Here is a 144,179-nt window from a genome sequence, read left to right as displayed (position 1 = left end):
GAGAGCATTCTTGGAGGAAAATTTCCCCAGCTTAATGAATGAAAACCAGGGAACCATTCAGGAGGCTTAAAGAACACCAGCTAGACTGAATCCCAAGAAGACGTAACCAAGGCACATAATAGTTAAAGTATCCAACTTTGAGGAAAAAGAGAAAATCATGAGAGCAGCTAGGGAAAAACAAGCAATCACATATAAAGGTTCCCAAATAAAAATATGCTCAGAGATATCAGCAGAAGCTGAAAAATAGGAGAGAGTGGAGAAACATATTCCAAAAATTGAAGGAAAACAACGCGAACCGAAGAATACTCTATGCAGCCAAATTATTGATCAAGATAGATGGAGAAGTAAGAGTCTTCCCAGACAAGGAAAAACTCAAAGAATACATTAGAAGAAACTCAGCCATACAAAAGATCATTGCCAACCCAGTCTGGGCAGAAGAACAACACTCACCAAGCATAAATAAGAGACCGCCACAAAGAACAATCTCACCCAGAAGGCAACTAAGAGAAAGCAAACCCCAAGATAGCATTGACTTAAGGATAGAAAGAACTCAAGAATGATACACACACAAATGCACAGCAGGCTAATGAGACAGGAAAGTAGGAAAACACCCAACACAAAAGGTAAAAGATGACATCACAGAGTCCACAGATGGAGATAATAACCCTGAATATCAATGACCTGAACTCCAGCATTAAAAGACTGAGACTAGCAGACTGGCTTAGAAAACACAACCCATCAATCTGGTGCCTCCAGGAGATATATCTCAAGGCTACACACAAAAATAGGCTGAGAATCAAAGGCTGGAAAAGTCATACCAACCAAACAACAATTCAAAAAAGCAGGGGTTGCAATCATAATCTCAGATAAAATCGACCTCAAAGTGCAAACTATAAAAAGAGATAAGGAGGGACACTATATAATGCTCAAGAGAATGGTAGACAAAGAACCACTAAGCATTGTAAACAAATATTCCCCTAATGAGAGGCCTGCTATACGGAGAAAACTACAGAACACTATTACAAGAAACCAAACACGACCTCAACAAATGGAAGGATAGCCCATGCTCGTGAATTGGAAGACTCAATATAGTCAAGATGTCACTTCTGCCAAAGGTACTATATAAATTTAATGCAATTCCGATACAATTATCCTCATCTTTCTTCAAAGAAATGGAAAAACTGAATACCAACTTCATATGGAGAGGGAAGAAGCCCTGAATTAGCAAAGAACTCGTCAAGAAAAAGGACAGAGTGGGAGGGCTTGCTTTACCTGACTTTAGCACACACTATACAGCCACAGTTGTCAAAACTGCATGGTATTAGTACAATGACAGCTACTCAAACCAATGGAAAAGAACTGAAAACCCAGAAATAAAATCATCAGCATACAGACAACTGATCTTTGATAAGGGCCAAAAAGAATATCAAATGGGAAGCAGATGACTTCTTTAACAAGTGGTGCTGGTAAAAATGGATATTTACCTACAGAAAAATGAAGCAAGACCTTTATCTCACTCCAATACATAAGAATAAACTCAAGGTGGATCAAAGACCTCGAGGTAAAACCCCAAACTATTAGGGCCATCAAGGAGGGAATTGGGACCAACTTGAGAACTTTGGCACAAGGAATAAGTCGACTATCAGAGAAATAAGGAAGGACACAAACACAGAGGAGGCACAAATTGACAAATGGGATACACTAAAGATAAAACACCTGTGTACATTAAAAGAATTCACCAAGAGAATAATAAGAGAGTCCACGGACTGGAAAAACATCTTTAGCAATGACACATCAGACAAAGGTCTTATTACTAAAATCTACAATACTTTGCTAGCTTCCAAAAAGAAAAAAACAAATTGTCCACTGAGGAGGTCTGCAAAGGACCTGAACAGAAGTTTCACAGGGGCAGAAATCCCAATGGCCAACAAACATATGAGAAAATGTTCCCGATCTTTAGTCATAAGAGAAATGCAAATGAAAACAACAATGAGGTACCACCTAACACCCTCAAAGGTAGCCCAATTCAAAAAATCAGAAAGCAACAAGTGTTGGAGGGGCTGTGGGGAGACAGGAACTCTCATCCACTGCTGGTGGGCCTGTAAGTATGTACAACCACTATGGAAATCGATCTGGCGAGATCTAAAACAGATGGAAATTGACTTACCATAAAATCCAGCAATCCCCCTACTGGACATATACCCAGAAGAGGCAAGAAACAAACCAAGGCCACACATCTGTGCTCTAATGTTCATTGCAGTTCAGCAAGGAGTCGGAAGCAACCCAAATTTCCATCAACTGGCGATTGGTTTAAAAACTGTGGTATATGCATACAAGAGAGTTCTACGCAACGCTAAAAAAGCAGTGATGAACGTATGAAGCACATCACTGCATGGGAAGAACTGGAGGAAATCATGCTCAACAAAGTAAGTCAATCACAAAAGGACAAGTACATGAGTCCGCTGAGGTAAGCTTTAGAAAAAATGCAAAAGGGGTATAGTGAAAAATCTACTGTGTACAAATATTCCTGGGGTGAGGACCAGGTAATATGGCAGGGACTAGATCAAATACAGGGATAAACATGGTAGATAACTAAAAAAGGAGGTGGGGAAAGGAAAATAAATTAAAATTAAAAAAAAGAGAAATGGGTAGCGGGAACACAGGTCACTAACCCACCCAAGGGGAGGGTATTGTTTATATCTACACAGGAAAAGAGGAACCAGACTTCAACCCAGTGCTCCAAGATGTGAATGCAACATGCCAGCATGCAGTAGGAGAGGTCTGGGGAACCGGCCCTAATCCCAACTACTAAGTGGACACCTGCCCCTCCCCACAGAAAAATTTATTTCAAAAGACGGCATTGAATCTGCAGCTCCGGGAGAGGGACCTATCTGATTGGAGCACACGGTTGTTGATGAAGGGGGAGGAAGAGAGAGTGGAGCACATCCTGGCCCACCAGGCCTTGAGGACGATGACCCCAATTAAGAGCAGCCAGTCCACAGAGAGGACCACATGGCCAGCCCCACTATGAGACATGATGCCCCTCACTGACCCATAGCTCTACAGAGGACAACACTGGAGACACAGTGTGGGAATTGCACCCGATTTGATCCCGCCACGCCAAGGCAAAACGCTAAGGGGGTGCAATGGAACAGCAAGGGAATGGAGCAGCAAGATCCCCCGTGAATGCTGTAGGTGGACTTTGGGGCCAGGGCGTGGTGGTACCCCAACAGACTGGACTGGAAAACATCCCTAAAGGCCAACAAATGATCCTTAAACTAACTACAAGCTTTTCTTTCTTGTTGTGTTTTGTTTTTGTCATTGGTTTGTTGTATATTGTTGCTTGGTTTTGCTCTGTCTTGTTTTTGTGCATGTTATTATCTCCGCAGGTCTTTCTAAATAAGATAGGCTAGATGAACAATCTGGAGGAGAAAACAACGGGACCAACAGTTCCAGGGGAACATGGGAGAGGGGATGGGGGCGGGGGGAAGGAAGTGGTGTTAACAAACCCAGGGACAAGGGAACAACAAGTGATCCAAATTGGTGGTGAGGAGGCTGTGGGAGGCCTGGTAGGGCATGATCAAGGGTAATGTAACAAAGAGGAATTGCTGAAACCCTGGTGGGGATGGAGCATCCTAGTGGTACAGGAGGAAAGTCGAGGGAAATAGAGGAAATTGCTGGGAGGCAAAAGGCATTTATAGAGCTCTAGATAAAGACATTTATATATGCAAATATATTTACATATGAGGATGAGGCAATAGATCTATGTGCATATATTTATAGGTTTAGTATTAAGGTAGCAGAAGAACAATGGGCCTCCATTCAAGTACTCCCTCAATGCAAGAATACTTTTTTCTATTAAATTGGCATTCTATGATGCTCACCTTCCTAACACAACTGCTGAAGACGAAGTGGGTGAATAAACAAATGTGGTGAAGATAGCTGATGATGCCCGGCTATCAAAAGATATAGCGTCTGGGGTCTTAAAGGCTTGAAGTTAAACATCTAGCTGAGAAGCAACAAAGCCCACATGGAAGAAGCACACCAGCCTGTGTGATCATGAGGTGCCGAAGGGATCAGTTATCAGGCATTAAAGAACAAAAAAATCATATCATTGTGTGCTCCACCTCCATGATAAGATTGCTGAAGACAAATGGGTGCATAAGCAAATGTGGTGAAGAAAGTTGATGGTGCCCGGTTTTCAAAAGACATAGCATCTAGGGTCTTAAAGGCTTGAAGGTAAACAAGTGACCATCTAGCTCAGAAGCAGCAAAGCCCACATGGAAGAAGCACACCAGCCTGTGCAATCTCGAGGTGTCAAAGGGATCAGGTATCAGGCATCATCAGAACAAAAAAATCTTACCATAGTGAATGATGGGGGGAGTGCGGAGTAGAGACCCAAAGCCCATTTGTCAGCCACTGGAGATTCCCTTGCAGAGGCGTCTCGGGGAGGAGACGAGCCAGTCAGGGTGCAATGTAGTAACAATGAAAAACACAACTTTCCTCTAGTTCCTAAATGCTTTCTCCCCACCTCTCCTCCACTATCATGATCCCAATTCTACCTCGCAAGTCTGGCTAGACCAGAGGATGTACACTGGTACAGATAGGAACCAGAAACACAGGGAATCCAGGGCGGACGATCCCTTCAGGACCAGTGGTGTGAGTGGTAATGCTGGGAACGTAGAGGGAGGGTGGGTTGAAAAGTGGGAACCGATTCCAAGGATCTACATGTGAAAGTGGGTGAAGGGAGGCTTCGGACAGGGCAAGATATGACAAAATAATAATTTATAAATTATCAATGGTTCATGAGAGAGGGGGGAGTGGGAAGGGAGGGGAAAATGAGGACCTGATTACAGGGGCTTAAATGCAGAGCAGATGTTTTAAGAATGATGAGGGCAATGAATGTGTAAATGTGCTTTACACAATTGATGCATGTATGGACTGTGATAAGAGTTGTATGAGCCCCTAATAAAACGATTAAAAATAAATTTAAAAAGGGAAAAAGGACACGTATTTTTAACTAAAATTATTAACTAAAGTATTGCCTAAGATTAACTAAAATATTGTCAGTCAATGTAAAAGTTTTAAAAGCATTAACTAATGGGTTCCTGTGTGGCATAAACATTTAAGCACTGGACCACTGTAACCCAAGTTATTCTACTTAATGTAGTTAGACACACACCCCTCACACAATGCACTCAGCTTAAGATACTTTACTTAATACTGTCTCTGTGGAATTTTTTACATTTTATTACAACTCATACAACTCTTATCACAATCCACACATATACATACATCAATTTTATAAAGGACATCCTTACATTTTTTGCCCGAATCACTCTCAAAGTCTGTGGAATTTTTATAACTGGCTACATTGCTCAACAGCAGACAGGTTGGACGCAGGTGTCACCTAAAAAGGTGAGATAATATTAAGAGTCTTTTATTTACCTGATTGTTAGTGTGGTAGTCTGGGTAGACTAGAGAAACAAATGCATATGTGTATAAGAAAGTTTTATATACAAGAGCAGTTGAATATTGAGAAAACATCCCAGTCTACTCGAGATCAAGTCCATAAGTCTGATATTAACACACATGTCCGATACCAATCTATAAAGTCCTCTTTCAAATTCATGAAACACATGCAATGATGCTGAATGCAGGAAGATCACAGACCAGTGGGTGGAACGTCTTGTGGACCAAGTGGCATTGTAAGCATCTCAGCACTGTCAGGGATCTCTATGTGGCTTCTCCAGCTCCAGAGGTCAGGCTCCATCAGTCTCTCTCCATGTATCTTCTCCACAGGGATGTCTCTCAGGAAGTGAGCTGAGTGAGAGAGTGTCTCCCACATCCAAGGAGGAATACAGGAATTCCCAGAATCCTCAGGAGAATACCAGGCTCAGAGGCCTCATTGACTTTGACCTGATTGACAACCTATACTCCACCCCTTCACTCTGAATCCTTAAATTGACACCAGATTATGTAACTACTACGGTTAGTGATTAAAAGATAGTTCCTGATATCTATTTAGTCAATATGCTGAAGCTGGCCTAAGATGTAAACATTATTGTTCTGTTGGCTTGCTCATGAGCAAACAGTTGTTGCTTGTGGTATCCTAAATCTGATTTAATGTAAAACATCTATACATGACTCCCCAAAGTATAAATTCCGGAGCCAAAGGTATATATTGGCTATTTATTTTGATTTCAAACAGGGTACCACAGGAGCAGTCTGTTTTGCATTGCTATGTCTCCTCACTGGTATAGCTTCTAAATAAACACTTCTCTTTCTTCTTCTGACTTGCAGTGGGTAAATTGACTGTGCTGCTTCAAGGTAAAATACCTGCTTTTCAGGGGAAACCACTAACTACCCAGAAACTACCACTACCTACCACTAAATACCCAAAAGAAAGGCATAAACATCTGCTTCTAAAAGGTGGCAACCATGAAAACTGTGGAGCAGGGTTCTACTCTGACACCCATCAGGGCCTCCTGAATCAGACTTATTTAACAGCAACTGGTGGGTGGTAGTAACATTGTTGCCCTGAATTTGGTTGAACATTGTTGCCTTGTCACTGTTTCGACCAAAGATAGAGACCAGGTTGATTGGCAAACTCTGTAAGTTTATTCTACAAGTGCAAGACAGAAGAAAGCAGTGTGGTATGCTACCTCCAAAATGCTTAAAACACTCAGTGAAAATCGTGCAAGCTATCCACCCTAAACGATGTGACAAAACAAGTTTTTCAATGCTTACAGGAAACAATTGCCTGTACCTACATGTCTCCAGGGGTGACCAGATGATCCCCTGGAGCATACTGCTCCATTATTTATCTAAATGGGGGGCTGCTCTGCACCTGGCTACTTACCTTCATGGTCCTGCTTATCACCTTCCTTAGTCAGAACATCCTTACTGATTAAGCTTGAAAGGAATTTTTACTGCAGGTGAGGGAGCTGTGACACTTTTTAGTGCCAACAATCTGAATCTTTTTATTTTAATTAAGTCTAAACGGAATCTCTAAATTGTTATATTTCTTGTGTTTTGATGAACAGCAGGCTAATTCTTTTACCCCCTCTGTCAATATGACAAGAGAAAATGTCCCATAGCACAACACTAGAGAAATAGGTATCATGAGAGACTGATAACCATAAACCATGGCAGATTAAAAGAACAGAACAAAATAAAACAAAATGGATGTCTAAAACTGTGAAGAAATGGAAATCAGGAAAATTTAAGAAAAGATGTAATAAGGCACAAGGCAGAATCGACAGGAGATGAACTAATTAATGGTTCAAAAACTTATTTCCCCATGGCAGTGAGTGGGTTACTAAATAATAAGTGTACAGAAAGGATTTTTTAAAGGAATATTAGTAGGAAAATCCCAGTCCCAGGGAGTTAAAGTATTAACAAAAATTATGGGTATTAATAGTTTCTTTTCTATAGTGCACATTTGGTATACCATAAAGTTTTTATTTTATATTGAAACTATAGGTGGTGATTTGTTTCTTAAGTAAATAGAAAAAATTCCTTAAATATGCTTGAATGGCATTGAGTGATTGAAGATTAACCGAAGTAGTTAAGGCTTGGGTTAAAATCATACTTATTTGTAAGCCTGGTGAGTCATGATCACTGTAAAAGCTAAATGGTAATTCCTACAAAATTACCCAGGGCAAAAATATTATCTTTACAATGCCAGCTTTCACAATGAGAAAGAATTTAACAATGCCATTCTTGGCTCAGAACAGACACCAGCCACTTGAAGTAAGAATTCAGAAGTAATAATTTTCTTTTTTTTCTGGAGAAGAGGCAAAGGCAACAGCCACAAGTTTGGCAGTTCAGGAAGATGAAGGAAAAGTCTTTTTCAAAATGTTTCTGTAAAACACACGGATTCATTCCTGACCTGACATTGATGAATGTAGATGAAAATGAGTCCATTCATTCTTTTGTCTGATAAGATCACTAGTTAGAGACAACATGCAGTTAAAAAAATTAACTGTAATAATTGCTTTTAAAAACCAGACAAGGCATGAGGGAGGGGGGAGTGGGAGGGAGGGGCAAAAAAAAGAGGACCTGATGCAAAGGGCTTAAGTGGAGAGCAAATGCTTTGAGAATGATTGGGGCAAAGAATGTACGGATGTGCTTTATACAATTGATGTATGTATATATATGGATTGTGGTAAGAGTTGTATGAGACCCTAGTAAAATGTGAAAAAAAAAACAGACAAGGGAATTTCAAGGACAGAATCATATCTGACATCTCTGTAGAATGAATGGGCATGAAAGTGCCATTTGACTACATTACTTAATGCAAAACCCTTAGAAATATGAATTTAAAATAACAAACATATGTGATAGAGGTAATCAGGATCCCTCTATGCATGAAGAATAAAATGGAAAGGGTAGAAATGTTCAAATTTATCAGTTTGTATAGATTGCTCTTGAAAATTATAGAGGGAGTCAGGAATAGTTGCTACCTTAATAATATCCCTCGCAGTGCTATGGGTTAGGCATTTGGCTGCTAACTTCAAGATGCACAGTTCAAACCCACAAGCCACTTCCTGGGAGGAAATGAGGCTGTCTTCTCATTTAAAGATTTATAGTCTAGGAAACCCTAGGAGGGCCCCTATGAGTCAGAATCGACTTTATGGTAGTGGGATTCATGTTGTGTAAGGGAGGGTTAAAATTTAAGACCCTAATATTGTAACATTTATCTGTTTAATCACATCTGAATATTGTTAATAGATATGTGTAGCTGACTAAAAAGCCAGGTAGAATACACTGTTACACTGACATAGAGAATAAAGGCAGTTATCAGCTTCAAAACAGACAACGCCAAAGCACATGATGTGATTTCCTCAAGGGTGCCAAACTCCATCCATCAAAGGAAGGTGTGAGAGGGAAACACAACCTTCATATATGTATAGACCTAGATGGGGAACATAACAAGAAATAACAGCTTTACATTTTGATATGTTTGCTTAATATAGGGTTCTATGATTTTTGTAGCAATGTGTTTTGAATGAACCTTGTAGCAAGACATGACTCTGGCTTATCAAAAGCTTGGATTTTACTGACAGATGATGGTAACAATGAGATCACAAAACTATTGAGGATATGATTGAAATTTTAATGCAATTCTCACTCAAAGTACATTTAATGAATGAAGCGATTGGTAGTGTGCTAATACAAAATTCATAGATATTGACATTCAAAAAAGATATAAAATAAACTTTATTGACTTGGCAAAATCTTGCAATCCTAGCTTTCCAAACTTCTTCCTTTCCTTGATTTATTTGATAATAAACTCATCTGTCCTGATGGCATAATGGTTATACATTGGATGCAAACAGAAATGTCTGCAGTTCAAAATCACCAGCCATTCCTTGGGAGAATGATGAGGCTTTCTACTTTCATAAAAAGTTAAAATCTCATCAGGTCCATGGACAGTTGTACGCTGTCCTATATCATCGCTATGAGTTGAAATGAACCTGATGGCAGTGTGTTTTCTTAAGTAATATTCTCTACTTGATCTCCAGCAATGGCTATACAGAGCTTGCAGACAAAATTCATTCTTGAGAGGTTTATTAAGGAAGATAACAAATTGTAATGCCAGTGAGAAAGTTTAAGGGTTGTTCATCAGGATTTGTTACAAAGTTCTTTCCAGTCTGCTAAATAAGTGACTGAAGGGGCCTAACATCTGCTATAAGTCTCAACCGAAAGGCATTCAACTCGAGCTCCTGGGTCAGCAAACCCAACTTCCTGAATTAAGGGCCCAGAGGCACCCCACTCCATAAATAAGCCTCCTTCCCCAAAGCACTCAGCTTTCCTGGCTCCGTGGGAAGTCCATCACTCTATTCCGTCCTCTGGCTCCTGGCTCTGCCGCTGCTCCTCTGATGTAGCTGTCTACTGGATCCAGGAGGTTCACCGTGCAGGGATCTCAGGTCCAGAGGACGCACTGCACTCCTGGCTCTTGTTGGTAATGAGATCCTTTAGGCTGCTCTTCAGAGGGCTCATTTTATATACAGCAGAAAGCACCCCAGGGAATCCCATTTATAATTACTCACAGGGAATCCCATTCGTAATTACCGGTAGGGTTCTAAACCCTACCAGTATATGTCCCAATCTTCTTACTAGACACATTTGGGGAAAGGTCATTTGGTGGAAGTCAGAGACTTCAGCTAGAAGAGCCATATTAAATAATTCACTGCCCCTGCACAGTGAATTTCATTTGTGTAGATATTTCAAAGGTTATATTGAACAAAGGCAAACAATAATTACAATAGCTTGTAGTAACTAGAAAAGGTTATACAGTTACAGGTCTTCAAAACATCCAATAAATAAAGGGTGGCAAAAATAATAAAGCACAGGATTCAAAGTCCAAAGATCTGGTCGTTGTTCAAGTGATCTTGTTCGGTGGTCTTGTGTTTAGTCATCTATCTCTGAAATCGTATGCTTCTGGCCAGCCGTGTGTGAACTTCAATGTTAGTCCTTCAGTGGGATGGCAATTCCAAAAATATTTCATTGTTTTCAATTGGATTGAATTAACCAAGGCTTACGCGTTTCAAAGATTTAGCTGCACAAGGATTAGTTAAAAGTGCTAGGTTAATTCCTCTCCAGAAAATATTTAAGAAATCTTTCTGTTGATGTCTTTTCCAATATACACACATCTCTTGAGTGTATGTCAAGAGGGCACTTTACAGACAAATCTAGATTATTAAAAGCTTCTTTGACTTTGGTGTAATAGTATTCAATTAAAGACTGGCAATGCTTCAATAAATCAACATGTGCAATAATAGCCCAATCTGAAGAATATAAAAGAGAAGTATTGGTCTCCCAATGAAAAGATTATGGGATCCAAAATGAGTGGGTTTTGAATTTAAAGTACTAAAGGAAGGACTTTATTTCAAGGTAAAATAAAAAAGAACAGAATTTGGCTCATTAGTCTTTTTTTATGATTTTGTATTTTTACCTTACCAGAAGGTTGGGCACGATAGTAACATCCTCACACGTCAGTGCAGTCGCTGGGATCTAGGAAAAGCTTAATGCTAGGGATCTATAAAATATTCACAGCCTTCTCTTTGGTTGTGTGAAAGTCGCTGTAAAGGCAATTAGTTCCACCTGCTAGACTAGTTTCTTCAGGAAGAATTTGACTCTCTAAAATTTCAGAGGTGGTTGTAATAGCCCACCCAGCTTGATAGTGACCATTTGTAGATCCGGCTGCAGATAAGAACTGTCCACAAGTACATTAAAATCAGCATTCTCCAGGGGAGTCTTCTGTAAATCTTTTTGGGGAGCCATGATTGTCTTGGCAGATCGAAACAGTCAAGAATTGCATACTTGACATTTGTGATGGGAGGAATAACCAAATTTAAATGAGTCAGTAAGAGGTCCAATGTTCAAAGACTGTACAGATGTGCTTTATACAATTGATGTATGTATATGTATGAACTGTGATAAGAATTGTATGAGCCCCAATAAATTGTTAAAATAAAAAAAAGAAAGAAAATGATTAGGGCAAAGAATGTACAGATGTGCTTTATACAATTGATGCATGTATATGGATGGATTGTGATAAGAGTTGTATGAGCCCCTAATAAAATGTTAAAAAAAAAAAAAGAGGTCCAATGTTGGCTGTGAGTAAAAGAAAAATCTCACACAAGATAAGTTGGCCAGCAGATAATTGCTATGAATTAGTAAAGCTACATAGGGTAGACACAGCAGGTGACACCTAAGTATCTAGGAACCCCCAAGGACAATATTGCAGTAGATTCGACAAATTCGGCAGTGGTGGTCACTTCGCAGAGGCAAGGGGAGATAGCCTTCAGATTCTGGATAGAGTTGGTGGCTTCAATAGCCTATAGTTATATACTGGGGATTAAAAAAGTAGAACACATTCCCATTCATCTTATGAACAAATAAAGATAAATCAAACTGGTCATTAGGAAAACCCAAAGAAGGAGGCTAGGGTTGACTTTGAAGGGAACCCTGCTGGCATAGTGGGTTATGTGTAGGGAGCAAACCACAAGGTCAGTAGTTCAAAAGCATCATCTGCTCCTGGGAAGAAAGATGAGACTTTCTACTCCATACATAGTTACAGACTCGGAAACACACAAGAGCAGTTCTGCTCTGTCCTGTAGGGTTACTATGAGTCAGAATTGACCTTATGGCAGTAAGTTTTTATTTTTTTATAGCTTGAAAATAGAAGTAAATTGAATTTAATGTGATTCTGAGGACTTTAAATACTTGCATAAAGGCTGAGGTAATAAAGAAAACGTTGGAAATCAAACTAGGCAGTAACTACATCATCCTAAAAATCCACATACTTGTTTCTTTGTTTTGGAACTGGGAAAGCTAAAATAGCATCTTTACTCTGGGGACTTATAGAGGTAATTTTGTCATAAATGGAATGGCCTGAGTATTTAAGCATAGGTTGAGCTAGCTGTAATTTGTCCCTAGATCAGTGGTTCTCAACCTTCTTCCTAAGGCCGCCACCCTTTAATACAGTTTCTCATGTTGTGGTGACCCCCCCGCCCCAACCATAAAAGTATTTTTGTTGCTACCTCATAACTGTAATTTTGCTACTGTTATGAATCAGGTAACCCCTGTGAAAGGGTCACTCGACCCCCAAAGGGGTCTCAACCCACAGGTGGAGAACTGCTGCCATAGATGCTTTCTATCCTCCTGTGGTCAAATATTCAAGTAAAAGGAAGCTGTCTTCTAAGCAAGTCCAATTGTTAGTGTTGTCTGTGCATTATAGACGGGTAAAATTGTTTGTAAATTATAAAGGCTCCAAATCCGCATGTAACACTTAAGGAAACTTGAGGTAGCACAGCCCAGGTAAATCATTGTTTTTCCCATGTACGGAGAAGTAAATCCTGTAAACATTGTGTTAAAAATACTGGGAAGGGTACTAGACAGATCTCTTACAGTAAAAATGGATAGCTTCTGGTAGGACATTAGAGAGAAATAAAGGAGGATTAGGAATGGTCGGAAGTCTGGACATGAGTTTTGAGCAAACCTCCAGCCCTGATGGTTAGGTGTCTCAACAGAGAGGACTGGGGTATTGAATGGATCAGGGAAAACAACAGATTATGAAACTTCTGGAGAGAAAGTATTCTATTACTTGATGTTCAACTGTGGATATACTATATATATCTGACCTAAACAGTTGCTGTAATTCTATATGGTTTTCTTTTATTTAGTTAGTTAGCAACTTTGTCCAGTCATTTTGAGGATTGGCGGGAGAAGGTATTTGATATGACTTCCAAAAGTGATTTATGCCAGCCACATTTCTTGTCTATTCCAAAGATCAATGGTTAATAATTGTTCTAAGATTTTCCAGCTAGCCTTTCCCATCCATAATTGAGCTCCCCCTGCCTCAACTAACATAGATAACAACTGATATCTAAAATAGGGTCATCCAGGTTCATACGTTTCAAAAATTATTATCTTGTAAAATCTTGAGTATCTTGGTAAAGATTGGTGAGTTCTTTTACTAATGTGGGAAGCTCTGTTTTGGGCCAAGGAGCCAAAGGAACCTGTAGGAGTTGAACCTTTTCTTCTTGGAGTCTAACTTAAAGGGCCTTTTATTCAAAGGCTTATCTCCCTTTTTGTTCTCTTTGGGGTAGAAAGGAAGTTCAGATATATCATTAATAAAGGAGGGGGATAAGGACAACTTGGAGCTGGCAGTGGAGCAGAGGGAAGTTTGAAATCATGACATTAGATGGCCCCAGCACAGTAGGTATTGCAACATTGCTTCGCTTTGTGATTCTTTAACTTGTTCAATTCAGAAAAGACAACTTGTTAGTGTGCGGTCTTATTGTCCTGCTGGGATTTCATGCAATCAATAATGCATCCCACTGAATCTATTTTCTTTGAGCACCTTTTAAAAAAAATCATTTTTATTGGGGGCTCATACAACTCATCAGAATCCATGCATACATCCATTGTGTCAAGAACTTTTGTTCATTTGTTGCCATCATCTTTCTCAAAATATTTCTACTTGAGCCCTTGGTATTAGTTCCTCATTTTCCCCCTCCTTCCCTGACCCCCCTCCCTCACGAACCCTTGATAATTTATAAATTATTATTTTGTCATATCTTACATTTGTCTGACATCTCCCTTTACCCACTTTTCTGTTGTCTGTCCCCCAGGGAGAGAGTTATACGCAGATCCTTATAATCGGTTCCCACTTTCCACCCCACCTTCCCTCTACCCTCCCAGTATTGCCACTCTCACCACTGGTTCTGAAGGGATCATCTGTCCTGGATTCCCTGTGTTTCCAGTTCCTATCTGTTCCAGTGTACATCCTCTGCTCTAGCCAGATTAGTTAGGTAGGATTTGGATCATGATAGCGAAAGGGAGGAAGCATTTAGGAACTAAAGTTGTATGTTTTATCGTTGCTACACTGCACCCTGAGTGGCTCGTCTCCTCCCTGAGACCCTTCTGTAAGGGGATGTCCACTTGCCTACAGATGGGGTTTGGATTCGCACTCTGCACTCCCTCTCATTCACAATGGTATGATTTTTTGTTCTTTGATGCCTGATATGATCCCATCGACACCTCATGATCACACAGGCTGGTGTGTTTCTTCATGTGAGCTTTGTTGCTTCTGAGCTAGATGGCTGCTTGTTTATCTTCAATCTTTTAAGACCCCAGATGCTATATCTTTTGATAGCTGGGCACCATCAGCTTTCTTCACTACATTTGCTTATGCACCACTTTGTCTTCAGTGATTGTGTTGGGAATGGAGCATGATGGAATGCCAGTTTAATGTAACAGTGTTCTTGCCTTGAGGGAGTACTTGAGTGGAGGCCCAATGTCCATCTGCTACCTTGATACTAATCCTATAAATATATGCACATAGATCTATTTCTCCATGATCATATAGAAATATATTTACATATGTACATGCCTGTAGTTAGACCGCTATAAGAACCTTTAATTTCTACTTTACTATGTAGAAAAGTTAATTTAGTGAGGTCAAATGATCCCATAAGTAGCCACTGGTGTTCTGAATGATCTTTAGTTAGGATATTTCAACAGGTTAAACATGAGCATGTTAATGAGATCAAAGTATTTATTCAAATAACGATTGGGCATCCCAGAGAGAAGCTCTCTGTTCTCAGATTTGGCATTAATCATTCTTCTTGCCAGAGACATAAATATGCTCACAGAAAAAAAAACCTGAAAGTAGAATGCTGTCTTCAGTTTCTCAGAGATTCTCCATAGCAATCTCCACAGATCTTGCACCAAATCTAGGTCAAACAAAAGAGAAAGTTAACGTGCACCAAAAGTGAAAGTAAATCAATAAAGTTTGGAGAGCCCTTTGCTTAAAGGTAGAAGTTGAAACCAAGAAGGGTCCCCTCAAGTGACTCCCAAGGGTGTTCAAGGGTGAAGAGAGCCTCGTCACCCCCCTCTAGGCCCAGACATGAATCTGAGCCCCACAGGGCTCACTTTTCTAGTCTCCCTGTGGCTCCCACAATGTTCGACACCCAGAAAGTCATAAACCACAGCCACAGAGTCTGCTTAAAGTAAAAGCAAAGACTTTTCTTGAGGAATAAAAACAATTCATTAATTGAGGAAAAAACCAAGTTGGAGATATTCTCAATAGTTTTCCTACTGTCTCTATGGAATTAGAGATTGTATAAATAGAAAAATAAGAAAAGGTAGGGCGTTTGTGGTTGACTATAAATGAGATCGGCTTCAGTTTGAAGGTCTTTTAAATACAAAGGTCAACCAAGGGCTTGGGAAGAAAGAAAATGTTTTGAGAATTATGGATTTATTATAATAAATAATATCAACTTGGGAACATAAGTAATTATTAAAAGTATAAGTTCCTATATTTATTTAATGATAGAAATGAATCCTAGACTTGAATAATAAATGTAATTCTAAATGCGTCAAGTAATGGCCCCCTTCCCAGCTCTTACCTCCCCCTCACCACATGTGAGGATGTAGCAGGCAGTGGGATCAGACATACTTCTTTGGGAACACATTGGGGAACTGTGTTAGAGGCCTAAGCCCCTGATTCTTATATCAGAAACAGAATATGCTTTAAGAAAGATACTCCCTACAAATCCAGCTAGACCAGAAGATGTACAAGGGTACAGATAAAAGCTGGAAACACAGGGAATCCAGGGCAGATAAACCCATAGGACCAATAATGAGAGTGGTGATACCAGGAGGGGAAGGGGACGGTGGGGGGAGAAAGGGGAAACCAATCACAATGATCTACATATAACCCCCTTCCTGGGGAACGGACAACAAAAAAAGTGGGTGAAGGGAGACATCAATCAATGTAAGACATGGAAAAATAATAACAATTTATAAATTATCAAGGGTTTGTGAGGAAGGAAGGGTTGGGGAGGGAGGGGAGAAATGAGGAGCTGATACCAAGGGCTCAAGTAGAAAGAAAATGTTTTGAAAATGGTGATGGCAACAAATGTGCAGATGTGCTTGACACAATGGATGGATGGATGTATGGAATGTGATAAGAGGCATATGAGCTCCCAAGAAAATGATTTTTTAAAAAGACTTAAAAAAAAGAAACACCCTTTATGCTCCCAAAACAATTAGTATTAGAATGGGTGCAATAAAGTTGAGTTGAGTGTGGGGAGATACAAAGGATTTACTGGGTGATCTTGGTAAATTATTTACTTGAACATTTTTACCTCTTAACTTCATTTTCTTTGTCTCTATTATTATAAGAACTGGATATAAGATGGTTAACGGCCTTTAGCAAATCACTCAGTCCATGATAGTAGCTTCTCTGTGGAGACTGCTCTGATTATTACCTACCACCTGAGTGTCAGTTTGTCAGATTGTGGTAGCTCGATGTCGGGAACCACGCTGCCAGGACTTCATGGTGGACACGTTTCAGAGGAAGATAGACTAGGGAGAAAGGCCTGATGCTCTCTTTCTGAAAAGTAGTCCACGAGGACCCCGAGGAAAGAGCAGAGTGTCTCCTGAAATACTGCTGGAAGAGGCCCCATTGGGGGCGACAATGAACTCAAACGTGCCAGCAGGAATGAGTATGGTGTGGAGCTGAGCAAGTTTTATTTTGTTGTGAAAGGTGTTGCCATTAAGTAAAAGCCAACTCAATGGCAACTGACTAAATTATGAATGCTGCAATGACCATATAACTACCAATTAGTTAGCACTTAATCTGGGCTGGGCATTACCTTTTTCCTTTTTTTTTTTCCCCACCAAAAAATTTTTGTGTGTTTGTGTGTGAATGCATGTAGATGTATATGTGTGAAAGTACAGGTAGGATATCACCATAATCTTTCTCTCTTTTTTTTTTTTTTGCAATTTGGGTGAAGGTTTACACAGCAAATCAGTTTTCCATTCAGCGATTTATACACATTCTGTTTGGTGCCAAATATGATCATTCCCACACTGTAACACCATACAGTTCACTTTTTGTTTCCATTTCACCTTCTTTCTCTTTTGAACTTTATCCTTGGTTGAATACTGCCCTTTTGATCTCAACGGTTGATTGTTCTAAAGAGTGTGTACCTCCCTCGTGTTGTTCTACTCCACCCAGGACCTTTTAAGGTGTCCCTTCCCGAGCAGTTGGTAATAACAGGTCAGCACCATCTAGTCCTCCTGGTCTTAAGGTCAGGGAGACTGATGTGTATATGATTGTTTCCATGCATTTTCAATTTTCTTTGCTCTTCTTTTCTCCAGATGGGGAGAGACCAATGGTTGCATATTAGATGCAGCTGATGAGGTTGTAAGAGACCAGTTGATACATATCAATGGAGGATGTCATGCCAGTTGACCTTTGTGTCATGCAAGATCAGCAGTTCTCAACCTGGGGGTCAAATGACCCTTTCACAGGGGTCTCCTGATTCATAACAGTAGCAAAATTACATTTATGAAGTAACAACTTTTTTATGGTTGGGGGTTCCTCACAACACAAGGAACTGTATTAAAGGGTTGCAGCCTTAGGAAAGTTGAGAACCACTGTCCAAAACCATTGTCCTGAGCCCCAGGCCCAGGGGTTCATTTCCTTCGGTATTTCGTCATATCTAAGAAGTTTTCATGACTTTGCCTCCTGTATACATCACCACATGCATGCATATATTTATAGCACAGGCCAATACACATATAGAAATATAATCTGTCAAACTTACACACAATCTAGCCTCACAGTCCCTCATATCCAGTGAGTTGTGTATTTAGCCATGCATCACTCACTTGCCCCTGTTGATGTTGCCATTAGGTGCTATTGCTCCATCACAATTCATAGGAGCCCTGTACGCAGCCGGGTCCACATGATCCTCATCACGGTTCTGCTGCAGCCCATCGCTGCAGCCACTTTGACAAGTCATCTCCTTGAGGGCTGCTGGTTTTCATTTACTCTCGACGTTATCAAGCATGATGTCCCTTCTAGGTATCGGTCTCTCCTGATAACATGCTCAAAGAAGGTGAGACCATCTATCACCATTCTTGATTCTTCTTTTAAAAAGATCATTTTATTGTGAGCTCTTACAGATATTAGAACAATCCATAATTCAATTAGATCAAGCATCATTGTACAATTGCTGCCACCATCAGTTTTAAAACATTTTCTTTCCTCTTAAACTCATTGATATCAGCTCCTCTTTATCTCCACCCTCCCCATCCCATCCTACCTATACATATACATATATACATATGGAAAAATATATATAGCCAAATCTTATACCATCCAACCATTACCTTGGCTGTCATGCATCAAATGATCTTAATTATATAAATAGACACAAGTGTAACATGATTAATTTGGTAAAACAAAGACTATAATAGTAAGGAAATAGTATAGAACTAGAGGATACTTATGTTTCATCAGTGCTATACTGAACCCTGGATATAGTATCCCTTCTGTGAGGGACTGTCCAATTATCTTACAGGTGGGTTTGGGGTCTCCACTTTTTCCACGCTCCTTCATGTCTATCTGATTCCTTGTTTTTGAATTTCTGATACCTCTTCCCATTGACACCTCATGACCACACAGGCTGGGGTGCTTCTTCCATGGGGGCTTTGTTGCTTCCCTGCTAGATGGTCACTTGTTTAACTTCAAGCCTTTAAGACCTGGACGCTATATATTTTCATAGCTGGGCACTATCAACTTTTTCAGACTTGCTTATGCACCCATTTTGTCTTCAGCGATCCTGTCAGAAAGCTGAGTATTTTACAGTGTCACATTATCAGAACAAACCATTCTTGTACTTGGGTAAGATTTAAAGAGGTCCCAAGTCCATCAGCTTCCTCGTTGCATATGCATATGCATTATTGGCTCACCACTCCCCTCCCCCCACACCCTCCCTTCCCATCCCCACACGGGAACAATTGGTACTGTTGCTAATTCCTTGGGATTGCCTATTCTGCCTAACTTTTATAGATAGACACCAAAAGACAAAAGGAAAAATCATACAAGTTGTTCCCCGCCCAACTGCTGTCCTGACTCAGAGTGGATGAGTGTCTCTGTTAAACAGGGAGCGGGCCCCCTCAGAATCCATCAGTGCAACCTCCTTTTCTTTCAGGGTTCCGTGTCTGGGGTCCCGCTTACCCAACAGCACTTATACCCTTTAGACCTCAGCATTCGTGACCAAGGGGCGCACCTCCTGCAAGACCCCATTGCTCTTCCTGCAGTCAGAGATGGAACAGTCTAGTGTGCCCCCCCCCACTACCACACCCCCTCAGTACACCTTTAGACCAGGGATGTCAAACTGGGAGCCCAGGGGCTGCATGCAGCCCCGCAGGTAATTTTTTGTGGCCCACGATGCTCTGAAATAAAATGAAAATAGAAAAAATTTGTTATCTAGCAAATAGTGCTTAGGGGAGATCAAGGCAATACCGTACACACAATTCCCTCATTAAATTTTATTTCAGAGCATCGTGAGCCACAAAAAAATTACCTTGGGGGGTGCATGTGGCCCATGGGCTGCCAGTTTGACACCCTTACTTTAGGCTTTCAGTGTGTCCCCCCTGGTGAATAACACCCAATCAGTTCAGATGAGGTGCCAGGTGCTGCTTCCCCCCCCCCCGCCCCGCCCAAGTCAGAAGTCTATAATTGGGATTCTCCCATTGCTGGCCTGTTGCACTCCCCTCTTGGTTTGCCCCATGTGGGTGGATCAGACCGGCTGCACTCCCTGAATTATGTCTTCAGTCCTCTGTAACACTGTCATCCAGGGAGGGGACGTCATGTCTCGAGCTGGGGCCAGCTCTGCAGTCATCTCTGGGAATAAGCTGCTCCGAGCAGGAACACTGCCTTCAAGGACGGGCACGCTGGAGTGAGGTCTAATTTCTCTCTTCTTTTCTGGCGGAGACATAGACAAGCCCCTCCTGTCGGTGGATTAGTGCCCTGGTCCCCCTTTCCATCTTTTCTCTTCCCCTATCCCACTGTGGGCTGTAAAGACATATGGGGGTGGGCGTGGGGTGCCTTTCAGCACAGGTGCTATCTCATCTCTTTTCTTTGGATGATGCATGCATCATTGGGTTTTATTTGGTTCTTGCCAGAGTATCTGCTGCTCAGCCAGGGAACTGGGTGATATGTACATTTTTCCCTGTACCCATTCTGTTGTTTGAACTTAGCTCAGTGGACTCGTGTTGTCCTTGTCCTTTTGTGCTTGGCTAACTTCACTCAGCCTAATATCCTTCAATTCTTTCCAGGAGATGAGGGGCTTCATCTTTTCATCACTATTTTTTAGGGATGCATAATACTCCATTGTATGTATATACCAGAGGGTTTTTTAAAAATCCATTCATCTATTGACAGAAATTTAGGCTGTTTCCAATTCTTTGTGGTTGTGAACTGTGCAGCAATGAACATTGAAGTGCAAATGTCTGCTCATGGTCTGTTTCTTATTTCTTCTGGGTATATGCGCAGTAGTTTAATTGCTGGGTCGTAAGGTAACTGACTTTCTATCTTGTTGAGGTACCGCCAAATCACTTTTCACAGTGGCTGTATATATCTTTAAGACCACCAGCAGTGAATGAGAGTTCCTATCTCACCACACCTCCTCCATTTGTTGTTTTCTTCAGTTGTGCTATTCTTGTGGGCGTTGGGTGGTATGGCATCGTTGTTTTGCATTTCCAGGATGGCGAATGAGCGGGAATATTGTCTCATATATTTATTGGCCATTTGTGTTTCCTCCTTTGTGAATCCGGCCACATGGCGTGAGGGAGGAGGGAACTACTTGTGTGACCTTGGCGCAGACCAGTTACAGGTGCGGACTGCCAGACTGGCACTGCACAGGCCTAGCACCATGCAGGTCAGGTTGACCGGCATTCACAGGCTGCAGCGGGGGAGGGCGCGACTCAGGGGCCCTGAGTGCCGAGGGTTGTGGGGGATATGTACTCAGTTGGTAAACTGGTAGAGGGTAGGTATTGTCGAGGTGTAAGCAGCAGGCTCCAGAGGCTGTGGTGTTTGGGGGCATGATGGTTTGTTGATCTACCAGGATCCCTTATCAACCCTGTAAATTCTGCAAGGGAGAGTGCAGACGTGTGATTATTTTGTGTGCATAACAGAAGACCCCTTTATAGCAGGTTGCTGCACAACTCAGAGTTCTCCTCTTCTTGTGTACAGTCCCAAGGTAGACAATGGGCTATGATTGTGGGTGCCCCAGTGAGGAGGGGCTTCTGATCAGAAGGTGGTCTGAGTAGGGTCAACGGGACCCTGTGCTCAATGGCTTTCTTGCCAGGGGTGGGGATGGTTGCTGAGTAATGCTGACGTGATGAGTCCCGGTCCCTGCGGTGGGGAAATGAGCCCGGTGTTTTCTTTTTCAGAGGCTATGCCTCGAGTTCAAGTTGTACCTCTGTCCCCCTGGGGCTGCATCTCTCCCATGAAAGCTGTCATTTTCCTTCCTGTATTAAAAGAGGCTGTGTTACTGACATGAAGGGAACAGGTTCCAGAGGTTATCGTGGTTGGGGTGAAGGAGGAGTCTAGTGAATCCACCAGGGTCCCTGGTCGACCCTGCATATTATGTAGGGACAGTGTTTGGTGGTACAATGTTTTACTGCCTTGGGGTCTTGTAGGGTGTCAGAGAGGGGGTGAGAGTCAGCCTAGGGGGATGAATTGGTGTCTGGTACGGCTGCAAGAGCTGTATTCTTGTGATTTGAGTTAACTATCTTGAGAGAATGTACCTCTGGTGATTCAAGTCAGAGGGGATGAGGATGGTCAAGGTGGCCAAGTGGGGTGGGGGTGGGGATGGGGTCTATTCCTGTCGCCTTCCTAAGTAGCCTAGTGGGGTGGAGTATAGCAATGTCTTATTCAGCAGGATGGTGTCTTATGTGGTCAGCAGGTCAACATGTAACCCAGTTTTAGAGAATTTCAAAATGGCGAAGATAAATAAAGGTGTGAGTGTGAAGTCCTCAGACTAATGCCCAGCACAGAGGAGTAAAACAGCGAAAAGGCAACGAAGGTAAATACTGTTAGACACAAAAAGTACAGCCAGAGTGCTCCTCAGAAGCAAGAATGGTGAGGAGCTTCTGGGAAGATGGTGCCCACTAGGTCAGCAGTTCAAACACCTGAGCCACTCTGCCGGAGAAAGAAGGGGCTTTCCGTGTCCACACATCTTTAGAGCTTTGGAAACCAAAGGGCAGTGCTACTCTGTCCACAGGGTGGCTGAGTCAGAATTGACTTGGGGGCAGTGAGATTTGGAGAAAACAAGATGTGTCAAAAACAACAGGCAGAAATGAATACACTGAAAGTGTTAAACATGGATGCAGTAAATGGAGGAAAATGATATATTTAAATTTCAGAAAATATATTAATAAAAATTACATAAAGTTATGACAGACATGAAGTCTGATTGTGATTTATTACAACAGAATAATAATTATCATCTTCAAGTTTGATGATTCTGTGATTAGAGACTACAGATCACATGAAATGATATCCAACATTTCTTTATCTTGAAGTATTTTTTCTAAAGCTCCTTGGTGGGAGAATTTTAAATGTCGCCTGAAAGGTATTATCAATACAATCAGCCCCATATCTGAGCACTTTCGACTAGAACTAGTGAGAAAGTTTTCTCTTCATCAAAATGGAATTCAGTGAACTGAAATATAAGATGAAACACTCCTCAAGATTGTGGCTTTACCTTTCTGATTGTTTAAAGCACCCTTTGGGAAACTGTTTTGAAGTAACCACACAAGAGAGCTAGCTGGGTGGAACCAAGAGGCTCCAGCATCATTTGAGAAACAAAGGGCACACTCTGGGCTAAAATGTTAATCCCTTATGCAGTCTGAGAGGGAACAGAATGGCCTACATTGAATGAAATTTGAAAAATGTCTTTGAGCCAGATCACTTACCAGCTTAATCCTTCATTCATAACCAGCACTCCCGTCCCTCCCTCCCTCCCCATAAAAGTAGGAATAGTTAAGACAACCAGTTTCAAGGAAATACAAAGAATGCCTGTGCCTTTACCACAGATATTTATTGTGCACCGATGCACATGGAAGAATGGCACCTTATTAGCTGAGCTGATGACTTCTGGTCGGTGTAGTGGGCTGGGGATGGGAGGTCAATGTGGAAATCAGGAACTGATCTGGACATACTAAGTTCAAGATGTCTACTAGACACTCATGCGGAGACAGGAAATAGGGAGCATGAGTTTGGACATCAGGAAACGTATGTGACCTGCGGATATAAATGTATGAGTTTCCAGAGAACTGCATCGCCCAGTTCAGTGACATCCTCACAGCTGTTTTCACGTTGAGCCCGCTGTTGCAGCCTGGCCCATGGGGCATTCCTGATTTGTCAAAGAGGATGAGGACAGCAGACTGAGGAGTGGTCAGGTGTGTTAAAAACCTGCAAGAAAAGCGTCTGACAGGGGAGAGTGGATGAACTATGTTCAACGGTGATAGGTTAATTGAGATGAACATTGAGAACGGACACTGGCGTTAGCAATGTGTCTCTCTTCAGAGATCGCGGTAACAGCAGGTTGGGTAGAATGTTTGGACCCAATTGGAATGGGCAGCAGCTTGCTTGGAGTGGGCTTAAGAGTCTGGAAGAAGAGGCATTGTACAGAGCATGAAGCGAGGAGAGGGAGGTGACGTTGAGAGCTAGAGAGACGAGGCAAGGGGAGATTCGGTGACAGAAGGGTGAGGAGTTGGGGTGCATTTAGGAAATGGGCCCTCTGAGGACCTGGAGGCTGGTTTGCCAGCATCGCGCGGCCTCCTGAGATGTGCAGTCACAAGTGTCGAGCAGGATCACCCGCCGCGGTGGTGTGATTTTCCTCTTTGTTCTTGCTGCTCGGGTGCAGGTAGCAAGTAACCGAAAGTGTGGCTTAACCAGGAGCAAGTGAGCAAGTGAGCAAGGTTTGCTGTGAACTGGTTCAAACACTGGACCAAGTAATCTATGCATCGTGTGGCAGTAAGGCCCTAAAATGGGTACAGGTGATAAAATACGCTAATATCCAGGACTTCAAAATCTGGGAAAACTGGGATCAATGTGCTCAAAGATGGCAAAACTAATATGAGACGTGGGTATGTCAGATTGAGATTTGGGGTGTGGTATAATTATTTTTCATCTCACCCCACCTGTGGTAGTTACATAATCTCCAGGCAACTTACGAAGCTTGTCAAACAGGCCACAGCCAATGAAGCCTCCACATGGACATGGCTTTCTCCTGAGGATTCTGGGAACTCCTCTCTTCCTCTATGGAGGTGGGACACACACACACTCTCTCTCTGCTTCATATTCCTGTTGACAAGACACATGGAGCTAAGCTGATGGAGCAGAGCCCTGGAGCTAGAGGAGCCATGTGGAGAGCCACACCAGTGCTGAGATGCTTCCACCGTCACTGGATACATAAGACTTTGCACCCACTGGCCCATGATCCTCCTGAACTCAGCATTATTGCATGACTGTGTGTCTCTGAAGAGGAATTTATGGGCTAGTACTGCCAAATGGGGCAATGACGGACTTAGGGACTCAATCTGGACTGGACTGGGATGTTTTCTTAATGTACAATTGCTCTTTGATATAAAGTTCTCTTTTACACACATTGGAGTGTCTCTGGATTTGTTTTTCTAGTCTACCCAGACTAATATACCACCCTGTCAAAATAACCAGACAGAACCTTTAGGATCCTATTGGTATTGCTTTTGTCTATATTGAGACACACACACACACACACACACACACTTGACTTGACAATGAATCCCAATATGAAGTGACTATGCTACAGCACCTTAAAGGAGCGCTCTGTGAACAGTGACACTGATAATGAGGGTAGGTCCAGCCTTACATTTTCACACACGTGCTATCATTGTGGCTGTTAGGTGCTCTCAGATTTGTTCTGGCTCACAGCAACTCTACCTTTACACATCATCCTCACAAGCATTGCTATGTTACTGGGCACTGTTGAAGCCACCAGGTCAATCCATCTTCTTGAGAAGTCTTCCTCTTCCTTGTCGGCCCTGTATTTGTATTACAGCATCTTGAAGCATTTTAAGTAGAAGTTTCTCAGTGAATTATATTATCAGTAGCAGCTTTAAAGAATTCTAAGAATGTACATAAAAAAGGAATTTATTCAAAGAAATACTCATATGTCTTACAAATTTTTAAATAAAGATGAGAAACATTGATTGTAAAAACTGATGACACTATGTGGATTCCCACCCCAGCAGAATGCACTACAGAAGACAGCAGGGAAGATACAGCCCAGGGAGAGGAGAGGTCTGTGCAGACCATGTGGGAGCAAACTCAGAGGGAAGGAGAGAGAGAGAATGGATCGCATCTTGGTCCACCAAGCCCTGAGGATGACATTCCTGCTTGGAGCAGCCAATGCACAGAGAGGAATGTAGGGCCGGCTCCACCATGAGACACAGCATCCCCTCACTGATCCATAGCACTACAGGGGACAGCACTGGAGACACAATGCTGGAATTGTGCCCAGTCTGACACCCCCCACGCCCCCAGCCCCCCCCAACTGGGGCAAAACACAAAGAGTGTACAATAGAGCAGCAAGGGGATCAAAGCAATGAAGTCCCTGAGGAATCCCAAAAATTGACTTTGGGGCAAGACTAGGCAACTCATCAGACTTGATTGGAAAACATTCATAAGGGTCAACAGCAGATGTGGAACGATTTATAGGCTCTCTCCATCCCACCCACTTTTCACGTCTATCTATTAAGATAGGGCAGGATAAACAATCCTGTGGAGAAAACAGCAGGATTGATGGTTCCAGGGGGACATGGAAGAAGGAGAGGTGGGGGAAAGATGGGGTTGCCAACAAACCCAGGGACAAGGGAAAAACAAGCGACCTACAAGGGATGGCGAGGAGGGTGCAGAATGCCTGGAGGGGTTTGATCAAGTACAATGTAACCAAGAAGAATTACTGAGAGCCGAATGAAGGTTGAACATGATAGTGGGACAAGAGCAAAGTAAAAGGAAATAGAGGAAAGAATTAGGGGTCAAAGGGCATTTATACAGGTATAAATACAGGAATGTACATATGTAAATGTATTTACATATCATGATAGAGATTTAGGTCTGTGTACATATATTTATATGTTGTAGTAAGATAGCAGACAGACATGGGGCCTCTACTCAAGTGCTCCCTCAATGCAAGAGCACTTGGTTCTAAAAACCAGGCATTTTGTGATGCTCTCCTTCCTGACACGACCGTTGAAGACAAAATGAGCACATAAGCAAATGTGCTGAAGAAAGGTGATGGCCCGACTATTAAAAGATATAGCATCTGAGGTCTTAAAGACTTGAAGGTAAACAAGCAGCCATCTAGCTGGGAAGCAACAAAGCCCACAGGGAGGTAGCACAGCAGCCTGTGTGATCATGAGGTGTCAACAGGATCAGGTATCACAAGACCTAAAACACTCATAGTGATGTGAATGAGGTGGGCCAGAGTGGAGACCCAAAGCCTACCTGCAGACAACTGGACATCCTCTCACAAAGAAGGGACGAGCCAGCCAGGGTGCAGTATAGCACTGATGAAACATAACATTCCTCTCGTTCTTTAATGCTTCATCCCCCCCAGGATCATGACCCTACTTCTACCTTACAAATCTGGCTAGACCAGAGCATGTACACTGGTACAGATAAGAGGCTGAAACACAGGAAATTCAGAACAGATAAGCCCCCCAGGAACAGTAGTGGGAGTAGCAATACCATGAGGGTAGGGGGAAGTAGAGGGGAAGGGGAGGAACCAATAGCAATGATTGATTTATATCATCCCCACCCCCACCCCCAGGGGCATGAACAACAGAAACATGGGTGAAGGGAGACAGTGAATGGCGTAAGATATGAAAATAGTAATAATTTATAATTTATCAAGGGTTCATGAGAGGGGTGGGGGAGGTAGAGAAAAGAAAGAGCTGATACCAAGGGCCTACACAGAAAGACAATGTTTTCAAAAGGATGATAGCAACATATGTACAAATGTGCTTGATACAATGGCTGCATGGATTTTTATCAGAGCTGTAAGAGGTTCTATAAAATGATTGATTAAAAACAAAGCTAATAAAATAAAAAACAAAACAATATTCTATTGTACTGTCACTTAAAATTATAAGACTATATGCAAATACCAGTCACTATCGGAAACTATTAAGCATAATCACCTATGTTTTAAATGACAAACTAATAGCAAAATATGCTTCAAGGTAAATTTTAATAGATTAAAAAATAATTAAATTTCACTTATGTCTTGCTCTCTGTACATAATTAAATTTCACACTTGTTTATACAATTCCATTCTCTCCAACTGGAAGCTGTGTAGGATCTAGTCCAACTGTCTTCATTGAAACAGCAATATCAAACAAATAGTCATAGCATTCACACCTACAGGAGAAAAAGCAAACAGAGTGCCAGGTATTCAGTGAAACAAAGTTCACGAGTCCCAAATAACTTCTACTTCTCTACTAAGTTAACCCTATCTGCTTCCTAATATATGATTTTTTCTCACTGTAGCCCAATGCTTCTCATTTTTCCCTAAACATGAAGATGTTGACATGAATCACATGGACTCATACCACAATATTACTGCTTAGGGAATTAAAGATAATTAAGACCAAACTATATGAACTTACATTTTTTATTATGTTCCACTTTTGGAAATAAATGTAGCAAATCACTACATTATCCAATTTCCTTACCAGCCTTAACCTTTGGTGTCTGTGTCTCCGTCTTTGTAACAAAGTGCATACTTCATCCAATAAATATTTAGGAGTGAGTGAATGCATGCTAATAATAAATATCTTGAAAGGGCTATTTAAAATCAAACCAATTTGGCCAATAACAAAATTCATACTTCATTTAAAATCACAAAACTGAGCCTGCCCCCTTTCATATTTACAGTATGATAACTTCTCCCAGACACTTCTTCCTTTATACTTACATGGTTTTAGCCTTCTGCCATGTTTCTCCCCATACATACACCCCATGACGTCGGACCAGCACTGCACAGGAGTCTGGGTATTCATCCATTGCACGAGCCATTCGTTCCTTGAGGTCTTTCTCCTCAGGAGTATTCTCAATAATGGGCACTACCAACATGTCATCGTATCTGTATGACAGAACAGACCCCCATTAAGCAGAGGTACTCACAGAAAATGGTGGCTAGGCGTCCAGTGCTTACCCCACTGCACCACTAGGGTCGTCTCTCAAGTCACCAATTCTCTTCATATCTGGAAGCCCCGCCCAATCATGAACAAGATGGGACAAGTTATTCTGTGCATCTTGGATAAATATGTCCATCAAAAGATGCCTTCAGAACTTGGCAGGTGCTCCACTAATCCTAAAAGGCAAAAATTAGGTCCTATGTGTCTCAGACAGCTAAACCAACAAAATATGGGTGTGATAGGTGGCATGGAATAACAAGAACCTTCTGAAAATAGCTCCTCACAGTCTGATAATATTTTGAAAACCAAAATGCTGCTTGTCTTTTCACTCATGCAATAATATTCAAGCAAGAACTTAATTACTGATCTAGTTAATTTTACAGCATAAGTACTATGCAGCCAATCAAAAGCCAGAAATGATCTTCTCTGTATGTAAAGGTACCCTGCCATCTGGATAGAGCACTGGCTGGCCTGACGTGTCCCCTGTGTCAACAAGAAGCAGGACACATTTCTCTTTTCCTCACACATACATGTAGAAGCAGCTACAGATGGAAAATGACCCCATAGCAAATAAGTTCGGAAGCAAACTCAATCTGATACCTCCACTATGCAGAGAGGAGGCTGATCCTGAGACGTTAAGTGGACCGAATCGTTTGACCCGTAAGCATGCTCTTTTCATTCCATTTAGAGGCCTGTTGCTTCCACCTCTAATACCGACCAAACGCCCTCTTGATTCTGACTCATAGCGACCCTATAGGGCAGGGTTGACATGCCCCTGTGGGTTTCTGAGACCGCAAGTCTTTATGGGAATAGAAAACCTCACTTCCTCCCTTGGCGAGGCTGGTGGTTTCAAACTGTTGACCCTTGTGGTGAGCAGCCCAACGTGTAACCTCTACACCACCAGGTCTCCTCTGCTTCCGCTAAGGAAGACAATTATACATGGATATATTAACGTCTTCCTGCTAAGAATCAACCATCAGATTTCTTTTTGGTCATAGAGCATAGGAGTTCCAAACGCCACGTCTTGCAGTTTCATCTGCCCTGCTCCTCTGATGGTCAGCGCCCTCCTTTGGCTGGCATTCTCAGGATTCTCGCTTACTTCTGATAGACCGCCACTGTGCTCATGAGCTAGCTGTTACTCACTCCCCAGCCAGGTGGATACGGCAGTGCAAAGCGCACTGCATTACGATTATTTTTCATTCTTTAGTTTCTGAAACATCCAAAATAATATGTAGAGCATAGACGCCATGAGGCGTTTCAAAGGCCATCCTTCTTCCGTGTCATGTATGCGACACCATTCCCGAGGCCCTGCGTGTGCTGCTCTGCCACTCTGCCCACCCTCGGCTGTCTGGCCTGCTCTTCTTTCTTCACCAAAGCCATCGAAGGCCTTGCTCTCAAGACGCAGATACGGAGCAGGCCAGGTGGGCCTACATTGGTGGCCTATCACCCTTCCCACCATTCAAACATTTAACTCGTGGAAGCAGGTGTCCCACAGTGTGGAGGAATGCTTCAGGCACAGAGGAAATACGAGCTGTTATCCAGTCCAATCCAACGGATCCATCAGCACACGACTCAGCGGAGGTGTGCTCTATGACAAACGCAGTCACAGGGGTGTGTTGCTGTTAGAATACGGGCAGCAAGGCTGCCACCTTTTCCTCCAGGCCAGCGAAGGGACAAGTTCGTGGGCCCTTAGGAGATGAAAGGCGTCCTAGTGGCGCAGTGGTTAAGCACTCGGCTGTTAATGGAAAGGTCAGCTGCCCTGCAGCTCTGCTTCTGGAGCGCGCCGCACGCTTGCACTCGTGATGGGTCAGCCCCACTCTGTCCCATAGGGTCACCGTGAGACAGAATGGACTGCTGCCATGGGCTTGGGGCTTTTGGTTTTCGGCAATTTGTGAAGGTGAAGGTTCAGGAATAAGTGTGCTAAGGGTTAAAGCAATGCTTAGTCTGTTCCTGAGTATTAGGGACATGTCTCTTCACAGCACAGATTTCTAGATTGATGAGCAATGAGCCACACCTCTGGGGGGCGGCAGGAGGACTTGAACTTTCGCAGAGGTCACACTGCGTTAGACGAGCTATGCCACATTTCATCACTGAGAAGCTGTCCAACTCCAGAGATCTACTTAACTCAAATTAATGAAGACACTTGTCCACATGCAAACCTTTCAGAAGCACTACCTTTCGTCAGAATGCGGCCTTTTCCCCGGCACCACCGAGCTGATCTGGGTGCTCAGTGACCCCACGAGGCAGAGGCGAGCGGCCCTCTCTGCCCCGGAGTTGCTGCACCTGAACTGCACTTGGCAGCCCCGAGCTTGCTCGCTGTTAGTCGGGCGAGGCTAGGAAAGCGAGGGCACAGACCTTGTTCTTTGGCTGTGTCAGTCGGGGAACACCATCTTTCCATCTCTGTAGAAACGCCAGCCACGGTGTATTTGTTTTCTTTGGACAAACATGTCATATTCTCTATGTTGTGGACAACTGACCATGACCATGGGGGAGCAAGGCCATCGGACTGGGGACCGCTGAGCGTGCATTTGGAAGCAGTATGTGAAGTGAGGTCTTTTTTAATGCAGACCATACCCCATCTTGTTAAATCCATCAAAAGGCCAGTACCCCATTCATCCCTAGATGGGAAAATGCTTTAGCAAATTCTTTAAGCAACAATAAATAAATGAGTACCTATAGTACCCGCCGGAGGTACACTTCCGGATCCCTTTGATCATCTCCTGATGGGTGATTTTGAACTCTTGTCCTGGGTAAAGGAGGGTGGCCATGACAGCAGCCTTGGAGTGCGTGTGGATCACTGCGCCGGCTCCTGAGGGAGGAAGAAGACGGTCACATCACCAACGAAGACGACCTTACACCTCTGAGATGAAACATGCACGCTGATTGATTTCTTCTGGTGGGAGAAGGGCAGGGGGCAGACCAATGCTGTCGTGTGCCAGTGAACAGACTCATAGGGCAGAGCAGAACTGCTCCACGGGGTTTCCCAGCCTCTGAATCTTGGACACTTGAGCACTGCATCACAGGGCTACGTAGAGGGGAGGTCGGAGGTGGGTAACACTAAACAAAGGAACGGGGAGGGAAGGAAAACATCAGCTTTATCCAGCCTGAGGACAGCGCACAGTACTTTACACCCGTTCAAAAAACATCTCCTCAAACAGATGAATCAATGAATGGAATGGGTTTTTCTGTGCCTTCCCGGGCTTCAACACACTCAGCATTTTCTCTCTCTGGGGTGTGAAGGCTTGCCCAGAGTTCACAGATGGTAGTGGCAGAACTGGAGTTGGGGCCCAGGTCCTCCTGACACTGCAGCCTCTGTTCTTACCACCTTACGCTGCAGGGAGCAAGCACCGAGGCATGATGGGGATTCACGGCAGTGGTGTAGATTGACTGCAGGCCGTAAAACTGAGTCAGGCCTGCTTCAGCAACTGCTGAGCTTATTTAGCTTCAACCTGGGACAGGGTCTTTCCCTAAAGTTTCAGTCTTCTAGTGCAGGCTGAGAAGGTGTCGGAATAAGCCGCGGCACGGCAGACTCTGGCACCGAGTTCGTTGCCACGCACAGCGACCCTATAGGACAGAGGAGAAGTGTCCCGGCAGGTTGTGGAGGCACTTGCTCTTTTCAGGAGAAGAATCCTGGTCTCCCCCTCAGAGCAGCTAGTCTTCTCTCCGTTGGCAGCCCAGTGTGTAACCATGACGCCACCACAACTTACTTCACATTAATGTCATGCTTTAGCTATATTTAAAAAAAAGTCCTAAAGACGTTGTCGACTGTCATGGTTGAGCCAGCATTTCCTATCTTCTATTTTCACATCATCCTCCAGGTTTAAATTCTTCAGACCAGACTTTTACCACAACTTCTGGGAATTAAGATGAGACTCCTAGCTGAACAGTAACTTGTTCAAAATCTGAGGACGATTCTGGTTGAAGAGAACAGGCTGTGATCCTCCCTGGCTTGTAACTGGACTTGTTTCTGTCATATGTTGCCGTGCGTGTGTCCTTTAACAGGAGGCGTGGTCGGATCATCAGCCAATGTGACAGTGCAGGTACGAGCCGAGTCAGACTGCCCTGGGTGGGAATGCTGGCTCCAGGACTCACCAGCTGTTCCACTTGGGAAAGAGATTGGACTGTCCGGAGCCCCCGTTCCCTCCTTTGGAAGAGGGAATAATAATGGACCAAGGTCCAGGATCGGTGTGAAAATGGAACGAGTTAACCCATTTAAAGTTTTTGCATAGAGCACACATTCAACACATGTGAACTAAAATAACAGTGACCATTACTCGGAGGAGCCTACTCAGCAAGCCCTCTTTATGTGGAGCACGTGGTCTGCATACCTCTCATTGTGTAAGCGTTCATGAACAGGGGGGTGCACTGGCTTTTTCTGAGCTGCTTAGATGGTGGAGGCCCACGTATGTCCTGCTCATTTATGTCACAAACAAACAGGTCTTCAGGCTATTTACAGAGGGAGAAAAGGAACAAGAAGCCTTAAATCATATCAGAAAGGCCTCCTTTCTTGCATATACCACATTTCGATGCAAGCAACATGGGCACGACAGTTTGCAAGCCATGCAACCCAACACACGTTCATTTTCCGTGCACCTTATATGTGAAAGTGTGCTATATGGTACAGGCATCCCTACCTATAGGATGCTAACTATGGGCATACGCACTTCTCTCACTTTAAATACTCATATGCGGCATTATAGTTCTCTCTCCAAACATCACTCTGAGAAAGAGGTCTTAACAATGTTTCCTACAATGAAAAATATTATCAAGAGCCAAGAAATACCCTTTCCTTAGAATTTGTGTTTCCTTAATGGAAATAAATGTTTCTTTCCTTGAAAATCAACATGCAGCACGATAGTGGTGGTCGGTCCATTTAGCTAATTAACTCAGACCTCTGATTTTGTGGCTTTAATTCAGACAGAGCATGTGAAGAACCTGGGATTCCCAGATGAGTTCGTTTACATGACCTCTTCATACTTCATAAGATTAATGGAAAATCAGAGAGCACATTTGCCTTAGGCCTTGAGGAATTTAAATGTAACTGTTACTCAGAAAGATTCCTCTCAAGAAGGCATATTATTCTGAAAGTGCTAAGGTGTTATGTAGATCTACATAACTGTTTCTTGCTCATGCATGTGTATTATTAAGTTTTAACTTACGTTGCCAGGAGTTACTTCAAAGGGCAATAGGAATGTTTCATTAATGAAGCAGCTTTTCTTGCTTTAGATAAAAGCACTGCATGTTTATTTTTCTAACCAGATTGGGTCATTACCCCCCAGCCGACTCAAAACTTTGGCGTAAAGTTTCATAACCTTGAAAATGAAAACAGCTTTGCGATTATTAAATGTGTCTGTCAGAAGTTAGAATGGCAAGAAGACAGATGCTCCTTAGACTTCCGCCCATAGGAGACCGTCAGTCTGACTGTTCCACTAGCCGGGGCTACCATGACGTAACGCTTGCAGAGTCAGAGGAGCTATTCTCGCCCGCCCTCTGCAGACACCGAGCAATTGCACAATGCATTCTGGGTGTATCAAGAATGTGTATCCCTTTAAATAAATAAACAAATAAAAGTAATAGTTACTCAATAAGTGCTCATCTGCTAGCTATTTAAATTACCACAGTATAACCATCCATCAAAACCAACATTTTCTTTTCATTAGATTTTAAGATCAATTCCATTACACAACACAGGGCTTAATTAAGAAGTGGCATTTGGGTGGAAGCAGAATCCCTTCACCCGGGAAATACCTCAATTCGTTCCTTTTGCACTCCTGAAGGGGCGATGTAGATTTCATTTCTGGGGACAGAAAACAAAGAAACTGGCATTTATTTCATTCGAATTTCTCTCTCTCTTTTTTCCTTTGATAAAGAAATGTGACTCTCCTTGCAGTTCAGTCACTGGTGTTCTCTATAATCAAGTCAGACAAACAGCTGTGTGGTTTCATGAATGATTTTGGCCGCCTAGAAAGAATGTCAGATTACTCAGGTGCATCTGTCACACGGTCAAAAGGTGGTCACCGCCTTTCCTTTGCCGTGTTTAAATATTCATACAGTCACCAGTGCACAACCTCTGTCCCATCCAGTGGTGCATGTGGTAGCTGGAGGCACGGGGAGTCCGGGGTGGACGATACCTTCAGGACCAGGGTGTGAGGGGCGAGGCTGGGAGAGTGGAGGGTGAGTGGGTTGGAAAGGGGGAACTGATTACAAGGATCCACATGTGACCTCCTCCCTGGGAGACGGACGGCAGAGAAGGCAGGAAAGGGAGACTCCGGATAGGGCAAGATATGACAAAATAACAATCTATAAATTATCAAGGGCTCATGAGGGAGGGAGGAGCGGGGAGGGAGGGGGAAAAAAAAAGAGGACCTGATACAAAGGGCTTAAGTGGAGAGCAAATGCTTTGAAAATGATTAGGGCAAAGAATGTATGGATGTGCTTTACACAATTGATGTATGTATATGTATGGATTGTGATAAGAGTTGTATGAGCCCCTAATAAATGTAAAAAAAATTCATACAGTCATTAGATTTCTCTCGCAAAACATCATAACCGTATTATGATGTTTCCTACTATGAAAAATAATATCATGATACGAGAGATAAATGGGAGGGGGCTTCAAAACGCTTGTGGGAAAGCTCCCTGGCCTGTAATTCTTCGGAAGCCCGTCGGTGTTTTCCTGCAGTTTGGCAGTGCAGCACCACTGACGCAGCCTGTTAGTTGGTGGTTACAGTTAGCTGAAGGAGCCCTGGTGGCACAGTGGTTAAGTGTTGGGCTGTGATCCAAAAGGTTGGCTGTTTGAAACCACCAGCTGCTCTTCTAGGGAAGGAGGGGCTTTCTACTCCTGAAACAAACAGGGGCAGTTCCACCCTGCCCTACAGAACCACTGAGTCGGTATTGACTTGATGGCATGAGTTTGGGGTTTTGTGGGGGTATTTTTAGCTGCTGTTGAGTCGGGCCTCAAGTCTCAGCACCCAGGCGCTGCAGGGGAGAACCGTGCACCCTCTGCAGGGTTTTCATCACCGCGATCACTACAGAGCACGCGGGCTTTCTTCTGAGGCAACGCCGGATGGGTTTGAACCGCTGGCCTCGCAGTTAGTAGCCAACTGCTTGACCATTTGTGCCATGCATGGACACTGAAGCAACACTCACACTCACACACACACACACACACACACACACACACACACGTTCCAAAAAGTTCATGGAAATATTCCCTTTTACATTTAATTCCAATTATCTACACATTTTTACCAGCCCCTTCATATATATACGTATATATACACACACATGCATATGTAATCCTAAAATCTAATCAGAGAATATGTTCAATAGAAGAGATTTCATATTTGTAAAATTCCTAAGAGCAGACTTCTGGTTTACCTTTGTTGCTTAAAATGCTCATATTTATACAGGGGCAAAGCCATGAAGCCTTTTAGCCATGACTAAACCCTTGGAGGGAATGAGTTGCTGACCTTGGGCCACAGCTCAACAGGCCCAGTGAAGTCCACAAAGACAAGGATCTACAGCCGACTTTGGGGAGCAGCAACTGGGCTCTTCAAAGCTCGTGAGCAGCCACCTGAGGTGCAAATATGGATCTCTCCCTATCTGGATGGGCAAAGAGTGATGCAAAGAAAACACACAGGGAAAAATCAGTCCCAACGATGGACCATTCAGACCTGGGTTTAGAACTGACTGTGAACGAGACAGTGCCCAGCTTACTACCAATAACCTTCAAGCAATCGCATTAGACACTCCTAGATAGAGTGGGAGCGAAATGCAGAAGAGAACTGAAAACGATAGATAAGACCAGACTCACTGGATGGACAGAGGCTGACAGAACATCTGAGATGATGGTCATATGTCACCCTTCAGACTTGGACCTGAACTCACTGCGCAGTTCGACTTTCGGCCAAAGGATACACGGGTCTCTCAGGTGAACAATAACACCAGGGAGCCACGCATTCCCTAACATAACAGCAAGGGCGGCCTTTGCCCCAGGACGACGACGTTGAGATGGAAGGAAGGATTAGGAAGGGAGAAAGAATGGCGTGGGAAACACACGGGGAAGTGGGATGAGTGCTGTTCCATTGCGGGGATTTCAATCGATGGCCAGAGACAAAATGTGTATGAAATGTTGAATGGGAAACGGATTTGCTCTCTAAACCATCACCCAGGTCACAATTAAAAAGAAGCACAAAGCCAACATCGCCTACCCTAAAACATGAAGTTCAGAGACCCCTAGTGGAGAGTTTGGCACCATACGGCATTACTGTTGGGCAGCTTTGGGGTGGAACACAGGACGCTTCCTATTTGAAAAGCGTCTTGTAAACATACTTGTCATAAAGCTAAAATGATGGGAAAATGTTCAAGATGTCAAAGGAATGACCACATGCTCTCTACTAAAAAATGTGGTGCTCACAGGGGCGCTGTGTTCTACCAGATACTTCCAAACCCAAACCAAACTCACGGCCATTGAGTGCGTGCCAATTCACTGCAACGCTCCAGGACGGGGTGGCGCTGCCCCACGTGGGCCTGAGCCTGTGGCTCTTTGTGGGAGTAGACAGCCCTGCCTTCTTCCTGTAGAGCGCCTGGGGGTGCAAACCGCTGACCTTGTGGTTAGCAGCCCCAGGAGTGACCACTCCTCCACCAGGGCTGCTAATTCACAAAGTGGACTCGGAAATGAATTTCAAAATCTTCTAAGTTCTCTCCAATTGCGACACACGTCCTTTAGCTCCCCGAAAGCTTTCAGTGGATGCCGTAGGTATGAACTCTCACCCATGGACACACAAGGAACCCCAGCATTTGCTTCTGACCCCGGTCACAGACCCGTGGGTACCGAACACACACTACACAGCTGACGGCCAACGTGCGGGTGACGGGCTATCGTGGAACAGAGCTGTCAGTCGGGGTCACCAATGAACCCACAGACTGAGAAGTGAGACAAATGAAGGGTGGTAGGAAGTCCCTTTAATGGTCCTTGGGTAAATTTAGGTCTAGAAAACAAACACCTGACAGCCCACTGCCTGCGGATAGATCTTGTGCTCATTGGTCCTATAGGGCAGAGTAAACCCTTACGGACGCAGACTGCCTTTTTCTCCCCGGAGCGGCTGATGGGCTTCAACTCTGACCGTTCCTGTAGGAGCCCAGTGCTATTCCCACCGCACCACCACAAGCCTCAGATGCCAGGCTCCTCCCTGCTATCGAGCTGATGACAATGCAGAGGGCCCTAGTGGACAGAGAGCTGCCCCTGTGAGTTTCCAAGACTCTAACTCTTCAAAGTCTTGTCTTTCTCCTGAGGAGCAGCTGGTGGTTTCAAACTGCTGACCTTGAGGACCGCAGCCCAATGCATAACCACTAAGCCAGCAGGGCTCCTTCAAGTGCCTGACGGTGTGAGTGAGATCCGGAGCAGAGTAAGTTGGATTCCAGTCTTTGCTCTCATGAGGGAGGGACTGGTTTAGAGTGGTGTCATAAAGAATACCACAGGGTGGGTCAGTTCCCCGGAATCAGTGGGGATGGGGAGGGAGTGCACTGCTTTTTTAAAAAGTCCTTTGCAGGCCAGATGTCCTGGGCCAGTCGACACGAGAGGTCCGCTAAGACGAATGCCTTTGTCATTTTTAAAGCATTTTCTTGGCATATGATTCACATATCACACAATCCAGTAGCTCCGTCACATCAAGAAGAGTTGTACAATCACCACCACAGTCCGTTTTAGAACACCTTCCTTGTTCATGTATTCATTGTTCTTAGCTCCCTGTCCCCCAGCCCCCAGCCTCCCTGCCATACCCCTAAGGAACCATTCACAGTCCAGGTATTGTCTCCACAGATTTCCCTATCCTGGATTTCATATAGAGCAAAATATTTAGAAAACAAACCAAAGCACTAAGAGCAATAACAGTGTCAGACAGATAAAAACGGGGGTACCCTTTAAACCCGGAACTCCAACCACTCCTGAAGGTCACATTTCAGCCAAGTGACAGACCGGTCCGTGGAACAAAAATACTATCACCTGGGAGTACCGGAAGAATCCCTGGCGATACAGAGGTTTAAGTGTTAGGCTACTAATCAAAAGCTTGATGTTCGAACCCACCAACCGTTCTGCTGGAGAAAGACACAGGAGTCTGCTTCCATAAAGACTCACAGCCTTGCCAATGCCACGGGCTCTTCTACTCTGTCCTATCGGTCGCTATGAGTCGGAACCAATTGGACAGTGTGGGTGTGGTTGAATGAGCACGGTTCTTCTCTAAATAACCATCTAAGTGTCTAAGTGAAACCACCCTTGCCTAAGGTGCACGTTGGCCATGCTTAGAGGCAAGGATGACAAGCCTGCATCTTACATACTCTGTACATGTTGTCAGGAGAGACCAGTCCCTGGAGAAGGGCATCATGCTGGGTAATGCGAAGGGCAACAAAAAAAGGGGAAGTCCCTTAAGGAGCTAGATGGACACAGTGGCTTCAGCAATGGGCCCAGGTGTAGGAACAATTCTGAGGAGGGTGCAGGACTGGCAGAGTTTTGTTTTGATGTGCACAGGGTCACTGTGGGTCAGGTCTGACTCGATGGCACCTGACAACAACAAGAAGAAATAAAACCAAATGGCAAACATTTGCTCTAGACCAAAGATGAGAAAGTAAGGAGGCGCGGGGCTGCCAGGTCAATGGGAACAGAACAACTGCAGTGGAAATGAAGAGGACGCAAATCCATTGTGACAAATGTAAGGCCTGCCACTGAACCATAGGTATGAACCCCACAGCACACTCAGCGCTTTCCTGGCTGTCTCGGCTCATGGTGGCCCAGAGGGCAGGGCAGAACTGCCCCTGGTGTCCACGGCTGTGAATCTTTCTAGCAGCAGCAAGCTTCACCCTTTTCCTGAAGAGCGGATGGTCGTTCAAGCTGATGGCTTTGTGGTTTACACATGACCCACGACGCCACCAGGCTCCCTTGACAAACAGGTATAGAATTATGGTTCCTTAAATAACAGGTATAGAAATTACTAGATGAGAACCAACTTTTTTTTTTGTTTTTGAGAACCGACTTTGTTGTGAAAATTTTAATCAAAAACAGAATAATTTTTTTTTTGAAAAAGAAGAACAAAAAGGAGTCCTTTATGAAGACCAGGTTCCAAATCCTTCGACTTTGGGCGGTAACGCTAGGATGGAGGGACTTGGATTCTTGTGTGGGACACAGTCCAGTCACAACTAACAGTAAGTGGACGACTAGGTCTTGTATGGTGAGCAATCTATGCAGTTCTGGAAACAGATCCAAATAAAGCACAGCCCATTTGCTGGTAAAGAAACTCCATCTATAAAGTGGGGAAACCCAGGGTATTTATTCTGTTTATTCAAACAATTTGGTACATTAAATCTATTTTTATTTTTTTCACTAAGTCTATTTTTAATACCGGCCTTGTGAAATGGAAATCCATGTAGAAATTGATAAATTTGGGTCACTAAAAGAGTGATGAAATGGGTTTTAGAAAAATATATTTAAATCTACAAATAAATAAAGAGGTATCGGGACAAAAATGTAAGGATGACAGAGCCTTAATTTTAGGATGAAAAAATACCCAAAACTGAGGTGATGTATTTTCTTTTTACGAGAAGACACAAATGAAAAGCAACCTGAATTGCAGGGTATTAAGTTTGGCCATTTGTTTCTTAGCATTCTTTGCTCTTTCACTGTGTGGTATGCAGGAACAAGACCCCGAGCTCATGAGTTGTATCTACTTTTATGCACTTTCTGGCTATGAAAAATCAAACCAATCTTTCGAAGACTCAATGTCGTGTCTACCACATAAACTGCTTGATTATTATTCTAATAACACACAGCAGGATTCGTGTCTCTCACACATCACACTGAAATGTAAAAATAAGAACCAGGCAAATAGAAAATGCTGACTTTGAATGGTGGCCGCCCAACCTCAACACAATGGTTGCTGAGCATTCTGGAATCCCCTGGACTGTCCTGGAATCCCCTTGACTGGTGTTACTTTATTGGTTGTCCATTTCCTCCTTCTCATCTGGCTCCGTGTGTGCATGGCAGCACTGTTGGGTAAACCATGGACTGCTAACCTCAAGGTCAAACCCACCAGCTGCTCCATGGGAGGAAGTCGGGGAGACTACGTAGGGTAGCCGTGAGTCAGAGTCAAGTTGCTGGCAGTGGGTGGCATGCTGTCAGCTGCCTTTCATTAACATCATTTGGTACAATGCCCCAGTAGAGCATGGCCAGTAGTATTCTGCAAGTAAAAGCCATTGGGGCTTCCCTTTGTTCCAAATGTTCTCATTCTAAGCACCAAGCAAAGAAAACAAAACTTCCACAGAAGGGATTGGGGGAGGAGGGGAAAGGGGGGACTGATCCCAAGGTTGGATATATAACTCCCCCACCCCCACCCCAAGGGAGATGAATAATAGAAATGTGGGTGAAGGGAGACAACGGACAGTGTTTGATATGAAATAACAATAATATATAACTGATCAAGGATTCATGAGGGTGGAAAGGAGAGGGAGGGAGGGAGGGGGAAAAGAGGAGCTAATACCAAGGGCTCATATAGAAAGAAAATGCTTTGGAAATGATGATGGCAACATATGTACAAGTGTGCTTAATACAATTACATTACGGGTTTTTATAAGATCTGTAAGAGCCCCCAATAAAATGCTTAGTAATAATAATAAAACCCTCCACAAACAAAAGAGAAAGAATTCATGATATTAGTCATGTGGCTTATTAAGTTACTTAAATATTTGGAGGAAACGCAACCTGTCACCCCAGCACCCCTTTCACTCTGTACAAACTCAGAGTTGGAAAGATTACAGTGGCAGTACCATAGAACTGGCTCTTCCCACTAGTGGCCTCCAGGAGGCGCTCCTCCACCACTAGGAGACTGAAGAAAAAGCATTTTGCGCATAGGATGCAATCTTCCTATAAATTGTTTTGAATACTATAAAAGCTATTTAATAGAAAAAGATGCTCCAGTGAGTAGTTCATGAGAGCCACACACAATCACGGTGCACGGATTAATGAAATTCTGCTAGGAAGAGCATAAATCTTTACGGTTTTCATCAAAAACATCGTCTCTTGAGATTTTCAATGATCCGTATCTCCAATCCCCTAGTTTTCGTTCTGCTGGTTTTATTTTTTTCAAGAACCAGTTAAAAACGGCTTTATTCTAGATCAGTTTCAGAGAAAGCTCTATTCTGTATATTAACACACTGTTTTATAAATAAATAAATAAATGGAAGTAGTTCAGTGATACCACACCCAAACCCCACAGTCACGGAGTCAATTTTGACTCACAGGGATCCAGTCCACCTTCATGGGAGCAGACAGTCTCCACTTTTTCCGGTGGAGTGGCTAGGGTGCGGGGGCGGTTTGAACTGCTGATCTCAGAGCCCAATGCATACCTGTTATATCCCCCGGGCTCCTTAGTTAATTACAGGTAGCCTCTTAGACAGGATTTAATAGAAATACAAGAAAGGGTATCACGTTGACTCCGCTTCTCAACAGAAAAGTGAAAGAGCAGCACTAGCTGCAGCTGCAGCAGGTCTTTGTCAGATAGACGGGTTTGGCTGTATCAAGGCCAACTAGAGAGTTTGGCAAAAAGATGCAAAAGCCTGCAGGATGCTCAATGGCCCTTTGGCGCTAGGTTGATGGCGATGAAGGCGGCCCGGCTGGAGTCATGGAGGCACGCGAACCTGACCTCCCCGCACCTCTGTGTGCATCTGTCTATCTGTAACCCTGCGCTTTGTTGGCTAAGGCCCTGCTGGCCGCTCCCCACTGTGCAATTCATATGGCCTGAATTACGAGGCTATTTTGAAGGAGACGAACTGACAACGGCCTCAGCTAGAGCTAGGCCATAAAATCCTTTTGTTCAAAATGTTCTGATCACCCATTCTACTCCTTCCCAGGCAAGCGCAGCCTCCCTGGGGCAGGCCTAGCCATAAATACACCAACAGCATATAAATATTTTAGTAGCCCCGTGTTGTGAAAGAAAGTGAGCCAGGATTAAAGAAAGACATCAGCAGTTACTCAGTTGAATGCTCGGCCTCCAGACGATACGCTTCCTAAACTATTTCAGGAGGAGGCCGGTTCATCCTATCCCAGAAGCCCCTGAAGGACTGAGATTCCGTCCTCAGAGAACGATAGCACAGCAGCTGCTTTATCCATGAAAACGGCACGTGCACTCAGAAAGGCGCCTTGCCTTTCTTTGAACTCAATAAACTATGGACTATTTAGAAACTGTAATGGTTAGCAATCTATATTTAGGAGTCCCTGGGTGGAGCAAATGGTTTAAGCACTCAACTATGAGCCGAGAGGTTGGTGGTTTGAGTGCAGCCAGGGGCTCCTGGGAAGACAGGTCTGGAGATGTACTTCCCAAAGGAAGAGCCCTCGGGAGCAGTTCTGTGCTGGACACATGGGGCTGCCAGCAGGTGGAACTGGCTCAGCAGCAATTAACAACAACGAATTTATATCGAAGGTTGACAGATAAATATATTTAACTTTAATATGTGTATCTGGACCTTAGAGACAAATCCTGTCTACCTAGTGGGGAATCCTTTTATAATTCCAGACCTGTGAGGCACTTAGCAGCATGGTATAATACACTGGTACTCCTATGGCTGAGAACTGAATTATTCTCATTAGAGATGGTTAGTGGTCCTTATGTTCTTGGGTAATTATTATATCCACAATTATGCATCCTCTTATAAAAAAGGATCTAAAACTGAATTGCCAGTTGGTAGAGGGGAAAAATACAAGGGGTTTTTAAAAATTGGTGGAGAAATTCCATAATCTAACTCCATTTCCCCCCCACTTACTGAAACCTCCTCATAGAAGGAGCCCCCTCCCTGCGGCCCCCTCTTCTGGAGGATTTCTGGGCATGAAGTCAACTGGAAACTTACCCATGCTTCAAGCTAATGCCGCCTCCGGTCCCAGTGACCCAGCCCAAATGGTAGAACTGTTTGCAAAGCTCCGGGATCAGGTATCTTGGATGTTCCTTGTCCTTAAATAAGAGATAATATTTTGAAAATAAGCATTATTTGATCAAGTGACTGTTCTGACCTCTCTAATAAGAGTTCAATTCACCACCACTACCACCACCACTACCACCACCACAGGAAAAAAAAAGAAAAAAGAGTTCAATTCTCCCCACCCGACCCCAGTCAGTTTGATGGTTTTCCCTTTATTGATGTGCCTATCTCCCCCCACAAGTTTAGTCCCCTCCATCTACCCCCTAAAGAGAAGGCAGGGAAAGCCATCTTGGGGGTTCTGAGGCCCCTGGGTAGTTAGAAAGGGAACAGAAACTAAAACAGTCCCTGGATGTGAGCCTGACAACTAAGAAGTCTGAAGTGTAGGGGAGACGTAACAGAGAAAGGCGCAGAGGAAGAAAGAAAGGGAGGTGCTGGGGGCCATTCCCACCATTCCCGCTCCTGCTAGGAAGGGCTGGGGAGAAAATGGCGGACGTTAAGCAGTGCAGGTCCTGAAGAAGGGAGGTGGCATTTGAGCCTGAAGGAGGGACGGGTCAAGAAACGGGGGACCACTTTTTTCTTTGTAGAATGGAACACCCCAAGCTCCATGACAGCAGCTTCACGGACCACAGACACTTTTGTCACTGTAGGCAATGTATAGAAAGAAGTCTTCTCCGTGGTGTTCCTGGTAGAATTGAGCCACACTGCACCAGTGGGTGGAATGCCATTGGTGACAAAGGAAAGCAAGGCATCTTCAGCTCCGAGATGAAGAAGATACTTCCGGATCAAGAAGTAGAATGGGCCAAGTGTGAGATCAGAAGGAACCAGCTATTTATTTACTTCTTTCTGTATGGATCACCTATCCGAGCTTTGGGCGCCTATCACCAGGACCCATGAGCGGCACTTGTCAAACAATGCCCCTCTTCATACAAACTGCATCCTCCCCAGCTGGGCCGGGTTGGGCTATGGGAACCCAGCGGGGCTGGGCTCTGAGAGGGCAATTTAGAGAACTTTAAGAAAAGCTGCCAAAGTGAAAGAACTACAGTGGAAGAAAATAATTATGATTCACATATTTTATGCTGTAGAAGCCCGAGACTACTTCCTGCAGCCCCCCCCCCCCCAGTAGCTGGCAGAACCAAGCAGATAGCCCTGAGGGCTTCAAGAAGGTGGCGAAATGCCCAGTATGAAGGACCATCATCAAAGCTGCAGCTGTCCAGTCCCCCTGGGGTGACAAGTGGCTGTTACAGAGGTGACAGAAAGTCAGCTCAACTCTGGAGGGGGACTGGCTTCAGCTTGTGCAGAAACGTCCCTTACCCCAAACATCAAACCACCAGATGCAAGCGATAAATTACGATAAAACCAAGCAACCAAAACACGCTGCCATTCAGTCGATACCAACTTGGAGTGCCTCTCTAGGCCACGGCAGAATTGCCTCTGTGCGTTTCTGAAACCATAACTCTGTCTGGGAGAAGAAAGCCCCATCATTTTCCCTTGGAGTGGCTGGGGGTTTTGACCTGCTCACCTTGTGGTTTGCAGCCCAGTGCATAAACACGACTGAGGTAGTTAGCTTATTGTGCCAACCAATAAACATAGGTGGGGCTAATTGAAAGGCAGTGGGATAAATGGCTTGATGAGCGTCCCCTTTCTAGTTCTTGGGTCTCTTGCTTTCTGATGGTCGCACCAGGATGCAGCTGCCTTAGCCAGTTCCCTGCTTTAGCTGGCAAGGCTCACTTCCTGCAAGACATCCCTGAGGGGAAAGCACATGGACCTACTCCAATGCAGCCCTGGGTGCTGGAGCAGCTGTGTGGAGACCCCTGCCAGCGCTGAGATGCTTACACATTCACTGACTCTGCTTTCCTTCTGCAGTCAGCATCATTGCGTCTGTTATGTGAGATGGAGAAGGACTTTGTGGATTGGTGTTGGACACATGGGTTAATGGGTTAATGTTGGACTTGTAGGCTTGGGCAGCACTGCTTGGGATGTTTTCTTGAAGCTCTTAACCTTTATATAAAACTCTCTCTGATACCTGAGTTTCTGTGGATCTGTTTCTGTAAAGTACCCAGACTAATACAACGACGCCATCATGACTCCTATATATTATGATAGCTACGTTTACACTGGGTGTGGTTAACTTGAATATATTTTTATCCAGAAGAATTTTATTGTTTTTTCTTATTATAAAAGCAATATGGAAAATAAAATCTAGAAACTAACTCAAAAAAGACCACAAACAGCCCTGGAAACAATCACACTGAATATGCGCCAGACCCAGCTCTATGCTGATGTCTGTGGAGGAAGAGGGCTGTGAGGTAAGCATGGAGGCTTGCAAGGCGTGTCTGCTAATGGCTTCTTTAGGAAAAATAAAAACCCACATATCTCCCTGTGTTTATAAAGCTGAAATACTGAAAACAAACACAATAAAGAAGAAATGCAAGGGCCATGGTTGGCAGTATGATGTACCACTCTGCTTGTGCAAACAACTAAAAACGCAGAATAAATTACTTTACAAAAGCATTTCCAAATAAATTGCTGAGCTGGCAAGCAAAGAATATAAGGTTTCACAAGGGCCATAAAAGAAATGAGAATGACGTTGCACAGAGGGAGATAATTTCCCTTAGGGTATCTGAAAACCTGATTACCTTGAGCTTCAATTTTTTAAAAAAAATTATGTATTTTTGTGATAATGTACACAGCAAGAGTTACACCATTTCAATAAATTCTACATGTACAGTTCCATGAAATCATTTACATTCTTCAAATTTGTAGCCACTCACTAGCCCTTCTCAATTATTCCAACAACCTCAGCAAAAAGTCACTGCCATCCGAGGCAAAGCTTCTCCTTTGGGGTGCATGCGTAAACAATTCCACTACTTGTCTGTCAGTTGGTCATAGTGTCGGGGCTCGCCAGTTGCTGAGGTGCTGGAAGCTAGACCAGTGACATGAAAATACCAGTAGGGGCCAGAAAGAAGGAACAGGGTGCTCACTTCTCAGAGTTTCACCCTGAAAGCCTCACGCAGCGCCACAGAGCGCTGCCGAAAGATGAGCCCCTCTGTTGAGGGCATTCCAAGCACAACTGGGAAAGAGGTGCCTCCTGAAAGCAGAGTCAACCTTAAGGGAGCAGAGGAGGGAGCAAGGCTTTTGAAACCTTTGTTTACTGAGATGGCACGACTCAGAATGAGAAGAAACCGTCGTTAGAAACATCCATGAAGCCCGGATGTGAGATGTATGAGGTATGAATCCAGGAAAATCACAAGGTGCTGAAAATGAAACGGAACACATGGAGATCAGTATCCTAGGTATTAGATCAGTGAGCTGAGTGGTAGTGCCCTTTGGGCGTCAGAAAAATATCATACGGTGTCTATGCCAGGAACGGCCTATTCAACAGAAATGGTGTCGCAGTCATCGTCCAAGAGAGCCTTTCAAGGCTTTGTTCTTTTGAAATGTCTGTGAAACTCCAATCTCTGTGTTCCTACAAGACAGCCCAGTTAGTGCAGCCATTGTTCAGTTTACACACCGGTCACTGCTATAGCCACAGAGGAAGAGATGCAGTAAGGACAGACCAATCTGATATCCAGGTGCCTACAGTTTCCCATTTGGTTTTATGTGGTTAAAATTATGGAGCAAGGAGGCTCCACAGGCATGTAGCTGAGAACGTTTATGTGAACGTGAACAACCATAGAGAGGAATCAAGAGTTTTGCAAAGATGCTTTTTTTTTTTTTTTAGGTTTTCATTTCCAAACACTCCGGTGGGAGTTGGTGTTGCATGCTTTCTCAACTCTACATGTTGCTATTTAACAAGATGATGAATTTTTCAAACATAATTCACATAATCACAAAGGTAAGGACCCTTGGTGGCACAACGGTTACACGTTGCGCTCCTAACTGAAAGGTCTGAAGTTCAAAGCCACCAGCCCCTCCTCAGCACAGCGATCTCTGCACGTAGAGACGAAAACTGAAGAATGAAACCTGCTGCAGTTGAGTCGATTCTGAGTCACCATGACCCTGTGGGGCACAGTGGGACTGCCTCATGGGGTTCCAACGCTGCATCGTTACAGAAGCCAACTGGTTCTCACTCAGTGCGACTGGGGGGTTCTAGCCACCAATCTTGCAATTAGCACCTCCACTTGTACCCAGGGCACCCCTCTCAGACAGAAGGCAGCTTGGGGCCTTCTGGGGCCATTCTTATCTGTTCCGCATGGACCTGGAGTCAGAATGCAAGCACAGCACACAACAAAATTCACAAAGGTCCCTGTCATCTGTTAATGGCCACATGGATAAGATGCTTGCACTCCTGACTCAATCCCCTGTACTCTCTCGGCGGTGTGGTGGGCCTACGGGATGTGTTGGAGAACACCTTTTATCACACTCCATGAAAATAGCAATAATTCCTTGCTATTTTGTTCAAGAAAATGGTTTACCAAACCTAAAAATATTTCTATTCATGCGGATCAGAAAACACTGAATCTCTGGCAATAAACCAAAAAAATGAGGACTGCTCTCTAATAAGAATTTGTCCGATGGTAATATATTGAGTAGAAGTGGAGAATAAAACCACATCTAATACAGTAGCTCAATAAATTTTCAATTTGACTGGGTAATAGTTTTCATACTACAACTACCACAAATCCTGGAAAGGGTCAGCTCTCTTCTAATAAGATAACGATACAATGTAGTTACATAAAATTATATAGAAAAATGGAGACCTTACAGCAGCAACACAAACACTTTATTATAAAAGCAATAACTTTCCTGATGAAACAGTACTAAGGCGTTTTCTGCTTCTCACCTTTTAGCCAACCACTAAGAAAACGAGGGAGTAAAAGCGCTAAATAGAAGATTTCTGAGACTGGCTTGCGAATACAGAGTACGAGTGTGAAATGTGCAGAGACCTGGAGTCGGAACGCCAAGAGGAACGAACACTCTCGATGTTTCCCAAGCGGAGAGAACGGAAGAAATGATTCAGTCTTCAAGCGGCAACACTGATGGATTTTATGGACCAAATGTTGAACGATGCAAGAATCATCAAAAGAAGGCGGAAGGAATGCAGTCACTGTGTCAGAAAGAACGGGATAATGCTCAACTTCTTCAGGAAGCAACAGATGGTCAAGAGCCAATGATCCTGACAAAGCAGTGTGCACTGCATTGAAAGCAAGGGGGAAATAAGCCCAAACCAATCGTTGCCATGCGATCAGTCTGACCCACAGGGACCTGTAGGGCAGGGGAGAGCTGCCCCGCAGGCTTTCGAGACTGAAATCTGACAGGAATAGAAAGCCTCATTTCAGTTTTGAACTGCTAGCCTTGTGGTTTGCATTCCAGGGCATAACCCACCGTACTACCAAGCCTCCTGAAAAACAAAATAAAGCTTCAAGAATTGAGACATTTAAAAATATACACGCCATCTTAGAAGCATGCACTTGTCTACGCCAAGAAATTGGGAAGACAGCTACTTGGCCAACCGACCGGAAGAGATCCACATTTGTGTTCGTTCTAAAGAAGGCCCATTAATATCATGCACAAGGATAATTTTGCTGAAGATAATTAAAAACAGTTGCAGCAGTATCTCAACTGGGAAATGCCAGAAATTCAAGCCAGATTAAGAAGAGGAGTAAAATGAGAAAGATCATTGCTAAAATTAGATAGACCACGGTGTCTCACTGACCCCACTGCAAACACGTTTCCGTGTGGATCATATCAAATGATAGATGACATTGCAAAACATGCAAATTCCAGACCACTTCATTGGGCTCACGCAGAACCGGTATGACAGAGACCAAGAGCCACTCAAACAGAACAAGGGGGATTACTGAGTGCTTGACAATCAGAAAAGGTGGGGATCGGGGTTGTGCTCTTTAACTGCAATGGTTCAGTCTGTAGGCTGAGGAAACAATCTGAGACGCTGTACTATTGTTGCAGTTACCTGGTCACACTTTCCTGTTTCCACTGCCCCTCCACTTTCCCAACTGTGTTAGGCTGGGTTGTTAGGAACAAACCCAGTGCCACACATCTGAGTACAAGAAAGAGCTTTATATCAAGAAGCAAGTATGGTACATATCAAGAAGACAACCCAGTCCAGTCCAACTCAAGTTCATGAATCTGAGACTAGTCCACAAGTCCCTCTTCAGATTTATGTCACCACATCCCTGTGACACAGAATGGGGAACCATGAAGCAGGAAGATTGCGAGCTGGTGAGTGCAAAGTTGCATGGACCCAAGGTCACGGCAGGGTGCCCGCAGATCTCAGGGTCAGTGGCAGAGTCCCAGCAAGCAGGAAGGTGAAGTCGTAGAGAGAGTAGACCCCAGAGTTCCTCGCGTTTATACAAAAAGCCACACTCCCAAAGTGATGTCAACAAGCTACCACTTGATTCGACAGGTTTAACTCCACCCCTCTCCATGAGTGTCTAGTTGACATAAAATCATCCAACGACCACAAGAACTTTCACATGCATATGAGGCAGCTGAATGTCCCATGGCCTGGGCCAAGTGCACTTCACTCTTCAAAGTGGTATGTTTTCTCTTAAGCACTTTAAAGAGGTGTGTTCCCCCCCCTCCCCCCGGCAGATTTACTCAATGCAATGTGTTATTGGATCTCTTAATTGTTGCTTCCGTGAACACTGATTGTGGATCCCAGCAAGATGAAATCCTTGGCACCATTAGGTCATATTATATCAACCCCAAACCAACCTCACTGCTATGGAGTCTATGCCGACTCATAGTGACCCTATAGGAGAGGGTAGAACTGCCCCCTGTGGGTTTCTGAGCCTGTAACTCTTCATGGGATTAGAAAGCAGCAAGTGATTTTGAACTGCTGACCTTGTAGCTAGCAGCCCAAAGCATAACCACTACACCAGTCAGAGGGTTCTTACAAGCAAGATGGCAAGGCTTTATCTCAGAGACTCTGGACATATTATCAGGAGAGACCAGTCCCTGGAAAAGGACATCCATCACGCTTTGTAGAGTCAAGAAGGAGGAGGAAGAAGCTCAATGAGATGGAGTGACTCTCTGGCTGCAGCAGTGGTCTCAAACAGCAATTGTGAGGATGCTGCACACCCGGGCAGTGTCTCCCTCTATTGTAGGCAGGGTGACTATGAGCCGGGGCCAGCTCAGTGCACCTAACGGCAGGAATATATTATATCAGAGTAAAAACAAGTCTCAGACATTGACAACATGATGAGAGTAAAATGCATAAACATATTTATAGAAATATGGTGAGCCAGTATGTATAGCATTTCAACTTGGGAGATGGAGGTCAGATATGAACACACAACTACAACGAATGGCAGTCATTTAAAGTGAGCGTGAACATAAGAATAGACTCTCCAAACACTATATGCCATTTTCTGAACTTAAATACCATGCTTAAAAAGGTGAATAATGTGCTTGAAATGTTCACACCACCTTTCTGCCTTAGCACGAGGTGGTTTTCATTGTTTTGTTGGGTTTCCCAGCTGTGAAGCACAAGAGGCGTGGATGCACAATGATAATAACTGATACAAGGTCTTATAGGGAATGCAGGGGTGGGGGAAGGGTGACAGGGAGGGAAAGGGCATTTGGGGAGTAAGTATTGATGGCAGGAGGGGGGAGGGAACACTAGAATTGATTGTGACTGTACAGCTCATTTTAAAGGTGATTTGACCTTGGGCGTGGGGGCTCTAGATAGAGGTGCTGATTGTACAACTCCCCTTGATCTGACTGAATGATTGTTCAATGGTCTGATATGTAAATTATGTGCCCCCCCAAAAAAAACGGTGGGAAAAATAAACAAATGAAATGTTCACACTCAGCATATTAGAAAAATGTTTTCTATTTTCTGACAAATTTCTATTCACTTAGAATTCTGTTCAGAACCTGATGCAGCTTAACCAGCTCTTTCAGAGTCCTCAATATGCAGGTTTGTCTTGTCGACTAGCAATCTTTATGCATCCCATTTCATTTTTGATCATTTCCAATCTTCCTAGATTCATGCTGCACACATTTCAAGTCCAAATGAGTAATGACTATGTGCCACTGTTTCTTTTCCATTTTGAGTCATGATTCATCAGTAGGGGAGGTTCGCAGCCACCCCTGCTGTCCACATCAGGCAGGTCACCTCTGCTTTGGGGGGCAGCTCTCCCCCGTCATATTGTGAGACCCTTCCAACTTGAGGCACTCCTCTTCAGGCCCTTTATCTGACAATGTTCCACGGCTCTTTCTAAGGTTTCCGTGGCTAATCTCAAAGAAACGGGCGGCCCAACCCTTCTTTGTATTGTTCGTGGTCTGGAACCCTGTCCACCACGAGCGACTTTGTGTGCCCTGGCAGAGCTTCCAGCACCACAGTAACGTGCAGGCCACCACAGTACAACCAACTGACAGACAAGTGGTGTTAAACAGAGACTGCTGAGATTTAACTAGTGTTTCCATAAAGCCGTTTATATACAGTAACACTTCATATGTACTCACTGCCATCGAGTCAATGCTGACTTACAGTGACCCCCTGTGGGTTTCTGAGAGTGTAACTGTTTACGGGCATAGAAAGCCCAGTCTATCTCCCTCGGGCCTGCTGGTGGTTTCTAAATATAAATATATATATAAAATAACTCATGAAATCCTTACAACAACTTTAAGTGGATACTGTTGTCTTCATTTTATAAATAGGAAAACTTAGATTTACTAAGAGAGAAACTCTCAGCAGGGTGACAGAGTTAACCAGGGTTGGTTCGTTCCTATTAGGTCTCGGTTGAAACAGCTGACCTCCTGTCGGAATGCTCACTGTGCTGATGATCCCGCAGTGTCGTTAGACTCGCCACGTCTCACTACCAAGTGCCTGAGGCATGGCAATCGCAACGGAACGACTGAATTTCAAGTTTTATTTCACTTAAATGGAGTAAAGATTTAAGCAGCCATGTGTAGTTGGGAGCTACCATACTGGACGTCATCATTGTAGACTACCAATTTTTAGGGGAAGTTAAACCTAAAAAAGCCCTATGTGTTTTGTGCTCCCAGAAATAACGTGCCCAAGTAAGGGGTGCACATGCTTACACAGAGCATGCTTACAACAATGGGGTGAGTTTGCATAGAATGTGTGTCTTATTTGCATAAAAGTAAGGAAAGCATTTTCCCAATTTATATAATTTATGAAATCTATGCATCTTAAGAAACAGCTATGTCAAGGTTGTGACCCTGAGGTATTTCTTAAACATTTAAGTTTTTCTCATCACTTCACCCGTTCGCACCTCTTTTGTAGCTTCTTACCTACTTCCAGAAAGCTTAGTGGAATGAGGGACAAATGACAAAGGATGGTGGTAATTCCTCTGCCACCAGGACTCAACACCTGGCCAAAGCTTCCCTGTCCTTCAGCTTCCAGGTGCGTTTGGCCAGCGGCAGCGCTGCTCTGCACAGGACTCTCCCGTGCAGCTGCTTCTAAGCCTTCGGACAGGGGTCGAAGTATCATGCTGGCCCTCCTTGTTTCCTTCAGCCCTGCCCACACCTTTCTAAGTAGTTTCTTTATTCAATTTTCCTCCCAACACCTAATCTGAGTGTACTTTCTGCTATGGCTCTGACCAACCCACCCTCTCAGTTTGATTTTTTGCCTCAATTGAGAAAGAAAGGAAAAAGGATGGCTGAGAGGGTGGAATTATAATTGCAAGGTTCTCAGAAAAGTACGTGGCCCCTCAAATGTCCCGATTTACTTCTAACCTAGGCAGCAATTTCTCCCAGAATCCTCCAGTCGTGGCCCCATTGGTTACTGCCTGCTGTGGGGTCTACTTCTCTCCTTCTCTGAGTATCTCCTCCTCCCCTCCCACTTGCTGCTACCAGAACGGCCCTCGGTCCTGTCGGGACCCTCAGACCGACCTGCAGAAAGTACTCACTGCCCGTTCCTTATGGAGACAAGAGCTCACATACACCCTCATAGCGGCTCTCAACCTGTGGGTCACGACCCCTTTGAGGGTCGATGACCCTTTCACAGGGGTCGCCCGATTCATAACAGTAGCAAAACGACAGTGATGAAGTAGCAACGAAAATAATGTTACGGTTGGGGGTCACCACCGCATGAGGATCTGTATGAAAGGGCCGCGGCCTGAGGAAGGCTGAGAACCACTGCCCTACAACCTTCAACAGCTATGATCCTGAGCGCCTCGGTTTCACCATTAACTGGTCTTCCGGTTAAACGTGGGCCTGGGCCTAGAAACTTCATTTTGTTTGATGGGGGTCCTGTTTGATCTTCTTCTGAAACCCCTGAAATCAGTCAACTTCTCTTAGAATGCATAAATGTTCACTGGAATTTGCAGTCTGTTAACATGGGGGAGGGGCACGATTACGAGTGTCTTTTCTATCGCTTTTTTCTTCCACATACAATATTGCATTTTTAATCTTCAAAAAATGATTAAAGTTCTAGGAGAGAAGGTGACATTTTCTGAAGACAAAAGAAAGCACAATACAATACATCTCTTTTAATTAACATTTCTTAAAAGAAAGACACAGGACGCAAGAATTTAGTAACAAGATTACTTCTAGATGGGTCTGACTATAAAAAAATAGCATTCCTTACAAAGAAAAATAATTCTTTAAAGAGCTCATAATTTCACCAGGAGGTTCCCTAAAATATAATGGACAATATGAGGAGACTTCAAAAGGTTAATGGAAAATGTAATCAAAAGATAATGGAAAATTTCCACCAACTTCTTAAAACCCTCCCGCCATCCCCTTTACAGCTCCTTCTATGACATCTCTCCTTTAAAGAGTCTCCGATGTGGTCATCATTTAACGTGCTATTTCTCACCTGCTTAACTGTGTACCTGGAATTACATTCAGTCTTTCACGTAGTATAAATATTCTGAGTGGTGGAGAGAGTCTTCAAAAAAATGGAAAGTAGAAACATGTGAAAGTAGAAAACTTTCTAAGGTCTGTCTTAGGGTACAAGAGAGACCACAATCTCAAATATAATTTGAGAAGAACATTTATTATGTCTTCAGAAAGGCAGAAACAATCCCCTGACACGTGATCTGGATGAGGAAGGCCATTAGCAGGAGGCCACAATGGTGTCCAAGAGTTTCCAGAAATACAGAGCTTTAAAAAGGCTCCGGGAAGGCAAAGGAAACCCTTACAAAGACAGGAGTGGTGGTAGATCATTCAATCATGCATCACAGGTATGGATGGGACCATAGAAGCGGGAATAGGACCAAGATGGGGTCAGGCACATTGTCATATAGAAGGGCTTACACGAGTGGTTCCTGGTCTCCCGACTAAGGCGATTAGGATAAAAGTGATTGGGGTGACTCATGAGTATGGGAGCCCAGCACTGTCCATCCAAGGATACATCCAAGCCAGCCCCAAGAGACTGCCCCTCCTTGGCTCTCTGGAGAGGGGTGGGCACATCTACTTTCCAAAGCATCATTCCTGAGGGATCTACATCCTCGGTTAATGATCAAAAGGAATTCAATGGAGGCTTAATCTGGGTGGGGCCCCTGCAAGTGGATTTGGGCTGTTCTGATCATCCATTCAGGTCAGAATTCAAACTCATCCGGAGTCCATTCCAACTCTCACAGCCCCTATAGGACAGCCTAGAACTGCCTGTGGGGTTGGGAAACTAACTTTTTATGAGAGTAGAGAGCCTCACCTTTCTCCAGTGGAGCCACGGGTGGTTTAGAACTGTCATTATCAAGGGTTTCGGGGGTAGAGGGGTCCGGGGCGGGGATGGAGAGAAAACAATGAGGAGATGATACCAAGGGCTCAAGTAGAAAGAAAATGTTTAGAGAATGATGATGGCAACAAAAGTACAAATGTGCTTGACACAATGGATGGATGAATGGATTGTGATAAGAGTTGTACGGGCCCCCAATAAAATGATTTTTAAAATAAAGTTAAAAAAAGAACTTTCATCCATAGTCTTTGGCAAACCGGAGTGCTCAGAAATGCATGTCGGCCTGCTAACCACAAGGTGAGCAGTTCAAAGTCACCCGCTGCTCTTCTCCAGACAGACTTCTACATCCAGCGTTCTACTTCCGTCGAGGTGTGCAGTCTTGGAAATGCACAGGAGCAGCTCTACGCTGTCCTGTGGTGTGGCCATGAGTTGACGGGGACTCAGTGGCAGTGGAAAGAGTCTGAGTCATCAGAAGTGTCGGAGTTCACACTACACCAAAGCTGTACTACCCCACTGGCGGCCTGCAGGGCTCTGGAGTCTCACTTGACTCATCTGTAACATGAGGACGTGGTTAAGGATTAAAATGAGGGGTGATGCATATAAAGAACATCGTCTGATGGAGGACACAGCGATCGTTTCCTTCCCATTTGAAGGGCTTCAGTTCTTGAACTAACATTTATAATAAAACGCTGCTGCTTTGTCTTCTATTTGCCCTCACCAAATCTAGCCCACATTAGCCACGCTATTTCCTTCTTTAGGAAAAAAAATATTTTAATTATATATTAAAGCACAGCTAATGGTAAGAGTCCTGCAGTTTTCCAATTCTCTAAAATCGTCAATTTTCACAGTGAATTGCAAATATTATAGCAAATGGTCTGTTATTATGGGACCCTCCTTTGTCTTTTCTCTCTCCCTGTATTGAGGTAGTACGGCAATTAGCTGGCTTAGGCAAAGGGAATAATCACGAGGAGGCAGCTGTTGTTAATGAGTTTCTCATTCAATCATTCAGGCCCACAAAGTGACAATTTCAAAGGGCATAATCACTTAGCAGCAGGCGCCAGCCAAGAGATATTGGGCGAAAATGCAGTCATTGAAATTGTCAAAATGGTAACAAAGTGTAAATCAGAATACATATTTTAACAAGGATTGACAAATAGAAAAGGTTTGGTTCTCCTCTGAATGTCTATAATATGAAAATTACATCTAATTTTTCATTTAGAGAAGAGCTTTGAAATATGTATCTACAGATTAATTATAAGCGATTACTTCTCTGGAATGGTGGAGAAACACATTTAACTGCACTTTGGATATACGAGGGGGTTTCAAAAGAGTTCATGGAAAAGTAGAATGAAAAGTTAAGTGGAATTTTCTTATGAACTTTTAGAAGTGCTGTCCCTCACCCCACCCCCATGGCATTGTGGGTTACGAGATGGGCTGCTACCAGAAAGTCGGGTGTTTGAAACCACCAGCCGCTCTTCTGAAGAGAGATGAGGCTTTCTACTCCTGTGAAGATTTACGTCTCATAAGTCCACAGGAGCCGCTCTACCCTGCTCTACAGGTTCACTATGCGTCAGAATGGTCCCAATGGCCATGAATTTGGTTTTCAGAGTTTTGTATTCAGACACTTAGAGTCTAAAATAATTTTGGATCAAGAGTTTGTTTTTCCAATATTTCAATGCTATTTTAAGGAAATCAGAACTCACTGGCCGTGAGATACCAGTTCACAGACGAACGCTCTGAGCTCCCTGAGCTCCCTGCTCCTTTCTGCTCACATACAACTGATGCATTTATTATTGAGATGTTTCTTAGTTTTAAAAGATAATCTTATTTTTAATGTTTTATTAAACAGTTTTATTCACATATAATTTACATTTCATATAATGCAATAGCTCAGTCACATCAAAAAGAATTGCACAGTCACCTCCACCATCAGTTTTAGAATATGTTCTTCATTTTTTGGTGGGGAGGGGTATAGGTCCTTTCTTTTTTATAAAACCATTTCATTAGGAGCTAGTATAGATATCATAGCATTCTACAGTTCAATCAAATCAAGCAGGATTGTACAATTGCTACCACAATTGGTTTCAAAACACTCTCTTCTTGAACTCCTTGATATCGGCTCCCCTTTACCTCCCCCACTCACTGTACCCACCAGGGGCCCTTATTGTACTTGCTGTCTCTATAGGCCCATCAAACCTGGGTTTCATATGCCCCCAAACAAAAATACATATACCATATATACTCAAGTATAAGCCAAGGAAACTAGCTTTACCACAAAAAACTGGGGGGGGGGGCTTTTTCAGAATAAAAAATGTGCTAAAAAAACTCGGCTTATACTCTAGTATATACGGTAACCAAAATTCAAGAGGTAATTACTCTCAATGACAAAATATATTTGAGATAAACCCCAATATGAAAAAAACACCACATAGAAAGTGTTGAAAACCAGATCAGGCCCAAGGTGCATTAGAGGGGGGACTAACTGACAAGGTCTTAAGCTCCAGCGAGGTTTACCGTTTGATCTTCTGTCATCATCACTCCGGTGCACTCTGGTAACCAGTTTATCCCCAGTCCTCCAGTACGGATGGAGGGCAAGCACTGGACGCTTACTTCCTGCGTAGATCCCATCAATGCATTTCGGGCTCCCACTGTCATCCAGAGCCTCTGCAAACAACTTAGGCTCTGACAGCATTCCCTCCTTCGGCTTCGGATTCTATGATTTACAATCCTTCAGTCACTGATGTTGGGTGCTTCTTCCATGTGGACTTAGGGACATCTCCCTTAGAAGGCTGCTTGTTTGAAAACAAGTCTTTAAGATCCCAGACACTATTTTATAAAAGATCATCTTTTTTAAAAGGTAGAATCATGAAGCTGATACAAATATAACAAAAGTATGCATCAAGGATATTATTTAACTCATCAACTAATGAAGGATCAGGTAAAATGCTACAATTAATTCAAAGGTTGTTCAAAACATGTAAACATACGAAGGGGCTTCCAAAATTTTGTGGGAAAATGAAATTAAAAGATAACGAAGTTTTGAACAGCAGCTCATTTTTAAACAATCAGGAGATGCTGGAGTATAAAGCAAAGGGGACAATATTATCAGGCAGTCATAAAATGAATTTCCACTGAACACTGTGTACATTTTTATGAATGCTGTGTGGTGGTTACTTAATCTCGCATCAACTTGATAAATAGAATGAAGAAGTGGAGTTTAGCCTGTTAATCAGGGCGCCTGACATAAATGGCTCTCTGGAAGCTGGCCTCTTTGTCTGTTTACACCTTCCTGTTGACAAGCCACATGGAGCCATGCTGAGACCTGCCAGAGCCCTGCAGATGCTTCCACCGCCACTGGATCCATAAGACGTTGCATCCACTGACCTGTGGTCTTCCTGCATTTTGCACCATTGCATGTGCTGCATGAGTCTGAAGAGGGATTTATGGACTAGTATCAGACTTATGGGCTAATATCAGATTTATGGACTTGATCTGGACTGGACTCGGATGCTTTCTCAATATACAATTGCTCTTTGATATAACTCTCTCTTACACATATGAGTTTCTGGATTTGTTTCTGTAGTCACCCGGCCTAACACACTAGACATATGTATGATTATCAGTGTTCTACCCCCCTCGCCCAGAGTTGGAGATTTGCTCAAATGTGTCTCCAGACACCCAGGTTTTACCTTCCCTTGCTACCACAAGTGCCTCGCCGTTTGTCCTGAAGTGCTTGGCACGTGTAAGGAACAAGAAGGAAACTAGATGGCTGGAGCCGACTGATGAGGAAGTGGTGAGTGAGCTAGAACATGAGTCCATAACAAGAGACAGGGTCCCGGAAGCCATGTTGATGAAGGATCCCAATGGCAAGGGAATTCAATTCCAGCCAGCAGCAGGAGAGGGAGCGAAAGAACGTGCTCCGGGAAGAGGCAGTGGAGATCACCAACAAAAGTAGGGGCCTTGGGTTTCCTCTGTTTTATGGAACAAGAAGGAGGAGATGGGTCCATGTTCAGGCAGACCTGTAGGACGTGTGGTCAGAAGCTGAGGAAGTCCATATGTAACGACTTGTTTTCTGAAGCCTAGCATGAAGACCTCAGCGGCGTGGGACTGGGGGACAGGGCAGGAGAAGCTAGAAAAGGAAAAATGTAAAACTATCATCTCAGGGAGGAGGCCAGAGATTCTTCTAGAGAAACAGGATTGTTGGGCAGCCGTAAGTGTCAATGTGAGGCTGCGGTCATGGACATCAAGTGCGGCCAGTGAGCACAGTTGCATAATTTCTTCCTGGAATGGACGTCCAACTGCTCTGTGCAGGGCAGGGGCTCACCCTGGATTGGGTTTTGCTAGGCCAAGTGCACTTGTAAATGAGGTCAACCAATCTCTGAAGAAGGAACTGTTTCAAGAGATGGCAAAGATGCCAACTTGCAGGAGGTTGCAGATGAAATGAAACTCAGAGGCAGAGAATTCTGACTCTGATCACGTTGCTGTGATGAGGAGCTGATCAGGACAACAGTTAGAGGGGGCACTGGGTTAACAGACTGTGTTACATAATCCGGGTAGAAGGAACCAGGGCAAAGTCACTTGCCATGAAACTGGGTTCCAACGCATGGTGACCTCGCGGAGAAATAGAATGAAGCATCACCCAATCCCACGTCTTCCTGCCGCCATAACTGACAATGGCAAGAAGTGCCCATGGAGAATCCCATGGAGAAAAGAACGAAGTGCGGTGATGGACTCCTTCAGATTGGCCAGGGAAAACCTTGTGAACAAAATGCTGGGATAGGCAGAGATGAAAGACACAGCAGAGTAAAGGTCTAATTACAGAGAAACCTTTACTACCCTTATAAAGATTTGCACTCTCAGAAACACAGGGGCAGTTCGACTCTGTCCTTTAGGCTCACTATGACTTGGAATTGATTCAGTGGCAGTGAGCTGAGTCCTAACTCAATGGGATTGCCTTGTTTTCTTGGTCTTTCAAAATTTCCACCTTTCACAGGATGCAGCCTTACCATTTTTCTGCTCCTTTGAGCTGAAAACATTCGAGGCTTCTTCTCTAAGAGGTTTCTGCCTTAACAGGTTTGGACTTTTGTAAGTTTTACTACAATAGGTCAGTTTTACAGATGACAGAAGGGGCTAGAACCAGGAGTATTTGCTTTAGGCAAGAAGAAGCAAACCAGTTATGGCCGCCTTGATTGGGACTCGTGGAGACAGCAGGAGTTGCAGAGCACACCTGTACTCCATTAGGGGGTGGCGGCAGCGAGGCTTGAAAGCAGCTCGCCATGGCTCTTCCAAGGCTCCTCGGGTGTTGCTATTGCTGTTGGGTGCCATCACGTCAGTTCTGACTCGTAGTGGCCCGATGTACAACAGAGCAAAACGCTGCCCAGTCCAGTGCCATGCTCACTACTGTTGTTCTGTTCTAGGGCATTGTTATTACCACTGAGCCAATCCAGCGTGCCAAAGGTCTTCCCTAGTCACTGCTCCTCTGCTTTCCAAACATGATCCCTCGCTCCAGGGACGGATTGCTCCTGATAGCTTCGAAGTACAGGATTTGATTTCTTGACTGAATTTCTTGACAACTCCAGTCTTTCTCTATTTAACATTATGTTACCAACTGGTCCAGTGTGAAGCTTTTGGATTTCGGTACATTCAGTTGTAATCTATGTTGAAGGCTGCAATCCTGTATCTTCATCAACAAATGCTTCGAGTCCTGCTCACTGTCAGCAATCAGTGTCGCAGTGTGTTAATAAGCCTCCCTCCCATCCTGATGCCACCGTCTCCTTCATATAATCTGCTTCTTGGATGATTTGCTCAGCGCACAGATGGAATAAAATATGGCGAGAGGATGCAACCCTGATGCACACCTTACCTGATTTCAAAGCATTCGTTATTCCCTTGTTCTGTTTGCATAACTGACTATCGGTCCGTATACAATTTCCAGGTGCGCACAATGCAGGGTTCTGGAATGCCCATTCTTCTCTAGGCTATCCAAAGTTTGTTGTGATCCACATAGTTAAATGCCTTTGCATAGCCAATAAAACACAAGTAATTATCTTTCTGGTATGCTTTACTTTCCTCCAACGTACATCTCATGTCAGCAATGGTATCCCCTGTTTCATGTCCTCTCCTGAATCCAGCCTGAGCCTCTGGCAGTTCTCTGCCAATGTACTGCCGCAACCCAATGGTGGATGATCTTTGTCAGGGGAAGCCAGCCCCTAACACATCATTACGGGTCCGGTAAGCGCAATGGTACAGCGATAATAAGTAAAGATCATAGTAAAGTTATAGAGCATGAAGGATAGAAGAGAAGTAGTGAAATAAATGGAGTCAGACACGATTCATGGTAGCATGCTCACCCCCGCTTGGTGGTCCACGTGGAGGGAGAGCGAGAGTTTAATGCTAGCCCAGGCTAATTACAGGTGAGGACCTATAGCACAGGAAGGGGTTGTGCTATAGGTGAAACAGTAATGAGGGTGTGGTCTAGGGAAATATATACAATAGGAAGAGGAGGGATTGGGGGTATACATGTGACAAGATGGGCGGATCCTAGATTTAGGATGGCAGCTTAACTTTGACCTGTTCTCTGGATCTCCATAGGAACCATCATCAGTAGGGTATAAACCCCACCTACAGGAACCAAATAGATGACTGCAGGCGTTCATTGTCCTTAACAGTAGGGAGTGGGGCCCACTGCAGTCTGGCAACTGATTGCCCTCTGGGAGGATGCCAGTGAGCATCTGACCTCCCCCACAGAACTTCAGCAAATATACTAGCATGTGATAACAATGATATTGTTCTTATTTGAGCATTCTTGTCGAGTCACTTTTCTCTGAAATGGGTACAAACAAGGATCTATCTCTTCTAGTTAGCTGGGCAAGTAGCTGTGTTCCAAATTTCCTAGTATAGACAAGTGAGTGCTTCATCAGCTTGTTGGCACATTTCAATTGGTATTTCATCAGTCTCTGGGCCCTACAGCGAAGCATGTAATTCTCCCTTCAGCACCAATGGTTTTTGTTCATATACTACCTCATAAAACGGTTGAATATAACTAGTTCTTTTTGGTGCAGGGACTCTGTGTGTTCTTTCCATCTTCTTTTGATGCTTTCTGCATCGTTCCATATTTTTTTTCCACAGAATCTTTCAAAATTGCAACTTGAGGCTTGAATTTTTTTCTTCAATTCATTTAAGATATGCTTAGTGTGCTCTTCCTTTTTGGTTTTCTAAGTCTCTGCACACGTCATTATAATACTTTACTTTGTCTTCCTGAGCTTCCCTTTGAAAATGATCTGTCAGAAATTGATCAAAATGCATTGCTAATTATGAGTGACTGACATGCAAAATTGGAAACACAAAGGAAGGAGCGATAGTTGGAAAATAGAACTTTGTGATAAGAAACTAGAGATTGCATCATAGACTTTTGCAAGACCAACAGCTTCATCATTGTAAATATGCTTTTCAATAACACAAGCTGTGACTATATATGTGGACTTCTCCAGGTGGAATACACAACCATCAAATTGATTACATCTATGGGAAGAGAAGATGGAGAAGCTCAATATCAGCAGCTAAAATTAAGCCCGGGGCTGACCCTAGAGCACGCCATCAATTGATCATCTGTAAGTTCAGGTTGAAGCTGAAGAAAATTAAAACAAACCCATGCCAAAACATGACGGTCAGTATATCCTACTTGAACACTTATGACTGAATAACCGATGAGCTGTGGGAGGACATCAAGAACATCATACAAGATGGTAACATATGAACAAATGTGCTTAATACAATTGGTGTATGGATTGTTATAAGAGGCCCCAGTGAGATGATTTATTAAAATTTTAAAAAGAACATCATACATGGGTGATACCTACAACAGATGGAAATCGAGTTACCTTATGACCTAGCAATTCCACAACTAGGCAAATACCCAGAAGAAATAAGCAACCAACCACGACCAGACTGCTGCTCTCTAACGTTCATCACTGTGTAGTTCACAATTGTAAGAAATTGGAAACAGCCTACATTTCCATCAATAGATGAATGGATGAAAAAAATTTTTGGTACATACACACAATGGAGTACTAAAAAATAGTGGCAAAAAGATGAAATACCTCATCTGGTGCAAAGAGTTGGATAATATTATGCTGAGTGAAGTTAGCCAAGCACAAAAGGTCACGGACAACATGAATCCACTGAGGTAAGGTCAAACAGTACAACGGGCATAAGGGAAAATGCACACAAGACATAAGTCCCAGGCTGAGGGTCAGATACTCTGGCATGAGCTACACCAAACCCAATGATTCATACATCAACCAACAAACAAACAAACAAAAAGATGCAGATAGCACCTGTGCTGAAAGACATCTACCCCCCTCCAGCCCCTCCAACCCCACCCCACCTCATGTCTTTAAGGTCCACAGAGGGATAGGGGAAGGAAAATGATGTCAATGGGGGGTCAGGGCACTAATGCATCCAAGGAGGGGGGAGTGTTGTTTATCTCTCCACAGGAAGGGAGAGCAAGAGTTGAGCCTATTCCTGTGTGCCAATCCTTGAGGGCAATGTTCCTGCTCAGAGCAGCGCATTCCCAGAGATGACTGCAGGGCCTGCCTCAGCTTGAGACATGATGTCCCTTCACTAAATGACAGCACCACAGAGGATGGCCCGGAAGAAACAGTTTGAGGACAGTGGCCAGACTGATCTACTCGCATGGCACAAGCCACAAGGGGAGTGCAACAGAGCAGCAATGGGAGCAAAGCCACAAAGTCCCCTAGGAACCCTAATTGTAGGGGGGCAGGGACAGCAGCTCTTGGAGCCTCATCTGAACTGGTTTGGCGGGGGTTACTCACAAGGGTAAAAGTGTCATGGGAGTGGGGGCGCACTAGACCACTCCGTCCCTGACTGCAGGAACAGCAATGGGGACTTTTAGGGTGTGTGCCTTTCAGACAGGAATGCTGAAGACTAAAAGAGTGTATGTGCTGTTGGGCAAGCAGATCCTGGAATAAGAGCTCTGAATGAAAAGGGGCCTGGGTCGATGGATTATAACATGTCCTTCTTGCTATTTACAGAGAGATATTCATCTGCTCTGGGTCAGGACCCCTGATAGACGTGGGATTATTCGTATGGACTTTCTCTCTTTTTTTTCTTGATGTTTACCTGTGTTAGTCTAGGTACTTTAGAGAAACAAATCCACTGAAACTCATGTATAAGAAAGAGTTTTATGTAAAGGTTAAGTGCTCATCAAGAAAATAGCCCAACCCAGTGCTGCCTAAGCCCACAAGTCCAACATTAACCCATTAACCCTTATGTCCAACACCAATCCATAAAGTCCTCCTCCATCTCACAAAACAGACGCAATGATGCCGACTGTAGGAGGAAAGCCGAGTCATTGAATGTGTAAGCATCTCAGCGCTGGCAGGGGTCTCCACATGGCTGCTCCAGCACCCAGGGCTGCATCAGGGTAGGCCCATGTGGCTTCTCCTTGGGGATGTCTTGCAGGAAGTGAGCCTTGCCAGCAGAAGCAGGCAACTGCTAAGGCAGCTGCACCCTGGTGCGACCATGAGCAAGCAAGAGACCTGAGAACTAGAAAGGCAAGGCTCACCGAGCCATTTATCCCTCTGCTCTTCAGTTAACCCCACATGTGTTTATCGGCCAGGTTGGCATAATAAACTGTCTCATTATCTATACAAGATAGGCAGGGTAAGCAATCCTAAGGAGACAGCGATGGGACTGATGATTCTGTTGGGGGGGGGGGATGGGAGGGAGGAGGGGAGCAGTAAGCCAATAATGATGGGGACAGGGGAATAGTTAGCATTCTAAAATTGATGGTGAGGAGGGTGTAGTTTTCCTGATTGTGTTTGATCAAATTGTATCTGAGGGGAATTACTGAGAGGTGAATGATAGGTAAACATGATAGTAGGGCAGGATGAAAGAAAAAGGAAAAAGGAAGAAAAATAAATAAATAAATATAAATGTGTATATCTGTAAATATATTTGTATATATATATATATATATATATATATATATATATATATATATATATATATATATATATATATATATATATATCTGTAAATACAACAAGGACGCAGTGGGACTTTGGGCCTCTACTTAAATCTACCTCAGTACAAGAATGAGTTGTTCTAATAATGTAGCAATATTTGATACTCACCTTCCTGACATTATTTCTGAAGACAAAGTGGGTATATAAGTAATTGTGGTAAAGAAAGCAGATGGTGCCTGGCTATTAAAATATATAGTATATGGGTCTTAAGGACTTGAAGATAAACAAGTGGCCATCGAGCTCAGCAGCAACAAAGTCCACATGGAAGAAGCCACCGTCTGTGATCAATCAGAAGTTGAAAAGCAAGCAATCAAATCGATGTGGTGTGGATGTAGTGGAGATCCAGAGCTCACCTGTAAGATGATTGGACAGTCCCTCTCAGAAGGGCCATGAGACAGGGATGATAAATCCAGGGTGTGGTATAGCACTGATGAAATACAAAACTATCCTGTAGTTCAGCGATTCTCAATCTGTGGGTCGTGATCCCTTTGGGGGTTGAATGACCTTTTCACAAGGGTCGCCCAATTCATAACAGTAGCAGAATTACAGTTATGATATAGCGATGAAAATAATTTTATGGTTGGGGGGGTCACCACAACATAAGGAACTATATTAAAGTGTCACAGCATTAGGAAGGTTGAGAACCACTGCTCTAGTTCTTTAATATTTTCTCCCTTTACCAATTTGGTTTTTTTTTTACATCATTAATCTTGTTAGACTTACGGATGTTCATTTGCACATTTAAGATTGTTCTATACATGAAAGCCAAGACAGATCACCCTTCAAAAACAGTGGCAGGAGTAATGGCTCCCTACGGGTGTGGGATGCGAGTGGGGTAAGGAAGCGCTGATAGCACTGGTGACTGTATAACTCCACTTGAGGGGAGTGAATCACAGAATTGTAGACGAATGGATCTATTGGATGGCATAAAATATGGCAAAAGAAAGAAAGAGTTCCTGTAAATAAATCAATCAAATAAGGGTTCCTGGGTGATAGGGTGTGAGAGGGAAGGAGGGGATAAAGCTGCTATCAAGGAGTTCAAGAAGAAAGAAGATGTTCTGAAACTGTGATAGCAATTGTACAATAATGCTTGACGTAATTGAACTATGGAATGTTATGCTGTCTGTAAGAGCTCCCAATAAAATGATCAATAAAAGAAAAGAGCCTCTTACATGAAGCGAAAGGTAATTAACAATAGGAAGAAAAGAAAAGATCCAAAGTGGATGTCAAAAGAGACTCTGAAACTGGCTCTTAATTGCAGAGTAACGATGACACATAGAAGAAATGAGGAAATTAAAGAGCTGAGCAGAAAATTCCAAAGGGCAGCTAGAGAAGACAGAGTAGAATAGTGTCAGGAAATGTGCCGGAATTAGAAAACTACAACGGAAGAACACACTCGGCATATCTTAGCACCGAATGAAAGAAAGACAAAATGCAAGCTATAAGTTGCAGCACTGAAAGATTCTGTGGACAAAATACTGAATGAGGCAGGGAGCATCCGAGAAGATGCAAAGAATACATGGCGTTCCTGCCCCAAAGAGAACGAGTCCACACGCACTTCAAGAGGTAGCAGCGGAGCAAGAACCGATGGTATTGAAGGAAGGCATTCAAATGGCACTAAAAGGATTGGCTATGCCAGGAATTGATGGTAAAGCCACTGAAATGTGTCAGACAGCTAATCACTCACTGGGGCACTCACTTATCTATGGGAAGCCAGGATGTTGGGAAGTCAGCTACGTGGTGAAATGAATAAGCCCAGTTCAAAGGAAAGTGACCCAACAAAATGCTCCATTCGAGGACAGGGAAAAAACGTCTGCTGAACATCGTCCGACAACTGCTGCAACAGTACTGGGGCAGGAAACGGCCAGAGGTTCAGGCCTGATTCAGAAGAGGACCTGGAACGAGGGGTGTCATGGCTGAGGTCAGATGGCTCTTGGCTGAAAAGAGAAAACACCAAGCATTTGCTTGTGAGGATCATACAGAGCATGCATAGCATTGAGAAGAATGGGAGTTCTACAACATGGCTTTGTCCCCCTGCAGAACCTCTGTGTGGGTCAGGAGGCAGTTGTGCAAATTGAATAGTGAAATACTGCATGGCTTAAAATCAGGAAAGGTGTGCATCAGGGTTGTATCCTCTCACCGTACGTATTCAATTTGTATGCTGAGCAAATGATCACAACGACTGGATGATATGAAGAAGAAGGGGGCACGAGGACTGGAAGAGGGCTTATGAACAACTTGCAATATGTAGATGACACAACTTTGCTTGCTGAAAATGAAGAGGACGTAGAAAACTTGCCCATGAAGATCAACGGTTGCAGTCTCCAGTATGGATGACAACTCAGTGTAAAGAAAAGCAAAATCCTCACAGCTGGACCATGACAAACAGAACTGAAGGTGTAAAGGAATTCATCTTACTGGGATCCATAATCAGTGCTCCAGATAGCAGTCATGAAGAGCTCAAACCATGCATGGTATTGGATAAATCTGCTGTGCAAGACCTATTTAAAGTGTTGATAAACCACGATGTTACTTTGGGGACTATGGTGTGCTTGACTCAAGCCAGGGTATTTTCAATGACCGCATATGCATGTGAAAATTGGGCAATGCATAAGGAAGACTGACTAAAATCACTGCGTTTGAACTACAGCATTGGCAAAGAATACTGAAAGTACCATAGACTGGCAAAAGAACAAACCAATCTGTCTTGGAAGAAATGCAGCCAGAATGCTCCTTGGAGGCAAGGACGGTGAGACTTCAGCTCAGGCACTTTAGACATGTAGTCAGGAGAGACCAGTTCCTGGAGAGGGACACCCTGCTTGGTAAAACAGAGGGGCAGCGAAAAAGAGGAAGGCCCTCACGGAGGTGGATTGACACCGTGGCTGGAACAGGGTGCTCAAACGTAACTACAATTGGGAGAATGATGGCGGGCCGCGCAGTGTTTCACCCCGCTGTATACAGGGTTGCTATCAGTCAGACAACGGGGTGGCAGCTAACAACAACAACAACAACAACATCATGAATCAGACCAACCTGAAGGCACAAAATAACTGCACTAAGGAAGGTTGTTAGGAACCCAATTGGTTGGACAGTAACTGGGTATGTTTCTTACCGCAGGAAACATTAGTGATTAGCGGTAGGATTTTCACCTTCCAAAGAGCTGAACACAAAATTTCAAAGGGCAGCTCAAGAAGATGACGTATGTCCTGCAACGAGAGTTAGAAAGCCACAAATCAAGAACGCACTCAGCATATCATATCGTAAGGAAAAAGAACAGAGGGAAACATTCAAGCCTCAGGGTGTAAACTGAAGGATTCTGTGAACAAAACATTCGCTGATGCGGGAAGCATCAAGAGATCTCAGTGGACCTGGGTGAGGGGAGGCGGGGAAGGAAGTGGGTGCTAACAAACCCAGGGACAAGTGATCTAAAATTCATGGCCAGGAGGGTGTCTGCGGCCTGGTATGGATTGATCAAGGGCGGTGTAACAGGGAGGAATTACTGAAACCCAAATAAAGGCTGAGCATGATAGTGGGACAAGAGGAAAGTCAAAGGAAACAGAGGAAAGATAAGGAGGCAAAAGGAATTTATAGAAGTCTAAATACAGGCAGGCGCATATGTAAATATATTTATATATGATGATGGGTAACTAGATCTATGTGCATATATTTATAGGTATAGTATTAAGGTAGCAGATGGACATTGGGTCTCTACTCAAGCACTCCCTCAATGCCAGAACACTTTGTTCTATTAACCTGGCATTCCATGATGCTCACCTTCTCGACACAATCACGGAAGACAAATGCGTGCATAAGCAAATGTGGTGAAGAAAGCTGATGGGGCCCAGCTATCAAAAGATAGCGCATCTGGGGTCTTAAAGGCTTGAAGATAAACAAGCGACCATCTAGCTCAGAAGCAACAAAGTCCACATGGAGGAAGCACATCAGCCTATGTGATCATGAGGTGTCGATAGGATCAGGTATCAGGCATCAAAGACGCAGGACAAAATAATCATATCATTGTGAATAAGGGGGAGTGCAGAATGGAGACCCAAAGTCCATCTGTAGAAAAATGAACATCCCCTTACAGAAGGGTCTTGGGGAGGATGAGCCAGTCAGGGTGCAGTATAGCACCATTGAAACATACAACTTTCCTTTAGTTCTTTAATGCTTCCCTCCTGCCACTATCATGACCCCAATTCTACCTTAAAAATCCAGCTAGACCAGAGCATGTATATGGGTACAGATAAGAGCTGAAAACACAGGGAATCCAGGACAGATAAATACCTCAGGGTCAATATTGAGAGCAGCCAAACGAGGAGAGTAAGAGGTTGGGGGGGGGGGGGGAGAAAAGGGAAACTGATCACAATGCTCTACATATAATCCCCTCCCAAGGGGACAGACAACAGAAAAGTGGGTAAAGGGAGACAATCATCAGTGTAAGACATGAAAAAATAATAATAATCTTTAAACTATCAAGGGTTCATAAGGGAGGGTGAAAGAGGGAGGGGAAAAAGTAGAAGCTGATACCAAGGGCTCAAGTAGAAAGAAAATGTTTTGAAAATGAACATGGTACAAATGTGCTTGACACGAGGTATGGATGTATGGATTGTGATGAGTTATACGAGCCCTCAATAAAATGATTAAAAGAGAGAGTGAGAAAATAGATTTTGGTATATTAGCAACAATATTGTGGTAAGTACATTTTGTGAACCTATACAAATAAATTTTGTGGATGAAGTAGTAATTAAAGGAAAAAACAAAAACCGAAAACCAAACTCACGGCCATCCAGTCATGCAAACCCTATAAAACAGGTTAGAACAGCCCCTGTGAGATTCCAAGACTCTTACAGGAGTACAAAATACAGTCTTTCTCCCAATTAAACCAAAACAAACAAAGCCACTGCCATTGAGTTCATGCCAATTCATAGTGACCCTACAGGGCAGGATAGAACTAACTCTTCACAAGAGTAGAAAGCCTAGTTCAGTGGTTCTCAACCTTCCTAATGCCGCTACCATGTAATACAGGTCCTCATGTGTGGTGACCCCCAACCATAAAGTTATTTTCACTGCTACTTCATAACTGTAATTTTGCTACTGTCATGAATCGTAATGTAAATATCTGGTATGCGGGATGTATTTTCATTGTTACAAATTGAACATAATTAAAGCACAAAACAATATGTAATTATATATTGTGAAATATTTATTTTTAATTACAAATAATAAAATTTTGTCCTGAAGCATGGTGTAGCACGGTAACAGTCTACACACCGGATTCTCGTATGTGGGTGTATCAGCATGTGGGCAGACACCCCTGGATAAGATAGAGGAATGATGTCGTCTTTCCGAGAGTCATAACGTTGCAATTAAGTGTAGAAAACTTTTCCAGGCCAACTTTGTTGTTAGTAGTCGTATAATCTTGGAAATATTTAAGTCACTTTAAACAATTGCCAGCCACACATGATGTATGGTTACAAAGCATAAAAGACATTCCTGAGGGGTCTGCACGAGCGGGCACCAGAGGAGGCCCGTGGGGCCAGCGGTGACACCGTGGTTAAGTAGAGCATGTGGGCGAGCCTCCGGAAGCCACCAGCCCCACCGGGCTGGGACCCCGTGTGACAGGTCGAGCGCCCACGGCGCCCCATCGCGCCAGCCCCACGGGACACTCGACGGCCCCGCCCCTACCTGAAGGAGGCACCGCCCGGAGGCACAGTCGCCGTCTGGAGCTCGGCAGTGAGACATGGTCAGGACGCGGGCGATCGTGGCACGGGCGTGCGGTGGCCGCTCGGCCCGGGCTCCCTCGCAGTCTTCGGGCGCAAGCAGGCGGCGCGCAGGGCACCCCGGAGGCGGGGCGGATCGCACAGGAGGCGGGGCTTAAAAGGGCCTCCTCTCCCGGGTGATTCCGCGGCGCCAATGGCTACGCGGGGGTGGAGCCAACGGGGCAGGAGGCGGAGCTCAGAAGGCTGCTTGCCGCTTCGCCTTAAAGGCACAGCGGGCAGTTTCGGGGCGTGGTCAACCCCTTGGGAGGCGGGGCCTGGGCGGGCCTGGATGGCTGGACGGTCAGGCTGTGCAGCGGGCAGCCCGCGAGAAGGCCGGGAAGATGGCGGCCTCCTGGAGGCTAGGCTGTGACCCCCGCGTGTTTCGCTATCTCTTGCTTTTCCGTGGCCCACGAAGCCCCCAGCTGCTTAGGGGGGCTGCCGGGTGCTCTGCCGGCCGCGCGGCTGGTTGGAGATGGTTTCACAGGACGCAGTGGACGCGCGGTGAGTGGCTGGGCTCGCTCAGCGGCTGTGCGCTGAGCAGTCTTAGTAGGGCTAGCTAGCATCGAGGCCTGAGTCTGGGTGTAGAGGTTCCGGGGCTCCCCTTCTGTGCGTTACCCCTCGGGGAGGGCTCCGCGAGCTTGGCCCAGTGCACGCCGCAGAGGACTCTCTTGGGAGGTGGGAGAACTGGACTCCATTGATGGGCCCCTCGTGTGAGTGGCTTCCCCGTGACCTTGATTTAGGATGTGGGTTATTGGGAGGGAGGCGGAGAAAGGTCCTAAATGCACCTCTCTCTAGCCCGTCCGCAGTCACGTTTCGTATTCTTCTGACCTCATCAAGTAGCTCGCCCGAGGGGAAGCTGCCCAGGATGAGTGGGACCCCAAACCACGGGTAGCCGTTCATAGGCATTTCCTAGACCCCTCTGCATTGGGAGATTTTTTTTTTTCTTACCAGGCCAGTCGGGTTGCTGTACGGGGGACTTGTACTGGATTTCATTTGTAAATTGCTGCGGCGTTGCAGAAGCTCCCAGTGACTTACATTCCTTTTGTTAGGAGGGGGATCATAGAGATTTACTGTGGAAAATTGTCGCTCACTAACAATGTTGACAAAGAGCATGCAAGGTATCATTTCCTTACATGAGGCGGAAAATTCTTAAGAATATATAGTGTCCTGTTTATCACCTGTCAATCATCATTCCTGGAATTCTACAAAATTAGTTTATTTTAAACTAGGTATAGTAGGTGTCTATATTCTGTGCTACCTAGTGCTCAGGGGTGGGGGGATGGGGAATCCAGAAATTTCACAAGCTCACTGCCATCATGTCAGTTTTTACTTAAGGCAACCCTCTAGGACAGAGTTGAATTCCACATGTGGTTTTCAGAGACCGCGACTCTTTGAGGGAGTAGAAAGGCTAGTCTTTCACCTGCGATTTGGTAGTTTCGAGCTGTCGAGCCTGCAGTTTGCAGCCCAAAGCATAACCAACTCAACCATCAGAAGTACTTTGGAATGAAATAAATAGACAAATAAATAATGAGGTTCACAAAGTCACACAATTTGTAAGCTTGAATACAGTGCTGTTTCCAAAGATTAGGTGACAGAATTAATTTTGGTGTGTTCAGAATATGGTTTCATCCAGTCATCTATGGAACAGTGGACTTTCTGCACCCACTCTCCTAAGTTTGTTAAAAATGGGCACTTCCCATAGCTCCTCAAGAGTCTTTCTGTTGGAGCCCAGGCATCTCCTTTTTTGCAAACACCCTGAGGTGAGTTTTGATGAAGGTGTTTGATGAGATTACACTGAAAGACATGCTACCCAAGAAAACCATGGCATATTAAAAAGCCCATGATTCATTCCTGATAACAGCTGAGTCGAGTTGGTATCTGCTAACTGGAGAAAAATACCGAGACTCCGGGAAATTGGAAAATTAAGTAGATCTCCCTTATAATATTAAAGAATGATAGGGCACACACATTCATATTCATCTCACATTGGCCATGTTATTGGGAGAGCCGAGTCCCTGGAACCTTTTCGGGGACATGGAGCTTGGTAAAGTGGAGCAGAAGTATACAAGACAAAGAGCCCTGACCAGGGATTGACATGTTGGCTGCACAATGCCCAAGGCTGGGCAGTGTTTCATTGACTTGTGCATAGGCTCGCTAGGAGTCAAAAATGACTCAACGCACCTAATAACTAGATAAAGATTTTTTTTCCACCATAACTTTTGAGGCCCCCTTGTGTGCACGTGTGTTTAAACACATTTCAGTACGATCTGGAGCATCGCTGACATGGGTTAAAGCTGCAACCTGGCGGTCGATGGCTTGAACCCAGAAGCAGCTCCTCAGAACAGTGAAGACATTCCGCTTTTTAAAAGAATTGTGGCCTTGGAAATCCGATGGTGCAGTACGACTCTGCCTGGTAGTGTTACAGTGCCTTGGACTTGACTTGATAGCGGTGGGTTGACTTTGGTGGGCTTTGTAATCTCTCCATGGTTAATTAACTATAGTAAATGGCCTAAGCCATTCACCTAACAGTCAGTTCCAATTCATGGTGATCCTTGTGTCTCTGAGTGGAACTTCTCTGTAGGGTTTTCCAATGGCTGATTTTTCAGAGATAGTTCACCAGGTACCTGGGTGGACTACAACCACCAATTTTTTGGTTGGAAGCAGAGCAGGCTAGCCTTTTGCCACCCTCCAGGGACTCCATGTAGTTATCGCCTATGAAGTATAACAGTGTATCCCTGCCACCTCCTCTTTTTTAGGGGATCTATGGGAACTTTCATATAATTTCACTTGGCATCCAGTGACACATTTTCAAGGTGGCCTGCTGGAAAGAGGAAATAGTTTGTGGCTGTAGAGTATTTCTCTGCTGTGTGAAATACTTCAAAAACTGAAGAACTATTTTGCAATACTGGTGTATTAGTACATTTCATTGTGCCATCATGATAAAGAATTTTTTAAAATCACTCCACCTATAGATTAGCAAAAGATGAATGAACACACATGTGTTAGTCTGGGTACTTTAGAGAAACAAATCCACAGAAACTCATGTATAAGAGAGAATTTTATATAAAGGGTAAGTGCACATCAAGAAAATATCCCAACCCAGTGCTGCCCAAGCCCATAAGTTCAACATTAACCCATATGTCCGACACCAATCCACAAAGTTCATAATCTCACAAAACACAAGCAATGAAGCCGACTGCAGGAGGAAAGCCGAGTCAGTGAGCGTGTAAGCATCTCAGCGCTTACAGGGGTCTCCACACGGCTGCTCCAACACTCAGGGCTACATCGGGGTAGGTCCACGTGGCTTCTCAGGGATGTCTTTCAGGAAGTGAGCCTTGCCAGCTGAAGCAGGTAACTGGCTAAGACAGCTGCACCCTGGTCCTACTATCAGAGAGCAAGAGATCCGAGAACTAGAGAGATAAGGCTCACTGAGCCATTTATTTGTCTGCCCTTCAATTAACCCCACATGTGTTTTATCGGCCAGATTGGCACAATAAACTAACTACCCCAACACACAACAGGAGAACAGCCATAGAAAACCACAGAGGACATACTACTCATGGGTCAGGTTCTATGGACTCAATTGTAACTGGCAAAGAGATGTACATGGCTAGTGGATACAATGAAATAAGTATGTGCAATGGACAAGTTGGTAAGTAACTGGGATGGAGAACTGAATTGAGAACTGGGCTTGGGTAAAATTCAGTTGTGCACCCAGACTGTCCAAGTCCTCCTCACTTTGAGCCAGTACAATTGTGCCATCTACACATCATGAGTTGTTCATAAGCCTTCCTTCAATCCGGAGCCTTAGTCTTCTTCACCTAATGCAGTTTCTCTGAGAATTTGCTTAACATACAAATTGGATAAGTGATGAGAGGCTACTACCCTGACCATTTCTGATTGTAAATCTTGCCGTATTCCCTTGTCCCCACAACTGCCTCTTGACTTGGGTATAAGCTCCACATGAACACAATGAAGTGTTCTGGAATTCCCATTCTTCTCATGCTGTCCATAGTTTGTTACAATCCACACTGTCAAATACCTTGGCACAGTCCATAAAACACAAGAAAACATCTTTTTTGAATTCTGCTTTTAGCCAAGATCCATCTGACATCAGCAGTGATACCCCCTGTTCCACATCCCCTCTGAATTGGCCTGAACTTCTGGCAGCTCCCTGTCAATGGCCTGCTGCAGTGGCTGCAGGATGGTCCCCGCCTCGTGCATAATCTGTCAAAACCGTCTTGTGTGTAGACGAGTACAGTGATACCTCCAAATTCATGTTTGAACATTGAAAAATTCACTCCAAATTCATGTTTGAACATTGACAAATTTGAGAACTGAACATATTTTTCATTTAAGAAATAATAATTTCTTACGATTCTTGCAGTTTTCCTCTTAGCGTACCTGCTGTTATTGCTAACTTTCTTTGGAGCAATGGTTAAGATAGTTTATGCAAATAAAACGCAGAAACCACTAATGACTAATAGAAAGCCAAATACCGTATATACTCGAATATAAGTTGACCTGAATATAAGCCGAGGTACCTAATTATTACCTGGGAAACCAGAAAAACTGATTGACTCGGGTATAAGCCTAGGGTGGAAAATGCAGAAGCTATTGGTGAGTTTCAATAATCAAAACAAATGAAAATAAAATTACTAAAAATTGAGACATCTGTGGGGTAATGTATTTAAATATTTATTTATATTTTTTTTAAATGAATAAATCTTTTTATTGGGACTCATACAACTCTTATCACAATCCATACATACATCAATTGAGCAAAGCACCCTTATACATTCGTTGACCTCGTCCTTCTCAAAATTCGCCTTCCACTTGGGTTCCTGGAATCAGCTCGGTTTCCTTTTTTTTCCTCCTGCTCCCTCTCTGCTCCCCCCTTCCCTCTGTACTCTTAATAGTTTATAAATCATTATTTTATCTTATCTTTTTTCTTTTTTCTTCTTTTACATTTTATTAGGGACTCCAACAACTCTTACCACAATCCATACATATACATACATCAATTGTACAAAGCACACCCATACACTCCCTGTCCCAATCACTCTCAAGGCATTTGCTCTTCACCCAAGCCCCTTGCATCAGGTCCTCCTTTTTTTCCCCCGCTCCCTCCCTTTTCCCCCCTCCCTCATATGCCCTTGGTAATTTATACCTCGTTATTTTGTCATATCTTATTTATATCATATTTTAAATAAAAACATAAATAAAAGGACAAGTCATTTAACGTTAGTAAACCAGCACAGTAAGTGGAAAATAGGTTCAACAAAAACAATAAGGTATCAACAATGATACCTTAAAAGTACTATTCCCTGAGCTCAATCAGCAACCGAGCTAAAATGTAAAGAGTTAAAATCCTTCAAAACTGGATTCCTCATCACCATCCGTATCCCAGTGCAGAGCTTCAGCTGGTGTGAGGTAATCATAGACGCTGTCCTCACTGAGATCGCCGTCATCACCATCACTGCTGTCATTTTCATACAAAGCGCAGTCTTCACTGCCATCCATAGCATTCCTGATACTACATTTCTGGAAGGCACGTGGCACCATGTCTTCTGGAATGTCTTCCCATGCATCTCGAACCCACTTTGCTATTAACTCTATTTCAGGCTTCATGAGATTTCCTCCTTTTGTTAGTGGACTTGACCAGATGATATCCACTCATGCCACATCCTTCGCACACGGTCTTTAAAAGGCTTATTGAACGATACACGTCATAGGATGGCTCTGATTGGTTAGATGTGAGTAAACAAACATTCAAAGCCCTGCAGTGTCAGCGGGGCTCTGAATGAACAGCGGAGAAACGGCAATCTCCCGCGAGATAACGGGTGCTCATCCCGTTACCTGGGGGGGGGTCAGCGAGATGCTACACCCCGCTGGGGTACCACTGACCCGTGTATAAGCCAAACCCCAGTTTTTTAGCACAAAAAATACACGAGTATATATGGGAGTTGGTTCTGTGGTCCCAGAATTACACTTGTAAATAAATTTGCAATGGAGCTTTTTAGCCTCCCATATCACCACCTCAGATACACTATTGGTTTCTGATTTAGCCAAATTAACAATAACTTTTCAACTTCTTTGATGTTCTGGGTCTCCCCTCCCCCCAAACTTTAATAATGTCAACCTAGCCATGTTGTATTCGACCTCTGATTCAAATTCTGTGATTTCTTACGTTTCTTGCAGTTTTCCTCTTAGTGTACCTGCTGTTATTGCTAACTTTCTTTGGAGCGATGGTTACGAAACCACAATGACTAATGTTTTCACGCACTAACACGAGCACAACATGGTGTTGTCTGCGCTAGAGCGGAGCGGGGGTCTGCTGCGAGCCTGGGACACATGCCACACTGTCCACCCATGCTGGCTTTTCTCTCAAGTCAGATTGCCAGTTCAACTCTCACGCTAAGTTAATGAGCACCAAGCAGGTGTTTTTTTTGAACTTTGCTGTTGGAGTCATGGAAAGTTCGAAGTTGGACACCTAGATTATCACTGTTTATGTGGTGGTGCTAAATGAGGGGCAGATGCAGTGTTTCATAGAAGGGGTAGGAGGGGGGCAGATCGCAGACACCCAACCCATTGTTGTCCAGGTGACTCCACGGTGCCCCCCATATGATGGCATGGAACTGTGCCCGAGGATAAAGAGCACGCCCATCCCCCCCCCGATTGTTGTTGTTCTCACTATACTAGACGGCAAAGTGCAAGCATGTGTGGTTTTGAAAGAGTCTAAGAAATCCCATGCGCTCTAATTGACTGCTGTAAGTGATTTCAGGAAATGAAAAGATTTTGCAGAATTTTTTGGAAAGAGTTTTGATTATTCTAATTTTCAGTGAAAAGAATCTATAAATGGCAGAGATAACTTAGGAAAACATTAACTAGGATTCTAAATACGGCTTCCACAGTTGCTGTTATTGCAGCATAAACAGACACATGTATCTCCAGTGCCACTGAGCCCCTTCTGACTGAATATCCCTACGGAGGGTTTCTGAGACTAACTCTGGGCTGAAGGTGACCCTCAGTTACACCTCCAACATCCTGGCACACTTCCCAAGGTGACTGCCCGTATTTTTAATGTAGCTATTCTGTCAGACAATTTAGCTTTTTTGGTAAGGTTTATAGTTATGTCCACTTAAAAAGAAAAGCACCTTTTTGGTGAATTACAGACTTGTGAATATTAGTCATATATGTGGGTATGCAAATTAATTCAAATTTTGTGGTTATTCAAAACCAAGCCAAACCCATTGCCACCAAGTTGATTCCAACTCATAGCAACCATATCAGGTAGAGTAACTGGCACATGGGGTTTCAAAGATGGTCCATCTTTACAGAAGCAGACTGGCACGTCTTACTCCCACAGTGTCTGGTGGAGCACATAACCACTGCTTCACACTGGGCGCTGCCATCAACTGCTGTAAACTGTCTCTTCCAGCAATGGTCTTGTGACCCCCCGAACCTTTAGACTGTTGTCATTCTCATTAGGTACTGTGACACCGTGCGTTGTGACCCCTTTATGCACTGTGCATTGCTCTGTTGAAGCCCCGTGCCAGTCTTTTGGAGGGCCTTCCTTTTGCATGACTGCCAAGTGTTACGGGCTTTTCCAAGGACTGCATTGGAAAACCACCTCTAAGGAGCATCTCGCTGCATTTCTACCAACATGGATGGGATTGCTTTCTGTGGTCTCTTCTTTGCCAACACCATAATTCAGAGGCGTTCCTTCTGCTGTTTTCCTTTCATAGTGTGCACATTTGCATACATAGGAGGTGACTGGAGTACCGTGACTTGGATCAGGCACACCCTAGTACTCACTCAAATAACACCGTTGCCTTTTGACACTTAAGAGGCCTCTTGCACACATTGGCCCAATGCAAATCAGCTGGCGTCCTGAGAAGACAGGATATTCTACTAAAATGTACTGAGGCTTACAGTCAGAAAACCCCAGGGCAGAACTCTGCGTTGCTCAAGCTGAAAGAACCGAACCTTTCAGTTGCACAATATTAAACACCTCTGTGGGCCCAACAGTGAATGGCACAGGGAGCCCCAAAAGGAGGCGGGAGGAAGACATCGCGTCTGTGTACCCAAAGAACAAAACAAACAAAGAACCAGAAAGACAAGAATGAGAGGGGGGGTATCTATGTAGATAAGACTGTGGCCCACTGAAAGAAGATGACCCATTTTGTCTGTACAAACAGAATGTCTGCAGCCCGCGAGGGGCAGAGTCATACAGATGAGGTCTTGGAACCCTTGTATAGAATCAGCCAGTCTTACCATCTCACAAAGTGTATAGGCAGCTAATCCCAAAGGTGGTAGTGCTCTTGGTATCTTTAAGAAGAGCTGGGTAATTTGAACCCAGAGTCCCTGAGCTGAGAAACCTATACCCTGGAGACAGTTGCAGCACTACACAGAAATGGGGGTGGACCCCAAGAAACAGCATCAAGCGTGGCAGAGCTCACCGTCAGGAGCGGCAGCAGTGGAGCTAGGACTCTGCAGTGGACCACCCAGCCCAGGGAACAAGAGCTTAGGGACTTCAATCAGTCCTGACTCGGCTACTGAAATAGCTGTGACATTTGCTGGAGCAGAAGCAGCCCTAGTCAGAGTACTCTAGCCTGAATGACAACCTGTCACTCTGGTAAATCCTGTCCTGGGGAGTATGTTCTGCCAGGCATGCGTCGAGGCAGCGATGAATTAACTAAATCCAGCCGAACAGTAGAAAGTGCTGGGGAAGACTGGCTGGTGTCAGAATTTGTAAAAGAGGAAAGTGACCCAATAGATTGGGAAGTTCCCGAGCAGAATCAATAACACATGCAAGTAAAAGCTGACTGTGAAATGCAGTTAAAATGCAGTTCCAGAGTTGGTGCACATTTTTAGTGAGAATGAGACGTGAGTAGGTTTTAAAACTTGAAAAGGAACCTTAAGTCTGGCACTTCTAGGGTCCACCTTCTTAACCAGCTCCTGTGCCCACGTACTCTTTGCCAGGTCACCTAAGAACTTCCAATACGGTATTTGAACCTTAAGCAAGCATTTTCACCATGTTACAAAAGAAGAAGCCGGCACAAAACTGTTGAGAGTCTAGGAAGTATCAGAGCCATGTTTGAATTCCAGCACCCACTCTTTAAGTCATTGTGCCATGCTGCTGCTTGTTAAGTTTTTTTGGAAAATAGAACAATTCATTAACATAGTAATATATGCATCTCATTTAAATAGTCAGAACTAAAAATCTAACTGAACTAGGAACCGCAGTTCCCTGCCCTACCTCACTCCTCTGTCTTCTGTATCAGGAACCATCTTTGCCTTAGTTATTTCTCCAGTTATTTGCTCATCACTCTGCTTCTAAAGACTATGTGTTTGCTGGTTCGCTGTCACCTTGAATGAGCCTCGTCATAGATATTATCTGTGGATTTCTGCTGGGCAGTCTGTCTCCCCATGTGGTTATTTTGCAGTCCCTAGCTAAATCAGAATTCATTCTTCACACTGTTAGGCTCCTAAGTATAGAGCTGAAGTGTATGTGCAGTGCATTATGTACTGTCACTTATTAGGACTTTTCTTGCTTTTTGCCTTTCCTAAAGTTAATCATTTCCTTTTAAGATTTTGTCCTGTTTCCTTTGGAGCTGTCGCCACACAGGAGTCCTGCTAGCACAGTGATGACATGTCTTAGCTGCCAGCTGAGAGGGCAGTGGTGGCAACCTGCAAACCACCTAGGGGAGAGAACGGAGGCGCACGGCTCGGAACGCGTACAGCTTTGGAAACAAAGGCAATTCTGTTCTGTGCTTAACGGTGACTGTGCTGAGCTGTGCTCGGCTGCAGTGTTTGGATTGTTAATTCTTCCCTGACAATTTCTGTAACATCATTCACATTCAACCATCACTCCGGTTCTTTTTGTCGGCCCTCATGCTGTACTGGTTACACGTTGGGCTGCGATTCACAAAGTGTGCAGTCGGAAACCTCTAGCCACTCTCAGGAGAAAGACAAGGCTTTCTGCTTATGTAAAAAGTTCTCTCCTGTCCTGTAGGGTCATTATGGGTTGGCATCTACCCCGTGGCAGTGAGTGTTGAGATACATCATGGAAGGAAGCTTAGTGGTGCTGTGGGGTCAGCAGTTCAAACCCAGTAGCTGCTCCTTGGGAGAACGAGGAGGCTGTCTACGCCCATAAAGATTTACAACCCCTCAGAAGCCCTATATAGAGTCAATATGGGTCAGAATCGACTCAGTAACCGTGGGTTTATTTGTTACTAGGAGTCCTAATGGTGCTGTTAGCTTAGCACCAATTGGATTGCTTACCCCAAGGTTGGTGGTTCAAACACACCAGCTGCTCTTTGGGAGAGAGATGAAGCTATGTGCTTCTATAAAGATTCATAGCCTTGGAACCCTATGTAGGGCTGCCCGAGAGCCAGAACCATCTCGGTGGCAGTGGCTGCTTGGTGGTGTGTCAGTAGCTGTGCATTCCAAGGAGCCTCTCTGAGCTGCTTTCATCCTGTGCCCAGTCTGCTGGAGGGGGAGGGGGGGGGTCTTCACAGCACTCAGTTCCTTTTATTTAGCCCTGGGAAGTCCCTGGTGTCAATCAGCTTTCCCCAAAACCGAGCTCAGGAGCAGAATCAACTTGGTGGTGGGGGTAGAAGAGGGACCATAGACTCAACAGTAACGTTTAGAAGGGGATGTGTAGAGTTTACAGCTAACTCCCCACAGAATTTGGCCTTTGTCCGTGGCTCCTGACATGGAATTTCTTCCGTACCTTATCTCTAAGGTCTCCAGTTCACCTCAGGGTTCATGCAACTTGAAGTAATTGGGGTAGTGTCTGAAAAGGTCTCGCTGGAAGGGGAAGGGGGACTGGCGCTGGGGTTCCATCAGCCAGGCCTGCATACAGCTCAGCTCAGGACCCCATGCACTTGCTTGTGCTGGGGAGGGAAGTGCTCTTCAGGGAACCTGGACCTGTCAAACCCAAGGGAGCAGGGAGCCAGCAGGTCCACAGTAAGATAGGCTGGGGGGCCCTGAGTTTGGCTGGCCTCTTGAGGGAGCTGTGGAAACCTCCTGAACTTGCATCTAGAAGGTCAAGACTGAGGGTGTTATAAGGACCCCTAAGTTTTCAGCTAGTGTCTGAAGCCAAGGGCAGCCTGGAGGGCTGCATTGAACTTGTGAGATCTGGTCTCATTCCAGGGGGTATTCGGGCCCTAGGGAGAAGGGCCGTAGGAGTGAGAAGTCGAATTAAATAGATCTGAATTGGATTTACTTGACTCTTTTCCACATTGAACTTACATCCTTTCAGGGAGGAATCACAATGTGCCCTTTGCCGTCTGCGGTCTATGGACTTGGGCCCTCGCAGTCTGTTCTTACACCACAGCAGCTGATTGAATAGTGACTACTTCTATGGCAAGCGTGTATTTTCCTCCTCTGAGCAGCACCCCTCCCAAAAGTTTGCCTTAGCTCCCTTTATTCCAAGCAGCGGGTACTGTCCCTCTGCCCACGCTGGCTCCTAAATAACCTGCGCTTAGCCTGCACCATTTCATCCAGCCTGCAGGTGGCAGACTTGTTTTACTTATGCGGCAGCGTTAAAGGTTCAGTGCTATTTAATGAGTGCTGGCATTCGGAGAAGTGATTTAATCAGCTGCATCTTTCCCTATTAGAGGAGAAGTAGATTAATGTTAGGGACGGAGGCTCCCTCAGAAAGTGCCGGGTAATTTACTTCTTCATTTGGTCCGTCTTCGTTTCATGATCCTAGCGAGCTTGGATTGTAGTTCTCTGAATGGACTGTACCATATGTAAACCGCTGACATGCCTTAATTACTTTCGTCAGCGTAATGGAGCTGCGATTGGCTTCATATGAACCACAAAGCAATTTGTTCTGCATTTGTATTTTAAGAGTTTTCTGGTATTCAGTTTCTTTTCTTCAATCTGGAGACCTTTCAGTACTCTTATATTGATCATCAATTTAATGCGTTAATATAATTGATTTTACTTAAGTAAGCAGTGCTTTTGTTCCTACTGGAAGAAAGAGATAAGCTAGGGACAAGGAATTAGATTGGTGCATCGTATTTGAAGTTGAAGACAAAATTAAGCTGTAGAAAAATTGGAAGAGCAAATTTGGGATTATGTGGAAATTGCTTAGAGAAACTCTTATAAAAAATAACCAAAGGTTGCATGTATGCCCAATGTAGCAGGTAAGGCAGCAATGCGCTGAGCAAAACCATCTTGATTTATTCTGTTGAGAGAGAAAGTGAACATAGTTCTAATGACGAGTTTGGGCGGGGGTGGGGGGGGGGTTCCAGGAGCCCAAGTTGACTCCATGATACTTGGTGGTGGAATGATTTTTATGTGAGTATACTTTCAAAATTAGTCCACTTGTTTTATAAAAATGACAAAACTTAAAATGGCTGTGGTGGTGTGTGCCGCCAGGTGGTGTTTCCAATGCATAGCAACCCCATAGAGATAGATTGATACATACCTGACAGAGTAGACCTACCTCATAGGATGCCTGGGGCTCCAGTCCTTACAGGAGGAGCCTTGTTGGCCTAGTGGTGACACACTGCACTGCAATCTGAAAGGTTGGCGTTCAAAACCACCAGCCACTCCTCAGGAGAAAGATGGAGCTTTCTACTTCGAGAAAGTAAAGAGTCTTGGACTCTCACGGGGGCAGTTCTACCCTCGCCTACAAGGTCACTATGAGTTGTCATCAACTCTGGCAGTGAGAATCTGCACAGGATCCCATTGTTAGATCTCTCCCCCAGAGACTTGCTGGTGAGCTCTGTCTCAGCCTTCTGGGTTAGTAGCCCAGTATTTGTCAATAAAGACCCTCCCACCACCACTGAGTCGATTCGGCCCACTGGGACCCCGCAGGACTGTGTAGGAGTTTCCCCGTTGGGGCTCTAAAGCTGTAAATCTTTATGTGGCAGAAAGCCTCATCTTTTTACCCCTGGGAAACTAGTGGATTCAAACTGCTGACCTTGAGGTTAGCAGCACAGCATATAATAACCCATCATGCTTCTGGGCACATTCAAACGGTAACTAAATCATAACTAAAATATAGGTGATGCTTTGAGGACTAATTGAAATTGTATGACCATGAGCAGTTATTCTCTTTGCCATAGTTGTGCCCAGTTAAAATTGGTAAAAATATAATTTGTACACATGTAAACTGTTCTCATTTTGACAGGTGAAACGTAGAATGAATTAAGTGGAATGAAGTGGGAGGCTCTTTAATTTCTGATGAAGTGAAATACAATTTCAGGGGAGTCTAGAAAGGCCCACACTATCTCACTAGGGTTGACAGCAGCTATAAAAGATCAATATTAATAACTTACGTGCAGCCTGTCACTCAGAGCTGGATATTATGATTGTATAATTACTTTCCCTTTGGAAAAGTACATTTGGAAAAGAGAGATTATGCTGATCAAAAGACACAGTAGAATGGAATATGTATTGTTCTTAATAAATGAATGCTTATGTTTTACAGTGGTTTTGTGTGACCGAGGACAAATTGGTTAATCAGAAAATATATTACCTATTTTTCTCTCCATAATAAGCTAGTATAATCAATCAAGAGATAGTACTAATACATGAAAATATCGAAAAATGCCTTTCTTGCTTTTTTGTTGCCTTCATTTCAGAGTAAGAAGAGTGATCTGCTAGTTTTTAATGAGAAAAGCAATTTCAATTCATGCATGAAGGGTGGTTATAAGAGGAATGATTATGTTCTTTTTTATTTATTCTTTTTAATTCTTGAGGTTTTTAATGCTGGAGATTTAGAAAATATTTCATAAATGCATGTGTAGTCCTTTTGTCTGGGATACTGGAAACGGCAGGTCTCAGGTGCATGATTACAATAGCAGGTGGACTCTGGGACAAATACGAACTGGGGTGTGACAGCTGGACAAAGAGGTACAAACTCTGAAGGGAGACTTACTTTCCAGAGAACTGACTAAGCTTTCCTCATCAATTCGAACCTCCATCCTTCCCTTGATCATTTTACCTGTAAGGGTTTATTGTATCAATAAAAGGTGGAACCGAAGAATGACGAAACCTGCCACTCCTTTTTCTCCTTTAATCTTGTAATCAACTGGCCTGACAATGTCTGTGGAATGCTAGGGAGCTGTGGAAAGGATTCTACGAAGAAAGAATTGTATTGACAAGAACAAAACTTAGAGAATTTCGTGTTTCCTTAGTTAAGTACTGGCCACTTCACTTGCCTAGTTGGCAGTCTTGTGGGTTTGGGGACCCTCTTTTTCTCAGTCTTCTGCAGAGGACTTGATAGCAATTCCTTTGGACTCTTGGATGGCCTTGAGGTACGTTACGTTTTGGTGGTTACAATTTTCTCCTTTACCTTCCAGATGGCCCCATTAAGATACTCATGCCATCATTGTCCCCGACCATGGAAGAAGGGAACATTGTGAAATGGTTGAAAAAGGAAGGTGAGCAAGCATTTTACTAATGTCCTAAACGCTTTGTTATTTGACCATTTGCTTTTCCTCCTTTATCAATCAGGTTGTGGATTGGGATGATTACATGACTTGAATAGGCTTCTCTGACACTTACTATAGCTTTATTTAAATTTTTAAAAAATTTCGACGACAGCAAATTCTTTCTGGATTCAGCCTGTGCCTTTTTGCAAGTGGAGAATGCTACTAAGTATTTTCAGACCTGGGTCCAGGTTGTTTCGTCCTGGTACTTAGTCCCTTTTAATGTTAACACCAAGTACCTTTTAATGTTTAATGTTAACATTCAGTCTCTTAGTCCCTCTTAAAATAATATAGAAGTTTGTCATGATTCTATGTGTCGTTGTTTTTCTGAAGCTAGGCAGGTTGATTAAGAATTTCATGGGGCAGAACCAGTAAGAGCAACCCGAAAGAAACAGTACAGAAAGCTGTGGAAGAGGTTTTGGTCCTACCAGACAGTAGGGCGTAGTAGGAGCTTTAAAAGTCCGTGGAATTACATTAGTGAGAAAGGAAGAAATGGACCGTGCTGCACACAGTGCTCAAGTGAAAAAGGAAACGTCACAAGCACCAGGAGGGGGACACGTCCTTTGGACAGTCTGTGTACACCTGTTAGTGGAGTCAACGCCCGGCTCTCACTCAGACCTCAGGTGTAGGAGGGGAAGCTGACAACTCGAGTAATTTGGCTGTAACCTGGCCAAAACACAGTTAGTGAAAAACTTCCCAGTGACTCATGGGAAAAGATTTATATCAGAAAGAGTTAAGATCCCTGAAGATAGAAGAGGAGTTATCAACTTAATAGAAAAAATGATGGGTAAGATACAGGAACAAATGGTTCAAAGGAGAAAAAAAATGTCAGCAGCCCATTAAACATGGCGGAAATACAAACCTCTCTACTAATGAGAGCTACTTATACACAACACCAAGGAGCCTGGTGGTGCGAAAATTAAGCGCTCCTCGGCTAAGCCGCCTAGCTGCTCCCCCGAAGAAAGGCTTGGCCGTCTGCTCCCTGATGACAGCAGCCTTGGGGAGCTGATGGGGCAGCCCTCCTCGGTCACACGGGGCCGGCTCTGTGTCACCTAACATTTCCCACCAAGCTCATTCACGGGAATTAACATCTGGCCAGCTGTTCCGTGGATGAGGCTGCGGCAGGACACGGGCGTCCTCGGACACTGCTGGAGAGGGAATCAGTCTCGGAGCGCTCACAAGCAAGATAAGCCCAGGTTGATTTGTGCCGCTCACCAACCAGCAGCGAGCAGCTTTACCACATCACAGATTCTGCTTCGAGATAAATGGCTGCCATCTGTCTGTCCCAGCCCCTCACGTGCCACTTTCCTACAGAATCAAAGCCTCTTTTCAAAGGTAAAGTCCCAGTCAAGGACAGCGCTCCCCACTAAGCATGGGCTCACGTGTGCTTACCTACTAGTTTGTAGGGCACCGTTGCATTGTTTTGTTTGGTTTTTACCATATTGCATGCAGCTGTTTATTACAGGTTAAATAAGTCAGCACGAGGAAGTCCATGCTTGCCGTGCTATTGGGTGATTATTCCCCTGGCGGAAATGCGAACCTCTCAAAAAGCAAACTCACTGCTGGCGAGGCAATTGCAACTCATAGCGACCGTACAGCACAGTGTAGAACTGCCCCTGTGGGTTCTTGAAGTGCGACTCTTCGCAGGAGCAGAAAGCCTCGGCTTTCTCCCTAAGAGAGGCGCTGGTTTCTCCTGCCAGTCTGCTTGTCCAGAGTGACATCAGTGTTCCACTGAAAACGCACAGGCACGCTCACGAGTTCACTAATGGCCGTGCTGCTTGTGCAGCAAGAGGTCCAAGTAGCCTAAATCTAGGCTGTTGGAGCATGGCTGAGTAGCCAGCCACCAGGTAAAAATAATGAAGAATTTCTCTCTGTGTGGAGTGGTCATTGAAGACAAAGCACAGGCAGAGAAAGAAGTGGGCGTAGTATCATTTGCTTAAGAAAGTGGCAGGGGTGCTTTTGTTCTGAAACAATCGGACCAAGTGTAAAAGGGGAAAGAGAGGGGGAAACAGCAAATCGAGAATGAAAGGTGCGACCCAGGGAGTGGGGAACTTGTGTGCTTGCGGAGACTATTTAAATAGGCCCCTGTGCCTCTTCACATTTGAAAAACCAATTCTGAACGCTTTTTATCACTACAGCCATCTAAGCAGATATTGAGGGGGGGGGTGTAAGACTTCTTTCACATCTAGATGTGATACTATGAAATCTTTTCGATGTAAATTAAACTTACCACAGAGTGGGGAGTCACCAAGTGTCAGCAGCAGAGAGGAGAGCCAAAGCGCAGGAGGGGAAGTTGGGGTTGAGAGCCTGTGCCTCTGGAGAGGTGGTGAGATGGGAGCGGGGTTTGAGGAGGGGGCTTGGGGAATGAAGGAGAGGGGAACCTGAAGTTAGATTCAGGTTTGCATGAGGTATCTCTCAGACGTTTAAGGGAAGGTGGGCAACAGTTGGGTCATGAGAGGGAAGTCTGACTTGGAGATAGAAGATGGAGAGTTGACCGCATATGAATGGAATTCAAAGCCATTAGTTAACTGGCAAACTTTGACTTGGGATGATATAAACACAGAATGCCTCCTTCTCAAAATTTGTTGTTATCCATCTACCCTCATGAAGCTATGGGGTTCAAATGTGTAGTACTTGGGTTGTTGAGACCCCACAGGTAGAGAGCGAGAGTGGTCCCAGGCTGGCCTAGCCGAAGCCACTAGTCTAGGACGACACTGCCTCTGATTGACACCACACTGATTCCCAGATGAACTTCACTGCCCAAGAGTTCACAGGCTCACATTGAATGTGCCCCGGGAGCAGTCCTCCGGGCACCAGAGTCAGCGAGTATAGCAAGGAGGAAGACGCGATAGACTTCCAGGAACGTCTGTTCGTTGGGATTACTGGATGTGTGAATGCATGTCTGTAAAGATTAAACACGTGAGAGAAAAACTTGAAAGAGGAGAATGGACAGGGTCCGTTAAGTCCAGGTAGATTTCAAAAATAACAAGTAGGACTAGGAATGAAAAATAACGGGTTTTTTAATTAGGAGGCAAAAGAAACAGCAGCTCAAGGGTGAATTAAAGTGCAAGTAGATATGACTGGACCCAAAGCTGTGACCTGGAGGCCCCACTGCAGTGGAAAATATGAGCGAGGAGAAACCTGCCGGAGAAAATGAGAACCCAAGAGAGAAGTAGTACGTATCCACCCCCACAAAGGCAGGCGCTTGTGGCGTCTGAGAAACACAGGTGTCCTGGGAATGAAAGCCCAGCGCTTCGTCGGCAGGCACTTTGAGCCGTTGCCTCTTTCTGCATGGCTGCTGTCAGCTTTGAGAGTGATTGTCAGACTCTCGGAACGTTTCACTTAATAAATAATGTAATTCGTTGGGCTCTATTTTTAGCCTGCTTTTCCCTGGTGATTTATAGAGCTTTGGCTTTTTCTCCATTTCATATGACCAGGTGTTGGTATCATTAAATAATGATTCAGACACAGCACAGCCTTTTAGAGATTAGCACAAAGAGATTAGATTTCGTCATATTTGGGGGCCTGATAAGAAAGTCGATAAGAGGGTCCTTTGAGGCACGTTTCTCTGTCCAACTTGCAGCTCACTGGCTCCTAATAAGTGTTTCACCCGCACTAGGATGCCAGTGTGACACGAAGCCAGAGGTGGATTCTCTCCGCATTCTTTCTTCACTGTCTTTGCCATGTGCTATTTTCATAAAGGCCAGGATGTATTTTAAATCCCCAGAACGTGTTCCCTTCAAGTTGCTCTTCAGATCCACCCGTGCTGCCAACTGAGGCGCAAAGTTTGTCTCTTAATAGTCTGCAAACCATTGAGCATGACCTCAGGCTTTCTTCTCAGACTTGTAAAAGGCCACCATTGAGTTCTTTTGCTAAATGGTCTTGGGAACTAGAGCCCGTGGAATCCATTTGTCTTGTGCACTGTTTCCACGCACCTGACTTTCTTCCCTCTCCGGGGATGTCATCCAACATGGCTTGCTCACGAACTGTAAAGACCCTGGTCGCGACTTCCCAAGGCAGAGCGTAGAGCACGGTCCTGTGGACCTACATGTGTTCTCCACGAGGTGATCAAGGAATCGGGGTTTATCATCCATTGGAGAGCTGTCCCGTGCCACATCTGGATGTGAGTTGAGCCAGATGAAATGTGAGGTCTATCCTGCCCCTCAAAGGTGATAACTCGGTTTTTCTTTTTTGTTTTTAAAGTCATAAACCATGTGATAGGCTAGTCTATAAATTATTTCCATCTCTGCTGACTTAATGTGCCTTGAAAAATAGTTTTATGATGAGTGTTAGAATACCTCATTTCATTCTGCAGATTGAGTGAAAACAAGCATTGTAAAGAAATTACGTTGGAAAGGATTCGATGCCACCCATAATTTTGGAGCCTCTTGTAGTGCCTGAGTTGAGATGTAATTCCACATGTTAACCCGTTTGTTACTGTGAGGGAAAGTAGTGTGCTTTTGAGATTTTTCCTTTGATTAAAGCTGACATAGTTTATTTTTCATTAAAGAAAAGATCAGCTCTGCTGAATAAAACCACAAAAAATAGAAAATAGCAGACTGTAAATTCCCATCCAAATTGCATTAAAATCTTGAGAGTCTTGTAGCGCATTTTGTGAGAGAAGACTTAAGGGCATGAGAAATCGCTGTCTTTCTTGCACTTCGAGTACCGTGGGCAAACCTGCCTGAGGTCATTAGGTACAGCAAGTAGTCACACGGTGTCTGGGTGTGCTTGGTCAAGCGCTCACTCTGGTGCTTGTTGCTGCTGGTGGCATTAGCCTTCGGGTGACGTCATTCTGTGTGAGCGCGCCTTTTGTCACTGAAAATAGTTTTTGCACAAGTCTTAGGCCGCTTCTAACGAACAGTAGTAAGGCTACAGTATAAAATTCTGACATAAAATGTTTTGAAAGGGGCTTTACCTTTGTCACCAGATGCCACTAGTGGGTAATGTGGCCCTGCACCTTCTACGGAAGAGGCTTCGGGAATGTATGCACGTTTATTATGCTAAGATGAAAAAGGAAACTAAAAATGCATTTCATAAGCAGCTTCATTGTTTTCCTGCAGTATGGAACTATTTTTAGCAGCATTACTGAGTTATAATTTGCATAACCTTATAATTTATCCATTTTTGCTATACAATTCAGTGCTTTTTAGTAACTATATGGAATTATGTAACCATCACCACAGCCCAGTTGTAGAGCATTGCCTTTATCCACAAAAGACCCCTGGTGCCTGACTGCACTGAATTCTCCCCATCCCGAGTCTTTGACAACTTTCATCTGCTTCTGTCTGGGGTAAAAAAGAAATCTTTGTAGGACATTTTGTATAAATGGAACCATGCAGAATAGTAATCTTTTGTGAGTGACTGCGTTCATTTGGCATGTTTTCAAGCTCATCCATGTCATACCATGTATAAGTAGTTCATACCCTTTCTTAGGGAACAGTAGCCTATCATTATACATCTTGACATAAACTGCTAATATTTGTCTTATGCAGAATTTTAGATTTTTGTGACTGGACTTATAAATTACAGTACTATTCAATAGAACTTTCTGGGATGGCGGAATATGCTGTCTGAGCCGTCTGCTGTAGCTTCCGGCCACTTGTAGCTATTGAGCCCTTGATTTGGACAATACAGCAAAATGTAAGCAGTCAGACATAACAGGGGAGATCTCAAACTTCGCCCCAAACTTCTGCTGGTCTTCAATCTTTAGGCAGGACGTTGAGCATCTAAGGAGTCATGTCCCCTCAAGGCTTAGACTGTTCACCAGTGTCTCTTCCTCTTCGTGGTGTGTGCAGGGTCATAGGCGCAAGGGCAGCGGCTGTGGCTCAAGCCTATCAGCCAGTCCTTGTGAGAAAGTTGAGACTGGCATAGAAACCCCTTTTGGGGTCACTGTGGGTGAGAACTGATTCGATGGCGAAAGGTTTTATTGTTCGGATTATTACATTTCAGGGAGTTCTGATGGCACAACAGTTCGGTGCTCTGCAGATCAGAGAGAGATGGGTGGGTGGTTTGATTCCACCCAGCAGATTGGTTGGTGAAAGACAGGGCTATCGCTTGCGTAAGATCAGTAGTGCTAGGTGCTGGCAACATGGGCTGCCTCGTAGCTGCCTCGTCTGCAGTACAATAAGGCACGCCCCAGTCCTGTGCCGTCTTCATAGTGGCTGCTGTGGCCATCCGTCTTTCGAGACAAGTTTGTTTTGCTGGCAGTCCATGTTATAGTTAATATATACCATTCACCAGCAGTATAATTCAGGGCGTCACTTCTTCAATCAGCTTACACGTGCACATGACGTGATTGACCATACCATGGCCTGAATCCTGTGTACCTTGATCCTCCAAGTGACATTGGGCAGATTTTCCCAATGTCTTATGTCTTGATTTCTTGACCGCTGTTTCTGTGAGCATTGAATGTGGGTCCAAGTCAAGCAAAATCCTTGGCAACTTCAATATTTTCTACCTTTATTATCATACTGCCTATTAGTCCTTCCGTGAAGATTTTGTGTTTTTTATGCTGTGGTGTTATCCAAACTGACCACCTTTCTGTAGCCTTTGCTCTTCATCCGTAAGTGCCTCAAGTCCTCTTCTTAGCAAACGGAGTTGTGTCATTTGTGTATCACAAGGTGTTCGTGATCCTGCCTTTAGTCTTGATTGCACGTTCTTCTGGAATTAGCTGTTCGGTATACAGATGGACTAAGTCCCCTGATGCACTGCTCCTGGCTTGAAGCCACACAGTGTCCCCTTGTTCTCGTCAAAGGACTGCCTCTTTGGCTCTGCGCCTTATTCTGCATGGACACAGTTAAAGTGCTCTGGAATTCCCAGTTCTTCCCAGGATCACCCCCAACTTATGATCCAAAATGCCTTTGCTTTTTGTTGTTTAGCGTTCAAAGCTGCCCTGTAGGTCAGGAGAACTGCACCTCTGGTGTTTTGAGAATGTTAATGTTTAGTGGACTAGCCAGCCTCATCGCCGTCCCCCACAGCAGGTGGTGGTTTCGAACTGCTATGCCACCAGGGCTCCTTCAGGGCCGTGGAGTGGGAGCCAACAGAACAAGACATTCCCCAGTCCTATGCCGTCCTCATCGTCATTGTTACGTCTGAGTCCAGTATTTCAGCAGCCAGTCTATTAGGCCCTCTCGCTGGAGTGCTTCCCTCCATTTCACCGCCCGCTGTCTACTGCTCTGAGCATGGGGACTGAGAATGTGTGCAAGTGTGGGAGATGGAGTCTCCTCGTCCGCATTGCTGAGGAGCATTTGTCTGGCTGTTCTGCTGGCAGCCCATGGTGTAGTCAGTGTCCTCTGCCAGCGCTGTAATTCAGATCCCTTGATTTTTCTGGTCTTCCTTATTCATTGTCTGACTCAATAAAGTAAAGGTATGTGCTTCTGTAGTATCTTTGCTTTCAGATGAGATTCATCTGACTTAGCTATTATATCTCTCATTTCAAGTTTATAAAGATAACAACTGAAGGGGGAAAAAACCTAGGACAGTTCTATCTACCCAGTCACATTGGGTCACTGAGTGGAAATCCCCTTGTATCAATCAACAAATACAACATTCTTAATTTTTATCAGAACAAAATTGTTACGTGGAAGTAGGTTAATAACTAAAGGTCAGAATCAACTGTGTCGGAATAAGACCCTGTTTGTTAGTTTTTTTAAATAAATATTACATCTCTTAGAACAATCCATACATCAATTGTATCAATCACATTTGTGTACATCATTTTGCCATCGTCATTTTCAAAACATTTTCTTTCTACTTGAGCCCTAGGTCTCAGCTCCTGGTTTTTGCTTCCCCACCCTCCCACCCTCATGAACCCTTGATAATTTATAAATTATTTTTATTTTCATAGCTTACACCATTTGCGGCCTTCCTTTACCCACATTTCTGTTGTTCATCTCTCTGGGGAGGGGGTGTTATACGTCAAACATTGTAATCAATTTCTCCTATCTCCCCCTTCTACCTCTACTTTCCCCTACCCTCATGGTATCCCTACTCCCAATACTGTTTCTGAGGGGGCTTATCTGTCTTGGATTGCTTGTGTCAAGAGTTCTTATCTGTACCAGTGTTGTTAATGTGCCTCGATGTTGAAAGGGAAAAGGAAGTCACTTTATGTTCCAGTGCTCACTCAGGGCGGCTGCCCAGTGGGATGATAGTGTTGGCTTCAGTGCTTGGGAGCGACCCCTGGGCAGGCTGCTGCTGTGGTCCCACCTGGGGCCTGCACCCTGGCCCTGGGACCCACTCTACCTTGCTCACTGAAAAGTAGCACGTGATGATGGAACAGGATGAGGCCAAGGCTGCCCTCTCCTTGTGCCACCAGCCAGCCCTCAGCACAGAAGCCAAGAAGCCCCCGGTCACTTCACAACTTCCATGCTCTACTGTCCTGCATAGTCTCTCCCCTAGCCTGTGAACGTAACACTGGCGAGCGATTCCTTGTTGCATTCATTCAATGCTGAGTACAGTGACTTAATGTTTGTTGATCTGTTTGAAATGATAGACTAAGGAATGGGGAAGCTAGAATTCTAAACTTGATTTGTCGTGGTTGTTAGTTACATGATTAAGGTGTAATTTTTGTTTTTAATCTGAAGCTGTTTCAAGTGTTAAAACACTTCCAGCCTTTGATGCTCTAGACCCTTCCTGAGAGACAGCACTGGAACGGGTTAAGGAAAACCAGAGCCAAGTAGCACCACGTGGAATCAAACGCACCTCTGACCGGGGAGAGGTTCTTTGTAGCTACCTGCCCTACAACTTTTCTAAATTATATGAGTGCTAAATTGTTCTAAATTATAGCGCTAAATTGTTGATCAAGGCTGATAAGATACTTGGAATCTTCATGGCTCATTTTTCAGAATGAGGATTTAGGAAATTATTACAGTTTGTTTTTCCTAAAGTATTTTCATCTAAAATGCAGTAATCTGAGTGAGTGGTTCACTTGAGTCCTGGGGATGGAGCATGGACTATGAAACCAGTGGGGTGTGTCTTGCTGTAAAGAATCTCAAGGTTCAGTAAATAGAGGAAAAACCGATAGAGCCGTGAAGAGCAGCAATGTAAAATTTTATAGTGCCTTTGGTGATGGTCCCAAAGGGATTGTAGGTACTATAGAAATTCAAGACGAAGAACGAAGTCATCAGGCTAAGCCACTCAGCAGAAAGTATGTGACTGAAGGGGAATTTATTCTTGGCTTTTAAAGTGTGGTTCTGATTTATGTATGGAAAAACACGTGAAAAATAATCACTCCTCCATGTACCTATAGCCAGAATCCCCCCCCTCACCTAAGTATTTAGTTTTAGTTCATTTGGCACTGTCCTAATTATAACAAAGACACAATGGTGTTATTTATTTCTTTTCTTTTGAAATCTACGTTCTAAAAAGTGCCTGCCACTGTGTTGACGCTGACTCAGCAACCCCCTAGGACAGGCTGCAACTGCCCCGTACTTCTTGATGGAGCAGCCAGCTTTGTCGGTCCCCCGAGGATCAGCTGGTGGGTGTGAACCACCAACCTTGTGCTTAGCAGCCCCATAGAATAACCCATTAGGCCACCAGAGCTCCTGAAACCAGCCGTCATAAAGAAAGCAGATCCAGGTGATAGAACTGGAGCTAGAGCTTTCTGTATGACATGCCGTACAACCTTGAGAGGGCTGCTCCTTGTTTCTCTCCGGTGCTGTTCGCCACCTCTTTCACAGGTTCGTGTTCTCCCTTGCCCCCAGGACTGCAGGCCTGTTGGCTCTGCTTAGATCGGTGCCCTTTACTTCAGGGTGTCCTCCTCTTCACCTTTCTGCCTCAATTGAACAATCACTTTTTCCAATCACTTGGAAGCCTTTTGTCACTTTCCGAATAGTGAAATAGATGTCCCTCCTGGGTGTCCCCTGACTTTACCTTTAGAAGGTGAAGCCTGTGGGAAGCTGGCACTCAACAGGCTGCCTTGTTTTTCCGGGTCTCACAGTCCCTCGGATATTTTTGTCTTCACCACGTTCCTGTCGCCCATGGACCAGAAAATGGCTTTCCCTCTCTCACAGGTTTCACTGTACATTATCATTACATTCCTGTTGCAGTCAACTAGCTTACCTTGACTGTCTTGGTTGATCTCTTTGACATTGTATTCAATTTCCCGGTGCAGTTTTCTTTTTCTCTTTCAAATCATTTTATTGGGAGTTTGTACAACTCTTAACAAAATCCATCCATACATCCATTGTGTCAAGCACTTCTGTACATTTGTTGCCCTCATCATTTTCAAAACATTTGCTTTCTACTTGAGCCCTTGGTATCACCTTCTCATTTTCCCCCCTCCCTCCCAGCTCCCCCTCCCCCATGAACCCTTGATAATTTATAAATTATTTTTTATATCATTTTATTAGGAGCTCATACAACTATTATCACAACCCATACTACATCAATTGTGTAAAGCACATTTGTATATTCATTGCCCTCATCATTCTTAAAACATTTGCTCTTCACCTAAGCCTCTGGCATCAGTTCCTCATTTTTCCCCTCCCTTCCTGCTCCCCATTCCCTCATGAACCCTTGATAATGTACAAGTTATTATTTTGTCATATCTTTCCCTGTCCAACATCTCCCTTCACCCACTTTTCTGTTGTCCATCCCCCAGGGAGGAGGTTATATGTAGATCCTTGTAATCTGTTCCCCCTTTCTCCCTCACTTTCCCGCTACCCTCCCTGTATCACCACTCTCACTACTGGTCCTGAGGGGTTCATCTGTCCTGGATTCCCTATGTTTCCAGTTCCTATCTGTACCAGTGTACATCCTCCAGTCCAGCCGGATTTGTAAGGTAGAATTGGGATCATGATAGTGGGGGGAGGAAGCATTCAAGAACTAGAGGAAAATTGTATGTTTCATCATTGTTACCCTACACCCTGACTGGATCGTCTCCTCCCCACGGCCCTTCTGCAAGGGGATGTCCAGTTTCCTACATATGGGCCCTGGGCCCCCACTCACACTCCATTTCATTCACAATGTTATGTGTTTTGGGTTTTTGTTTTTTTTTTTTGTCTTTGATGCCTGATACCTGATCCCTTTGATGCCTTGTAATCTCACAGCCTGGTGTACTTCTTCCATGTGGGCTTTGTTATTTTTTCAGCTAGATGGCTGCGTGTTTATCTTCAAGCCTTTAAGACCCCCAGGTGCTATATCTTTTGATAGCCAGACACCATCAGCTTTCTTCACATTTGCTATTGCACCTGCTTTGTCCTCAGTGATTGAGTCGGCACAGGCTGGTGTACTTCTTCCATGTGGATTATGTTGTTTCTTAGCTAGATGGCCGCTTGTTTGTCTTCAGGCCTTTAAGACCTCAGATGCTATATCTTTTGATAGCTGAGCACCATCAGCTTTCTTCACCACATTTGCTTGTGCACCCATTGTCTTCAGCAATCGTGCCAGGAAGGTGAGCATCTCAGGCTACTGAATTGTTAGAACAAAGTGTTCTTGTGTTGAGGGAGTACTTTAGTAGGGCCCCCCCCCCCAGTGCAGTTTTCAATACACTTGTTGAATAGTGTGTTGGTAGGTTGTCTAGAGAAACAAAACAATGACATTGAAAGATGTATAAGAAAGAGCTGTGTATCAAATAATTTTATATTAGGACGACACCCTAGCCCTGTCCAACTCAAGTCCATGGTTTCCGAGCCCTCTTCAGATTCAGGGCGCCAGAGGCCGATGAAGCAGAAAGGTGAAATGGGATGCAGGTAGATCACACGCCCGTGCATGGACCAAGGCCAGTGGAAACATAGCAGGGTGCTCTCGTAGCACTGAGGTTGGGCTCCCAGGGTCAGCAGCCCACATGAGGCCACCTCTGGAGACAGGCATAGTGTCCCAGGAAGGAGAAAGGTACAAGGCACGACAAGAGAGGTTCTATTGTCTCATAAAAAGGCCCCACCCCCAAGGAGGCACCACTAGGCTACCACCTGATTGACAATTTGAACTTCACCCCTACCACTACACAGGTTCAGATTGACATAAAATCTAACTGCCCCAAATAGGAAATCTCTTGGGTGTAATCAGTTACCTTTGGGGTGTTCGATAAATACCTCCTGTTAGATACATTTCTACATTTGTTTACTTCATTAAAATAGCTTCTATTGCAGTCTGAACTATTTCAACTGAGGATATCCTGTGGCCAACCATCTGTTTGAACATCTGGATATAGAGTGAAGCTCACCTGTGCGGTGGATCGTCAGAGTATTTACTTCGTTTTAAGATTTGTCTTCATGTCTTCCTATTGATGCTGCCATCCTGAGTACTTCTGTTGTGTGTTTGTGGGATGTGCTTTAGGTTACATATATTTCATTTTCTTTTTTTCATCTTGAAATTTTCCTTTGTTTTATTTGAGACATGTCTCTTATAAGCAACATTTAAAAAATGAATTTTGATCATCTCAGGTCTTAATAGGTCATTTTAATCTATTTGTAATTTCTTTTTCCTTTTTCATGTGCTTGTCTTCATTTAGACACTTTGTGCATTTTCTGTTTTCCCTCTTACCTTTCAGTTGCTGTAGCTCATAGGTTCCCAAACTGATTTAACCTACTGGCTCCGTTTCAGAAAGAAATTGCTCTTCTCCAACAATTAAAAGTGTTTGTACTGCAGCCCGTGGTCCAGGATAAAGTATGCTTCCTTTCGCAGTGTCCCTTCCCCCGTCATTCCATTACCCACTTCCCCACGGCCAGTATTGCCGCTTTGGGAAACAGTTCTCTTCTGTGTGTCTCTGAGACTCTGCCTCCGAAACCCACCTGGCAGTTCTGCCCTCCTCTCACGTCACTATGAGTCGGAATTTAAAGAGTCTCTTATCTATTGTTTTTCACAGTTTTAGCTTTATACATTTTATAAACACAACAATTACCTCTTTATAGTCAGTTATTAACGTTTTATCAGTTTCTGGGATAATTGTTTTCTCCTTCTTTCCCTTGTGTTCCCTCCCTTTGTGTCTGCTGTGCTTATGGAATGACATAATAGCTTTTTTAATGGTCGTCAGCAGGTGGTCTCTATGTCTAAAAATACTTTGCCCTCATTCTTGTATGACAGTTCAGCTGTGTATAAAATTTTAGACAGTTATTCTTTCCTCGTCCCTTTAAAGGTATTATTTCATTATTGTCTGGCCTCTGTGGCTGCTGCAGTCTGTCATTCCATCGAGGCAATCTTTTTCTTCCCTTCTACTGGCTTTTAATGTACTCTCATTGTTGATTGCCTGCCGTTTCTCATCAGTTCGTGTGCTGAGGGTGCATTCATTTTCTATTTTTTAGTGTGCTATAATTTGCATCGAGCATGCAGCTCAGTGAATTTTCACCTACCTCTATACTCATGCTACCCCAATAACGAGATAGAGAACATTTTTAGTGACCCACACGACTCCTGCGAAGCCCCATGTAGGTACTACACCACTGATGATACCCAGAAGCCCCCAAGCCTGTAGCTTCAGGTCTACTCAACGTGTTTCCTGTCTGTGTGCTTCACGTAGTTAGACCATGTGTGTGGTGTCAACAGGTTTGTGAACTCACCCGCCGTTTAAGCCAGTGCACGATTACTTTTGAACTCTTCTCTACTTGAGACAGTAATCAAAGGATATGCTCCCGGGGGCTCTGGCGTTGATTGGTTCTGGGGAGGGACAAGCATTCATTGCTTTTGTCTCTAAAATGTGCTTGCGTTTTTCTTATTTGTTCTGGCTTAATTGTTTTCAACTCATAAAAGTGAAGTTGATGTCCATTATAAAGCTAAAAATCCAACCAAGCACATGTGTACCCACATATTCAAACATAAATTCCATACTCTAGACATAGATACCAAACTGTTAGCTATTATTATGTAGGTTTTACCATACGTATATATGAAAACTGGAAAGCCTGTCTCATCTTCCAGGGGAAGCCGTGAGTACTGGAGACGCACTGTGTGAAATTGAGACGGATAAAGCTGTGGTCACCTTAGATGCAGGGGACGATGGCATCCTGGCAAAAATAGTGGTAAGTGTTCCTTTGGGTTGTTTTCAATATGCCTTCTGGTGAAATTTCTTGATCTGTGTTATCTACTGCACTCACTTCTTGACATGGTAAGGTTCCAGCTACCTGGGGTTACATGAAAATGGGCATTGTGGGAAAATAAGAACTATATCAGATAACAAAAGGGAGGATGTGCACACCATTGTCTAATTTCCAGAGTGCGTCATTGCATCGTGGCCTAGCCGACTTGACACATAACCCCCACAGTCGGGGTTATTCTTGCTGGACCTTCGTGTTCGTCCCTGTCTGCGCAGAGTTGTTGGACAGCAGATTCCCAGCTCTGGTTTGGATGTGGAATATCCAAGAACAAGCTCATCTGTCCGTCAGAGAGGAGTGCAACCCACCTAACCCGTTGCCATCTGGTTGGCTCCCTCTGCTAGTGCCCCCATGTTGGGTTTCCAAGGCTGCCCTCTTTATGCCAGCTTCTGGGCTGGTGGCCTCGTGTTTCTCCTGAGGAGCGACCGGTGGGTTTGGACCACCAACCTTAGAGGTAGCGGTGCCCAGTAGGTATATTTAGTGCACTGTTAATTCAAACGTCTGAAATGAACTAGTAATAAGGTCTGAAAAGCGACCGTATCAGACAGTATTAAACTCTCAACTGTGACAATGATACTCAGCCTTTCGAGTTTCCTTGTGGAAAATGGGAAGCTCTCTGGCCCATGGGATAAGAGAAAGAAAGCCACTTGCGGTGGAATCTGAAGATGAAGGTGGCCTAAATTAATGCTTAGAGACAGAAATTTTAAAATCCACTTGGGGCACTTAAAAAGAAGCAGTGTTTCACTGCCATCCCATGAGAGAAAGCAAGGCTGTCTCCAAGCAGAACTTATCTTTAAGACGTCTGCAGGTACCCCAGCCACAGTCAGTTGCCTGATTCCGTAATTACTCATCCTTTGGACATTCTTTCTAATGGTTTAAATTATATATTATATAAAAGACGGTGTATACAATTCACTTATTTGAAAATAGTTGAGTTGACCGTTTTTTCTTTAGATAGACTCTTGTTTGTTCCTTGAGCCTTTTTACATAGATAATATGCTTGTTGAGCTAGCAAACCAATGTAATTTCCTTCTGTGGAAACTGTAATATTTTCGTGGTGTGCTCTCAAGTCTGGCTGAGGGGTCCTGCTCCAGAGGGGTTTCTATGCGATAATCTCTGAGAGTATCGAGCCGTCTGTGCCTTTCCACCCATTGCGCTGGGGGTGGGCGTGGGGGGCTCAGACTGCTGGCTTTTTGGTTAGCAGTCAGGCGCTTAGCCATTTCTCCAGTGACAGTTTAATATATGCAGCAATTTCGAGTGCACAGCTTTACCTAAGAAGTCTGAAAGTCTTTGCTTTGTAATTGAAACTAGCAAGCTGCCGCTTGAATACTGTGATGGTTTTTTTGGGAACAGAAGTTAGTATCATCCTTCAATGAAAACACTGAGCAATACGAATGACCCTAAATAAGAAAATGTGGAATGTCATATAAACATTAAAAATGATTTTTAGGAAAAGAACATCTGTTTCAGTGCATTCCAATTTGTTGGTAAAAGTTGCGACATTTTGAAACAAATACTTTAAAAATTGCATATGCTCAGTGACTGCATCACACAGGACTTTGAGGAAAAACATAAATACTGAAAAAACACTGAAAGAAAATGGTATATAAATATTGAGGGTTTGTAACTGACATCCTCACCTCACCTTTCCTACTTTTCTGTATTTTACCTTTTTTCCATAGCGTGCATGCTGTTTTTTAAAGGAGAGCTTGATTGCATTTGAAAAAGTAGATAAAATGCTTTAGAGTTAGGTAATCTTATCGCTGAGATGAAACCAACCAGTGTGTTTACTTCTTTATTTCTAAAACCATTCATAGATAGTAAGGTTAGTGACACAGTGGTTAAAGGCATTCAGCTGCTTGCCTAAAGATCAGCAACTCAAAAAAAAAAAAGAAAAAAATCAGCAACCCCACCCACCAGCAGTCTTGCCATGAGAAAGATGAAGGTCAAGACCAACTCCGCGGCAGCGGGGTTTGCTTTAGTCTCTTCTAAGCGTTGTATGGTTGGATTTCCACCGATAACTGCATGTCCATCTGTGGCCCCTGGTTGGTGCACCCTTACCTCTGAGTCATCAGTTTACCTTGGCGCCTTCCTTTGTATCTTCTCACCAGAGCCCGTGCTTTGAACCCCGTCCTCGTGTTGCATGTAGATCGATAAGCAAGTTGTGTTCCCATTCATGTTCTTACTAGAAAGTCTCCTTTCGTTTGTTTCTGGTCACTTAGGTCTTTTTTTGCTTTTTAATTTGTCAGGCTGCTTGTATTCGTCATCTACCATATGAACAGCCGTGTCGCAGCATTGCTAGCTGCAACTGCATGTAGCTAACCTCCTCGGAGAAAACAAATGAGTGGCTGAAGTTCCCTTACCTTGGTAGCTGATAAAACAATGTCTTTAACTAATTTAGGCTGCATTCTCAACAATAAAAAGATTGTTCAAATTACCCGTATGTAATAAGCACAGCTACATTTTGTGTGTTTGCTTTTGGCAGTCTGTGCTTTTGGCCTTGACTCTGGACTGTTTGGCTGTGAAAGTCTTCCAGGATGGATAGCATTTTCCATTCAGCTGCTCGGTAATGCATTTCAAATTGCTAACAATGTCAGTGGGTCAGTATTGCCAATTTATCCAGCCCCTAATGCTTGAAGAGGGAGGGAGGTGGCTTCCAACTGATCGCAGCTTTAGCAGCAGGAACAGCCATTTCCCTTGCCAACAAGAAGATTGCATCTGTTAGTGGCTTTATTGTATTCGCGTGCATTTTAGATAATGGGAGTGCCCAGTGTGGTGATGTCACTTTGTGTGCAGTTGAACAGGGAGGAAGATGAGGGGAAGGAAGGCGGTATCACTGCTGCCTTGTCTCTTCATTGTATAGTTTCTGATCGCACAGCATTGCCCGCCCCTTTCTGCACTGGTCCCACTAACAAGAGCTAATTAAAGGGAAAAAGGACCCCAGATTCCAATACGTCCATGACGGCCTCTTTATGAAGTCATACAATAGGACAAAAACAAGACAAAGGCAAAACCCGAGTCATTTGAATGATACCAGCATGAGGTCATAATGGTGGCCGAAGGATTAACTTAATTGTGATCTAAAAATAGGAAACTCACTCATTCATTACAGTTTCAGGTGGGGCTGCAGTCTGGAAAAAGGGACCATGTTTGTGATACCGAGAGACTGGCCAACCAAAAAGGTACAGGGTTGGTTCTCAAAGCAGATGTAGACCGTTAGACAGTGTGTGTTCTCATCCATACCTCTCACTAGACCGTCTTGGTCAGAGCAGTGCTCACAACCATGCCACCCTCAAACCCAGACGTGCTGCCTTCCCTAGGTTCTAACCCAGGTGGTCACCAAGGCGAGTCCGAGCAGGTGAGCCTGGCCTTCCCTGGGTGGGCAGGGTGGCCTCAAAATCGCCTTTCAACACAGTCGCCTGTTGAACTCACCAGTTAGTCACACCCATCAGAAAGCACTTAGTAGCTATTTAGAGCTTCCGCTGTAAACCAGATCCTTTCAGGATTCACATCCCAACAAATGCACGCCTTGCTCACTCACTGCTGACCAGGGCTTTACTAACACCCAGAGGGAAATGGTTTTCGCTTTCAAAACTAACAGCTCAGATAAAGACAAAGGCTGATCTACAACTGTCACTTTTCATTGTAGTCCACATTTTTAAGGGATTAAAAATGTTTTCTCATTACTCCTTGTTTCCAGCCCTTTAGAACTATTTCTATTCTTTATTTTCCTCACAATTGCAGTGGAGGGTTTCTTGTACTCTTAAAATGTGTGCATCTGATTTCCCTTTGAAGTATAGTTGCATTACATTTTAACTAGTGCCAGACACAACGTGTAGATGCTGCTAATAGTGTGAGTGAAATAATAATTGCTGTTCAGAAAGATAATTTTATGATTTATTTTCAATTTACTTCAGCTAATTGGAAAGGTTTTCATTTCTGACGTCATCACTCACACATTGTCCCGTAGGAAGTCGAAGGCTGTTGCACGCAGAGCGCTTGGTCAGTTTAGACATAAGTTAGTGTCCAGCAATGTGGTCAGCAGCCGCTTTAAATGTTAAATTAATAAAAAAGCTAAGGACTGTATAATTCATGAACAAATTGGGAAATGTTCCTCCTCACTTCCTTGGAAGACCTTAAACAGCACTGGTGTCCGTTCTGAATGATTTGAGAGAGTTGCCCAGTGAAGCAATCTGGTACAGGAGTTTTATTTATTTAGAGGGTGTGTTCTATCACTGATTCAATATCTTCTTTTCTTATGGGTCAGTTGAGGGCTTATGTATCTCGAGTTATTTTAGATAGTCTTGTGCCCACTTAATGTAGGTTTTGCAGGTTACATGTAGTTGCTCATAATATTCTCTCATAATTCTATTTACTGAAGTCCCTAGGTTACAAATGTTTATGGGAAGCTGCTACTGAGTTTGCCATGGACAGTAAAAAGAATCATGAATAAACTGGAATTTAATAGAACAGGAAAAACTGTTCAAGTCAAACCCTGGAATGGGAGACTCGCAGGAGGCATGGTTATGGCTTTGGGGCGTCTGATGCATGAAATTAGATTACTCTTGGCAGGCTGCTTCCAACTTTGAACATAGTTTCTGATGTCAGACTGTGTCCTGATTCTGCTATTCAACTGACCTTGTCATCCTGGCTTCCTCACCTATAAATGGGAATAATCGCAGTACTTATCTGATACACTTGTTAGGAACGCTAAAGGAGGTGAGACTGCACTAGAACAGGGCCTGGTGCTTGAGGAATGCCAGAGAGCTACTATTCGAGGAGTATTTCTTCTTCCCCACTGATGTTCAACTTGTCATGCCTCTGTGTTTAGCTTTATTGTTCCTTAGACAGCTCCTTTTAAAATAGAAATGCATTCCCCGTGCAGGTCTGGCAGGATTGTCGTCGTTATCCGACACCGCTGTAAGCACAGTACTAGAAGTAGGTGGCTGTATCCAGCAGACTCACTTTCTCACGGGCTAGTAGTCTGAATTCAGAATGCTGCTCTCGGGGATGGAAGGCTTTTTTTTTGGGGGGGGGCGTCTGGGTCATCTCTGAGGGAAGGTCCGCGTCTCTTCCGCTTCTCCTGGTTCCTTGGGGACCATGTGTCTTCACATCTTTCCTCCCCGTCTCCTTTGCTGGCTTGTTTAATTTCTTTTACAGCACTAAAGAGGTTTACTCACAACACGCCCTATACTGATCTTGCCTCATTAACAGAGCAGACAACCCTGTCCTCTGTGCAATCATAACCACACATTGAGGTTCAGATTCACAGCACATCTTTCGAGGAGACATAACTGAATCCATCAACATGTGCATATTAAAAAGTAAAATCAGTACAAAGCTTTGTAGTAGCTCAGCCATCCCATCACTCGGCTCCTCCCACTGCCTGCTGTGCTGTGGTTTCAGGGCCTACTCTGCAGCTCTCAAACTGTTTCTGTTGAAAAAGAAAAAAAGGGGGGGGAGGGGTTAAATAATCATTTGACTTTGATTGTTTTCAAACACCAGAACCTATTTAGCAGTATGTTGAATGGTGATTCCCTCTCCCTCCACCCCCATTCTCCCAACAATTTCTGTTGGGAGAGAACACTTTCGTATCTGCTATCTTGACTTCGGCTTCACCGGCATCACGTTGAGCTGAGATAGGCTGCAGAGTAGTTTTAGCCCATTTGCCAAGTGGCTAATGCCGCCGCCTGCAGAGGTGCTGCTGGTGCACAAGGCTCCTCCGAGGCAACTGGACCAGAGGTAGAATTCAGCCTTCTCGTGTACGGTCACAGTTGATCACAGTTCTTACCACCTGTTGGCTCTTCTGCTGCTCTTTATGAACTATTACTGGTCTTTTAGGCTTGAATTTGCTCACCTTGTGCTCTGCTATCAACTAACCTTGATCCTACTTGTTGAATGTATTTGCTTTCAAGAACGGTGCTTTGGAGGAAAACACAGCAGTGGTAGTAATGATAATAACACCTTTAATATATATTGTGTTAGGCCGGTTGACTAGAGAAACAAATCCAGAGACACTCACATATGTATTAGAAAGAGCTTAATATCAAGAAATAATTGTATATCAGGAAAACATCCCATAAGTCTGATGCTGGTACATAAGTCCCTCTTCAGACTCCCACAGTCACAAACTATGATGCAGAATGCAGGAAGATCACAGGCCAGTGGGTGAAAAGTCTTACGGATCCAGTAGCAGATTTTAGCATAGCTCATGAACAGGAAGGTGAAGGCAGAGAGGGAGAGGGAGGGTCCCAGGATCTTCCTTATGAGAAGGCCACGCCCACAAGGAGGCACCATCAGGCTGTGATCTAATTGTTGGGCTAGGCTTTTATATCTTAACTAGTACATCTATGTAACAGTTATTGCATGTCAGATTGATTTGTTCCTTGATAAATCTGGACAGTAGCTACGATTATCACTCATGTTTAGAGAAAACCAGCACACCTTTCAAAGGTCTGTTACGGCAAGAAGGGAGTGGAAGACATCACATGAATTGACTTAAATTCCTATAGTGATTTTAATCTCTTTATGTGCGTTCATGCTTCATGGTAACACTGTTTTAATGGAAATAGGTGAGAATAGTGAAAAGTGAAGTGTGTGAAATTTGAAGCGAGGCTAAATGATGCTGCCGGGGTATACGGAGCCCTCAGCCCGATGTAGCGAATGAGACCGTTGGAGGGCCCTTTCCGGTGCAGAGGCAGTCCCCATTCCAGAGACCCACAGTGAGGAATGTGGCGACAACGTAAGCCACCCGAATGTCTGGCTTCCCAGACATAGGAAAGTTATGCACACACTGTACAGTGATCTCTTAAATACAATGCCATTGTTATGAGGTGCCTTCAAGCCAGTTTCAACTCACGGCAGGCCTGGGCCGAACAGAGTAAGACATTGGCCGTCCTGTGTCATCCCCACAGTTGTTAGATTAGCGCCACTGCATCAGTCCATCTTGTCCGTGGCCTTCCTGTATTCCCCTGCGCTTCCTCCGTACTGAGCATGATGTTCTTTTTCAGGAACTAGGCTTCCCTGATAACGTGTCCAAAGTCCGTGAGATGAAGTCTCAACTTCGTTTCTCTGAGGAGCATTCTGGCTAGCCTGCTAAGACAAATTTGGTTTTTGGTCAGTCCATGGTACTTTGAATAGTCTTCGCCTGCACCATAATTCTTCTGCATCGATCCTCCTTCGGTCTTCCTTACTTGGCGTCCAGCTCTCGCATGCGCATGAGGCCATGGAAAATACCGTGGGTTGGGTTAGGTCCGGCGCACCGTACGTGGTCTTTGGTTCCCACTCTTTAAAGCGGTCTCGCAGCCGGTGTACTCACTGCAGTGTGTCGTGTGATCTGTTGACTACTTCTTCCGTGAGCACTGATTGTGGACCCAGGCAACATATGCTGTCTTCATTTAGCATGGTGTTACCGATTGCTCTAGCTAAGAGGGCGTGGGTGTCTTCTCTACATTAAATTGTAGTCCATGTTGAAGGCGACAGTCCATGATCTCCATCAGCCAGGGCTCCAGAGCCTCCTCAGTTCCAGCGAGCATTAATAAGCTTTCCTCCAGACCTGATGCTGCATTACGGAAAAGTAAAATATTGTGAGAATTGCCAAAATGTGACACAGAGACGTAGGAAGCCCCCTGATAAACTAGTGTGACATAAGGCTGATGCAAACTTGCGTTCTGTCTAAGAGGCCGTAGCTGCGACACGGAAGGCCGAAGCACGTTGGGACAGCGAGGAGCGCTGGAGCGCTGGCTCGGCCTCAGAAACCTGCGGGGTTGCAGCAGCGCTTTGAAATTCAATGCTTGCTTTTATTCGCGTGGCCTTCTTGGTACGTGGATATTATTATTATTATTATTATTGAATCCTTTAGCATTTGTCCACTTGCAAGTCATTCAGCATTCTTAGTTTTATGTGACCATTTCTTTGTAGTTCGCATCACCAAAGCAGTCCCTCGTCTCCATCAGTAATTAATAAACCTTAGAAAGCTCCTCGACACCCAGACCTTCTGCCCTTTTTACTTTAAGAAGAGTGCACATGCTAATAAGCATCCAAATTAACGTTACTCAGAAATGTCAGACCCATTCTGGGAGTTAAGCTTGTACTTAAAATCACGTATTAGAGTGCCCTGCCTTCTGTCATCCTATTATGCATTAAATTACATCTGTAATGAACCTTCGCTAGGAAAATTGAATGGAAATAATTGATTTTAAATAGATGCTGTCTTCCAGTATTGAATTTAATATAGCCCACTTTGAGAGATTAAATTGACATTACTGAAGTACTTAAAATACACTTATCTTGAAGTTTCAGGGAAAATCAACTTCAGAGTTATTTATGCTTTTAATTGGTATTGTCCGTGATCGTGCTTGGTAAGGTGAGGTGCTACTGTGTCAATGAAATAGTTATGAATCCATGAAGTTTTTTTCCCTCGGATTTTATTAATAGACTTATGGAGAAAGAATTAACTATAGGGAAAGGAACCTGACACCTGTACATTCGCCAGGATAGTTACGCAGTCCTTGTATCTCAGACTAAGTATACTCGAGAGTTTTAAGTGAATTTCCGTGGATAGGACGGATCTGGGCGGGGGTTAATGCTTTAGGGTTCGGCGGTGCTGAGCCCATGTTAAGGAGCGGCCCAGTGAGGGGTCCAGAAGCTCACGCACAAAGGGCTGAGGAGATCCTGGGAGTGCGCACGAGCGTCTGGAAGCTCGCTCCTGCGAGAAAGGAGGGAGGAAGAGCTGTGAAACGTGCTTGAACACAGCGCCCTGTTTCTGATGAACCCCGTAAAGACGATGGTCATGGCAGCTCTTGTCTGTGGTGTTTGTGTTTGAAGACTGTCGGGAAGAGGAGAGCTTCCAGGGATTTCTTTACTTCCCGAGGGTCCAGCGAGGAGGAAGGTGAAGGACGTTGTGAGTGGTAATAGGTAGGCCCATCGGGTGAGGGTGGAGGGAGACTGCTTAGATGTAAATCTCAGCTCAAAATAAAAGTTACTTTAACTAGTATGAAATTATCTTTAAGAACCCCAGTTGCTGTCGAGTCGATTCTGACCCCAGGCGGCCCTATGTGCCAGGGTAGAGCTGCCCCCTGAGGTTCCCAGACTTGACCGCTTTCTGGGAGTAGAAAGCCCCGTCTTTCTCCCATGTCCCACTTGGTGGTTTCAAACTGAGGACCTTGTGGGTTGCAGCATAACTTGTAACCACTAAGCCTCCAGGAATCCTAAAATTAGGCCAGAGTCATAATGCCCTTCATAAGATCAGGAGGCTCTCCGTTCTACACTTACTTTCTTTTTAAAATTCAGGTCGAAGAAGGAGCGAAAAATATACGGCTAGGCTCGTTAATTGGCTTGATGGTTGAAGAAGGAGAAGACTGGAAGCGTGTGGAAATTCCTAAAGATGTAGGCCCTCCACCACCAGCGGCAAAGCCTTCCGTGCCTCCCCCTCCAGCGGCACCCCCGACTTCTGCCCCCGTCAAAAAGGAGCCCAGCCCCGGCAAGCTTCAGTGAGTATGGGGCACTTTAGTCCTTATCCTGGAGTAGAAAGTGACTGATACTCTCCCCTGAGGAGGCTGAGGACTGTCCACCAGCGGTGGCTTTGCTGTTGCTTCGTTGTTGATTCCGCAGACAAAGCCATTGAATACCTGCCGTGTTCCATCTACTGTGAAAGCTTTGCTGACCAGTGACGAACAAAACCATCTTTGTCCACAGTGAGCTTGAATTAGGCTGTAGGATTCGGAATGGCATTCAGCATTGTACCAAACGTTGTCCTGTGTCCCATTCATGGAAGTCCCGTTTCAGATATAGGGCTGATCCGAATGGAACTAGCATTTTTAACATCTGTTCATTTTGAAGCTATTCTGCATCTGGGTTTCTAACACAAAGCTGATCGCTGTGTGTGTGTGCAACCCCCCCACTCCCCACTGTGTCTGTATCCAGCAGAGACTTTGTAATTACAGTTTGAGAGAGAGAGAGAGCTTTACTTGATGGACTCTGGGAAATATAACACACATTTCAATTTATTTTAATGTCTGTGTAAATACAGAATTTCTTTTTCTTTACAAGAAAAATAGTTCAGAGAAAAGAGTGTTGACTCCTTTCTGAAAACAATGTAGACTCGTGTGTGTGTGTGTGTGTGTGTGTGTGTGTGTGTGTGTGTGTGTGTGTGTAAGTGGAGCCCTAGTGGCATACGGGGTTATTTTAGGCTGTTGACCACAAATTCAGTGGTTTGAAGCCTCTACCAGCTGCTCTTTGGGAGAAAGAGAAAGAGACATTCAATTCCGCTTACTATTGTCAACATTTTAAAAGCACCTGCTGAAAATCCCTTTTATATTTTACTCCATTGCCATAATTTCCCCATCATTTTATCTTTTTTTTTTTTACAAACGAGCTTCAAAAATGTTTGTGGGAAATTGAATTAAAAGATCATGGAATTTTTCTATGTTTTGTTGGTTTGTGTTTTTTTTTGACGCCCCATCATATTTGCCATGAAAATCCAAACATCTGTATGCCAGTATTCTCACTGGTGAAGAAGGGATTTCAAGAGCAGGCCAAGCATCACGATAGAGGCGTCGCTGTTGTCTGCCCTCTTGGCTGATAGTGTGCCCTCTCGTTCCGCTCACATCCACCTCGCTAGAGGTCTAACTGGGGTCCGAGTCCCAGGTGCCCTTTACAAATATACTAGCCTGTGCAGTGTTGACCCATGCCAGATTGTTGGTGCTTTGTCTTTTGTGTGTTAAAATTGGCTAGTACCTTGTTTCCCCGAAAATAAGACAGTGTCTTATATTAATTTTTGCTCCCAAAGATGCACTAGGTCTTATTTTCAGGGGATAGTTTATTTTTCCATGAAGAAGAATACAGTACACATTTATTGTTGAGCAACAAAAAAAGGAAATTTATTACCTGTATACGGTACGGTAGTAGTTGTCATCACAAACCAGACAAACTGAATCCTACAGTATCAAGAATTTCTTGTTACTACCATTATTTCCGTGTACAACAATCTCTGGTACATTGACTCATCATCTCTGGTACATTTATTCGCACTTCCTGCCTCCTCTGACTGCTAACAGGGAGCTCCGCAGAGGTGCCCACTGCTACAGTCCAGAGTCCAGGTTACGGTAGCTTGGGGGGCCTTATTATCAGGGAGGCCCTATGTTGGGGAGGTCTTATTTTGGGGGGATGCCTTATATTTCAGCGAGAGTCAAAACAGTAAGTAGGTTTTTATTTGGGGAGGATGTCTTACTTTTAGGGAAACACAGTAGTTAGTTTTATATGAAAATCTCAAATTTTAGCTTTTCCTTGAAAAATCTGAATAGTTGGTCACATTGGTCCCGTATCGGCTGGAGCTGGGGGATTTCCTTTGCTTCTCTTATGGGCCCCGCTTGTTTTACTCATTTCTCTGGACCTGATTCCGTGGGCATTTCGTTTCACTGCCTTCCCTTAGATTTTCATGGAGACACAGACACTTACTTGCTCATTATGTCTTCCCGGGGTATGTGCCTCAAAGGTCTCTATAATGCCTTTTGCCATTCTTGCTCCCTAGAGTTTCTATGCAAATGCTTAGAACTTTAAAATATGCAGCGATATCATTTGTTCTCTGTTGGTAATTGGATGGTGACTCCTAAAACCAAATTCACGGCCACCCAGTCGCTGCCGACACATAGCGAGCCTATGGGAGAGGGTAGAGCGGTCCTTTGAGTTTCAGAGACTGTAACGCTGACAAGAGTGGAAAGCCCGGTCTCTCCCGCTGGATGATGACTAGTCGTGTAAAAGAGATTTGGTCTCAAAATGAAAACTCTTTCTCCTAATGAATACTTTGAAAGATTACGTTTTTACGAGGTTGTTCTGACTATAATGTAAACGGTGCTAATAGAGATGTATTAATTTGTGGCCATCTGTGGAAGTAGTTTTAACTGTATTACAAGACTTTTGTCTAATTATCAGCTGAACTGTGGGTGTTTTGCTGTCTTTAAATCAAATGGAAGTGCTCATTGTTGCCATTGAACTTCATCTTTTCTCCTCAGGTTCCGCTTAAGCCCAGCTGCGCGCAACATCCTGGATAAGCATGCACTTGATGCTAGCCGAGGCACTGCGACCGGCCCCCGGGGGATATTCACTAAAGAGTATGTGTGTGTCCGCGTCAGTAAGCAAGTCCATTTCTCATGAGCATCTCTCCCTGGAAGTATTCAAAGAAGAACTTACTCGGTGTTAAGATTTAAAGCAAGGGTGGTGTTCTTTCAGACTTTTAATTGCCTTTGTCAGTATAAAATTATGAGGTTTGCTTACAAAATAATTGCAGCCTTACTGGAAGAACAATTCTAATTTGGGAAAGTGGATCTTTGGGAATGGTGACAAGAGCAGAAAATTAGAATTCACAACAGTTAGAGCCTCAAGTTTAGATGAAATAATTATGTAACCATATGAAATTTCTGAAACATGTAGAAGTCTGCCCCCCTCCCTTAAATGACGTGTCAATTTCCAAACAATATGCTCCATCCTAACCAGTGTGCCACGCATCTAATGTGCACGTGTATGCTAAATGCGATGAAAAAATGCAGAAGAATCAATGAGCAGACTATTAAGCTGAAGTATAATGAGCCTATAGTGCTTCATGTACTTCTCATGTGTACGTGTAGTGGTGTGTAAGGAACTGGGTGCATGTTCATGGTAGAGAAGTAATTGGGAAAGGAGAGTAAGGGGATACTTTTATTGAACAACATAAAGAATGTCATACATGTCACTGAAGTACACGTGTAATTTAAAACTGCCGGATGGTGTTTATGCATGTGTTCCTATGCTAAAGAAAATGGTGATCCGCAGGAGAAAGGAAAAAGTCGAGAGAGGTGGGCGCTAAGAGAGCCTCCTGCTCTCTGAGATTAGGTGGCCTGCCAGAGGGTGGGCAGGGAGTGCGGCAGCCGAGGAGTGAACCCATGTGTAGACATTGGCTTCCTGCTGCTTGCACATGCTTTTAACATGCGTTGGGGAGCAGGAGTGCAAGAGTTAGGCCAGCACTGTCATCTTCCCCGAGGAGGACACAGTGACGCTAGCTTGCTAGATGCCCCGGGGAAGCACAAGCAGAATTGCGAGAGTCAGGTCTGTTAATATTTTTATCATCCTTCTTCCTGACCTGCTTTTCAGTTGTCTTTTCTGCCTCCACCTGCCACCATCACTACCACAAGGAATTAAATCTGTAGAACGAGGTCTTCAAATTGTTCAGTATTATAAAAGGTGTTCTAAAAGAAATCTGTAAAGCTTATGTTATTAAGGCCTTTAAAGATGCCTGTGTTGTAAATCGAACATTATGGTGACCTTTGGAAAATCTATGGCCCAGTGTCATGCAGCTACAGAAATGTCATCTTGTGATTTCGTTGAAAATGTAAAGGTTTTGACATAAACTGCCCCCTAATTACCATAGCACACATTATAAAACTAGTGCTGGGCAGTCTTCCACATCAGCTGAGGACACAAGGGGCAGAGTGAAGTCCACTCCCCGGACGGAGGCAGTACTTCTGACCCACCGAGTGTGGCGGGAAACCGCGAGTGTCAGGGATGCCGTGTGAACTTTGCATAGAAGCCCAGGCGTTGCTTCCGAGTGCACGTTGTACAGAAATCCTTAGGGCTCATTTTGCTGCTGTCATAACGGGGTATGCATTGGGGTGCTTACTGCAAGATCAGCTGGGCCTCAGACACCCTCTGCAGCCGTTCTACACTGTCCTGTCGATTTGCTGTGAGTCAGAATGACTCAGTGGCAGTTGGTTTGGTTTTTAGGTAGTCCCCTGTCCATGGAAGAGAAATCCATGTGACCTTTTTAAGAAAGCAAGAGCCAGAGCGCTGCTTAGAAGCAGCACACTGGGGTTGTTTGCCTGTTGACGCCGCACCTTTGGCATGGCTTCATCTTAAATGATAGTTCTTACATGCACCGCACAGCATCAGAGAACTCGTAAGTTTGGCAGGCAAGCTTACAGTACGTTTTTAGTGATGTTTCTTTTCAAAATTAATTCCTGATACATACCGTGATGAAGAAAGCCAAGATCACTGAACAATTTGTATAGAAATTGTTGAATGAGAACCTAAGCTGCTGTGTAAACCTTCACCAAAAGCACAGTAATAAATATATATATATTTAAGCCAACTCTTGGCACAATCAGTTACTCTCTGATCAATCCTGCTGGAGAAGATTATCTTAGTGAACAACAGGGGATCGCTTTGCTTTTTTGCAGACGGGTCCAGTACTCTTGCTTGTCTTCGGACTTTGGAGTTTCTTGTTGTTGGGTGCCCTCTAGGTGATGCCAATGCGAACGACCCGGTGCACAACCGAACAAAACCCTGCCCAGGCTGGGGCCGTCCTCGCTGTCGTTCCTGTGCACGAGCCCGTCGTGGAAGCCAGTGTGTCGATCCATCCTGACTTGGAGCTTCCGTTTGCCAGTAACTGTTCAGTGTAGGCAGGTCAATCACTTAATGAACACGTACCATTAAAATCATCCTCTGCATTACAGAAATCAAGCGATAATTCACCTTTATGCTTCTGAGTTATGTGTTTATAAAACTCACTATAAAAGCTTTCTCTGAATCCATGTCTAGCACTGATTGTCTGTTTGCTTGTTTGATTGATGTATTCTTTCTTCACTAAAGTGTTACATTGCCCGGATATGTTAATCATCCCAGGAATGAGACTACACTGCCTATTTTTGGTGAAATAATCAATCACAGTTACCTTAATAAGCCAAACCAGACACACCGCTGTCGAGTGGATTCTGACTCATCTCAACCCTGTAAGACAGAGTAGGATTGCCCTGTTGGGCGTTTGAAGCTGAAAAATCTTCACATGAACAGATAGCCGCATTTTTTACCTGCAGAGTGGCCAGTGGCTTTGAACCCCAAGCCTTTGGGTTCACAGCCCAGAGCCTGAGCCACTGTGATGCAAATATGTGTATTATGTGTATGTCTACATATACAGATACACACAGGGGGAGCACAAGAGCGCAGTATAACCATTCTCTTTTAGCATTGTATCCCCAGCATCTGCAATACTATTTTCAGATTTTTGTCGGCTCCTCAAGTGGTCATCAGTTTGTTTGGTTGGTTGGTTTTGACTGCTAATTAGGTAAACTGGTGATCCCTGTGTAAGTAAATCAGTTGTCTGAGGCCAAACTTACTTTGATGTTCACCTTAATTTGACTTACAATGCAGATTAATCATACATTTTGTTAAAAGATATAGGAAGGTTTAACGTGTTGGTTTATGTCCTAACAAATGGAAGGGGACAAATAATGTTAGGCTGTTACCTGCAAGGACTCTTAAAAGCTAGATTCCTTTCTTGGGAGACATTTTGCTGAATCTTCAGAAAGCCTTCTTGGAAAAACCTAGATTTGGTTTGATCTCACTCCTGGCAAGCCTGCTGCTACAAGTTGATCTTCAAACCTTGTCCCTTTGTTCCCTGCGTTCCGTCCACACCAGCTCTCCTCTCGCTCTTATGAGGTGCCGAGGTGCTCCTGTCTTCACTCTGCCTAGCAACGGTGTCCTCTGCCTGGAAACACGCTTTTCACAGTTCTTCTGGAGACCAGCCCCATCACGTCACGCTGCCCACTGCCGTGGAGCTCAGCATACTGAGTTAATGCTGTTGGTTTGGGTGTGTAATTGTGACCTGAGCTATGTTCAGCAGATGCAGATGCTGGGCTGTGCTTTTCTCTGCTTGTTTGGAGAAATAATAGCAAAATAGTAACTGTGTTTGAGAAATGTTAAAAATATAACTACTCTTATAATTACTAAAGAGTAATTATATTTGGTTGTTTGGTTTTTGTATTTTCATTGAAAATACAAGTAAGTCTCAAAATGTTAGTGGAAAGCTTCTGTTATCTTTTCCTTCAATTTTTTTCCAGAGTTTTTGAAGCCCGCCCATGCTCTACAGTTAGTTGTCATAGAATATTAAAATTTAGCCAAAGGTATAATGTTTATGAAGAGAGATTGGTGTATATACCCACTCTAATAGCACAGTAAATTGAGGATTTGATGTGTACAGTAATTATATCATTCTCATTAGTTTTACAGAGCAATACTAAAAAACAGTCTCTAAATAGATGGTTGCTTTCTATTCTAAGAAGCTGTATTCTGGGTTTATAATGTAGTTCCTGCTGATAGCATGTTGAACAGAATTTTAAATGGTGTGTTATTTTCTTGGCCATGAATGCTGATTTGTATTAAGAGGGGTTAGTAAAGCTTAGTCTAAGTGATAGACACGGTAAACGTGGCACTTTCTGAATGCCAAATACAAAGAATGAAGGTGTGGTTTTAGCAATGAGTGAGACATCTACCAGATGACACCTCTTCCCCTCAAAGAAACTAATTCCCTTTAAAATATAAAATCTATATACAGGGCTCTCACTCTTCACGAGCACCATAGCTCAAAAGCACTCCGAGTCCGCCTTACTCGTTGTCCCACTCTCACATGCACAGGAGGTCACTGAAAATGCCGAGGGTGGCATGCTTTTGGTCCAGGGACTCCGTGTTTCCTCCATCTTCTTTTGATGCTCCTGTACTATTCAGTGTTTTGACCGTAAAATCTTTCCAGTGTTATAACTTGATGATTGGATTTTTTTTCTTGAGTTTTTTTCTTTCCCCAATTAAGATAGGCGGAGTGATTTTTCCATTTTCCAACTCCAGGTCTTTGCACATTCCATTATACTACTGTGTCTTCTTGAGCTGCCCTTTGAAATTTTTATCCAGCTCTTTAACTTCCTCATTTCTTCCATTTGCCTTAGCTGCTCCATGATTCTGAGCAATTTCAGAGTCTCTTCTGATATCTACTTTGATTTTTTTTCTTTCTTTCCTATGTTTTTAATGGCTTTAACGCTTTTTTCATGTATGATGTTCTTAATGTCATCCCATAGCTCATCAGGTCTTCTGTCAATAGTGTTCAGTGAGTCAAATCTATTCTTAAGATGTTCTTGAAATTCAAATGACATTTTCAGGTTGGATGTTGGCTCTTGTAGACGTGTTTTAACTTTCTTTAACTTCAGCATCAGCTTACGTAGAGCAATTGGTTGCCTGTTCCACCGTTAGCCTCTGGCCTGGTTTTAGCTGATATTGAGTTCTCTGTCATCTCTTCCCACAGATGTAGTCATTTTGATTTCTGTATATTCCCCATGTATAATTGCTGTTTATGTTATTAAGAAAGGGTATATGCGATGAAGAACCCATCGGTCTTGCAAAATTCTGTCATGACCTCCTGCCTCAGTTCTAATGCCAAGGCCATGTTTTCCAGCTGCTGTTCCTCTAGTTCCAGCTTTCACACTCAATTGCCAGGAAGTATGACTGCGTCTTGACTGTGTAGTCAGTTTCAGGTTGAAGAATTTTGTATTTTCTTGAGCACTAGCTCATATTCACACGCATCCAAGGTAAATAAAAATACCATGGGTTGCCAAAAGAACAGACAAATCTGTTTTGAAAGAGAGATAGTCAGAAGAATGCTCTTTAGAAGTAAGAATGGTGAGACTGTCTCCCATACTTTGGACATAAGGAGAAAGCAGTCAATTGGAACAGGGCATCATGGTTGGTAAATGGAGGACAGGGGAAAAGAGGAAGACTCTGGACAAGATGGATTGGCACCGTGGCTGCAACGGTGGTCTCAAAGATAGGACAAATCGTGAGGCTCGTGCAGGGCTCCGCGGCTGGTTGCTCTGTTGCGCACGGTTGCTTTGTGTCGGAACCAACTGGACGGCGCCGAGCAACAACATCTAGAACTTTGCTAGCTTGGCCATTGTTTACATTTCAAAAGCGTGTAACTGCATGGCTACTAAACAGACACTCAGTGGAATGGGTATCTGTTTCTTGTTCACAAGGACTAGTTGCTATGCATTCATGCAAATTTCGTGGCCACTGTGTCACTCCATCTCATGGAAAAAGAGGGGCTTCCTCTGTTTCATTGTTCCTCTGCTTTACCGAACAAGATCAAAACCAGACTCCCTTGCTGAGGACTCTAGAGGACAGAGGACAGCTGCCCCGGTGGGCTTCGGAGACTGGAACTGTGTTTTTCTTTTTAGAAATATTTTACAGCAGATTTGCCCAGTGACGTATGCCATTTGATTTCTTGACCACTGTTTCTGTGGGTGTTAGTAATCATTCCAGGTGTGAGGATTTTTATTATCTTTACATTGCGTTATAATCCACACTGAAGACTGTCTTCTTTGATCTTCCGCTTCAGGCCCTCTCTAAGTGCAGCAGGGTTATGGCGCCTGCATGTAGCTGGTCCTTAGTAAGTCTTCCTCCAACCCTGACGCCCATTCTTGATACAGTCCAGGTTCTAGGCAGTGTTCACTGGCCAGTCTTCTTAGAAGAGCGTCACAGCAGCATGCATGTCACTGGACTGTGACAAACTCAGAGACAATGGAAGAACAATCCCACAAAAGGGTGGATTTAACAAACCTTTATTTCCTCACAGGAGTCTAGGAGGAAGTCAGGACCCTGGCTCTGTGGGAAGGCTTTTCTTCGGTCGATTTGGGGAATGCCGTTGTCTTTTCAACGTCTGTTTCTTGATTCCATCGATCTCCAGGCCTTGCTTAGTCCGTCCACCTTTCTTGTCTCTGTGTCTAAACTGTTCCTTGGATCTCTCAAGTGATGGACTTGCAACACACTCCAAACTGATAGCCCCTCAGTAACCTAAGATAGAAAACCCTGTCCCAGGTGGCATTCCATTACATGTATAGACAGGGCTTAGCATTTTTAACGTAGATTTGGGCAGTGCACTACAATCCAGGGCACGAGGTAAGACACCAGATTTACTTTTCCAGCCCCAAAACATTGGTTTTGTTGTACCAACTTCCCGCCTATATGTTTCTGTGACTTTCTCCACATCTCCCACTCTTTTCTCAAGCTCTCGGCCATTTTTGTTGCTAATCAGTTTTTTAATTCCATTTCTTGTACAGGGATGCTCTCAAACTGGTAGAGTTGAAGCAGATGGGCAAGATCGCTGAATCGAGACCGGCAGCAACCCCTCCACCCACTCCCACAGCAGCGCCCTCGCCCACCCTGACCGCCGCAGGCCCTTCCTATCCCCGGCCGATGATCCCACCAGTATCAACTCCTGGGAAGCCTAACGCAGCGGTAACGTTACCTTGAGGCTTTCTCAGAGTTGGGAGTAGACTCTCGAGAGGGAGAATGAGGACGAGTGATGAATGAATGCTTCAGCAGTCCTTTTGCCAGCCCCCTTTGGTAGTAGTTACCAGTGGTCACTGGGGAAACGCCCTGCGTACTTCATGCAGCTTTGTCAGCTCCGCCAAATGTGTCTGTACGATGTTCACTTCCAAACGGAACACTAGGCTGGTAATCAGTTTAATTCCGCAGCTTCTGTGCTGGGTGAATGCCCTCGACTCGCCACGCGCTTCCTGCCTGTGTTTCTCAGATACCGTCTCGTCATTTCCATCGTGAACTGTTGAGCCTCGCGATGCAGAGCCACGGACCTTCCTTCTCAGATGCCAGCAGGGGTTTTGTTTTCAGACTTCTCCACTCCCATCACTGTTTCCCTCCCCCGGTGCTTGTCCCGTCATTTGTTCATCACGGGAGGAAATGTAGGAAGTGGATGCACTTGAAACGGAATGAGAACTTTGCAGAAGGAGAAAAAGAAAGATCGGAGAGTTATAGAAATAAACCTGCATACTGATTCTCAAGGAGAAATACATGAGGGGGTACCCCCACAAAAACGGGATTCCACCCCCCCTCCCAAGCTAGGTACCATATATACCCGAGTATAAGCCGACCCAAATCATAGCTGAGGCACCTGATTTTACCACAAAAACTGCATTTTTAAAATGTGCTGAAAAATTCGGCTTATACATGAGTATAGACAGTAGTTAATTTTTTTTACAAAACAACCTTATCACTTTCAAAGAGTAGAACTGCTGCTGTGAGCTTCTTAGGCTAAATCTTTACAGGAATAGAAAGCCGCCGCCTCCTCCTCTTGGAGCAGCTGGTGTTTTTGAACTGCTGACCTTGTGGCTAGCAACCCAGCATGTCACCCACTACGCCACCATAGCTCCACGGGTGTCTGTTTAGCCATGAGATTACCATGCAGATTTTTGAATCATTTTAACAGCAGCAACCTCATTTAAAACTGAAACACGACGTTTATTGTTTATACCTACACAATTATATATTATAAAACCACAACTCAATGGAATTTCTTATACTTGTTAATACATACCTCTTCACATGAAAGAACAATAGATTTACATATATATCAGCTTTAACTGGTGTTACATGAGTTTGGTTACTGCGACGCTGGGGTTTGCGGGCACAGCGTCCCACTCCTCGGCATGTCCTAGACAGACTCTGTTTCCTTGCAGGGCACGTTCTCTGAAATCCCTGCTAGCAATATTCGACGAGTCATTGCCAAGAGGTTAACTGAGTCCAAAAGCACCGTGCCTCATGCCTATGCTACTGCTGACTGTGACCTTGGAGCGGTTTTAAAAATACGACAAGATCTGGTCAAAGGTGAGTGAAGTTGGATTTGCTCACTGTGGTACACATGCCAACCTATCACGGAGTCCTTTAGTTTTAAAACCCACACTGTGCCGTGTTTCATTTCCATGTCCATGTCCATGCTCTGGGAGTACTCTGCTGTTAGAGAAAGGAATTGTTTCTGCTTTCCCTATAAGAAATAAATTGGTTTCATAGTATCGTGGAAATACAACTTTTGTGCCAAGTCATTGTTTTGTTCTGCACAGTTTCTGTCCCCCTGTTGTTGCGGTTCACTTGTGTGCATTTGGTGAGTGAGCCTCCACTCAGCAGGCAGGATTGAGTGCCAGTCCCTCCGCCACACACTGAGCTGGACAAATGGCGCTATGGATTTTTGACGCATGCTCTTCCTTTCTTAAAGTAAAAACAGCAACTTTTTTGTAAGACATGGATGACTCGCTCGGACGGAGCAAGCACTGAGTGGCTTTGTTTGGGCTCTGGGTGGCTTCCCGAGCCCTCCTTGTGACGGCACCTGAAGAGCAGGCCTTGGCATGTAGCACCTGACGACACGTCAGATTGCTGAACCTTTCAGATCGGAAATAGAGGTTCGCTATGTCACGGCTGTATTCATTTTTATGTTTTCTTCAGAATGCCTTCAAGTTTTTTATGATTTATACTACAAGATAAATGTGCCATATTCATCCCCCAAATCACCGTACAAGGTTGCTGAAATATTTGTGAATTTCAGCGCGAACTGATCGTTTCTTGTTTCAATATTGGATAAAGGTGTTTCCTAGATGCCCTTTTTAAGGTTTAGGAAATTCCCATACCTAGCTTGCTGAAAGCTTTTTTTTTTTTTTAAACATTTTATTAGGGGCTCATACAACTCTTATCACAATCCATGCATATACATACATCAATTGTGTAAAGCACATCCTTACATTCTTTGCCCTAATCACTCTCAAAGCATTTGCTCTCCACTTAAGCCCTCTGCATCAGGTCCTCTTTTTTTTTTTCCCTCCCTTCCCTCTCTCCCCTCCCTCATGAGCCCTTGATAATCCACAGATTGTTATTTTGTCATATCTTTCCCTATCCAGAGTCTCCCTTCCCCCCATTCTCTTTAAGCATGAATGAATTAACGTCCTGTCCGCACTCCTCAAACAGTGATTAATCATCAGTCACTTCCTGTGTGTGTCTCTCAAGAGAGACCTTATCTCCCTTTGGCATTCATTTCACTTATTTGTTTTGTGACCTCAGCTTCATAACAGATCAAGAAAATTTCACTGTTAGGATGCCAGCCACCTTGTGTTGCGGCTCTCGGGTACTTGGGTTTTAGACTGATTGACTAGAGAAACTCATCCAGTGACATGCATGCATGAATAAGAATGAGCTTTATGTCAAAGAGTAATTATGTATTGAGAAAACAGCCCAGTCCAATACTAGTACATAGATTCCTCTTCCAGACTCACGTAGGTCATGCAGTGATGCTGAATGCAGGAAGATTACAGGCCAGTGGATGAAGGGTCTTGTGGATCCAGTGGTGGCAAAAGCATGTCAGCACTAGTGTGGGTCTCCTCGTGGCTCCTCCAGCTCTCTGAGTTTGTCAACAGCAGGAAGGTGAAGCAGAGAGACCCCGCCTTCAGGGAGAAAGAGAAGAAGTTCCCAGAATCCTCATGAGAAGGCCACGCCCACAGGGAAGAATCATCAGGCTCTGACTTGATTGACAGGCTAGACTCCACCCCTTCGCTCTTAATAGCCTTAAGTTGACACAATAGAATTTAACTACCACAACATGCAAATGATATACATACTTAGAAAACTGCATATTAAAACAACCTCATAGCTTTCGTTAGAAGCAAGAATGGCAAGACGTCTTGTTACTGTGGCTATGTTATCCAGGGTGCCCGTCCCTGGAGGAGGACCTGAGCTAGGAGGTAAAGAGGGGGCGATGAAAAGGAGAAAGGCTCTCAGCGAGAGAGACTGACGCCGTGGCTGCAACAATGGGCACAGATGTAGGAACCACAGTGAGGAGGCTGCCGGGCCGGGCGGTGGTTGGGTCTGTTGTTCACAGTTGGTCTGAGTTGGGCCGGCTCGATGGCATTGAACAACAGGGACCACCGCAATAGCTTTCAGAGTTCAGGAAACTAAATGGAAAGCTACGAGTCACTGCAGAATGAATATATAGCACAATATTCTATGCACGCGCTGCACACTTTGCTTTTGCCACTTAACAAGATGCAACAAAGAACGTGGTATTCCCTTACAAACTATTTCTTGCTCTGTTCTTCTCAATATCGTCACCCAGGAGCCCCTTTTTGTTCTTGTAAAATTTTTTGTAATGAGTTAAAAACAAACAAACTAGAAAAACTCGCCTTTGGGCATACTAGATTGGATGCCTGTTAAGACACATTAGGGGACCGTCCTGCGAGAAATCCGACATACAAGTGTGCAGCTCCTTGTAGATAAAGATTGGGGATAGGATTTGGAGGAGGCCAATAGCATGTAACTTGAATCAAAACCGTGGGAAGTCCACACCTGAGGAGATGCCAGCATTGAGGGGCAGGGTCTGAGAATGCTGCACTGGCAGATGGTGGCGAATATCTTAGAGAGGAGAGTGACATGGGAACCAGGGACAAGCTCGACACGAAGATGGCGTTAAAACTCAAAAGTGCTTCTAAATGTTGGCGGCTACTGAGGACGGAAGTTTGTAAGTGAGGATTCTGGACAGAGCAGCCGCTGACTCGGGAGGTTAGTTCGGAACTCTGAAGCAGTATAGGTAGTAAAGCAAGCAAGAAGGAAGCCGAAGTCGCTCTGAGAGCTTAGCATACTGCGTTCAGAAATGTTGTGTTTGAAATATATTTGCACTTGTGCAGCCTGAATCTGGTGTTTGTGATTATCAATAAAACTTCCAAGCACTGAAATCTGTTTGTGTTCTACTTCTAAAGGGACTTTAAGCAAACAAACAAACAAGTATTTTTTTAAAAACGGCCTTAGAAGAGGTAGGGCCTGACAGAGCTGGCCGTTACTGTGGCCGTTTGGCAGTGTTGAGGATTTGGGTGATGCATCGGATCTCCTTCTGAAATCTCCAGCATTCCTTTGGCATGATCCGTGGTCCAGGTCAAATTCCATGGTGAGGTGGTGACAGGGTTTGTATATTCTGCCACATACCATTGACTATATCTCAGTCTTAGAATCTTTTTATCGACACTCTTGCAAGAAACAATTGAGTGTAATGTGAGTTTTCCAGCACTCCCTTACCCACTGGGAAGAAGGAAGAGCGAAGGTTTTAATAAGTCACATGCTTTAGTTAGGATCAACTATGTGTGAAGGGGTGGGACCCCAGTTTGATCCTAAAATCAGGATGTACGCTTAAAGGAAATGGACTCAAGTGGACTCACCATAAAATTACAGAAAACCTCACTTTATTCATTCTGCTGGGACCCGTGCCCACATTGCTACATCCCTGGCGTTTGCTATATCCTGTTTTGTTACATTAACAAGCGACCGTTATTAGATGTAGTGATCTCAGTGTTTGGTTGTACACTTCCATTAGTAAAAGGAAATATATGGAACACATGATTGGGTAGTTAAAGTACCCATGGGCACCACTGGCTTAAGGGATGAGGGAAATAGCTGGGCCTCTGTGAACCCCCAGGCATATACACTGTGCATACGGAAAGCCCGCTACTCATTGTAGGCGCAGGAAGTAGTCGTTTGATTTCTGGATAGAGTTTAATCTATCGTTCAAGTTCTTGTGCATGATACCCGAGCAATTTTAAAACCTTATGGTACAATTAGTATAAGACCATAGTGAAATATTTGTATGTCTAATATTATTTATCCAAAACCTACCTCATATGATGAACGTTTTTCTAACCAGGAAAACCTTACTTAATAAGCAAGCAAGCAAAAACCAACAAAAATCCCATGTTGGGTTTTTAAATAAGCTCCAGTTAAGTCACAGGATTGTTGTTACAGCTTGGTTAATGCTCTTTTTGTTTTCCAGACGACATAAAGGTATCAGTAAATGATTTTATCATCAAGGCAGCAGCGGTGACCCTTAAAGTAAGCAGTCCGTATGTAATCTTGGCTTTTCAAGTAACCACATATCCTGGGGGGTTCGATAAGAATGCCTACAGCTCCACAGAAGCAATCTTGTTACTAAAAATACTCGCTCATGGAATGTCCCTCTTTACAGATGAAGAAGCAGAATCATGAGGATTCACAACTAATTACCGTAGAATAAAGACCAGCTAGTCAACAGATAATGGTTGAGCCCATGTCTTGTGCTAAATGAATACATTCCAGACATTAGAGATGGGTGTGGTCATGACCCCAAACTGGCAGTTTCTGTACCCACAGGACTTGTATTCTAACAAGAAAGCTAACAACTGTGTATATTAGATGATGAAAAGTGCTGAGAAGATAAATAAAAAGAGGGGGTAAGGGAGCAAGAGTAACTAGGGATGCTATTTTTGAGAGTTGGGCAGGGAAGGTGGTGTCTCCGGCACAGTGAAATTTAAAAGAAAGAACGAGTTGAGGTGATAGTGGGGGTAAGAGTGTTGCACACAGTTATTACCATTATTGACTCCTAGTGGCCCATGTAATGGACTGGAGTCGCTCCCCGGGACTGTGTCGTGTTGCCCATGTGACGGAGTAGTCGCCCCCTGGGACTGTGAATAGTGACCCATGTGACGGAATAGAGTTGCCCCCTGGGTCTGTGTCGTGGCCCATGTGACATAGTAGAGTCCTCCCCCCCGCAGGTCTGTGTCGTGACCCATGTGACGGAGTAGAGTCCTCCCCCCCAGGTCTGTGTCGTGACCCATGTGACGGAGTAGAGTCCTCCCCCCCAGGTCTGTGTCGTGACCCATGTGACGGAGTAGAGTCCTCCCCACCAGGTCTGTGTCATGACCCATGTGACAGAGTAGAGTCCTCCCCCCAGGTCTGTGTTGTGGCCCATGTGACAGAGTAGAGTCCTCCCCCCCAGGTCTGTATCGTGGCCCATGTGACAGAGTAGAGTCCTCCCCCCCAGGTCTGTGTTGTGACACATGTGACGGAGTAGTCGCCCCCTGGGTCTGTCGTGACCCATGATGGAGTGGAGTTGCCCCGGCACTGTGTGGGCTATCGCTGCCTTTACTGAGCAGTTCCCAGCTTCTTTCTCTCGCTGAGCATTGCTGGGTTCCAGCCATCAGCTTTTGGGGTAGCAGCTAAGCACCTAACAGTTGCACCACCATTAATGCTAAAAATGAAGGAATTGATGATTTCTAAATTGATTAAACATAAAATCAAGATGATTGATCAATCCCTGGTGATTGGAATGGGAAAGTTGAAAACAAAGAGACAGGATCAGTAGTTGAAAACGGGGGCCTTGGTGATTGAAGTGACATGGGAGATCACATGATGGAATTTTGTTAGACCAATGACTCACATGGTAATGAGGCCTTTTGGCAACACCATAGCAGTGACTATACGCCCAGACCTCTGTGGAATACATAGGAATGCAATAGATACTGTATCTGTGGAAACAAGGTCAGGGGCTGACCAGGGGCCACTGAAACAAGCTATCAATTATATATAAGTTCAGGTTGAAGTTGAAGAATCTTCCACGAGAGCCAAAATACAAGCTGAAATATATCTCACCTAAATTTGAAAGGCTTCTCAAGAATAGATTTGATGCATTGAACAGTGGGGATCCAAGGTGAGACACGTTATGGGGTGACATCAAGAACATTTTACATGTAGAAAGACGGGGGGACAGAAATCAAAATGGTAGCAGAAGAAACTGAAACTTCACCAAGGCAGGGCACTGCGGGAGTGCAGCAGAACATCGAGACAGAACACTAAGGGGGTGCAACAGAACAGCAAGGGAATGCAGCGGCGAGGTCCCCAGGGAATGCTGAAGGTGGACTTTGGGGCCACGGCATGGTGTCCTAACAGACTGGACTGGAAAACATTCCTAAAGGCCAACAAACAATCCTAGAACTAACTACAAGCTTTTCTTTCTTGTTGTGTTTTGTTTTGTTTTGGTCATTGGTTTGTTGTTGTTTTGTTGTATATTGTTGCTTGGTTGTGCTCTGTCTTGTTTTTGTGCATGTTACTATCTCCGCAGGTCCGTCTAAATAAGATAGACTGGATGAACAATTAGAGGAGTAAACAACGGGACCAGTAGTTCTGTGGGGACATGGGAGAGAGATGGGGAGTTGAAGGGAAAGGTAGTGGTGTTAATAAACCCAGGGACAAGGGAACACCAAGCGATCCAAATCGGTGCTGAGGAGGGTGTGGGAAGCCTGGTTGGGCATGATCAAAGGTAATGTAACTAAGAGGAATTGCTGAAACCCTGTTGGGGACTGAGCATGATAGTGGGACAGGAGGGAAGTTAAAGGAAATAGAGGAAAGAACTGGGGGCAAAGGGCATTTATATATTTGCACATGTACATTTGCAAATATATTTATACATGAGAATGGGAAAATAGATCTATGTGCATATATTTATAAGGTTAGTATTAAGGTAGCAGAGGGATATTGGACCTCCACTTAAGTAATCCCTCAATGCAAGAATACTTTCATCTATTAAATTGGTATTCTATGACGCTCACCTTCCCGACACAACCGCTGAAGACAAAGTGGGTGAACAACTAAATGGTGAAGAAAGCTGATGGTGCCCAGCTATCAAAAGAGGTAGCATCTGGGGTCTTAAAGGCTTGAAGGTAAACAAGTGGCCATCTGGCTCAGAAGCAATAAAACCCACATGGAAGAAGCACACCAGCCTGTGTGACCATGAGGTACTGAAGGGTTCAGTTATCAGGCATCAAAGAACAAAAAAATCATATCATTGTGTGCTCACCTCCCTGATTCGACTGCTGAAGGCAAATGGATGCATAAGCAAATTTGACAAAGATAGCTGATAGGGCCCGACTATCAAAAGATATAGCGTCTGGGGTCTTAAAGGCTTGAAGGTAAACAAGCGGCCATCTAGCTCAGAAGCAACAAAGCCCACATGGAAGAAGCAAACCAGCCTGTGCAATCACAAGGTGTCAAGGGATCAGGGATCAGGTATTATCAGAACAAAAAATTTTACCATAGTGAATGAGCGGGGAGTGCGGAATGGAGACCGAAAGCCCATTTGTAGCACTGGACATCCCCTTACAGAAGGGTCTTGAGGAGGAGACAAGACAGGGTGCACTGTAGCAACGATGAAAAATACAACTTTCCTCTAGTTCCTAAATGCCCCCCGCCCCCAGTCATGATCCGAATCACCTTGCAAGTCTGACTAGACCAGAAGATGTACACTGGTACAGATGGAAACTGGAAGCACAGGGGAGCCAGGGCGGATGATCCCCTCAGGACCAGTGGTGTGAGTGGCGATACCAGGAGGGTAGAGGGAGGGTGAGTTGGAAAGGGGAACCTGTTTCAAGGATCTGCATGTGACCTCCTCCCTGGGGGACATACAACAGAAAAGTGGGTAAAGGGAGACGTGGGACAGAGCAAGATATGACAAATAATAATTTATAAATTATCAAGGGTTAATGAGGGACGGGGAGTGGGGAGGGAGGGGAAAAAAGAGGACCTGATGCCAGGGGCTTGGGTGGAGAGCAAATGTGTTGAGAATGATGAGGGCAACGAATATACAAATGTGCTTTACACAATTGATGTATGTGTGGATTGTGATGAGTTATATGACCCCCTAATAAGATGATTTAAAGGAAAAAAACCCGAAACTTGCTCCTAAATATAGAGGCACCAAAGCAACTGGACAAAATGATAAAGAACATGATAGAAAATTCCTAAGAGCACCTGATGAAGGTAAAGCATGGTATTTATAGTGGATTGTACAAAGATCTGGACTTTGAAAATTAAAAGCGGAAAACATGCTCAACATTTCGCAAGCTGAAAGAATTTGAGGGGCGGGCTGCGAAATTCAAACATGAAGTTAAAATATTAAGAGATGTTAGGAAGCTCAAAAAGAAATTAGAATAAAACGGACACAGGCTGTGTATAGTAAAGATTGGTTGATGCTCAACATGTCAATATATATATATATTTAAATATATATATATATATTTTTTTTTAAAAGGCAACGTGTGGTCAGGAGTGAATGGTGAAGGAAGAAGCCCAAGCTGTATTGGTGGCATTAACGACAAACAGGGCCCCAGAACATCTGACAGAAAACTGGTTGAAATAGTGAAACAGATACAACACTGGAAGCACTCAGTAGTTTATGAATTTTGGAAATTTGTAAAGAAATTTGGAAGACTACCACCTGGCCAACCAACTGGAAGAGACACATATCTGTTCCTATTCCCAAAGAAAGATGACCTGAGAGAATGAGGAAGCAAACAATTTAATTAATGTCACATGCAAGTAAAATGTTGAAGATACCAGTAACTGAAAAACAGTAGAAGACAAGAAGCTGCCAGAAACTCAAGCTAGCTTCAGAAGAGGGCCTGCACGAGGTTATATCATTGTTGACTTAAGTTGGTTTGGGCTGAAAGCAGGGAATTCCAGAAAGAAGTTTACTTGTGTTTCATCGGCTGTGTGAAGACATTCCACTGTGTATCATAGCAAACTATGGCTGACACTGTGAAGACTGAGAATTCCAGGTCATGGCATTGTGCTTATGGGAAGCCTATGCATGCATATCATGAAGTAGCCTTTCACATAGAACAAAGGTAGCCGTGTGTTTAAAATCGGGAAAGGTAGGCCGCAATGTTGCATCCTTTTACCGTACTTAAGCATCTGTAAGAAGAGCGCATCCTCAGACTGGGAGGAGGCCGAATTGCAGCCTTGCTTGCTGAAAGCCAAGGGGACTGGAAGCGTTCACGTGGTAGAGTGAAGATAGAGCTAAGGTGCACCTGACCCAAGCCATGGTACTTTCAGTCTCTCCAATATTGAAGGCTAACAAGGACTGCATGCATTTGAACCAGAGTGTTGGCAACAATCTTGGATGGATTAAGAGTAAATGACTTGGAGGATGTACCCGGACACGTTATCAAGAGAGACCAGTCCCTGGAAATGGACATCATATGCGTTAGCTAGTAGAGGGCCGGCAGTAAAGAAGATCTTCAAGGGCGTGGGTTGACGGTGACCGCAATAATGGACTCAGGTGGCAACCGTTGTGAGGACGCGCGGGACTGGGCAGTATTCCATTCTGTTGTACACAGGGTCACTGTGCTTTGGAATCAACCTGAGGTGCCTAATCATGACAGGTCCCACCCATACCCAAGGGGCGATTACACAGGGCATGAATACCAGGAGACAGACCTACCTCTGAAGGACAGGAGACTGTGCATCACATGTGCAATGCTAGCATGCTTTCCTTCACCTTCTGATGATTCATCTGGTTAACACCTGTCGTCTGTACATTTATAAAGTTTTATGAGTTACTGAGTATGTAATAAGCATTTTTAATATGCTAGTTCTGTTTAGGTAAGCTATTGAAATTAGAGTTCTTACAGATGTATTTGGATTTTATCATTAGCGCTTTTGGTATAGTGTTACACAAAATTTCTAAAGTTAATTCAGCAAAATAGCATTGAAATTCTATGACATAGGTCCTATGAGAAGTCGAAAAAGATAAAATGTGGGCTATGTCTTGGAGGAGTTCATAATACGGAATGTTGGGTAGATGAGACAAATAAATAAAGACGACCGTATCAGAAGTGTAACAAGTATTTCACTTGAAACTAAAATAGAAGCTCTGAGAGAGCAGGGAGTCCTTCACACTTTGGCTCATTGCTGTAGCCCCAGGCCGAGGTCTTCAATGGGTGACTAGACTGAGCACTGAAAGCAAGCACGGGTGTTGATGAGCGCTAGAAGGGCATGAGGTGGCCATCTCTGACCTCTGGCGGCATGGTGAGCGGAGGTCAGACTTGCCTTTATCTTTCCTCCTCCTTTATTCTTGCGCCAATCATTCATCCCATGGCACTCCACCATTGTGCTGGGTTCATTGGCCACCCAGAACGCAGACAACACTCACAGCTAAGGGGGTTATTAAAGAAGTGAACCATTTCCCGGATGTCGGCATCAGTAAACAAGAGACTGTCATTGGCCTGCAGCAACACCTCTCCTCAGCTAGCAACCAAGTCCCTCTTTGGTCCTCAAGTTCTCAGCCACGGGGTCTCTCGGCCTCTGCCTCTGGGAACCAAGGAGCCCACCTGTAGCTCTGCCGCACAGACCTGTAGTCTCGGCACTGCCCCTCTTCTCTGACTCGGCTTCCCTGTCTCAGCCTCTGTTCTCAGCCTGTCTCCCTGCTCTGTCCCAAAGTCTCTGTCGCAGCATCTGGTCAATCTAGTCCTTCCTCCTCCAGTTCAGGCAGAGATCTCAAACCTGTTCTTCCGATGTTTCTGGGCTTTCTCTCTGGGTTCCTGCATCTGAGCTGGCTAGTTTATGAAAGTGTGCTTTCAGCAGACCATACCCCCAAAGAAAAAAGGATGACGATTTATGTACTAGTAGAATCTAAAGATGCAACCACCTATTTTTTGTAACAGAACTATAATCAACCTGTGGGTCGCAACCCCTTTGGGAGTCGAACGGCCCTTTCACAGGGGTCGCCCAATTCGTAACAGTAGCAAAATTACAGTTAGGAAGTAACAATGAAAATAATTTTATGGCTGGAGTCACCACAGAATGAAGAACTGTTTTAAGAGGTCACGGCATTAGGAAGGTTGAGAACCACTGGATTAGACCCACAGGTACCTCTCTTGCTCCCTGCCATCGAGTCAGTGACCCCCTTGAGAAAAGAAATTGGGGTGGGGCAGGGGAGAGAAAGGTACACCGGTTTTATTTAGACTATTTGATTTTTTATTTGCCGCTATTTTCTGTGTGACATTTGGTACACACTGTTACTTGGTCATTTCACCTTTTTAAAATAATCCTGAGTGTAAGTATATATGTGTGTGTGTGTGTGTGTGTGTGTGTGTGTGTCAAATGTGCATAATTTAATATATATTTGACATATGTGTCAAATGTGCATAATTTAATAAAAAGTTAATATTTATGACACCTAGGAAATCCATCTTAAATAGAAAAGGCCTTTTATTCAGGACCTATGATATATTCCAGAGCAGTGCTAGAAAAGCCAGTTGTTCTTAGAGCCAAGACATGAACTGTCTCTCCTGGCGGGGCACCGGGAGAGGCGGGCAGGTAGTAAACATCATGTCCTCCGAGCACCAGGGCTGACAAAGGAAGCTCCTCACCACGACTGACGCAGATCAAAGCATGTGCAGTTTTCTCAAGCTTGCTTCAAAATGATAGGTTTAATTATTCCTCCAAAACATAAAAATGAAAACATTTAATACCAAGATCCAGAGCATTTTTTTTCAGAGCATATTTTTTATACTGACTTTTTAATCTTTTCCCTCTCGGGCTACATTCGCTTTAGAAAACTACATCTTAGTGTGTTAAATATTTTTCTGCGCCGCCCGAGTCTAATGCTGCTTCTTCCGTGGCGTGTTTTTTCTGTTTCGTAGCAAATGCCAGATGTGAATGCAAGCTGGGATGGAGATGGTCCAAAGCAATTGCCCTTTATTGACATTTCGGTGGCTGTGGCAACTGATAGAGGTTTAATTACACCAATCATAAAAAATGTTCCAGCTAAGGGTATACAGGAAATTGCTGATTCAGTGAAGGTAAGTCTTAAGTAATGCATATTGTGCTTTCAGAATGTTATGCTTTCTGGTAACGTGTGATACGACCTGGCTACCCTGGCTTTTTGTGTTGGGTGGTGTGCTTTGGGTATTTCCAAGTGATCGTCAGTAGTGTTTGTAGGTTTTTAAGTTTTTATTCAAATAGGATCCATCTTGAGAAAATTCAGAAATACCGTCCAAATACATTAGAGGCCAACTGTGTTTAAATTACAGAAGACTTCTTTCACCAAGTCTAGAACACAGCTCTAAAGATGCTATATTTCAGACAGAAATTTTAAGTTTAAATAAAACTCAAACTACATTTCTGTGATCATGGTAATAGACAAACCTCAAGTTCACAGCAACTTTCTCACGTAGGAGATTATCCTTGTAGACCTCTGTGTTTTCACAGTACATGAGAAGCTGCTCCTGAACTCCCAGAAATGATTGCAGCCGTGAATCTGTTGAACTCTGGGCTCCGCTTAAGAAAGCGTAGAATCCCCTGATCTTCCCTTAGCTGACTTGGCCTTCATTTCTGGGATGTTCTCTGGCTTCCCTATGTAGAGCAGCTCCCTGATACGCTCTCACGATACCTTCTTTCACCGACATTGTAGGTGCGCTCGGTCTTTGGAGTTACCGTGGTTATTTGTTGGCTTGTCTGTGTCCTTTATTGTTTATTGTTATATACCATCCTAGAAAAGTATTGGATTATAGTAGTTCTTCAGGGAGCGCTGACTAGCCTTTCACGTGGTTTGTGTGGACCCCAGGTTAAGAATGGCTGTATAAGCGTTCGCTTCTAGACCCCCAGAAACCCCAGGATACCGCTACGAAAGGCTCAAAGGCACAGCCTAGCCGCACTCGGGTTTGTATTGCCTGAGTAAATTAATACAGCAGCAGCCTATTGTTTAGCTGTGGATCCTATGCTCGCCTAGTTCCTCATTTATTACAGCAAGCTTTTTCAGTGAGCCAGTGAGGCACGTGGTGGATCCATGAGGTATTTGCTAGTCATCTCTTTGTTAACATCTTTTCCGCAGGGTGCATCAGGTAGCATGTACTGTGATGGTAAGTTCATATTGCCAGAATATCCCAGTGAGAATTAGGAATTTTCTCAACTACTGACCTGACTCAGAATCTCTATTCAGCACAGATTCGGAGTTTGGGTTTGGATGCAGTGGCGGGAGTGTCTTGCTGGTGTGTTTGGGGTCCAAAGAGCTTGTAGTGGTGTTTGTGATGTAGCACTGAGGCTTGACCTCGCGTCTTTAAAATTCACTTTGTGTTTGTTTGTTCAAGTCCAGTAACTCCTCAGGGCATGTTGAGATCATCAGCCTTTAGAGAAATACCACTCAAGGCTCACATGATGTGTGTGTGTTCAAAGCATGTGAGCCAGTCTGTTGCTGGGGCAGGAAAAATGTATTTGTAGATTGCCCTCTCTGCTTCTATACTCTAAGGACAAGTCAAAGCTCAGCATTTCATTTTTGGTTTGGGGTTTGAGAACTTTTAAAAATGTTTTCGTTTTCCAAAATATAATTACCTGGTTTAAAGTTAAGTAATTGTCACTTGTGATTGTAATAGTGCTTTTATTGACTACATAATACAGAATATTAGGTAAGCTTCAACAATTTTTCTCAAATGACAGTAGCTTTATCTTTCTTACCTGTTCAGAAAGCAGTTCACTATTAACTTTTGTATATGATATCTTAATCTTTTCTCCTTGTTTTTGATGCATTGAAATTTATGAATTAACAGGAGTAGAGCTAATTGCAAGTTCATGGAAAATTTAACTACTTTCTCGATATCATTCTCTGTGTCATCGCTTTCTCCTCTGCTGTGTTAAGTTTTAGAATTCAGTATTGTCAAAAAATCATTCATAAAAAAGTAACAAAAAGTGAAATATATGAGCCCCTAATAAAATGTTTTTAAAAAACAATTATATAGTGTTTTAATTATCCTATCCATATTTCTGAATCCTCACTTCAAAATAAAAATTCAACAAAATTTGTTTAAAAAGTGAAATATAAAATTTTATTTTTCTTCAAAGTTGTCTGAGATAGATAGATAGATAGATAGATAGATAGATAGATAGATAGATAGAAATGGAAGTGAACCCTGAAAGATAAAAACTGATTTTGTCACGGGATCATTGGGATACAGTTTTAGTTCCCACTGGCTACTTTGTTTGAAACCTACTAGATTGACATGAATGGCAGTATTTTTTTTTAACAATTTATTAGGGGCTCATACAATTCTTATCACAGTCCATACATATACATACAATCAATTGTATAAAGCACATCTGTACAGTCTTTGCCCTAATCAATTTTTTCTCCCCTTTTCTTTTTTTACATTTTATTAGGGACTCATACAACTCTTATCACAATCCATACATATACATACATCAATTGTATAAAGCACATCCATACATTCCCTGCCCCAATCATTCTCAAGGCATTTGCTCTCCACTTAAGCCTCTTGCATCAGGTCCTCTTTTTTTTTCCCCTCCCTCCCCTCTCCCCCCTCCCTCATGTGCCCTTGGTAATTTATACATCGTTATTTTGTCATATCTTGCCCTATCCGGAGTCTCCCTTCCCCCCTTCTCTGCCGTCCCTCTCCCAGGGAAGAGGTCACATGTGGATCCTTGTAATCAGTTCCCCCTTTCCAACCCACTCACCCTCCACTCTCCCAGCATCGTCCCTCACACCCTTGGTCCTGAAGGTATCATCCACCCTGGATTCCCTGTACCTCCAGCCTTCATATGTACCAGTGTACAGCCTCTGTCCTATCCAGCCCTGCAAGGTAGAATTCGGATCATGGTAGTTGGGGGGAGGAAGCATCCAGGATCTGAATGGCAGTGTTTTACACGAAAAAAAATTTACAGCTGAAGCAAAAAATTGCTTTCTACATACAGAAAACACTGAAAATTTCTGCACAGAATGGTACATACTCAATTCTAGTATTTGGAATTTTTAAAGAGAAGTGATTTTTATAGCATTTGATTTTCTCTTCTTAATAATCTTGGATAATCTATGCTGTAAGTTATATATTGTGTTCATTGCATTACATGGAGAAAGCTATTTATAGATAAAGCCCTTTGTTAGGTCACATCAAACATATGGAGCTGGCAACATACCCTGTGCAGATATGAGGGTTCATCAAAGTGTTTGTAGCAAAATGGAATTAAAACCAGCCTGTGTGATCATGAGGTGTCGACAGGACCAGGTAACAGGCATCAGAAGGCTCAAAACAAAAAAAATAAAACATTCTTGAAAACAAGGGGGATCAGAGCAGAGACCCCAAACCCATCTGTAGATAATGGGACATCCCCTTCACAGAAGGGTCACAAGGAAGGGACGAGTCAACCAGGGCGCATTATAGCACCGATGCAACACATAATATTCCTCTGGTTCTTTGAGGCTTCCTCACCCCCCCCCCCACCACCACCATCGTGACCTCAGTTCTACCTTTCAGTCCTGGTTAGACCAGAGAATTACACTGGTACAGATAAGAGCTGATCACACACAGAATCCAGGTCAGATAAATCGCTCAGGAACAGAAATGGAAGTAACAATATCAGCAGAGTAGGGGGAAAGTGAGTGGAGAAGGGGGAACCAATCACGATGATCAACGTATAACCCACCGACCCAGGGAAACAAACTACAGACAAGTGGGTGAAGGAAGACAGCCGTTGGTTTAATATATGAAAGTAATAATAATTTGTCATTTATCAGGGTTCACAGGGTGGGGAAGGAGGGGGGGGAGAAGAGCTGATACCAAGGGTTAAAAAAAAGGTAATGGAATTTTTCCACAAACTTGTTGAAGCCCCTTCATATTCTAGGTGTTACAGGTACTGACAGGATTAGCTATCCATACAGTGTTGGTCATCAGGTGCCGTTTGTATTTTCTGCAGGCTCTTTCCAAGAAAGCAAGAGATGGAAAATTGCTACCAGAAGAATATCAAGGAGGATCTTTCAGGTAGAATTTAAATTCTTGATTATTAGTAATATCAGATATGTTGTTCATTGTTAGAAGCCACCGAGTCAGCTTTGACTCATAGTGACCCAGTGTGTCCAGCAGAAGGAAACAGTGCCTGTGCCGCACCCTCATTGCTGTGTCCGAGCCTCGTGGGGTAGCCCGTGCCTCTCGAGGGTCCCCTCTTTTCAGCCGACCTTCCCAAGCATGGTTCCCTTCTCCAGGGCACTGAGCCTTACCACGTGGCATAGATTGATCAGAAACAAATTTTTTAATTTAAGCTAAATACCACATGCTTTATTTGAATATATATAGAGAGAAAAGTATTTATAGATAAGACATCTTCTGAGGTTTTATTTATTTTCTGGTATGTGTGTACATACACAGAATTCTAAATGACATTGTTTCATACATTTATGCCTTAATTGCTGCACACACCTTATATCTGTACTTGTGTGTCTATTATCCAATGGCATAGCTCAGTAAATTCACTTAGTAATTTTGTAACTTTGTCTAGCAAGTCTTGAATTATTTATGGATAAAATCAATTATCTGTGAATAGTGACCATTTTCTGTCTGTCTTTCAGTTACTGTATTTTATTTCTGCTTGTCATATTCCACTGGCTGGGACTTTCCATTCAATGCTGAGTAAATGTTTGATAGGAGATGTATTATCTGCATGCCTTGTGTTCTTTGGTATTTGAGTAATTTGATAACAGATTTAGTAAGGTTGTCTTTTTATAAAGTAAGGTTGTCATAAGGACTTGCTGCATTGAGCTTTGTCTTTCTGTTCTTCCTTAGTATTTCCAACTTGGGCATGTTTGGCATTGATGCGTTTTCCGCAGTGATCAATCCCCCACAGGCCTGCATCTTGGCTGTTGGGAGGTTCCGACCGGTTCTGAAGCCCAGTCAGGATGAAGAGGGCAACACCAGCCTGCAGCCGCACCAGCTGATAACCGTCACCATGTCAAGTGACAGCCGAGTGGTAGACGACCAACTAGCCACCAGGTTTCTTGAAACTTTTAAAGCCAACCTAGAGAATCCCATCCGGCTTGCTTAATCCTCCAAGATCAGAAGTTGGTCTTCGGCTCAGCTGATTTTATAGGTGTTACCAAGAAACTCTAGCAAACAATATTTAAAGGCAATGTGGATGAAATGTTTGTTTATTTATTTAAAGTGGAAGAGTCTGGCCCAAGTTGTCTTTATTGTCAGTTTGGGTTTCGTGTTGAAATAAAACTATGAGTAATGAAGGAAAAAGAGCATTTGCTTAGGTAGATCCTTTTTTTAACCTCTGGTGCTGTGCAAAAGGATGTTTTGCAGATGTAAATCCAGTGACATGCTTGCTTATTTGAAAGCGTTAGAACATTTAAGAATATATGCTAATTGTGTAATAAAGAAATTATGTGAAATTTAACTTAATTGTGTTCAAGTTCAAAATGGTCTTGCAAGAGATGACCATTAATCTAACAGTGACACTTCACTTTTACAAGTCCTGCTCTAGATGCACGTGAACAATTCAATATGTACAGAAATGCTTATTCTGGATAATATAGTAGATTAGTAACTAATAAGGATCAAATCAAATTAGGGGTTGTGACAACATTATTGAATTTTATATGTATATAAAGCCATATGTTTTAGAGTGGTTTCTTAACATTCTGATTTTTCACTTCTATAACACTGTGAACTTCTAAAGACAAAAAAATAAAGAAGAGGGAAAGACCAAAAGAGAGAGAGAGAGAGAGTGTGTGTGTGTGTGTGTGTGTGTGTGTGTGTGTGTGTAAGACTATAGTGCAAATATCTAAATTTTCCACTGTGGGCTGCTCACCTTCATGCTGAGTTGGGAAATTATGTAAATAAGCTGTGTTAACTCCTAAAAAAAACAAACACACATTTTGTGTTAGTGTTGATTTAAACACAAAATGTTTCTTAATGCATTTCAGTCAAATTTGTATTGTGCAATAAAATACGAGAAAATACAAAATCTTTTTTTTGTATCCTAAGTGTTGAAGCATAGTAAAAACTCGAAGTAGACCAGTAGTTTCCTGGACCAGTCCAGAAGTGACTCCGTAGGAGGTAGTGGAGTTTTTCTGTAGGCGGTACTGGAGTTTTGGAAAGTGATTGTGAGAAGGTGGTTCTCCAAGCAGAGCTAATGAAATCTATCCTTCTTTGTCATTCGATAACTTTTTACCAATGATTGAAACAGAGAAGCTTATTTTCTTTCTTATTTATAAAGTTGTTACATGTTGCACGATATATGAGTTTGATAGAATGATAGTCAGCAAAGCTTAACTTAGTGTCTACTGACCTGAATCACACAAGACAGTCTGGTAGAATGTATGGTATGACACAGTGTCCACAAACCTTAACAAAAGTACTTTCTAAACCAGATCCACGGTCTGGGTGACATGGGCATATGGGCCCATGGGCAGGCAGTGGGCATAACATAGCTTACAAGGACAGGATTCTAGCTCCTGCTGTGGTGATTACCCACCAGTCCACAGCCACCTAAGGTGCAAGTATGCGTGTCTTCGCGTCCAGAAGAAAGAAGAGTGACCGAAATCTAATGATGCATGGAAACAATTGGTCCAATGTTTCCACCAACCCTGAGACTAGAAGGGCTGGATGATCCTGGCGGCTACTGCCAACGTCTCTGAAAAGGATCACATTGGAAGGTCCTGAATAGAATGAGAGAAAACTGGGACAGAACTCAACATCAGAAGAGAGCACACTACTTACTGGTCACAGCCTGATAGAGCTCTCCAGATGACGGCTTTTAGTCACCTTTCAGGTCTGGAAACGAATTCAGAATAACCAGCCGTTTGAAATCAGAAGGGCTGTACTGAGCAAAGGAATATGTTCACTGGGTGTTGGACGAGGAATGGAAACGGCAAGGCGCGATGGTATGTTGAGGAGGTGGCAATGAATGAGTTCACGTGTGTGACTGTCGAATGTACAATTGAACTAATCTACAAACCTTGCTTAATTCATTATTAAAAAGTTTTAAATATATAAAATAGAGCCCTGACAAATCTATTGTTTAAGCAGATATTTAACCTAATTATTCCATTTCAACAAACTAAATCATTTTTAAAATACAACTATACTGAAAATTATAAATAAATAGTACTTTCAAAATAACTCTTTTTCAAGTAGAAGTATTTTAAAGGGCAGTTTTAACTGAAATTATTTTTTCTAGTTTTTGTGGGAGTTTTTTTGGTCTGGCTTTATTTCTTTCTATACACCACCTAACAATCTTTATGTCTGAACGTAAGTGCGTGAAATTGTCGTAATCTTGCATGAGGCCGCCAAAAATAAGGCTGGGTTTGGAATTATCCTTCCCCACAGACCGACTTTCATGAACTGTGGTATGTTTGTTTGCCTGTGGGTGACGTGGAACACAAGAGAGAGTTCTTGTGTACTTCACAGGACCCCAGTGCTGTGTACATTGAAGCCGTTTTCATTCCTCGTGAGCATTACACGGTGCTCTGGTGGCATCATGGTTACGCTTGAGCTGCTAACCACAAGGTGTGCAGTTTGAATCCAGCAGCACCCCGGAAAGGGTTACAGTCCTGGAAACCATCTGGGGCAGTTCTCCCGTGCCCGGTGGGCTCCCGTGTGTCAGAATTGCTTCGATGGCAGTGAGTTTTTGTTTGGATGTTTTTTATGGACATCACAGCCAGGGTTTTTAGGAGCTTGTTTAATTTCTCCTGCAACTTTTGGTACGGCTGCTTATTCTGTCTAAAATACTTCTCTAATAACGACTATTCCGACCAAGTTCATAAAAGGAAATTGTCCTTTCTGTGAAAAAGGAATCTTGCCAGATCAGTCAGAGAGAAGCACTGATTGGAGAAAAGGTCGTGGTAGTCATGACGGAGTGAACTGGGTTGTACGAGCATGCTCATTTAAACAGGAGGCTATATGAATGAAATACTTAGAGATTTTCAAAGGAAAAAGTCACACACATTCCAATTAGTATATGGAAAGATCAGTACTAGACTTTTTAAGTCAAAAATTTGCTGGTTTCTGCTTGCAACTTCCAGTTAATATTTACAAACAGCTTGCTCACTCAGCACTTGTACCAGATTAAAAATAGCAGTATATGTCTGTCAGGTTCCTTTACTTGAAGCAACACCAGTCTATGCTTTTATCAGTATTTTCTATGCAGTGTCAAATGCAACTTCCATTTGTAGAAAAGAATAACTGTGTTTTAAATTTCATACTAAGTTGTGCTGAAAGTAAAGCTATTTTATAATCTTATTGAAAGATAAATGGCACTGCATCAATACACATGCAGTTATGGGAAAGAGAAAATGGCATTGAAGCATTAATTTGCAAGGAAAGTTTTACGCATTACATCCTGAAGGGCTTTGTCTTATGCAAAGTGAAGTAAAAGAACCAAAACCTGTCAGAGCTAAGAAATCACCACTTTTTTAAGTATGACATGCCTTGAGACCCTCCTTTGACTTTAAAGGAGACTATAACAATACAGCATAGCTTTAAGGTTCTCCTGACCACAACATGCAAGAGGAAAGTGGGAGTAGCCCGGAGTCACTCAAGATCCAGCTGGAAGCTTTTGCTGTCCTGAAAGCCTGAGTTCATTAGCATCTGCATTAGGTCAGGGGCATTAGGAAGGCAGCGAGGGAGGAGCAACCCGCGTTGAGCAGTGCTGTGCTGTATTAGGGGCTTTGGGTGGGGTATGGAGTCAGAATACCTAAACACTGATGGAATTTCCCAGTGCAGTCCCCCATGGCCACATAACTAATATCAAAAGGATTAAGATGTTGATGCATATGTGCAGCAGATGTTCTGTTTCAGAAGTCACAGGAAACTGTGTCAGTATGAACAATCTTTTAACAAAATGCTTTTAAATAGGTGATTTTAAATTTTCTAATGTGGATTGTTTGAGGAGATTAGAGACCATGCTGAAGGTCAGGTATAGTTTGTCTCAACTTGTAACATTGACAACACCATTTAATCAAAATCATAAAATATAAATACGTATTTGAAAAAAATCATTAGTCTTTGTTGGCTGCAGCCTCATTTCTTTGATCACAGCAAGTTGATTTTCATACTTGTCACTGATACTTTCATACTTACCAATATCTTTTCAACAAGCAGCCTTATTCTTCCGCAGAAGGTGAGTACATTTTAAACCTCTGATGTAACCTTTACTGCTTGTACATCCAGTGGATAGCATCAAAACGTTGTCAGCGACTAAAAGCCGTGCGCGTAAAACATTGCACAGTTCGTGCCAGAAGATGACCCCTTATCTTGGAAGGCATTCAAAATATGACAGAGGAAGAGCTGCCTTCTCAAAGCAGAGTCAACCGTAAAGACTTGAATGGACGAGGTGTGGAAGCAAAGAACCTTCATTTGCTGATAGGGAACAGCTCAAATTGAAAACAACAGCTGCAAGCATCAATTAATAATTGGGACTTGGAAATTATGAAGTGTGAATCTAGGAAAATGGTAGTTCATTAAAAATGAAATGAAAACCATAAAGATCAGTATTCTAGGTGTTAGGGAGTTGAAATACGCATACGTGGGCATTTTCCATCGGAAAAGCATAGTTTACTGTGCTGAGAAGGACACGAGAGAATGACATTGTATCCATCGTCAAAAAGGACATTTCAAGAGGTTCATGAAGTACAATGCAGCCAGAGTCTGCCCTATCACAGTCTGGTGGGTAGTCTAGTCGCCTACTCAGAAATCCAGTCAGTTCAACTGTTACTCAAATTTACGGACCAACCACTGAAGCTAGTGACGAAGAAGTTGAAGAATTCTATGAATGTCTTCAGTCTGAAGTTGATCAAATATGCAGTTAAGATGCCCTGATAATTACTGATGTTTGGAATGCAAATGTTGGAAACAGAAAGTAACAGTAGTTAGAAATTTTAGACTTAGAAAATGAAGCTGGAGAGAGCATGATAGAATTTTGCAAGACCAGTGACTTGTTCATAGCAATATTTCTTTTCAACAACACAAAAGGTGACTATACAAATGGACAACCTCTCCAGGTAGAATACCCAGAAACAGGGCAGCTAAAACAAGGCCAGGACCTGACTGGAACAGACTTCAATTGCTCAAGTTGAAGAAAATTAAAACAAGTCTCTGAGAACTGAAATATGACATTGAGTATGTGCCACCCAAATTTCTAGAACTTCTCAAGAACAAATTTGATGTATTAATAATGACAGAAGACCAGATGAGCTGTGGGATGACATCAAGAACATCATGAAGAAATCAAAACGTTATTAAAGAGACAGGAAAGAAAGAATGAATAAAAATGGATGTCAGAAGAGACTCTGAAACGTGCTCTTAATCATAGAGTAGCTAAAGCAAACAGAAGAAATGATGTCAAAGAACTGAACAAAAAAATTCAGAGTACATCTTGAGAAGACAAAGCCAAGTATTATAATGAAATGTGCAAAGACCTAGAGGTAGAAAACAAACCAAAAATCCATGTTCAACGTGTCTTAAAAGAACTCCAGAAAAAACTCAAGTTACTGGAAGATTTCATGGACGAAATATTGAACGATGAAGGAAGCATCAAATGGAGAAGGAAAGAATACACAGTCACTACTAAAAAAAACCTTATCAACATGCAGCCGTTTCAAGAGGTAGCATATAAGCAAGGATCAACGGTCCTGAAGGAAGATGTCCAAACTGCACTGAAATCATTTGCTAAAAACAGGTTTCCAGAAATTGATGGAATAGTAATTGAAATGTTTCAACAAGTTGATGAGACATTGGAAGTACTCACTTGCCTATTCAAGGAAATGTGGAAGGTAGTTACTTAACCAAATGACTGGAAGAGATCCATAGTTGTACCCATTTCAAAGAAAGGTGACCCAACAGAATGCTCAAGTTGGAGAACACTTTCTTTGGTATCGAATGCAAGTAAAATTTTGCTAAAGATCATCCAACAGTATTTGCAGCAGTGCATTGTAGAGAGTTGCCAGAGGTTCAAACTGGATTCAGAAAAGGATGGGAACCAGGAATACCATTGCTGACATCAAATTGATCTTGAAGTGGATCTGAAAGCAGAGAATACCAGGAAAATGTTTGTGTTTTATTGGCTGAGCAAAGGTATTCAACCTTGAGACTCATAACAAATGAAACATAAGTTTGAGAAGAATGGGAATTCAAGAACACTTCGTTGTGGTGGTGTAGCTCTTATATATGGGTCAGAAGAACAAAGGAAACAGCATGATTTAAAATCAAGAAAGGTGTAAGTCAGGGTTGTGTCTTCTCACCATATTTAGTACATCTGTTTGACCAGCAAATAATCTGAGAAACGACTATATCAAGAAGAATGTGACATCAGGATTGAAGGAAGGCTTATTGACCTGCAATGTACAAAGGATCTTGCTTGCTGAAAGTGAGGAGGACTTGAAGTACTGGCTGATGAAGAGTAAGGATTTCAACTCCATATGAAGGCCGAAATCCTCACAACTTGACCAATACGCAGCATCATGATGCATGAAGAAAAGATTGACATTGTCCAAGATTTCATCTTGTTTGGATCCACAATCCAGTGCCATGGAAGTAGGGATCAAGAGAACAAACTAGCATAGCATTAGGTCAGTCTGCCGCACAAGACCTCTTTAAAGGTTGACGAGCAAGGAGGCTACTTTGAAGCTTCCAAGTGCACCTGACCCAGGCCAGACACTGAATAAGGAAGACAGGAGAAAAATTGATTCATTTGCACAGTGGTGTTAGCAAAGAATATTGAAAATAACATGGGCTACCAAAAGGACAAATAGATCTGTCTCAGAAGTACAGCCAGAATGCTCCATAGAGGCCCACATACTTTGGATGTGTTCTCAGGAGAAGCCAATCCATGGAATAGGACATCATACTTGGTCAAGTAGAGGGACAATGAAAACAAAGAAGGCTTTCCCTGATCCCAACTACGTGGGTACTTTCCCCCCCCCCCCCAAAGAATTCACTTCAGAGGACAGCACTGACACTACAGTTCCGGGAGAGGGTTATGCCTGATCAGAGCACACAGGAGCAAGCCGGGGGGTGGAGAGGGGCGGGGAGCGAGACAGTGGAGCACATCCTACCCACCAAACCCTGAGGACTTTACTCTCACTCTGTGCAGCCAATGCACAGAGAGGACCATAGGGCCGGCCTCACCTCGAGATACGATGTCTCTCACTAATCCATAATGCTATGGGGGGGGACAATACTGGAGACATGGTGTGGGAATTGTGCCCGATCTGACCCCACCACACTGAGGCAAAACATTAAGGGCATGCAACAGAGCAGCAAGGGGAGCAGAGCAATAAAGTCCCCGGGGAATACCAAAAATAGACTTTGGGGCCAGGGCATGGCACCCCATCAGACTTGACTAGAAAACATTCCTAAAGGTCAACAAAGAGACCTTGAACTATTTATAGGCTTCTTTTTTTTTGTTGTTTTGCTTTCTTTTGTTTCTTTGTTTTACTCTTCGTTTTGGCTATATTATCTCTGCATGTCCATCTAGATAAGATTGATTGGATAGATAAACTGGAGGAGAAAACAACAGGTCCAAGGGTTCCATGGGGATATGGAAGAGAGGGAGGCAGGGGTTAGGAAGTGGGTGTTAACAAACCCAGGGACCATGTACATATGTAAATCTAGATATGATGATTGTGAAATAGATCTATGTACATATTTATATGCGAAGTATTAAGGTAGAAGACGGGTGTTGGGCCTCTACTCAAG

The 144,179-nt window shown here is 43.7% G+C and overlaps 2 protein-coding genes across 2 annotated transcripts; one reads left to right on the top strand and one right to left on the bottom strand.

The window, feature by feature from the left end:
* Positions 1–27,601: 27,601 nt before the first annotated feature.
* APIP (APAF1 interacting protein) lies at positions 27,602–71,053 on the bottom strand. The gene is made up of 7 exons (XM_075545911.1): positions 70,879–71,053; positions 43,462–43,562; positions 34,318–34,366; positions 32,898–33,015; positions 31,243–31,378; positions 28,347–28,514; positions 27,602–27,790 (listed from the first exon to the last, which is right to left on the bottom strand). The coding sequence occupies exons 1-7, from the start codon at positions 70,933–70,935 to the stop codon at positions 27,691–27,693; spliced, it is 729 nt and encodes a 242-aa protein (XP_075402026.1). The 5' UTR covers positions 70,936–71,053; the 3' UTR covers positions 27,602–27,690.
* A 194-nt stretch (positions 71,054–71,247) lies between these two features.
* On the top strand, positions 71,248–138,526 carry PDHX (pyruvate dehydrogenase complex component X). Its single transcript, XM_075545909.1, has 11 exons — positions 71,248–71,453; positions 85,280–85,360; positions 99,266–99,366; positions 108,730–108,929; positions 111,450–111,548; positions 118,347–118,524; positions 119,763–119,910; positions 123,881–123,939; positions 131,343–131,501; positions 135,403–135,467; positions 136,266–138,526. Exons 1-11 carry the CDS (start codon positions 71,294–71,296, stop codon positions 136,522–136,524), a joined length of 1,509 nt encoding a protein of 502 aa, XP_075402024.1. The 5' UTR covers positions 71,248–71,293; the 3' UTR covers positions 136,525–138,526.
* Positions 138,527–144,179: the final 5,653 nt, after the last annotated feature.

Source organism: Tenrec ecaudatus, chromosome 4 (assembly GCF_050624435.1).
Source record: "Tenrec ecaudatus isolate mTenEca1 chromosome 4, mTenEca1.hap1, whole genome shotgun sequence".
Classification (NCBI taxonomy): domain Eukaryota; kingdom Metazoa; phylum Chordata; class Mammalia; order Afrosoricida; family Tenrecidae; genus Tenrec; species Tenrec ecaudatus.
The sequence above is the reverse complement of the archived record's forward strand: the minus strand, read 5'-3'. Positions and strand labels throughout refer to the sequence as shown.

Coding starts and splice junctions, on each gene's coding strand:
- APIP (XM_075545911.1), bottom strand. CDS start 70,935: ATGTCTCACTGCCGAGCTCCAGACGGCGACTGTGCCTCCGGGCGGTGC. Junction 34,367..43,461: donor GGCATTAGCTTGAAGCATGG/GTAAGTTTCCAG, acceptor TTCTGTCCCCAG/AAATGAAATCTACATCGCCC. Junction 28,515..31,242: donor ACCTCCGGCGGGTACTATAG/GTACTCATTTAT, acceptor TCTGTCATACAG/ATACGATGACATGTTGGTAG.
- PDHX (XM_075545909.1), top strand. CDS start 71,294: ATGGCGGCCTCCTGGAGGCTAGGCTGTGACCCCCGCGTGTTTCGCTAT. Junction 85,361..99,265: donor GAAATGGTTGAAAAAGGAAG/GTGAGCAAGCAT, acceptor CTCATCTTCCAG/GGGAAGCCGTGAGTACTGGA. Junction 99,367..108,729: donor GCATCCTGGCAAAAATAGTG/GTAAGTGTTCCT, acceptor TTTAAAATTCAG/GTCGAAGAAGGAGCGAAAAA.